The sequence below is a fragment of the Aotus nancymaae genome, unplaced genomic scaffold (assembly GCF_030222135.1).
Source record: "Aotus nancymaae isolate 86718 unplaced genomic scaffold, 86718_ANA_hifiasm-v0.15.2.pri h1tg000010l, whole genome shotgun sequence".
Classification (NCBI taxonomy): domain Eukaryota; kingdom Metazoa; phylum Chordata; class Mammalia; order Primates; family Aotidae; genus Aotus; species Aotus nancymaae.
In genome coordinates, this window is record NW_026988421.1 from 71,169,890 (window position 1) to 71,313,186 (window position 143,297).

At 46.3% G+C, this 143,297-nt stretch overlaps 2 protein-coding genes, 1 long non-coding RNA gene and 4 pseudogenes across 7 annotated transcripts; 4 read left to right on the forward strand and 3 right to left on the reverse strand.

The window, feature by feature from the left end:
- Window positions 1-4,969: 4,969 nt before the first annotated feature.
- Window positions 4,970-43,555, forward strand: LOC105709851 (uncharacterized). Of its 4 annotated transcripts, none has more exons than XR_010341823.1 (6): window positions 4,970-5,078; window positions 21,859-22,101; window positions 24,303-24,536; window positions 32,364-32,528; window positions 34,894-35,111; window positions 42,188-43,555. It is a non-coding gene; the product is annotated as an uncharacterized LOC105709851 (long non-coding RNA). The 4 variants fall into 4 exon arrangements; XR_010341822.1 differs by having other exon boundaries at window positions 32,367-32,528; XR_010341820.1 differs by lacking the exon at window positions 24,303-24,536.
- Window positions 43,556-63,486: 19,931 nt separating this feature from the next.
- On the forward strand, window positions 63,487-67,244 carry LOC135273952 (phosphofurin acidic cluster sorting protein 1-like). Its single transcript, XM_064373695.1, has one exon. The coding sequence runs from the start codon at window positions 65,581-65,583 to the stop codon at window positions 65,854-65,856; it is 276 nt and encodes a 91-aa protein (XP_064229765.1). The 5' UTR covers window positions 63,487-65,580; the 3' UTR covers window positions 65,857-67,244.
- On the reverse strand, window positions 64,708-65,574 carry LOC135273916 (exportin-6-like; annotated as a pseudogene).
- A 247-nt stretch (window positions 67,245-67,491) lies between the features above and the next one.
- LOC135273917 (calmodulin-regulated spectrin-associated protein 3-like) lies at window positions 67,492-68,017 on the reverse strand (annotated as a pseudogene).
- Window positions 68,018-69,271: 1,254 nt separating this feature from the next.
- Window positions 69,272-105,490, reverse strand: LOC135273918 (macrophage colony-stimulating factor 1 receptor-like; annotated as a pseudogene).
- TMEM254 (transmembrane protein 254) lies at window positions 105,454-117,535 on the forward strand. 2 transcript variants are annotated; one of them, XM_064374383.1, is made up of 4 exons: window positions 105,454-105,578; window positions 106,869-106,972; window positions 107,171-107,230; window positions 115,805-117,535. In XM_064374383.1, the coding sequence occupies exons 1-4, from the start codon at window positions 105,489-105,491 to the stop codon at window positions 115,923-115,925; spliced, it is 375 nt and encodes a 124-aa protein (XP_064230453.1). In that variant the 5' UTR covers window positions 105,454-105,488; the 3' UTR covers window positions 115,926-117,535. The 2 variants fall into 2 exon arrangements, with proteins under 2 accessions (XP_064230453.1, XP_064230452.1); XM_064374382.1 differs by lacking the exon at window positions 105,454-105,578 and adding an exon at window positions 105,809-105,970.
- Window positions 117,536-137,914: 20,379 nt separating this feature from the next.
- LOC135273953 (large ribosomal subunit protein eL22-like) lies at window positions 137,915-138,301 on the forward strand (annotated as a pseudogene).
- The last annotated feature ends 4,996 nt before the right edge of the window (window positions 138,302-143,297 follow it).

Consider the following 143,297-nt stretch of genomic DNA (forward strand, 5'->3'; position numbering starts at 1 on the left):
AAACAGGAGAGGGGGAAAAAAAAAAACCCCAGGAGATAAACGATCTAAATAACCTGATTACCAAACCAGACTGAGATATATAATGGAAAAAAAAAAAAAAAAAACACATAAAAAGTGAAGACACATTCACAAAAATTGGGACAGCCAAAAAAAAAGTCTGTCTATGAGGCCACAAAAGAGGCATTAACAAATTCTAAAAAAACACATTTCCTCATCTCCAAGCATTAAAGTGAGAGATCAATGACAAAATGATTGGTTTATTTTTATTTTAAAAACTTTTTTGTAGAGAGGCTCTCAGTACGTTGCCCAGGCTGGTCTTAAACTCCTGGTCTCAAGCGATCTTCCTACCTTGGCCTCACAAAGTGCTAGGATTACACGGCTGAGCCACTGGGCCCCTCCCCAAATGATTATTACTTTTTTAAACAAAAACAGTTTGTGGCCAGGCACGGTGGCTCACACATGTAATCCCAGCACTTTGGGAGGCCGAAGCTCGAGGATCACCTGAGGTCAGGAGTTCAAGACCAGCCTGATCAACATGGAGAAACCCTATCTCTACCAAAAATACAAAATTAGCCAGGTGTGGTGGCTAATTTACATGCCTGTAATCCCAGCTACTCAGGAGGCTGAGGCAGGAGAATTGCTTGAATCCAGAAAGTGGAGGTGGCAGTGAGCCAAGATCACAGCATTGCACTCCAGCCTGGGCAACAAAAGCAAAACTCCATCTCAAACAAACAAACCAAACAAACAAACACTCCAGAAGTTTGAAAGCAAAAAAAAAAAAAAAAAAAGGAAAATGTATTTTTAAATAATTCATGAATTAAGGATACAGTCCTAACATAAACACCAAAATATTGGCTAGGCGCAGTGGCCGTAATCCCAGCTCTTTGGGAGGCTGAGGCGGGTAGATCACTTGAGGTCAGGAATTAGAGAGCAGCCTGGCCAAAATGGTGAAACCCCATCTCTACTAAAAATATAAAAATTAGTCGGGCATGGTGGTACAAGCCTGTAATCGCAGCTACTCAGGAGGCTGAGGCAGGAGAATCTCCTGAACCTGAGAGGTCGAGGTTGCAGTGACCTGAGATTGTGCCACTGCAGTCCAGCCTGGATGACAGAGCAAGACTCTGTCTCAAAACAAACAAACAAACAAACAAACAAACAAAAAAACACCCAAAATATTAATAACTAAGAGATAACAAAAGCATGGCATATTGTTATGGCTCGTGATATTCAGCTAAAGCAGGCTTTTGACGGAAATGATAGTCCCATGTACTTATTAGAAAATAACAAAAGAGGTGGGCACAGTGGCTCATGCCTGTAATCCCAGCACTTTGGGAGGCCGAGGCAGGAGGATCACCTTAGGTCAGGAGTTCAAGACCAGCCTGTCCAACATGACGAAACACTGTCTCTACTAAAAGTACAAACATTAGCCAGGTATGGTGGCAGGCGCCTGTAATTCCAGCTACTGGGGAGGCTGAGGCAGGAGAATCGCTTGAACCCTGGAGGCGGAGGTTGCAGTGAGCCAAGATAGCACCATTGCACTCCAGCCTGAGCAACAAGAGTGAGACACTGTCTCAAAAATAAAATGAAATAAAATAAAAAAAGAAAGAAAACAACCAAAGATTTTGAAAATACATGACTCTAGTGTTCAACTCTAGAAACCAGAAAAAACAAGAGAGTTTTCACTTGTCTCTATTGGGCACCAAGCACATGACCAGTCACATTGGCTGTACTCAACCATTGTCTGTTGAAGGAGGCAATGTTAGAAAGATTAATCCACCTTATGTACCCACAAAAATTCAAAAAAACTTTTTTTTGAGACGAGGTTTTTGTATTTTGTATTTTTAGTAGAGATGGGGTTTCACCATGTTGGCCATGCTGGTTTCGAACTCCTGACCTCAGGTGATCCACCCGCCTCTGCCTCTCAAAGTGTTGGGATTACAGCTGCGACCCACTGTGCCTGGCCCTAAAAATAAAACTTTTTAAAAAGGAAGCTTATACACCATACTACTCAGAGCTATATAGCACATCACCGCTTTTTAAAAGGCACTCACTTTCCCTTACCTCGTGTGATGTTTCTATGAGCCCTGGGAAAGCAGGGATGATTTTATGGATTTGTATAGGTCTCACTGAAGATTTTATACGTGAGAAAGCCGAGGCTTAGAGGACGCATGACTTGCAAGTGTCAGAATCAGAACCGTGATAGATCCCAGACATTTGAACACCGAGTATGGCGTCTTTTCCTTCACACCGCGTTCTCTGGGGGTGACTGGGTGGTGACCCCTGCCATTGGTCTTGAGGATTAGGACCTCAGCTCGGGCCCTCTGCAGAGCCTCCTCAGTCCCTAGCACCTTGCGGGCACCTAGCTGGGGCTCACTGCAGGATTGCTGAAAATTATAGAAGTAAGCACAGGGGTAGCTATTCACCATTCTGGGTTTGACACAGAATTCCTGCTGACTGTATACACCTTTCTGGTCTGACACAGAAAGGTGGATACATCCAGCAGGAATTCCACCCCACATGATTTGTTATCAACGTGGTATTCTAGGAGCATTCTCTCAACCATGGAGAAAGTGGGCCATTCAAGGAAGCTGGCCTTCGTGGTCGCTGTGGGGCTGCAAGGCGGGCGCGGGCGTCCGGGCAGAGGGCTGGGTCGGTGCCAGGTGACCTTCCTGGACCAGTCCCCGGGCCGAGAGAGAGAGAGAGCCTGGAGACATTACTTCCCCAGGAACGTCGCACTGGTTTCGTGGGGGCTTCACACCCGTGCCCCGAGTCCCGCCGTCTCTTACGCCGCAGCGGGCGCCCCCACCAGGGTAATAACCCACTCTGAGAGTCTTTCTGGTACCTCTGACCCTCTGCTTTTCGGTTCCGGGCGGCGTTTTCTCCGAGCCGCTCTGGAGCCTGTGGCCTAAATTTCACCCTCATTAGCCCACTCATGTCCAAAAAATGTGGTTCAGCCCCGAAGGAGAGCCGCGCCTGTTGGTGGGGGGCGGGAGCGTTGGAGCGGCCACGGGTTATGACTGAGCGCCCAGGGCCAGTCGTGAGGCCAAGGCCAGGCTGCCCCAGGGCGCGGTTTCTGCCCGGCATCTGCACACCTGCCCGGGCAGGGAGAAGGTCAGAGCCTCCCCTTCAGTCCAGGACCTGCCTACCGCACCCAGTCCTTCCGGATTTTATTGTTCAGGACTACTTTAAAATGCAAATCGGGCTGGGCGCGGCGGCCGGTGCCTGTACTCCCAGCACTTTGGGAGGCTGAGGCGGGCAGATCACTTGAGCCCAGGAGTTCCAGAGCAGTCTGGCCAACGTCTCTACAGGCTGGGCGCCTGTAGTCCCAGCAACAGGAGAATTGCTTGAACCCGGGAGAGGGAGGTTGCAGTGAGCTGAGATCGCGCCACTGCTCTCCAGCCTGGGCAACAGAGCGAGACCCGTCTCAAAAAAAAAAAAGGAAATCAAACTAGCAGCTTGTTTCTAACAGCCAAACATAGGCAACAACCTAAACGTCCTTCATTAAGGAGCTAGGTAATGAAGAAAGGTGACGCGCACGATGGCTCACAGTGTGCCGTGGATGGGAAGAACCGGGTCTGTCTGGGATCGCTTGTATGGAAAGACCCTCCAGGATATAGTCAGTAAAACAACACGTTGCAGAAAAGTACCGCAACATCATTTTGTAAACCACGTTTATGTACACACACACACACACACACACACACACAAAATGTGTTGAAGGGAGATATTTGGAAGGACATACCTAACAGTGGGCTCTGGGAGTCGAGGGAAGAGTGAATCTTAATTTTTATTCAGTTTTTGAATTTTTTATTTTTACTTTTTTTAGAGACCAGGTCTGGTCTGGAAGCCCTGTCTCCAAGCCATCCTCCTGTCTCGGCCTTCCAGAGTGCTGAAATTACAGGCGTCAGCCACCACTCATTTAAAAAAAAAAAAAAATTATACCTACTATATATGCATATATTACCTCCACGACCTTTCAAAAATATGCTTTATTTTTAGAACGGCTTTAGATTTACAGAAAAAGTGTGAATACAGGGAGTTCTCATAAACCCGGGGTTTTCCTATTAATATTCGCATCTTATATTGGTGCGGCGCTTTTGCCACAGTGAATGAACCCAAACGGAGGCACTAAAGTCCATATTGTATTCAGTCGTCCTTATTTTCTACCTACTGTCCGTCCAGGATCCCGTTCGGGATACCACTTTACACGCCGTTTTTATATCTCCGTGGGTTCCTCTTGGCTGTGACAGTGGCTTAGACTTTCCCGGTTTTTGATGACCTTGCTAGTTTTCAGGAGTCCTGGTCATGTATTCTGTGGCAAAGGCCTCAATTGATCAGTGATGTTTTTCTCATGATTACAGTGCGGTTAGGTGTTCTTGGGAGGAAGACCACAGCGGTGCATGCAGTCAGTATGTATGATTTACTCCTGTCGAGGTCACCTTGACGGCTGGGTGGTTTGCCAGGTTTCTCCGCGACCGCTCCCTTCTTCAGCTACGGTGTGTGACCTTCCCTCTTCCTCCCCACCATTGAGTGTTGCCATAAAGGAAATGTTGCTATAAAGGAATTTTCAGTGTAAAACGTTTTCTTTACCTTAAAGCGGGTTACTAACGACGCACACAAGGCTGGAGGGGGCTTAGAAAATGCCCACCCCTGCGGGAGGGCGAATGCGACTCTGCGCGGCACCAGGCGCCGTAAAGGGTTAGGGCGACAGCGGAACCTCCGGAGCCCGAGGCGTCCCGGAGCAGCTCCGCAGCCGGAAGGCCCAGGCTCCTCTCGCGCCCGCCCAGCCCCATCCTCATCTCGGGGGCGGGGCCGCGCCCAGGCCCCGCCCCTCCCCGCCCTGCCCCCGGCGCCGGGGGCAGCCACGCCCGCGGAGTTTTCCGCCGAGGGGGCTCCTCCTCCCGCCCCGCCCTGACTGCTGTGGCGCCCGCGACTCCCCAGTGCCCCGAGTGCCCGGCGAGCGCGAGAGGGACCCAGCCCTAGGCAGAACCCAGGCGCCGCGCCCGGGACACTCGCGGAGAGAGCGACTCCCTCCCACGTCCCAGTTCGCCCCTAGCGTCCCGGGTCCCTGTGGCCAGGTGAGTGAGGGTCCCGGGCCGGCCGGGGGCCTAGGACGGGGCGGAGGCAGTGCCCCGCGGTCCCGCGGGTGAGGCCCGGGGCTATCCAGCGCCCAGCCCGGGGCGGCCCTGCGTCTTCCTGGTTGCACGGCAGGCATGCGGTGGGGGGCAGAGGAGGGCGTCGGTGGGTCCCGGGCGGGCTGTGTCGGCCTGGCTGCCCCATCGATCAGCTGCGGCGTCGGCAACTGCCCCCTCCCGTAGGATAGGGGTGCACTCGCCGGGCCCCCTGGGCTCAGGGGTCAAGGGCTCAGTCTGAGTCTGGGTAGGGTCGGGGGCGCGCACGATGGCGGGCCCGGGGCCTTGACCCTGCGCGCAGGAGGCGACCGGCCGCAGGAGGGATGCGGGAGGCCCGACCCCTCCTCCGCCCCTCGGAGCCTTCTAGGGTGCGCGCGCCCTTCCAGGCAGGGCTCGGGGAGGGCAAGCAGAGAAGGCTGCCTTCAGGACTTTCCTCCGAAACTGGGAGCACGCAGATCCTGGGAGCTGCTACCATTATTGCAGTTTATTTGCAAGGAACTCTCCCCAGTGTTTGAGAGAATGTGGGAGCCATCCCAGGTGCTGTGGCTGCCTTCAGGGCTTCCCCAGCCTTGATCCCCAGTTTCAGAAAGGGATTCCAGGACTTGCATCTCCCCACGGGCGCAGGCCAGGCCCTTAAGACTTAGAAAGATAAAATGCTCTGTTGGTTTAAAGGAGAGATGTGAAGTTTGTCACGTAGAGACTCTGGAGGAGAAAAGTTAAGCCAGCCAGTGCTAGCCCAAGCTGGGAGCAGTTGGCCCCGGCATTTCTGTCTCTGCCCTCCAATCAGTGACCTCTCTGTGGAGACTGGGAGTTTGTGGTAGCTCTCCCCTCTGTTCTCTACCCTGGGCATGGCGTGGAGCTGTGAAGCCAAGCCCCTGCCCTGCCCTGCCCTGCCTGCACAATAGGGACTAAAGGCTGGCAGGGCAGGGCCTGGTATGCTCACCCCTCACTGGCTTTCCTTGCTTCCCTCATTCCTTTTATGCAGCAGTCAGTTGTTGGGGATTCCAGGAGGATTAACGGGGCCCTTTTCCTCAAGGCATTCTTTGTGCTGCAAGGTGTTGCCTGGCAAGAGAGGCCAGGTGAGGTGCCAAGGCAGTTTGTTGCCCTGGCGTTGGGTGCCCACTACCTTGGGCGCATACTTCGCTATCTTGTATCTGACTATTGTCTGTGCTTGGTTTCCTTATCTGTAAAATGAGGGTAATACTAATCCCTGCCTCACAGGCTTGTTGTGAGATTCAGTGCATTCATTTATTTAACAACCATACAGCGCTCAGGTATGGACCAGACAGGTGGTGACTGCTGCACCATACTTTTTTGTCCCAGGTGGGTGTCACCCGGATTAGCCATAAAGTGTGTGAGGCAGGCCTGGCTCATAAGTAATCAGGTGTAAGCATCAAAAAATAGTAGCAGTGGAAGGTCCAGCTAAAGTTGAAATGCACTTTTCCTGAACCATCTTTCTGGCTTAGCTCATGCTAAGCTCATGCTCTCTGTCTTCCTGGAATGCCCTCCCTCCCTTGTCTTGCCCAGGATTCTCCACCCTCCTGGGAGCCATCTGGGTGCCTGCTCCCTAGCAGGAGGAATGGGATGTGCTCTGAGCTCACTCAGCCCCTCCGGCACTGACCCAGTTCTCATCTATCGAATTGTGTAGTATTTGTGTGGCCATGTGGCTTATCTCTGCCCGGTCCTCTGACTCTGGAGGGTGGGGCTGTTTCTAACTTACCTCTTGGTGGCAGCACTCAGATGGGCCTTGCCTAATATAGGTGCTCAGGAAGTTAGTTGTCATTAATTGAACAACAGAGGCAGCGCAGGGAAGTGGTTTTCCTGTGGTTAAAATATGGGACCTTGAAGGCTGGGTTTGGATAGGCAGAGAAAAGTGGGGAGGGTGAGATGGAGATGAACTGGGACTAAGAGGTGGGAGTGGAAGTCCCATCTGATGCCTTTAAGCATGATATTTTAGAAGGGGCCCACCTTGGGTGGATGTGTCTAGAAGGCCAGGATTGATTAGTGATGCCTAGGTAATGTGTTTGGGGACGTGATGTGTGGCTTGGGATGAGAGGAGTGGGAGTTGAGACAGAATAGGTTAGTGTGGGTTCTTCTTGGGAACTCACTGTAGAAGAGAAACTGGTGTGAGCAGGAGGTGAATGTGGAACCATAATGCCTGCTGAATGCTGGAACATCAGAGGTCCCAGAAACTTTCTGGTGCACCCCCTCCTTCCTCTTGGATTCACCTCCCTTCTTCCTCTCTCTCTCTTTTTTTCTTTTCTTTTCTTTTTTTTATTTTTGAGACGGAGCTCACCCTGTCGCCCAGGCTGGAGTGCAGTGGCACAATCTTGGCTGACTGCAACCTCCGCCTCCTAGGTTTAAGTGATTATCCTGCCTTAGCCTCCTGATTAGCTGGGATTACAGGCATATGCCACCATGCCTGACTAATTTTTGTATTTTTAGTGGAGACAAGGTTTCACCATGTTGGCCAGGCTGGTCTTGGACTCCTGACCTCAAGTGATCTACCCACCTCGGCCTCCCAAAGTGCTGGGATTACAGGCGTGAGTCACGATGCCTGGCCTCCTCTCTCTTCTTAACCACCGTCTTCTCCTGTAAGCCTGAAGCAGTTCCTGGCACTTGGTTCCATAAGGAAGCATCCACGCGAGGGTATGCTTCACCAGCACAGCCAAAAAAACAGACTTTTCACTTTCTCTGGATTTTTCTCTGCAACACCCTCTGATCCCATTGCCCCCAGAATAGTAGGAATTTTGAGTGATACTTAGGAACGCTCTTAGGATTAATGAAGAAACTGAGGTTTTCTTGGTGAGAGTTTGTATTTTTAAGGGAGTTGTTGAAATTCAATGGAGCTGTCTGATAACCACTGAAACTGTTACACATTAGGCTTACTGACGCTATCTCCGATAACCCATGAAATAAAACCTGATAGTCACATAGTTGTTTGTTATTGGGGAAGATCCTGAAAGTACAGCCTGAACAGCGATCCAAACCACTGCTGGCCTTGCCCACGCTGATGTGAGGAAGGAACAGGTGGGAGCAACCAAGGAGTTGGGGGACAGAATTCTCTGTGCTGGGTAACCTGGGACAAGCCACCCAGCCACACAGAGCCCCCATGTTCTGGATGATCAAATGCCTGCCTGGAATGGAGAATCAGATGAGAAGATGTTCCCAAAGGGGTTTGAGATAAGGGGGTGGTGATGACAATGTTGATAATCGTGGGTGTGTGACTGCCTGGAGCTGTCAAGCCGGGGGTAGAGCATGTGGTGGTCAAAGCCTGGTTCTGGGATCTCTAGTTTTCCAGGGGCTTGGGCGCTCTGCCTTAGCAGCGAAGAAGGAAAGGAAATTGAGAGGGAAGTCAGGCGTCCCCTGCCCCTCACACCTGGGAGCAGCTGGCATGGAGGATGTGAGATGGGGAGAATCTAAGTGAGGGCAGAGAGGAGAAACATGGAGTCTGCTCACAGGGAGGCTGAGGGAGCAGATCCAGCCTGGGGAGTGGCACCACTGGGGGAAAGGGCGTGTGTGTCGGTGGGGAAGGAGTGGTGATGATAGATGTGAGCTTGCTGTGTCTACTAAAAAGGTCGTGGCTATTTTTAGGAAGTAGGTGACAAGGCATGTTCCTGTAGAACTGCTTGTTGCCAAGCAGTTGGCCTCGCCCTTTGAGATGTGCATAAAAGGAGAGACCGCCCCCACTCACCCTCGAGTCATCCCCCTGGTGTCCCTGAGACCTGGGACACTGGACGAGGACCAGGTTTGGAGGATGAAGATCACGCATTTGGTTTTGGACCTGTTGTGTTTGAGGTGTCTTTGAGATATCAAATAAGCTGGTGGGTCTGGGGCTCAGGGGGTGTTGCCTAGACACACATTTGTCTAGGTTGTGTTTGTATTTGAAGTTGTGGGCATGGCGAGATTGAAGAACTCACCTCAAACAGCTGAGTAAAGGAAGATGAGCCTATAAAGGACCCAGAAAAAGAGCGGCCTGAGAGGGGCCCAGAAAGCCAGGACAGGGTTGTATCAGGAGCCAGGGTGAGTCTGCTTTGTGGAACAGAGTGGTCAGCTTGGCATCACGGCTGTGGTCAGTGATGTGGAAGAGATGCGTCTGCCTTTGCTGCTCTGGTGGGATGATGGCAGCAGTTGGAATAAATGGGTGAGGAGTAGCAGGACATGAGGATCTGATGATAGTAAGTTTAGACAGGCTCTGAAATGTTGGCTTTGAAGGCAAGGAGGATGTCATTGAGGCAGTGTTTGATTCTGTTTCCTCGATTTACCCTCCTGCTCCCTTTCACTGCCACTGACATCCCTCCCCACAGTGTTCCATGCTCATGAGACCTAGGTGCCTGCAAGGGTTTGCTCCTTTCACAAAACGGATTCATTCTCATGAATGAATGAATGAATGAATGAAGCATGTTTCCCAGGCTGGTCTCAAAGCTCTGGCCTCCAGCAGTCCCCCTGCTTCAGCTTCCCGAAGTGCTGGGATTACAGGAGTGAGCCATTGTACTTGGCTGGTATTAAATTTTCTTTGTGGCCAACTGCATGATCAATATTAACATGTTTGATGGACGTGAAAGGAGAAAATAGGTACTCTGCGGGACGCTGACTTTAGATATATCTGTTAAGTTCAGTTGTTCTTATATCCCTGCTTACCTGGCTGTCAGATTCTGGGAGGTATGACAAAAACTCTCACTATAATTTGTTTGTTTGTTTGTTTTGAGATGGATTTTCACTCTTGTTGCCCAGGCTGGAGTGCAATGGCGCCATCTCGGCTCACTGCAACCTCCGACTCCTGGGTTCAAGTGATTCTCCTACCTCAGCCTCCCTAGTAGCTGGGATTATAGGCGCCCGCCACCACTCCCAGCTAATTTTTTGTATTTTTAGTACAGACAGCGTTTCACTGTGTTGACCAGCCTGGTCTCAAACTCCTGACCTCAGGAGATCCACCTGCCTCAGCCTCCGAAAGTGCTGGAATTACAAGCATGAGCCACTGTGCGTAGCCTCACTGTAGTTTTTCAAAGTCCAGCTCTACTTATATTTGTGGAAGTTGTAGTCTTTTGAATTTGGCTTTCTTGTTTCTTGTATACAGGTTTATCAAGCTGATCTTCCTACCTTGTGTCATTTGTTGGTTATTTAATGCCTTTGGTCTTTGGCCTTAAATCCTATATTGTCTGTGTTTTAGGACAATATATGGCCAAGGATCTGGGAGAATCTCTTTTCTTTACAGTCTTAAAATTACTAAATAAGTACATTTTATAAGACAGTAAATGAAAGGCTCAGAAATTTAAATGTAGGCCGGGCGCGGTGGCTCACGCCTGTAATCCCAGCACTTTGGGAGGCCGAGGCGGGTGGATCACGAGGTCAAGAGATCGAGACCACCCTGGTCAACGTGGTGAAACCCCATCTCTACTAAAAATACAAAAAATTAGCTGGGCATGGTGGCGCGTGCCTGTAATCCTAGCTACTCAGGAGGCTGAGGCAGGAGAATTGCCTGAACCCAGGAGGCGGAGGGTGCAGTGAGCCGAGATCGCGCCATTGCACTCCAGCCTGGGTAACAAGAGCGAAACTCCGTCTCAAAAAAAAAAAAAGAAATTTAAATGTAGGCATCAGTCAGAGGACATTCAAGCCCTTTAGTTTCTGTTCAGGCTCACACAGAGTGGTTAGTAATCAGGTCTCACTGATAATCACGAGCTCCCTGTCCTTGGCTGTCCTGATGGTCCCCATGATAGCTGGATTTTTAGGAGAGGTGGCTAAAATGAGATTTGTGTCCAAACTCTGGGGACGTTGCCTAGGAACCTCTTCTTTCACTTTGCAGTTCCCGCCCCCTTCCTGTAGATCCAAGGAGCAGACTGCTCTGCCTCGCATTTACGTGTTTCCTTCCTCATTCGAGGCAGCAAGATGAGTTTTTGACGGGGTAGCCAGTACACAAACACTTTCCAGGGCCGGAGGGCAGAAAGATGCAGGCCACAAGTGTTAAGCTCGTCTCTGTGCTTGTGTTTTATGCCACATAAACTATCTCAGCATGCTGGACTAGCCTACGCCTCGTTGTACCCTGAGATCCTAGTGAGTAGTTCTCCAAGTCCTGTGTTTACAGATAAAGGCAAATGCCCGAGAGAAATGGCTGGAAAAACCCCTTGACCTGCTAAGGCAGGATTATCGAAAAGTCCTCAATGTACGTATTTTTAAATTTTATATAGTTTTTCATTTTTATTTATTTTGAGACCGGATTACAAGACTGACTAATTTTTGTATTTTTGGTAGAGACAGGGTTTTCCCATGTTGCCCAGGCTGGTCTCAAACTCCTGGATTCAAGTGATCTGCCCGCCTCAGCTTTCCAAAGTGCTGGGATTACAGACATGAGCCACTGCACCCGGCCAACCACTGTGCCCAGACTATATTTTTTTTTTTTTTTTTTTGGAAACAGAGTCTCACTCTGTTGCCCAGGCTGGAGTGCAATGGTGCAATCTTAGCTCATTGCAACCTCGGACTCCTGGGCTCAAGGGATTCTCCTGCCCCAGCCTCCCAAGTAGCTGGGATTACAGACATGCGCCACCGTGACCAGGTAATTTTTGTGTTTTTAGTAGAGACGGTGTTTCATCATGTTGCCCAGGCTGGTCTTGAACTCCTGACCTCAGGTGATCCACCTGCTTTGGCCTCCCAAAGTGCTCGGATTACAGGTGTGAGTCACCATGCCCGGCTGCCTATTTTTAATGTTAATATTTCCACCTCTGGTTTTTCTTTGCATTTATTTGGTATGTCTTTGACCAACCCTTAGTTTTAAATGTTTCTTTCCCACTTAAAAAAGTTTTTCTTGAAGATGGAAGCTTCATTAAAAAAAATTGTTTCTCTTATACAATCAGCACATGGTTGGGGGTGGATGGAGGATGACGGAAGACAATAACAGCAACAAACCTAATTGCATGGTTTCTGTCTTTGGGAGAGGAATTCTGACTTCACATACCATGTGTACTTGATTTTATTCCTTGCATCTTGCTTATCACTTATACTTGCATGTTACTCCTTTCCTGATTTTTGCTGTTTGGGTTAAGCAATACATCATCTTCTCAATGCCACCTGTATTACGATTCAGGTTTGGTTGTGAGTGAAGAGAGGATACTCCCTCTCTCTCTTTTTCTCTCTCTCACTCTCACTCTTTCTTGAAAAGTTAGAGTCCAGGTTAAGTGTGTGTTCCACGAGGTTGTTCAGGCTCCTTCTGGACTGTTGTCCCTAACATTCTCTAGGGCTGTGGTTTTCAAACTTGAGCATGTATAAGAACAATCTGGAAGGCTTGTTAAAACACAGATTCTTAGATTGACTGCACCCCTAATCTTTCTGATTTAGGAGATCGGCAATGGGACCTGGGCATCTTAATTGCTTATAGGCTCCCAGATTGTGTCATGCCGCCAGTCTCTGGGCCACATTTTGGGTAGCACCGTTTAGGTGCCTCCCTTACCTGCATAGCCCAAGACTGCTCACTTTCACATCCCCATGGCAGGCCCTCCGAGCTGCTAGGAGTCTGAGAAACAGTCCTTAGTTGGGGCTGCTGTGTGCCAGGCTATGGTGAGTGTTCTGTTACTAAAGCAAGAGAGAACAGATGGTTGAGGAGGACAACCAGAAGTTTCTGGAACACCACCCACTGCTCTCCTGAATTTGAAACTACTACTGCTATGCTTACCAGTCTTGCTATTGGCTAAGCCTGTGTTCCTCAGGTTAGGAAGTGGGGATGGTTTCTCATGACAGTGGCAATCCTGCAGGCAGTGCAAACAAGGCAGCCTCTGTTCCTGTGGGCTTGTGCACAGGCTGGCAAGCTGCTGTGACTTTGCTGCTGCCCCGAGAGTCATCTGCTGCTCCCAAACGTCTGGTCTGGCATCCACCTGCTCCGTCTCTGGATCCACCACCAGATCTTCCAGACCCCATGGGATCAAGGGGCCCCTCCAAGACCCAGTGGGATAGGGGTTATTTTTTTGTGCTACCTCCTCCCAGCTTGCCTTCTTCAACTCCAAATGTGATACCTAGGTGACTGTTTCTTGGACAGCTTGGGGGCGGAGGCCATTTGAACCCTGAACTGAGGTGGGGCTGATGTTTGGTCTCCATGGCTGGTAATATCCTTGAGAGATCAGAGCAGTGGTTGCCAACCCCCATTCTCTGTTGTCATCAACACACAGGGAGGTGATCTGGAGAGAAACAGGGTCACAAGGCTCCCATGGAGCGGCTGGTGCTTTTCTGTATGGCTTGATTATATGGGACATTATTTGGGGGGCAGCAGTCATTTTCTTCTTCTCTCTTTCTGAGGTTTAACCTCTTTGTATTTCTCAAGTCCGTTCCCCAGCCTGAGAAGGTGGGATGGAGCCCAGAAATGCATTGAGTGTTGGGGGACCAGCCTGGTCCATAATGCACTGGTCTGGAAATCCAGGGACGTGGTTCTAATCATTGCCCTGCCCCACGCCAGCTCTGAGACCTCAGGCAGAGTCCTCCTGCTCTCTGGGCCTCAGCTGCCACCTCAAATAAAATAAACCAGTTGAATTAAGTGATTTCATGAAGGCCCCTCCCAGCTCCAGTATGTTAGGATTCTCATGTAATCCAAATGCCAGTGCACTGGGAATTGAGTTTATCTTGAAGAAGTGTCTTTCAGAACCTGCTTGCTCAAGTTCAGCTCCTTGGTGAGGCCCCAGATGCTGCCCATTGCCACTCTCCCAGCCTGAGCTGCCCCAGGTGCCAGGGCTCAGAGGGGAGGTCTGAGGCGTAGCCTGGCTAATGATTGACATAGGCTGCAGCTATTTTTAGTTCCTGGCACGTGGGTGGGGAGCTGAATGCTTAACAGCACCTGCGTAGGCTTTTTGTTTAGTGCCTGGGAAAATGTAGTCAGGGTTGGTGGAGTGCTGCCCTGAGACTAGCTGGCTGGTTTGGTGACCTAATGGCCCCTGCGACCAGCAAGGGCAGGGCACTGGGGCTCTGGAGCCCCCACCCAGGGTCCCCACCCCCTTCTCAGAAGTGCTTGGGATGTTCATACGCCCACTCACATCACTTAAGGTCCTGCCTTGGGGTTGGGGAGAGGGAAATGTCCTAGATGTGTCCCCCCTGCCCCCAGAATTCCTGGGGCCTATGTAACAGAGGCTACCCAAACAGGTGCCACCCAGAGAATGGAAGAAATGAGTCAGGGTCCACTGGGATTCCTGCCAATATTCAGTATGTGTCAAGGACCTCATGGTTCCAGCCCTGTGGCAGGCGGTGGTGGGAGACAGGAGGAGAGGCCTGTCCTATAGCCTGCAGCAACTGATGCTCTCACGGGGAGGCCTAGAAAAAGTGTCTGACTCTGGCACTTGGGTGTGTGAACTTTGCATGTCAGGAGCCAGCTCAGCCTTGGTTCCCTTGCTTATAAAATGAGGGTGATAATACCTATCCAATAGGAGCATTGTGGAGGTTAATGAGGTGGTATATAGGAAGGTAATATGTGTATCTATCCTAGGAGTTAGAAAAAGGGGAGCTTATTAGAACTCTAGAGAATGTGGAAAACATTTTAGGACAAGTGCTGGGAGAGTTCCAGGAACAGTGAGCATTGTGGGTGGGAGATCAGGTGGGCTTCCTGAAAGAGGTGTGATATGGTTTGGCTGTGTCCCCACCTAAATCTCATCTTAAATTCCCACATGTTGTGGGAGGGACCTGGTGGGAGGTAATCAAATCACAAGGGTAGGTCTTTCCTGTGCTGTTCTTGTGATAGTGAATAAGTCTCACAAGATCTGATGGTTTTATTTTTTATTTTATTTTCTTCATTTACTCATTTATTTTTTTGAGATGGAGTTTTGCTCTCATTGCCCAGGCTGGAGTGCAGTGGCACAATCTCGGCTCACTGCAACCTCTGCCTCCCGGTTTCAAGCGATTTTCCTGCCTCAGTGTCCGAAGTACAGGCATCTGCCACCATACATACTGGCTAATTTTGTTTTTGTATTTTAGTAGAGATGAGGGTTTCACCATGTTGGCCAGGCTGGTCTCGACCTCCTGACCTTGTGATCTGCCCACCTTGGCCTCCTAAAGTGCTGGAATTACAGGCATGAGCCACCGTGCCCAGCCTGATCTGATGGTTTTATAAAGGGGAGTTTCCCTGTACAAGCTCTCTTCTCTTGTCTGTTGCCACGTGAGATGTGCTTTTTACCTTCCGCCATGATTGTGATGCCTCCCCAGCCAAGTGGAACTGTGAATCCAATAAACCTCTTTCTTTTGTAAATTGCCCAGTCTCAGGATGTCTTTATCAGCAGTGTGAAAGTGGACTAACTTCATCTAGACTCAGGGAAGGCCAAGAGAGTCAGACCAGCTAGAGGGATTACCTGAGCAGAGGTGTCCTGAAAAGGGAAATTGCTGAGCTGGGCTGGGCTAAGGACATGCATTTTCTGTGCTTCTCTCCATCATGCATGTCCCTGAGGTACCTTGAGTTATCTTGCTGTTCTTCAGTGGCCCAGTGTGAATGACTTTTGGCCCCCAGACTGCTTGACACAGCTTAGGATGCCAGCTGCAGAAGGGTCAGCCCATTCCCAACTGAAGGTGTTTTCTCCTCCAGAGTGAGCTGCAGATTCTTGCGGCTTCTAGCTACATGCCACTGACTGGGGACGTTGGTACCATTTGAAGAGCAGTTCTTGATAACGGCTATTTGGAGAGGTTTCCTGAGGCTTTTAGGCAGAGCAGGGTACTCAGCCATTTGGAGCTAGAATATACACTCTCTTAAGTCTCCCAGGCTTGAAGGGCCTGGGCTTCCAGAGTGGTTTAAACAGGCACCAAGGACTGGCTGATGGGCATCACGGCCTCCTCGGGAGAGACCAGGGAGCACCTTGCTGCCCCATCACACTCTTCAGTCTTCTCCACCTCTCTTCCTCAGCCTATGGTGAGAGAAGGGCCTGTGCCAGCCATGCACAAGGAAATGGGATGGCTCATCACACAACAACTGGAAAGGCCTTGGTAAACCTCTATTCCTGAGATCACAAATGCAGATTCCTGCAAGGACAGCCCAGGTAGCTGAATGGGGGAGGGAGGGAGGTGTACAGCTGTTGCCAGCCCTAGCCGAGTGTCACCATGCAGGAATGTGGGGCCCTTGGTGCCAGAGCTCCTCCTGTTTTAATATTTTTGAAAGATTTAAGCCAGAGTCTCCCCCTTTTCCAGCCCTTTCCTCCCTCCAGTGAAATAATGCTATTGAGCTGCAAAAGCCTTCAGGAGTCCCAGGTTCCAGGAGGCAGCATAGCAGACCACTGAGGCCCTGCAGGCGCACTCATTGGATATAGGTAAGGTAGACAAGGCCCGAAGGGCTTAGGTTTGCCAAGGCCCATCAGAGAACGGCCAGTTTCTCAGATGCCCCTATGCTCCGCTCCCAAGGAACACATTTTCTGAATTCTTTGTCTTCCTCCCCACTCTTCCTGGGAATGGCTCTTAAATATTGTAGTGTGTGTTTTCTTGGAAGTGCGCTATTGTGTTTATCTCTCCAGCTAGAGAGAAAGCATGATGCAGGCCAAGATTTTATTTTTTTCTTCCCTATCCTGTGGAGTCTAGTCCAGCCCCTGGTGCCTCCATAAACCCAGGTAGGATTACTGTGAAGCTAACAAAACGGAAGCTTCAGGTACCCGGACTCACAGCACCCTAGTGAGGGGCCGTGGGAGGGGCCCTAGCAGTGAGTTCACGGAGTCATATGGTTCATAACATTTGCAAAAAACTAAGATGTTCTGCATTTTTTGTCCTGAAGAGGACTCCTAAAATCTTGTAAGCTTCAGGCCCCACAAAACCTGGACCTACTGTAGATGCCGGTACCAGTCCCAGAGAGTGGCTGCTAGTGTTTTGTTTTAACTTTCCCCTAAAAGCTATATGCCTATTTTTTCAGAAAGCAGCTGAAGAATGTAGTTCACCAGGCTGCTCAGCGTGGTGAAACCCTGTCTCTACTAAAAATACAGAAATTAACCAGCATGGTGGCACATGCCTATAATCCCAGCTACTCGGGAGACTGAGGCTGCAGTGAGCCAAGATTGCAGCACTGCACTCCAGCCTGGGTGACCACTCCAGCCTGGGGACAGAGTGAGAGACTGTCTCAAAAAACAGAAGAATGTAGTAATACTCTCTTTTTTTTTTTTTTTTTTTGAGACAGAGTCTCCCTCTGTCACCCAGGCTGGAGTGCAATGGCGTGATCTTAGCTCACTGCGGCCTCGGCCTCCCGAGTAACTGGGATTATAGACATGTGCCACCACACCTGGCTAATTTCTGCATTTTTAGTAGAGATGGAATTTTGTCACGTTGGCCATCCTGGTCTCGAACTCCTGGCCTCAAGTGATCTGTTTGCCTTGGCTTCTTTTTTTTTTTTGAGATGGAGTTTCACTCTTGTTACCCAGGCTGGAGTGCAATGGCGCGATCTCGGCTCACCACAACCTCCGCCTCCTGGGTTCAGGCAGTTCTCCTGCCTCAGCCTCCTGAGAAGCTGAGATTACAGGCACGCGCCACCGTGCCCAGCTAATTTTTGTATTTTTTAGTAGAGACGGGGTTTCACCATGTTGACCAGAATGGTCTCGATCTCTTGACTTCGTGATCCACCCGCCTTGGCCTCCCAAAGTGCTGGGATTACAGGCGTGAGCCACCGCGCCCGGCTGCCTTGGCTTCTTAAAGTGCTGGGATTACAGGCGTGAACCACCCTGCCTGGCAGATAATTTTCTCTCTAAAGTTAGATAATAACGAATGCTTATTTTATTATGCTTTATAACTCATAAATATGTTGTATTTGTTGCTATATTATAAAAAATATTTTATAATAAAAAATGAAAAAAGCCAAATATGTGGATCCAAAAGGCTTATAATGAAACCAGCAGTCCCCTGACACATCCTTTCTCTTTCTTTCTCCAGAGTTAACCATTTTTAACTACCTCATTATTTTTAATTAATAGGCTTATGTTACTGTTTCTTAATTTGTCAGTTTTGAAATATTTTGACTTCCTGCTTGATAGCTAAGGAACCAATACATACATCAATATTTAATGTCTGCATTATTGTGACCATAAATTACATTGTTTGATGCTGTGCCAGTAGTGTGCTGTGGTCACACATTAGGAGTAGGAGTACAGTCCTTCGTGTCCCGTTATTCCTCAAGTGGATGCTTTCCCCATTTTGGGGCCTGATTTTCTGTGTGTCTGTTGTTCCAAACTGGTCTAGTTGCTCCCCAGGCCTGCTGCTCAACTATAATCTGGGGACTACTTTTTACAGTCTTCTGTGTTAGATTCCCCTGTTCCTAGATCCTATATATTTTATCTTCTTTATTTTCCTTACTTATGTTCTCATTTTGCTGAAATCGTCCAAAAGTTCCTAAGAAAAGTGCATGGGAGGTAGGTTTTTGCTTTTCATTTTTGAAGCTTTGTATGCCTCCAAATATCTCTGTTCCATCCTCTCAGTAGTGGATAATTTAGCTGGCTATAGAATTATAATCTGAAAATAATTTCCTTTCTGAACACTGAACACATTATTCCGTTGTCTTGTAGTTTCCAGTGTGGCTGTTGACATCCAGTGTCCTTACAGTTCCCCAGAAAAAGGACCCTCATTTCTTCTTTTCTGAAGTTTTAGTATCTTTTCTTTGCTTCTTGGGCTCTCAAATTTTACAGTGATTGCTGATCTTTTTGTTTTATGGCTATAATATTTTCTCTCAGGATATTGATTATATTTTTGTCCTCTACTTCTCATCGTCTGTATCTTTGGTTCCTTTTCTTCTGTTTTGGTCTCTGCCTTTCTTGGTAGAGCCTTCCTCAGATATTCTGTGACCCTTTGCTGTCTGTTTATATGAAGAGGGAGCCCACACAAATCTGATTAGCGTGCATAGGTGAAATGTACAGGAGGGGCAGGATTTTATCACATCTCTTCCCCCTTCGGTATGTTTCTTGAAAGGAAGTCATTCCCCAATATTGCAAAATTAACCTCTTTTCAGCCCTGGTCTTCTCACTGTACCTGCTGTTGCCTTGGGCAAGAAGCAGCAACCCAGGCTTGAACTCCCACAGGCAGCTCCCCGCCCCATGGAATACAAAGAAACATCCTAGAGAACTGGGCCTGAGTCTGCCAGCGGGCTCTGAGGACAATAAGCCTCTGTACCCACCCTGCCCTGGGGACGATGAGCTCTTGCCTGGGAGTGGGGGTGGGGGGGATTTGGCACCAGCCCTCTTAGGGTCTTGCTGTATCACCTTGGTGTGCCATGTTCTCCTCTCCGTCATTTTGAATTGGGGTGAGGTGGGGTGGGTTGAAATGAACTGAGTCATCTCTGAGGTGCTAAACTGACCTCTGGCATCTGATTGTAAGGTCCTGGCCGATGGGATATGATGGCCCTGCCTGTGCAACTCTGCTGACTGGGAGTGTGTAGCCTGGCCACGCAGAAGCCACCGAGGGCCCGAGTCCCCTGGTGTCTCATGTTGACTGGTAATTCAAGTTAGTACACCTGTGCCAAGCCCCGTTGCCAACATGTGGGAGAGGCAAGCACCTGGTCCCTGCTTCCATTGTTGGAAAGGGCTTTTTTTTGTAGTCTTGGTGGTTTAATGCTTTCCTTTTCGAAGAAACCTTGCTGAGTTAGGTAGACGTGTCCACATAGCTCTTATGCAAAGAGAGCAGAGACCCTTGGAAAGAGAATGCCATAGAAGGATATGGAGGGAAAGAGAGAAGGAATAGTCACTGTATGTATTAGTTTTCTTTAAGGTTTTTTTTTTTTGAGACAGTCTTGCTCTGTCGCCCAGGCTGAAGTGCATTGGCACAATCCTGGCTCACTGCAACCTCCGCCTCCTGGGTTCAAAGCAATTCCTGATTAGTGGAGATTACAGGTGCGTGCCACCACACCTGGCTAATTTTTGTGTTTTTATTTTTATTTTTTGAGACAGAGGTTTGCTCTTTTTGCCCAGGCTGGAGTGCAATGGCATGATCTCGGCTCACTGCAGCCTCTGCCTCCCAGGTTCAAGTGATTCTCCTGCCTCAGCTTCCCCAGTAGCTGGAATTACAGGTACCTGCCACCATGCGCAGCTAATTTTGTATTTTTAGTAGAGACAGGATTTCACCATGTTGGCCAGGCTGGTCTTGAGCTCCTGACCTCAGGTGATTCGCCTGCCTCAGCCTCCCAAAGTGCTGGGATTATAGGCGTGAGCCACTGTGCCTGGCCAATTTTTGTATTTTAATAGAGTCGGGGTCTCACTGTGTTGCCCAGGCTGGTCTCAAACTCCTGGCCTCATGTAATCTGCCCACCTCAGCCTCCCAAAGTGCTGGGGTTACAGGGATGAGCAACCGTGCCTGGCCAATAGTTTTCCTTAAACATTTTTTATTGTAAATTAACATTTATAATTATGTAAATTTATGGAGTACAAAGTGATGTTATAATCTATGAATACGATATGAAGTAATTAAAGCAAACTATTAAATATATATCACCTCAAATGCTTATTTTTTTTTTGCAGTGAGAAAGTTTAAAGTTTATTCTCTTAGCAATTTTGAGATGTGTAGTACTCTATTATTAACTATATCATGCTGTGCAAAGGAAAAAACATATTCCTCCTCTTTAACTGAGGAGTTTTGTTTTTTGTTTTTTTTGAGACAAGGTCTTGCTATATTGTCTGGGCTGAAGTGCAGTGGCTATTCATGGTGTGATCAAGGCCCACTGCAGCCTCAAACCCCTGGGCTCAAGCAATCCTCCTGCCTCAGGCTTCCAAGTTGCTGGGACTATAGACTACACCATTGTGCCCGGCTTGAGATTTTCTACCCTTTGACCATCATCTTCCCAACCCCTCACCACTGCATTGTGTACAATATATTAGTTTTCAATTACTGCTGTAACAAATTACTACAAACTTGTGGCTTAAAACCATGCAACTTTTTTTGTGGTAAAAATATACACAGAGCCTTGCACAGTGGCTCACACCTGTAATCTCAGCACTTTGGGAGGCCAAGGCATTGAGTGGTCCCTCACTGGTGCCTGAAATCTCCCCATTAATTCTTCTGCTTTTGAAGCTATCTCCTCCCCTCCACACCCTCATGTTAGGAGGCAAACCTCTAAGGGAAGGAGATGGTCAGACATTTTCTGATTATAGGGGATAGACTAAAGGAGGGTGCTAGAGAACTAGTGTGGGAGAGGGCCAGCCCAGAATGATAGGACTCATTGTACTGTGGGGAAACTGAGACCCAGAGTAGAGGGGCCCTTCTGGATGTCACACAGCATGTTGATGACAAAGCTGGGGCTGGAGTCTGGGCCTCCTGCCTCCCAGGCACCTGCTTTGTGTCTGCACCTCACCTGCTCTTTTGTCATGGTCTGTGGCATGTTTCCCTGACAGCCTGACTCAAGCCACAAATCCCTCAGGGAAAATGGGGCAGCCTAGGCTGAGCCTGGGGTGGTGTGGGGTGAGCTGCTCCTTTTGCTAAAGCAGCCTCTTGCTTCTCTCTGAGTGTGACCGATTTGCTTTCAGCCTGACTCTCACTGTGGGGTGGGGATGGGAGGAGGAAGCTTGTCATTGGGGGTCACAGGAACACTCAGAAGGGCATCCTTCTGAGGATAACGGAGGGTATCCTTAGTGAATGAGGAGCCTCTTATTGTGCCATTCTCTGTGCCACTCTCCACATCTTGCCCTGGTACCCATGTGCCTATCTTCCTGTCTTGGAACCTCCCAAGACTTCTTTCTCCCAGTTGTTGTCCCTCAGATCTTCCTCTCTTAGTCTGTTACTTGTCTTCTCTCTCCTCCTGGTGACTGACGCCTGTGTCTCTGGGCAGATTTTACTGGGACCTGACCGTGCTGCTGCTGATGGTGGGAAACCTGATCATCATTCCTGTGGGCATCACCTTCTTCAAGGATGAGAACACCACACCCTAGATTGTCTTCAGTGTAGTGTCAGACACATTCTTCCTCATCAACTTGGTCCTCAGCTTCCACACGGGATTGTGGTGGAGGACAACCCAGAGATCATCCTGGATCCACAGCGGATTAAGAAGAACTACCTGAAAAGCTGGTTCTTGGTAGGTTTCATTTCCTCCATCCCGGTGGACTACATCTCCTTTATTGTGGAGACACGCGTCCACTCAGAGGTCTACAAGACCTGGGCTCTGTGCATCGTCCATCTCATGAAGATCCTCAGCCTCTTACGTCTCTTATGCCTTTCCTGCCTAATTTGATATATTTACCAGTGGGAAGAAGTGAGTGGTCAGTGTACACCTCTTGGGGGATGGGCCACCCCCTCCGGAGGGAGTAAGGAACTGGCAGGGAACCTCAGATCATTGGGCATGAGCTGTCAGATTGTGGCAGGCACACCTGCTCCAAGAGGACAAATACTAGTAATTTCTTGACCTCTTATCATGTGCTAGATACTTTACATGCAGTATCTCAATGAAGTCCATAACATCTATAGAGGGAACCACATAGGTACATGTATATACTCATTTTTCACATGAAGAAGCAGAGAGACAGAAAAATTAAGTGACTTATACAAGGTTGCACAATTAGTAATTTGTGAACCTGGAACGTGAACTTAAGCTGATCACCTCCAGAGCCTACATTGTTAACCACTGCATTATGTTGTAGGGTTTGTAAACCCAAAAGCTTGTTGGAGACAGGCAGGGAATGGGGATGGTTTGAGAAACATTGAACAAGAACTCGGCGGGCCAACTCCATTCTGAACAAACCTCACTCATTCATGGGCTGAAGCAGTTGTCTGCAGCAGAGGAGCTAAGGGCTGTGCTGGGAGAAAGGGCAGCTGACCTTGCCAAGGGCTTTGATCTGTGTCTACCACCCACCCAAGTTACACAACTTGGCAGCAGCGGCAAGTAGGCCAGACTGGAGGATCCACTGTCTCTGTGAGGTAGCCCACCTTGGGGTCGGGCGGTCTGTGGGCTGGACAAGCTTCTGTGGAGGGCCATTTTCCACCCCATCCCTGTGCCACATGACTGACTTCCCAGCTTCCAGGACCCTCTTGCCTGGGCAGAAGTTCCCATGCTCAGGACATGAAGCCCCCACTCCCACCCCCACTGACAGCCTGGGCCTCAGCTGGCAGCACCCATGGCTGATGGTAGAGACAAGGGCAGACTCAAGTCAGAGGCGTCATGAACACACGTGCCACGGGAGAAGTGTGTGCACCAGTTTGGCAACGTCGCTCCATGGCAGAAATTCTCTCTGGCTTGGAAAATTTGCATTACTTATGCTGACAGAGAGGGGCCGTGACTCTCCCAAGTCATGCAGTTAGACCTCTGGTAGAACTGGGGCAGAATCCAGCTAGCTCTCTTGGCCCCCAGCATATAGTGTGGGCTGTCCCTGCCCAGTAAGTGGAATAGCACATTTAAGACCCCAGTTAAAATCCCACACTGCCTAGCTTGTAGCTTCAGGTCCATGTTGCCTCTCTGTGCCTCAGTCTCTTTATCTGCAAAATGGATATAAGTAGTACCTGATGTTTATAAAGCCTTAGCATGAAGCCTGGTGCAGAACTGTTTAATATATGTCCCTTCTGGCCGGGTGTGGCTCACACCTGTAATTCTAGCACTTTGGGAGGCCAAGATGGGTGGATTGCTTGAGGCCAGGAGTTCAAAACCAGTTTGGCCAACATGGTGAAACCCTGTCTCTACTAAAAAAAACAAAAAATTAGTTGGGCCTGGTGGTGAGTGCCTGTAATCCCAGCTACTCAGAAGGCTGAGGTAGGGAATTGCTTGAACTCAGGAGGTGGAGGTTGCAGTGAGCTAAGATCGTACCACTGCACTCCAGCCTGGGCAACAAGACTGAAACTCCATCTCAAAATATATGTGTGTGTGTGTGTGTGCGCGCGCGCGTATATATATATATGTGTGTGTGTGTATATATATATAAATATAATTTGATTCTATTAATGGCTGGGGTGCCTCCATGGGGACTGGACTTCATTCAGTCCAGCCAGTGCTTGCTGGGCACCCACCTGTGCTGTCCTGGGTGGGCTCTGGAATCAAAGAACGAGTATGATTGCTGGTGGAGAGTGGGAGGCAGCGGCCAGGGAGGAGATCTGTGTGACAGGTTGAGTTGGAGATGCCTGTGGGACAGAGAAGTACAGAGATGTGGCAGGTGTTCTGAGGTGAGGGCTGAGAGGGGACAGTGACTCTGGAGGGTGGCAGCTGGGTCCACTCTGAGGGGTTGTGAAGGAAGGATTGAGGCATGTTTCCTGTCATGCCCTGACACACTTTTCTCCTGGTTTCCATTGCAGATGGAAATGTAAGACCAGGTTGGCTCCCTTAGACCCTGAGAAACCACCAACCTTCTGCGTGTCTTGGACCCACAGCTAGACTGCCATGAAAAGCAGACATGCCAGCCCTTTCCCTCCTCTGGCATCCATTCGTGTCTCCAGGCCTCAGCCCCACCAGGGGCCGACCTTAGTCCTCCTAGGCCTGGGGGCTGTGGGCTTTTGTAGGAGTTGGCAGAGATGCCAGCAGCTGGCAGGGTGAGTCCTGGGTGGAGCTAAGCTTGTCTTTCATGTCCCCACATTATGCATCCTGGGAGCTCAGGCCCGGGGCTCTTGTCCCCACTGCCACCCTGGCCTGGCAACCCTGTGGGCCACCCAGAACTGGTCAGGCACCAGCCCTGGCCTTTCCCTGGGGGAGGCAGAGGCCCCAGGAAGCCTTGGGTCAGGCCTCTGAATTGGATGTGCTACCCCATCTTGTGGGCAGGAAGGAGATCCCAGGAGGCCAGGTGGATGACTCTTGCCCTTCCACACACACAACCTATCTCTCCTACCAGCTGGGGAGAAAATTGCTTTGAGCTAGTTTCTGCCAGGCACACCGCCCAGCCTAGGGCTCTCACTGGACTCCTGGGATTGGGCTGGGGTTTCCCAACTGGCCCTAGGAACCCTGTCTCCAGGACCATAACAGGCCACTCTAGCCCAGGGGCTTCTCCCGCCTCTGCTAGGTCCAGAGGCAGCAGGAGAAAGACCCTTTGAAGCCCCAGGTCCACATAAGCGCTGGGGAGAGTAATATTTAGCACAGAAAACCCTGCCCTAATCTCCTCTTTCAAGTCCCTCTGTGAGTCTCTTTCCTTTTTTGGGCCTCAGTTTCCCCACTTGTCAGATACATGCTGATGTTCTCTGAAGCTGTGGCTCCCTGGGGCCCAGTCCCCAGCACCCATCTCCCTTGGGAAGGTTTATGTTAACTGATCCTGAAGACCTTATGGTAGCTCACAGGGTGTGAAGGAGGATGCCCTGGGGTGGGGCTGGGAGCTTACCTCCCACAGACTGGGTAAAGCTTGCCCTAGGCTGCCTGGTGAAGCTGCAAGGAGCTAGGCTCTGACCCCAGGCTTCCACTGCCTCCCCTAGCCAGGCCTAAACCAGGTAGGCCCCCAGGAGATCTCCTAAGTGCTGGTGGCAGTCAGGCAGTCTTGCGAGTCAGCATAGCTGGAGTGGTCTAGGGCAGGTATGGACTGCCATTTTGGAGGACACCAGCCTCCGCCTCCATCCTGGTTGATCTAGGTTGGCAGACTCCCTCCCCAGCCTTTCCAGCTGTGCCTCCTCCCACCCTCTGAGGTGTGAGCCTGTTCCATGCACAGCGGCTATTGTTAGAAACCATGGTTACCGCTCTTTGGATGTTACCCTGCAAGGTCCAGCGGGCCTTAATTGTCTCATCTCAGAATCTGGTGCTTGGCATCTGCGAGAAGTGGAGATGATGCAGAGGAGTGGTCCTGGGGCCTGGGTACTGGCCCTGTCTCCTGCACCCAGGAAGGGACCCAGCATGACCCTCAGTGCAGCTGCCTTCAGACTGCACCCAGGATGCATATGCACCAGCTGCCCTGCTAGGCCTGGGATTGCCGTCTTCAATGCAGACACTTGTTCTTGGGACACAGGTGGAACTTTCTTGTTCTTCCATGAAGAGAAAATGAATCCATAGGAGGGGATTCAACCAGGCCCCAGGAAGAAGCCTTGGTGGAAACAGCAGCAGCCTCACCTCCAATTTCTGGTCTCTCCTCAAGACTGAGAAATCAACTCTTTGTTTGGAGGGTTGGAAAGACAGGGAAGGAAAGGAACCAACATGTCCCGAGTGCCTACCATGTGCCATTGGTGGCTATGATCTCACCTGACCCCCATGATAGCCTTGAGAGCTGGCAATTACCCATTCCACAGATGAGGAAACTGAGGTTGGGGGTGGAAAAGGCAGTATCCACCCACAGTGGAAGATGGGTGGCTCTGTCCTTGCACTGCAGTTGAGAAACTGCAGAAGGACTGAGAGCAGGGCTTCCTCAAGTGCCATGTATGGCAGAGTGAGCTGCCCAGACTGCCTGCCTGGCAAGGCTTGAAGGGGCCTGGAAATGAAGGTGCTCAACCCCTGCAGTCAGAACCAACATCATTAAGAGGGAGTTTTAATGAAATATAAAGAGCAAGGTAAATCTTCGCCTGGTGCAACTGACTCTCGGGTAACCTGTGGCCCCAGCCAACAGTGACACACCAGTGCTTAGCAGCCTCTCCCAGCAACGTCCAGCCTTGTTCTCAGCACCATGTCTTGGGTGCTGCAGAGTGGTGCAGGTGAGTTGAGTGTCCTCAAATCTAGGGCACCCCCTAGCCTGACCAGCTCTTCCCAGGCAGCTCAGACTGTGCTGTGTTGGTGCTCTAGCTTTGCGATGTCTAAAAACCATCTGCAACATGCCCCTCCAGCCCTCCCACCTGCACCCACCCAGTACCCGCAGCCCTCCTCACTGCAGTCCCAGGCTTCACCACCACCATGCTCTCAGTAGGACACGGAAGTCTGGGTCCCCTGCAGGAGAAGGCACTTTTCTTCTCACAGGGACAAGGGCAGGTTCCCTGTGGACTGCATCTTCCAGAGTGGGTGACTTTTAGTTCTTCAAATGTCTACGCTAGCAGGAGCCCTGCCTACCACCATTCTCGTCACTGTCATCACCAACTTCACCTTCATCGTGAAGCCCTTCTCAGTTCCTGAAACGTTACCACACGCTCTGTGCCATGTTCACTGCTGAGATCATGGTAAAGGCAAAATTAGACAAAGACCCGATCTTGGAAGAAAAGGAGTGATGAAAAGAAAAACAAAAGTGATGCAAAAGGAAAGGAGGCCATTGCAGGAAAATGCACCCCCCTCGATGCTCTGTCTTTAAGGCCTAGGGTGATCTGTCCAAAAGAGCAGTCACTGTGGCCTGTGACAGTCTGGGACTCTTTCTAGCCATGGTCAGAGGCTTTCTTGAGCTCCCGTATGGTACCGACTCATTCATTTAGACATATGTGCATTTATTCAGGCAATCAGCAGTTACTTCTGATGCCTGCTTGTGCTAAGTGTGGAGGAACACAGAAGTGAGAAATGGAGAAGAGCCCTGCCTCGCACAGCAGCACACAAGTCGGTGAATGTCATTTTAGATGGTGAGAACTCCAGGAAGGAAATATATCAGGGTGAAGAGTCATGGTGAGAAAGGGAAGGGAGGGCCCTTGGCTGTGTGACACACAGGGATCCAGTGTCCTTCCTTCCCATGGAAGTGGCTTTTGAGCCCAGACAGGATGACGAGAAGGAGCTGGAGGCAACACGCAGGCAGATGGAAGAGCAAGCCCAGTACTGAGGCCCTGGGGCAAGCGCGAACTGGCCTGTGGCATTAAAGACATGAAAGAAGGCCACTGTGGCCAGAGATGGCCTAGGGCAGAGTCAGGGAGGCCAATAGTTGGGGACCAGGATGCCGAGGGCCACAGTCGGCAGTTGGAGTGTATCCACGGGTGCAGTGGGATGTCATTGGAAGGTTTATGGTAAGAGGGTGACATGGTCTGATTTATGTCTCCAAGAGGTCTTTCTAGCTGCTTGGTTGAGAATGACTTGGAGAGGTGGAAAGCCTCATCAAGCAGTTGGGGCCATTATCTTTGGGGTGTTCAGACTGGAGTCATATTGGGATTGGTGGGAAGTAGATGGCTTTAAGATGTCCACTTAGGCAGTGGAGCCAAAAGGACCTGGATTGCTGGTGGATGGGATGTGGGGAGGGGTGAGAGACTCATGGCTGGCTGGTGGGTTTTTGTCGTTCAGCCTCACGCAACTTGACACCAGTTGTTAGATGGAACAGGTTTGGATGATGTGTTCATGTAAAGATAGAGACAGCTGGACATGTGAACTCATTTGTGTCACTCTTAGAGTCTACTTGTGTGTCTCAGGCATGACAGAAGCAAGGAACTGGGGGTGTCCCAGGGCTTGACACAGGGGCACAGGGAAGTTTGCCTCCATCAGAGGAGGAGCATTGCCGATCTCCACAGGCCCTTGTGATGGGGCAACACAGTTGCATCCTGGGAGCTCCTCAGTCAAGGGGACCCCACTCAGGGTGCTTCCAGAGATGTCCTAGACTTTGATACCCTCAGCAGCTAAAGAAACCTTCAGCAGAATTCCTGCCACCTTGACGAGCCAGTGGTGGGAGGAGAACAGCGTCCTTGCAGCTGTGGGCTCTACCACCAGCTGTGCTGCCCAGCCCCACAGCAACATCTAGGCTGCAGGTGCTCAGAGCCTGGACCAGCCTCTACTGACCTTGCCGGTGTGCCCTGTTTGCCTTCCTCTGTTGCTGGGTTTCTACACACATGTTCACAAGTCCCTTTCCTGGGTGTGGCTTCCTTCCCCAGCCAGACTGTGAGCTCTGGGCAAACAAGGGCAAGATTTTTCTCCCTGACCTCCATATGGAGGGGGGCTTTCTTGGGCACGGACACAGGCTGACTTCCAGGGGGCATGGCATAGACATGTGGGTCCCTCTGAGGGTACTGCCCCGAGACCCAGGGAAGAAGGGCCCAGCTGGCCCACACTCCAGAGGGCTCCTCTCCCCATGGTGAGGAGTCTCGGTGGGGCTCTTTGCAACTCTTGACCACACTTGGGTACCCTGCATTTCTTGGCACAGACACCTCTGAGCTTGCTGCCAGAGCCTGAGCAGGCCCCTTCCCAGGCTGCGTCCTGAGGGGGCCATCCTGCCTCTGTGCCCGCCCCTTGACCTACTTACAAGTGGCTGTTCACAGGAGTGGCATGGATGTAGCTTGGCTGTGGGCCAGGGTCCCCCGGGGTGGGGGCACAGTCAGGGAAGAAAAGGAAGGCGGGGTGTGCTCAGATGTGGTTTTCTAAGAGCTCTCATTTCAAGCCTGGCCCTCCAGGGTGTTATGATGGTATCTTCTGTCAAGGTAGGAGGATAGAATATATTTTCTTTAACAGTCTGTTGGCTTGACTACGACTTTAAATATCCGAATCTATGGCTTGTGGAACTTGATTTGCCTCTTGTCCTGGACTCTTCAACCCTGGGGCAGGCCTGCCTCATTACCCCAGCTCAGCACTCAGCCACGTGCCTCAGGGAGGCTGCCATTCTGCTCCCACGGGCCCTCGTCTGTGCCTCTAGTGCCCTTGGCCTCCTGCGCCGCTTTCCCCACTGTGGCAGAGGGCCAGGTTCTGAAGGCTGCTGTCTCAGTCAGCTCAGCCTGCAATAACATAAACACCAGGGGCCGTGGGGCTGAAACAACAAACACTACTTCCCACATCTCTGGAGGCTGGAAGTCTGGGTTGAGAGTCTCAGCATGGGAGCTTCCGGTGAGGCCTTTGTTTTCTGACTTGTAGATGTCTGCCTTCTCCCTGTGCCCTCACAGGACAAAGAGTGACCGTCTCTGTCTGGTCTCTTTATAAGGGCATTCATCGCAATCATGAGAGTGTCAACTTCATGACCTGATGACTGCCGAAGTCCTCATCTCCAAATGCCATCACATCAGGGGTTAGGAATTCAACATAGGACTTTGGGAGGGACACAGGTGCAGTCCCAGCAGCTGGGAAGTGAAGGAGCTTAATAATAATGACCCGACCCTTGTGTCTGTGGTGGGTGTGCCCAGAGCACTTCCCTAGCTAGTTTAAGTCACAAGCAACCTTGCAAAGCCAGGGGCAGTTGTCTAGCTTGTTTGAGTTGGGGGTGCTGAAGTGGTGTGGTGGGGAGGTAGGTGTGGAGGATGGCCGGCTCTGAGACTGTGAATGGCGTTGTGTAGCTCGCCAACCCCCAAACCCCTGGTGTCTTAGCTCAGACACCAGAGTGTTGGGTGAGCTGGGGAGCTAGTGACATCCTGGTCAACCAAGACATAGAAAGGTTAGGATTTGCCCAAGGTCACAGATGTGTCACGTTCACCTAAGTGTTAAGGAAGCAAAAGTGGGATCTTCCCCCAGGCTTGTGCTGGGGGCTCTGATGCTCAGGGACCTCTGAGGAGAGCCTCAGGGCCTCAGGGCCTCAGGATCTAGGTCCCTGAGTACAGCCACAGAGAATGGACCAGAGACCCCAGCTTCATACTCAGATCTGCTCTGAGTCCCAGACCCAGGCCCCAGCCCAGCCACAGACTAGCCTGCTCTCCAGTGCCCACCATTCCTTCCAGGCCATGACAGAGGCTGAGTGGTGTCAATTCAGTCAGGAGCTCAAACGCTGACAGCCCCAGAGCTGTTCTGTGCCCCAGTGGTGCTGGGCTGCAGGACACACAGCACCGTAATCATCGCCCTGTGTGCAGGGCCTGGGGAGGCGAGAAGCTGGGAAGTTCTCTGCCTGGCCTCGGGTCCAGCTTGCTCTGTGAATCTGGGGACATCATTCAGCCACTTTAGGTCTGAGTTGTTTTATTCACAAAATGGAACTATGGAGAGCTACCCTTTCCTCACTAGGTCAATCTAATACTCCCACATGGTGGCTACAGGGCTCAGAATCAGGCAGCCCTGACTCCAACATCTGGCCCTTCCACTGCCACTGTCATCTTGGGCAAGTTAATTTACTTCTCTGAGCCTTGGCATAAAATGGATGAACAAGATCTTCAGCAAAAGATTTTTGTGGGTTTAAATAGAGGGTGGCTACGGAATTTCATGTCCACAGTCAGGTGTGGCACTGTTGTCCCCTCTGTCACCAGGGCCACGGGGAAATGATGGGGCAAGCTTAAGCTACCAGACCCCATGAACCTTTTGCTGTCCACTTCATCCTGAAAAGACTCCCAGATTTGCAGCTGGAACATTCAGGGTCATGCCCTTGATCGGGGCCACAGGTGGATATGACTGCAGGTGATGAGCTGGGACAAAAAGTATTCATATTTGGTCACTAGTATCAGAATATCCTGCCACTAGCTACAGGGCTGGAGCTGGAAGACCAGTAGACAGGGGCTATTTCTAGGCTCTGTCTCTTTGGGCCTAGTTTTTACATCTGAAATGGGCTTAAGCTAGGTGTCTGTGGCATTTGACTCAAGCCCCCCTCCAAGAGGGCTGTCTTTGCCTGGAAATAGGATGGAGGGATCAGAATGGGGGTTAGGTGGCTAGACTAATTCCAAAGTCTCCCAGGTCACAGAAGCAAGGTCAGAACTTCCAGAGACTTTCCTCTAGACTTGCCTCTACCTCTCCATCCCCCACTTCCCTGTCACCAAGGAGACCCCAGCATGGTAGCTTTGGAAGTGGGTGGGGATATGCCCACCTTGGCCCTGCCCAGCTACAGTGCGGCCCCCACCTGAAGCTGCAGGAGTGGAGAGGTGCTGGTGACAGCGGCTGGGGTTGAGGGTGCTGTAAAGGAGAGCATTACCCCAAATACATATTAACTAGTCATGAAGATTAATTATTAATCACAACTTAGCAATTAATAATGGTTTGTAATTTACTGGACACTCTTCTACACATTACTAAGCACTTTGTATATATAATTTAATCCTTTGACAGCCCACTCAGATAAGAATTTTTATCACCATATTCCAGGTGAGAAAATATGATCAGAGAGGTTCAAGGTTACAGAGCTAGGAACTGGGAAAGACCTGGGCTTGGGATCAAGGTCTGCCTGAACTTGGGACCTGAGCCTGTGCTGCTTCCTCTGCAATTCCATGCCTGTCCTGTGTGGGTCTTGAGAATTTAGTGATAGATTTAGGGAAACACATCCCTGGCATGTCTGCAGACCTTGGTTCCCTGAGGAGCCTCAGGGTGGCAGGCTTTTCTCCCTGGTGTCCTCACACTCCAGGCAAGCTGAGGAAGTGGCTTCTCTGCCCACTTCTGGGCTGCATGGGGCTCTAGGTGTCCTTCCACATGTCCTGGATGGTTAGACCTTTCAGGAAGAGCCCCCATCTGTATAGATGTCAGATGTCCCTGTGGGACCCTGCAGCCTGCAGTCTTCCTCTTCTGAGGCCTGGACTGATGGCTTCCCACCCCACCCCCTTCCTGGACTTAAACCAAGCGGGTGCCCTGTGGAGTCCATGTAAAGGAGTGTCCACCAGCAGCTGCAGGGCAGGGAAAGGGGCCACTGCCCCTCCTGGCTGCTCACCTATCCCCGCCAACTTCTCCTCTGCCAGCAGATCTTCCACGTGATGTACAACCTGGCCAGCGCTGTGGTGCACATCATGAACCTCATTGGCATGATTCTCCTGCTCTGCCACTAGGACGGCTGCCTGCAGGTCCTGGTGCCCATGCTGCAGGACTTCCTGACAACTGCTGGGTGTCCATCAACAACATGGTTGGTGAGTGCGCCCAGCCCGGCCCTCTCCCTGGGCCATAGACAGGCTCTCCAGAGGTAGGGAGGCAAGATGTGGACTTGGAACTTCTGAGTTCCAGCATGTAGGCACCTGAGTGCTGCCTGGCACTGAGGGGCACGTAGCTCTACCCAGTATAAGCCCAATCACATGCGACCAGTCCAGGAATCCATTCACAGCTCTGGGTTGGGAGCTGGTACCTCCACCTTCTCACAGCCTCCATTGCAACTGGGAGCCTCAATATTTGGCCTTGATTTTACCCAGGGAGACTAAGACCTGGCAGTCTCAGGTTGTACCAAGTGTGCTAATGCTGGGCTGGCAGCTCCTGCCCTCCTGCCTCTGCCCCCTAGAAGCTAAGTCCTTAAAAGCTGAGCCTGAGGCTGGGTGCAGTGGCTCATACCAGTAATCCCAGTGCTTTGATTACTCCAGCGCAGGAGGATCGCTTGAGCCCAGGAATTGGAAACCAGCCTGAGCAACATAGGAAGACTCATGACTCTATGAAAAATAAATAGAATTTATTTTTTAAAAATTAGCCGGGTGTGCTGGCAAGCACATGTGCCTGCTATGCAGGAGGATCCCTTGAGCTCACTTGCACTCCAGCCTGGGTGACAGAGCAAGATCCTGTGTCAAAATGAATAAATAAATAATAAAAAAACAAAAAGTTGAGCCCAAGAAAACAGATGCCTTCGAGGGTACTATTCGCAGCCCACGCAGACTCCCAGATAGTGCGTGGCCACTTGCTACTCCAGCAGCAGAGCCGGGCTGCCCCCGTTCCCCAGCATATCCTGCTCCCAGGTGGAGTCCCACAGGGGATGGCAGGCTGGCTGGAGCCTGACCCCACCCTATCCCTGCAACCTTGTGAATGGGTCAGGGTGGGGAAGGGAAGTTGGACTTGGGGCCTCAGAAGCCACAGGGCAGAGTTTCCAGTCCTGTGGATGAGGTGGGCTCCAGGCTGGATGGAAGACCCCCTGGAGCTATGAGCCTTTCTCTGTCTCTGGTGAACCCCTGCCTTTCCCAGGCTCCCTCCCAGTCAGTTTGGTTTGGTCTGAAGGCAAATTCCCAGGGCCCCAGAGGAGGAAGAATCAGCTTTCAAAGAGGTGAAAGAGACCCTGAGGCGTCTTTCAGCATCAAACAGGCCTTTACAGCCTTTCGATGAGCTAAGTGTAAATGAATCAGCCAAATGGATTGAATTCCCTGTTCTCAGCTGTAAAGGCCAGAAGCGCTGACTGGAGGCTGCTGGGGGCCTGTCCCGTACCCCAAGGCTGGGAACTTAGGCTCCTTCCACCACTGGGGATCAGCCCTGATGGCCCCCACTCCAGTCTAGACTGAGCCACCAGACCCGAGGAGCCAGCTCAGCTCTGCTCAGGGCAGTCTGGTTGACCTTGAATATGGCTCGAGGCTCATGGGCTCCTGGGCCTTCCCCTGGGGACTGGGCCTCCAGCAGGTGCTCTGTGGGCCTGGGTAGGTTTCTGCACTGTGGCTCAGGCATCTGCCCTGTGAGCAGAAAGACACCATGAAGGTGGCCGGTGCTGGCATCTGTCTGGTTCAACTGGCCTTCATTTGGGACAGTGTTTTCCCTGTGTGAGGATGGCAGACCCACACATGCACTAAATTCAAGAGATGGCCCTTCCCATCCCAGTGTTCCCACGCTGAGCCTTCCTTGAGACACCAGCTGGCTTTGTATACAAAAATAGCCAAGAGCTTCCCTCCTCCTGTCCCCACACCTTGTGTGTTCCAGAGAGTTTGCCTTGGGGGTAGTGGGAGGAGAACTGGTGGCCTCAGCCCTGGCAGAGGCAGGCAGGGTTCCTGCAGGAGGCCAGGTAGCTTGTAGCTTTAACTTTTGCTCACCCAAAATGAAGACAGTGTTTTTTGGCTCAGTCTGCCAGAGCTTGTCCCCCCAGGGGGAAGCATATCTGGTTTTATAATTGAGGTCAGTGGGGAAATGGGCTTCACTTGGCAGCTGTTTATGGGGTAGGGGTGGAGCTATTTTAGCAAGGGAAGGACAGCAGTGTGGCTCAGCCCCGGGCCTTTGCTATAGCCAGGAAGTGCCAAGCTGCCCCATAGGGGCTGGGGATGGGGCCAGGGGCTGGCTTCCATACCTTTACTGGGGCTTCCAGTCTGATCCCTGCCCCCACTGCAAGAGGAAGGTGCAAGTCGGGGACTAGCTGACAGCACAGGCTGCCTCTGTGGGCCTCCTGCCCCTCACCCAAGGCTTTCAGCCAACAGCAAGGTCGGGGAGCCCTGGGCCCAGCCACTGAGAAAGTTAGGTTGAGGGGAGGAGGTGGCAGGGACTTTTCTTGCTAGTAAGAAGGGCCTTCCCTCTCATCCATTGCCACCACCCATCTGTCCACAGAACAACTCCTGGGGGAAGCAGTACTCCTATGTGCTCTTCAAGGCCATGAGCCACATGCTCCACATCTGCTGAGGGTGGCAGGTGCCGGTGGGCATGTCTGATGTCTGCTTCACCATGCTCAGCATGATCGTGGGTGCCACCTGCTATGCCATGTTCATCGGCCATGCCACTGCCCTCATCCAGTCCCTGGACTCCTCCCGGCGCAGTACCAGGAAAAGGTAGGTCCACCCAGGGAGGACCTGCACATTGGTCTCTTCCAGTCACCACACCCTGGAGTCTCCAGTGGCCAGGCCTCCACCCCAGACCCTCCTTCTGTCTGGGCTCCAGTGCTGTGGGTTCACCACCTGGCCCCACAGGCTCTGTGTCCGTCTTTGCGCAATGGGGCCTGCGTGGCATCAGCAGCCCCACCTCCTCTCTCAGATCCAGATGGTTTATTTCATGCCTCCCTGTACACCCCACACCCCTCATGCCCGGCCCTCTCCACTCCAAGCCTCCGATCTTCCAGACACCCAGGCCAGAGACTAGGAGCCTCTCTGTCATCAATGCCTACCTCAGAGCCACATCTCCTTCTCTGCATCCCAGTCACCCTCCCCAGTCACCAGCCTCCTCTCTCCCTGGGGTCTCAACAGCAGCTCCCTCACCACAGAGAATGAGTCCCGTTTCAAACTTTAATTTGACCCAATATAATGATCTAATTCCATTGGAAGGAAGTAGAGAGGGAAGGGTGTGTGCCTGCGGGGGTGGGGGGGGGGCTGTGGGAGGGGATGTAAGGGAACAGGACTGTCATTTACCCCGGGGAAGAAGTCCATCATTCAGTTCACGCCTAAAATAAAAAAATCAAGAACCAGCAGTGTAAGCATTTTACTTAGAATCATAAAAGTAAATGTGAGAAGGAACAGCCAACAGACTCACATGGAATGCTTCTAGGGATGGGGATTAGGGCAGGGGACTGTCATTTTTCTTTATAAACCTCGTAATATGTTGAAATGTTTCAGGCAATGTCTACATATTGCATGGATGAAGTTTAACAATTAAGTAATAAAATCAGATGTTTTATAAGATGTCATTAAATTCACAAATTGGTTTAGTTTTGTTAAATCTTCTAGGCAACTTTTTTAGTAATTTCTTTTTTATTAAGCTTTTTATTTTGAAATAATTGTAGATCCACACACAGTTCTAAGAAGTAAAACAGAGAGATCTTGTATACTTTTCCCCTACTTTCCTCCAAAGGTAACATCTTATAAAACTATACTACAGTGTCACAACCAGGATGCTGACGTTGATACCATGGAGAGACAGAACATCCCCTTCCCACCAGGATCCCTCACATTTCTCTTTTATAGCCACAGCCACTTCCCACCCAGCTCCCTCTAGGAGAGGAATCCCTGTCCACACCCTGCCCTGCCCTCACCCACGGGAGCCGAGACCCTTACCTGGTCCACATTTCTATTAAACCTTAGTCACATTTCACCATTTTCATTTACTGTTATCATTTCAAGAATGTTATATAAATCAAATCATTCAGCGTGTAATGTTTTGGCGCTGGCTATTTCACAAGGCATGATTCTCAGCAGGTTCACTTAGGTTGATTCATGTAACAAGAGTTTGGTCCTTTTTCCCACTGAGCAGTATTCCATGGTATGGATGTACCATTGTTTGTTTAAACTGTAGAACAAATAAAGGTCATCTTGGGTGTTCCCAGTTTTCAGCTACTTCCTAAAGAGCTGCTATGAACTTTCATGTACAGATTTTTATGTAAGCATGTCTTCATTTCTCTGATAAATGCCCAAGAATGCAGTTCCTGGGTCATATGGTAGTGGCATATTTAGTTTTTGAAGAAACTGACAAACTGTTTTCTGGAGTGCCTTTATCATTTTATATTATCACCAGCAATGCATGAGTGATCCAGCTTATCTGTATCCTTGACAGCATTTGCTGGTGTATTTATTTATTTATGTATTTATTTTTTGAGACAGAGTCTTGCTCTGTCACCTAGGCTGGAGTGCAGTGGTGCAATCTCAGCTCACTGCAACCTCTGCCTCCTGGGTTCAAGTGATTCTCCTGCCTCAGCCTCCCAAGTAGCTGGGATCACAGGCCCCACCACCACTCCCCACTAATTTTTGTATTTTTAGTAGAAATGGGGTTTCACTCATGTTGGCCAGGCTAGTCTTGAACTCCCGACCTTGGGTGATCCACCCACCTCAGCCTCCCAAAGTGCTGGGATTACAGGTGTAAGCCACTGCTCCCAGCTACTATTTTCTTTATTTTTATTTTAGCCATTCTGATAAGTGTGTAGTGGTTTTAATTTACACATTGCTGGCACTCAGTTTTATGTGCTTATTTGCCATCTCTTTGGTGGAATATCTCTTTACTTCTGCCTGTTTGCTAACTGGAGTTTTTGTTATGTCTGAGAATTCTTTGTATATTTTAGACTATTTCTTTGTCAGATATATAGTTTGCAAATATTTTCTCCCAGTCTGTAAATTGTCTTTTCATCCACTTAATAGGATCTTTTGCAGAGTAAAACTTTTTCATTCTGATGAATCCAACTTATCAATTTTTCTTTTTATGGATTTTCCTTCTGGCATCAAATCTAAGAACACTTTGCCTAGTCCTGAATCCTGAAAAGTTTCTATTATTTTTTGCTAAAAGTTTTATAGTTTTAAATTTTACATGTAAATCCATTATCCTTTTAAAGTTAATTTTTAAAAATCAGATGTGAGAATTGGGTTGGGGTTCAGGTTTCTGTTAGGTTGGTTTTTCCCTGTGAATGTCTGATTTCTCCAGCACTGTGTTTGCTCCATTGAATTATTTTTGCACCTTTGTCAAAAATCAGCTGGACCTATTGGTGTGGGTGTGTTTATTCCTGGGTTCTCTCTTCTATTCCATTAATCCATGTAACTTACTCTCTACCAATGCTATACAGTCTTTATAATGGTAGCTAAATAATATCTTAACATCACATAGAGTGACTCCTCTCACTCTATTCTTTTTCAAAACTGTTTTAGCTATCCCAGTTCCTTTGCATTTCTGTGTAAATTTTAGAGCGACATCTCTATCTTCAAAAAATCTTGCTGAGATTTTGATAGAAATTGTGTTAAACCTGAAAAGCAACAAAGAGAATTGATATCTTCCCATGTTGAGACTTCCAGTCTATGCACACATTATGTTTCTTCATTTATTTAGATTTTTTAAAATTTTCTTTAAATTTCTTTCATCACCATTCTCTAGTTTTTGGCATACAAGTCCTGAACATGTTTCGTTAAATTTGTACCTAAGTATTTCATTAATTTTAGTTACTATAATTTTTATTTTCAGTGTCCCTGTGTTCAAGCTAGTGTAAAGAAATTCACTGGTTTCTTTGTACGTTTACATCTTATCCAGAGACTTTGATGAACTCACTTATTATTCATAGTTTTGTTTTGGTTTTGTTTTTTTGCTTTTTTGGCCTTTTTTTTTGTAAATTTCTTAGAATTTCCTATATAGAAATTAATATATATATTAATATATATATAAATCATCTCATTAACAAACAGGGGAAGTTTTATTGCTTCCTCTCCAGCCTGAATACGTTTTATTTCTTTTTCTTGCTTTATTGCACTGTCTAGAAACTCTAGGATGCTTCTGAACAGAAGTGGCAAGAGAAGCACCCTTGCCTTTCTCCTGATCTTTGGGGAAACTATCCAGTCTTTCACCATTAGCTATAATTTAAATGTTAGGTTTTTGTCAATGTTCTTTATGAAGTTGAGGACATTTCCCTCTGTTCTTATTTTTCTGAGTTTCTTTATGAATAGGTGTTGAATTTAATTTTTTATTTTCATAAAATACACATAACTTAAAATTTACCATTCTAATCAGTATAAACTGTACATTCAGTGACATTTAGGACATTTACAATGTTGTGCAACTGTCACCACTGTCTAGTTCCAGAATATTTTCACCAACCCAGAGGAAAGCCCAGACCATTAAACAGCCCATCATTCCCCATGCCCCGATCCCTCAAGGGTGCTGAAATTTGTCAAATACATTTTCTTCCTCAATGAATATGATTGTGTGATTTTTCTTCTTTAGCCTGTTTATAAAGTGGATTACATGGACTGATTTTTACATATTGACACTGCTTTTGCATCCCTGCAATAAAGTTCACTTGGTCACGGTTTATAATTATTGTTATATATTGCTGAGTTTTATTTGCCAATATTTTGTTAAGAATATATTCATGAGGAATATTGGCCTATGGTTTTCTTTTTTAACACGTTCTTAGTCTGTTACAGACGAATCATGTCATTAGCAAACAGGCGCAGTTTTATTATTTCCTTCCCAGTCTGAATGCTGTTTATTTATCAGTCGGTTACAGACTAAGACAGACTTACTTTTTTATGAGAGTAATACTGGCAATAGTATTGGGAAGCATTTGCTCCTATTCAATTTTCTGGAAAAGACTGTATAGAATTGCTGTTAATTTGAATTCAAATTTACTAATGGCTATAGGCTATTTGAAATATCTATTTCACATTCAGTAAGTTGTAGTTGGTTTTGGAGGGACACACACATTTTATGTAAGTTGTCAAATTTACGTGTGTAGAGTTGTTCAATCTTCAGGGTCTGAAGTGATATCTTGTTTCATTCACAATACTGATGATTTGTGTTTTCTCTTTTTTCATTGTCAGTCTTGCTAAAGGTTTGTCAATTTTATCCATCTTTTAAAAGAATCTGCTTTTTGTTTTATTTATTTTGCCTATAGCTTTTCTGTTTTAAATGTCATTGGTGTCTGCCTTTATTTTTGTTATTCCCTCTTGATTGCCTTGGGTTTATTTTGCTCTTGTCTAGATTCTTGAGGTGTAAACATAGATTAATGACTTAAGATGCTTCCTCTTCTGTGATGTAGGCATTTAGTGCTATCCATCATGCTCTCAGCACTATTTTAGCGGTGTCCTACTAATTTTCATTTGCATCTTCATTTTCATTTAGTCCAACATATGTTTATATATCCCTTGAGATTTCCTCTTTGAGTCATAAATTATTTAGAAATGTGTTGTTTTGTTTTCAATTGTTTAGAGATTTTCCTATTATCTTTCCATTGTTGGTTTCTAGTTGAATTCCATTGCAGTCAGAGAACATGCTCTACATAAGTTCAGTTATTTTTAAAGTTTTAAGGTTCATTTTAAGGCCTACATACAGTCCACTTTAGAATACGTTCCATGGGCATTTAAAAAGAACGTGTATTCTACCGTTGTTGCGTGGGGTTTTCTCCATCTGTTGAACAGATAGTGTTCTTTGATGGTGTTGTTCTATATCCTTGCTAATTTTCTGTTACTAATTCTATAAATTGTTGAAAGTAGTTCTATGTTGAAGCAGTAGTTCTATGAATTGTTCAAAGAGGGGTGGATTTATGTATTTCTCATTTTAGTTTGATCAGCTTTTGCTTCACATGTTTTTTATCTCTTGTTTGGTGCATACAGGTTTAGAATTGCTATGTCTTCTTGGTGGGTAACCTATTCATCCTTATATAATGTTCCTTTCTGTCGCCAGTAAACTTCTTTGCTCTAAAATGTACTTTATCTGGTATTAATATACTTATTATTCCAATGGATGTTAGCCTGAGATATCTTTTTTTCATCATTTTACTTCCAGCCTAACCATAGCATTATATTTGAAGTGAGTTTCTTATAGACAGCATATAGCTGGGTCATATTTTAATTTATTCTGTCCAACTTTGTCTTTTAATTGGTATATTTAGACCATTTGCATTTTTATGTAATTATTGATATGTTTAGGGTTTAATTTGTCCATTTTATTTTTTGCTTTGGTTTTCTGTTTGTTCTATTTTCAGTTTATCTGAGCTTTTTTCCCCTTCCTATGGGTTATTTAAAGTTCTTTAGAATTCCATCTTGGTTTATCTGTAGTGTGTTTTGAGTGTATCTTTTCGTATAGATTTTTAAATGGCTATTTGATGTATTACAGTGTATATACATAATCTAGTGTACTGATGTTAATATCTTAGCAGTTTAAATATAGTAAACTCATAACCCTTCACGCTATTGTACCCTCCTATATTTATAATACAGTCATCTTAAATATTTTCTCAGTATGCATACAGAAATATGTCAGAGTAATTTTTGTGACAACTGTCAAACATAATTTAGAAAAGTGACAATGAGAAAGAAATGTTGACCAATATTTTTTACACTTACTGTTTTTCTCCTCCTTTCTGATGCTTTGAGATTTCTTATTTTAGTATTTTCTTTCTGTTTAGAGAACTGCCTTTAATTATCCTAGGGCAAGTGGCTATTGTCAAATTCTGTTACTTTTCCTTCATTTGAGAATATCTTAATTTCCTTTGTTCCTGAAGAATATTTTACTGGAAGTAGAATTCTGAGTTGATAGCTATTTTCTTTCAGCATTTGAAAAATGAGCCACTTTTAACCTCTGTGCTTTCTAATGAGAAATCTGTTGTTATTCTTACTTTTTTCCCTATAGGTAGGAAGGGCTCTTTTCTCTCTCAACTGCTTTTAAGATTTTTTGTTTTTATTTTTCGGGAGTTTAACCATGATGTGTCATGGTGTGAATTTGGTTTGTCCTATTTGAGTAAGTCAGCTTCTTGAATCCATAAGTGTATATCTTTTGCTAGATTTAGGGAGTTTCAACCATTGTATCTTTGAGTCCTTTTTAAGGCTCACCTCTTTCTCTTCTTCTGCTGAGACTCAATAACATGAATTAGATCTTTTATTACAGTCTCACAGGTTTCTGAGGGATTGTTCTTTTTGTTTTCATTTTCAGTCTATTGTAGCTTTGTTGTTCAGATTAAATAATTCCTATAGTTTCTCTTGGAGTTCACAGATGTGTTCCTTTGTTCTCCCCGTGCCGCTGCCGAGCTCCTGTATCGTGTTATTTGAGCAGTATGTTATGAGAGTCTGAATCTGAGTTGAAACCTTCTGGTTTAGCTGGCGGCTTCTGACACCACTCTGGCAGGCACAGTGTGGAAGGTGGGCGTAGGAGTCCAGGTTCCCCCGAGGGCTCCGGCTCCCTGTGCAGCCTCCACTGACACCATGGGGCGGAAGGGGCTGGTTATCGCCTGGTGGAGGTGAAGGTCCTGGCCCCTCACTGAGCCTTCTCTGATACCACTTGACAGGGCCACAGGGAGACTGGGCAACTAATTACAGCCTGGCCAGGGTGGAAGTCCAGGCTCCCCGCTCAGCCTTTGATGGTATGAGTAGGAACAAGCCACCACTTTTTGCAGGGTGTTTGGCTGGAGTAGCTTGTTATTGTCTAAAATTTCATCTTTATTTTGCAGAGAAGAAAACAGAGAATTGGGGCCCGCGACTCTGTCCCAAATCTCACGGCTGGAAGGAATGGAGCCGTCTTGATGGTGCCCAGCACCCACACAGCTCCCGGAGGAGTGGCTGGCTCCCGCAGCTGGAGAGCCACCTGCAAGCTCTCTGCTGAAAAGCCTCTTTGGGCCTCCTTTCTCTCACAGAAGGAAGTCCCACCTTCTCAGCCTGGCATCAGGGGCCGCTTCAGACCGACTCTTCTGAAAGTATCAACCATGCCAAACTTTGCTTCAAATCCCAGTTTCCTGCACTGGGAATGGAACTCATGCCCCAGGCTGCATGTAGCCTTTGCATTTTCCTGGCTCACTCATGCTGGTCTTTCTTCTGCCTGGAACACTCCAAGCCCATTCCTGCCACAGGACCTTTGCTCTGCTGCTCCCTCGCCCTAGACAGCTGTCAGCACATCTGGCTTCTCCTTGTTAGCTACCTCGGCAGACAGGCTTCCCCAGCACCCAACTACATTTGCATGATGTCCCCACTGAACCAGCCCCAGTCACTCTCATTCCCATTACCCTGCTTTATATTCTTCATAGCCTGCATCCAGGATGGGTCATCTTCTGTCTGCCCAGGCTCAGTAAGTAGCTGCTGAAAGAACAAATGAACGTGTGCTCAGTGCCAGCTGGCTCCAGCCACGTGGATACCTCTGCTGGCCTGTCTGGAGAAGCTCAGGCTGGCTGGCCATGGCCTCTGCCCTGGGAGAGTGTCCACATGGGGCCAGGGGCCAGGCTTGTTGGCAGGAAGTCCCAGTGAAGCCCAAGAGCTAAGAAAGCTGCCACCTCCCCCCGCCCCCACTTGCTGAGTAGATGCCATTTGTCCATCCCTGATGCAGTGTTGACCAGGGTCTTTGCCCCTCCTGGAAAGAACCAGCCTGGGCCCTCCATGCACAGATGAGTCCCACCCCTGGCCTATGGACTCCTTTGAAATAGGTGGGCGTGGGCCTCCTAGTGCAGGGTGGGAGCAAGGCCTGGTTTCTCACCCTGCTCCTGTGCATCCCTGGCCATAAGTCTTGCCCTCTCTGGCCTCCATTTGCTGCCCTGTAAAGTGAGGCATGAAGTCCCAGTGTTCTTCCAGTTCTCCAGGCACGTGCCTCACTTGCCAACTGGATTCAAGCTGCCCAGAGGCTACAACCTGGACAAAGCCGGCCCATAGCAGCTGAAAAAGGACAGCAGCTGCTCATTAAAATGGAGCTGCAAATGGGGTGGTGGCTTATACCTGTAATCCCAGCACTTTGGGAGGCCGAGGTGGGCAGATCGTGAGGTCAGGAGTTCAAGACCAGACTGGCCAATACGGTGAGACCCTGTCTCTTCTAATAAATACAAAAATTAGCTGAGCATGGTGGCTTGTGCCTGTAATCCCAGCTACTTGGGAGGCTGAGGTAGGAGAATTACTTGAAGTGGGAATTGGGAGGCGGAAGTTGCAGTGAGCTGAGATTGCACCACTGCACTCCAGCCTGGACTACAGAGAGATATTCCATCTCAAAAAAAAAAAAAAAAATGGAGCTGCATGTTTTGGGTGCACCATACTGGGAGAGAAGTGAGGACATCTGGGCTCTTCTGCTGGGAGTCTTCGCACCCAAGCCAGGCCAGCCCTTTCTGGGCCTCCAGGCTCCTCTCTGTGGAGCTAAGTGAGTTCTGTGGGTCAATCCCCTCAGAGTCTGGGTGATCTCAGGGTCAGGAGCTGGCTTGGGAGGTGCTTCATGAGTGTCCCTCCCACACTGCCATCTCCCCAGCAGACAGGAGCCCCAGAGTGGCGCCCTGCCTGAACCCTCCAATGCTGAAGTGGAGCCTGCACATGGTGCATGTGAGAACATTTGTCAGTCATGCATCGGGGTGGATGGAGCAATGAGTGGGTACAGACATGCTTGTGGGGGGCTCCTGGTCATTACTTAAGGGTTTATTGAGGATCATTTAAGAGTTGATTGATTGGCTGAGTACAGTGGCTCATGCCTGCAATCCCAGCACTTTGGGAGGCCAAGGTGGGTGGATCACCAGAGGTCAGGAGTTCGAGACCAGCTTGGCCAACATGGCAAAACCCTGTCTCTACTAAAAGTACAAAAATCAGCCAGGTGTGGTGGCAGGTGCTTGTAATCCCAGGTACTCAGGAGACTGAGGCAGGAGAATTGCTTGTACCTGGGAGGCAGAGGTTGCAGTGTGCCAAGATTCTGCCACTGCACTGCACCCTGGCACTTCCTGAATCACACTGTGGCTTCTCATCTCCATGCCTTTACCCATGCCATCTTCTTTACCTGGGATGCCCCCTTTTCCATGCACTCACGTGGTGAACTCCTACCCACCCTTCAATACCCAATGCAAGACACCCTTCCTCCAGGAAACTCACCCTCGCAGTTCAAGCTCATGCACCCTGGCTTCTCTCTCACCCAGATGGATGCCGTCCTGGATATTGGTCTCCTTGTCACCTCTCTTGTCCCCTTGTCCCCTCTCTCCCCACATGGTGAGCTCCATGAGGGCAGATCACCCACCAGGACTTCCTTAACCCAGTGGTTACCACTTCCTCTATCTAAACATAAAACAGATTAACACAGTTCACAGAACTTCACAGAACTTGAAACAGTTCAAAACCAGCCTGGCCAACATGGCAAAACCCCATCTCTAGTAAAAATACAAAAATTAGCTGGGCATGGTGGCAGTTGCCTGTAATCCCAGCTACTTGGGAGGCTGGGGAGGGAGAATTTCTTGAAGCCGGGAGGCAGAGGTTGCAGTGAGCCAGGATCACTCAGCCTGAGTGACAGAATGAGACTCCATCTGGCTTACGCCTGTCATCCCAGCTCTTTAGGGCACTGAGATGGGAGGATCACTTGAGCCAGGAGTTTGAGACCAGCCTGGGCAACATAGAGAGACCCTGTCTCTATGAAAAATAAAAATGTTAGCCTGGCATGGTGGTGTGCTCCTGCAGGAGGCTGAGGGAGGACAATCACTTGAGTCCAGGAGTTTGAGGCTGCAGTGAGCTGTGATTGCACCACTGCACTTCAGCATGGGCAATAGAGTGAGACCCTCTTCAAAAAAAATTTTTTTTAATAAATAAAATAGATTAAAGTGTCCCTTCTGTTGCAGTTAAGGAGCTGGATGTTGTGCTGACCCTTTTCTACCTGCCTCTAACTCTTCCTCAATATGGCTTCCTCCATTTTTACTCGTTCTGTCAAGTACATTAAGTAACTCCTTGTGCCAAGAACTGTTTGTGGCAACACAGAGCCAGCAGTGAGGAAGACAGGGGCTCACGGTGACTTAAGGAGAGAGTTATAACAGCCAGCAGAGGGCGCTGTGAGCATGGACATGCAGCCTACAGATGTGCACTTAAATCATGATGGGCTTCTCAGGAGGGGTGTTTTAGGTTGGGTATTGAAGGGCGAGTAGGAGTTCACCAAGAGAGTGCGTAGAAAAAGAGGCATCTCTGATGAAGGGAATAGCATGGGGAAAGGCATGAAGATGAGAAGCCACAGTGTGAGTCAGGAAGTGCCAGATCAGGATATGTGGGATGGAGAATGGGCAGAGGTCTTTAATACCAAGCCTAGGGCAGTGTGGAGCCATAGAGGAGTTTAGAGCAGAAGAGGAATGTGGTCAGTGCAGTAGTGGAGGAGTAGGCATGGGGCAGTGAGCAGGGGTTGGGGGCAGAGGGGGCAGACTGGGACCTAGGCCAGACCCCCACACATGTCCCAACACCTACAGGCCCCAAAGCCCAACAAGAAGGTGGAAATCTGGGAGCAGAGCGTAGGCAGCCCGGGCAGCCGGGGCTGGTTGTGGTGAAGAAGGCAAAGGCCGATGCGGACCTCAGCAAGAAGCAGCCGCAGGCCCCTGCCCCAGGTGAGGTCACCGAGTTTCCAGAGCCAAGAGTGGTTCCTATCGTGGCCTCTAGGTGGCAGTAGCGCTCCTGGTGCAGTTATGGAGCCTCCAGTGGGGTGTGCTGGGGGGGTGGCATGCGATCCCCACAGGACCGATTGGTGGAGTGAGCAGAGAAGACAGGCGGCTTCTTTTTGTCTTTTATTTACAAAAGGAGCCAGTGTTTGCTTTTAAAGCCCAAGTGACGTGGAAGTGTGTAAAATAAATGTTAAATCCGTGCTTCCCTACCCGGCCTTCGCTGTCAGCAGATGCTAGGCTGCCCAGTCTCAGCTCCTGGGCTCTCTATGGCATTTGCATCTCCGTGGTCACATACCTGGTGCTCTGTAGGGATGAGAGCCCCACACCCCCAGCCCTGGGTGGATGGAGGCTTGGGGTGGGGTCAGCATTGCCAGAATTCGGAGTCGAGCAGCCCAGGGGCAGATCCCTTGCATTTCCCTTTGCTTGTCCCATGGCCTTGGCCGAGGGACTTTCCCTGCAGCGGGGCCTCAGTGTCCTGTCCTGTAAAATGCAGCTGAGGGGACTTATCTCACGTAGTAGGATGAGTCAGGTTTGGGTTGATTCTGTGAGCAGTGGCACTTGAGTAGACCCTAGTACTCAAAATGTCTGAGACATTTTTGTCAGTACTGATGAAAATTATGCCATTTGGTTGGGCGCAATGGCTCACACCTGTCATCCCTGCACTTTGGGAGGCCGAGGCAGGTGGATCACTTAAGGTCAGGAGTTCAAGACCAGCCTGGCCAACGTGGTGAAACCCCACGTTTCTCTACCAAAAATACAAAAATTAGCCAGGCATTGTGGCAGGTGCCTATAATCCCAGCTACTTGGGAAGCTGAGGCAGGAGAATTCCTTGAACCTGGGAGGCAGAGGTTGCAGTGACTCAGGATCGCGCCACTGCACTCCAGCCTGGGCGACAGAGCAAGACTCCATCTCAAAAAAAAAAAAAAAAAAAAAAATTGACCAGGTGCAGTGGATCACGCCTACAATCCCAGCACTTTGGGAGGCCAAGTCAGGCAGATCACTTGAGATCGGGAGTTCAAGACCAGCCTGGCCAACATGGTGAAACTCCATCTCTACTAAAAATACAAAAATTAGCTGGGTGTGGTGGCATGTGCCTGTAGTCCCAGCTACTAAGGAGGTTGAGACAGAAGAATCACTTCAACCCCAGAGGTGGAAGTTACAGTGAGCCAAGATCATGGCATGGTACTCCAGACTGGGTGACAGAGTCAGACTCCATCTCAAAAAAAAAAAAAAAAAAAAAAAAAAAATTAACCCATTTGTCAGAGGAAGAGACCAAGGGTCAGAGTGGCTTTCACAGCCGGGCATAGAATCTGCCCCTCTTAATTGCTTTAGTATGATTTTTCCTAAGGCGATTAAGTCTGCAGTGACTGATCTTCGAACTTTGCACCATTTCCATTTTTTGCAGCGCGTGCTGCCTTCCTGGACAGGGGCTTCCATGGGTCATTGTTCCGAAGCAGAGCTGTTGAGTCCAGAGTGTGCAGATGTAAATCTGTGATTGACCCCATCAGGTGCCATCCAGAAAGGCCAGGCCATTTACATGCCATCACCCCTGAGCCTTGCAAACTCACAGAGGTGGCCAGCCCCATGCTCCAGGCCTTGTCTCTGGCCTGTCTGTTCTGGAGCTGAGATGAGCTAACTCTCACTCTCCCCCAGGACCCCTGCAGAGCAGGAAGGAGGCCGACCCTGCATCCCCAATGCCCAGCACGTCCTCCCTGAGCCGCTGGGTGCATACATGGACAATGATGACAGAATGGTAGCAACTGAGCCCTCCTAGGACCCCCACACTGGGTCAGGCTCACAAGAGCAGCTTCAGCCATGCGGAGGCCGGCGTTGCTGGTAGTCAGGTCAGGACGCTTGGGCATGACCGGGGCCCTGAAGGACAAGTGCCAGCGTGCTCCAAGGGCATAGGGCCAACAAGGGCATCAGCCCCAGGATGTGGCTTCTCTCTGCCCTCATGTGCCTCTCAACACCTGAGGGACCCCTGCTCCTCTTGCTGCCACCTGCCACTGTGCTTAGGTCTGCGACATCCTTGGGGTTTCAGCTTCCAGCACTACTTCAGGGTGGCGGCGTTTGGGGCTTGGGGTGAGCCCGCTGGCCTCTAAATGGCCTCATCTCTTCCTTCCACTAACTGCCTGGAACCAATGAAAGGAAACCTGCCAACCAACCTGGGCCCCTTCTCTCTCCCGGAGTCTGATGAGGAGGCCCCAGGACAAGGTCACTGTTAGCGTAATTCAAGGGTTATTCCATGGAGGCTTTCTTCTATTTTTTTCTTTGAAACAGAGTCTCACTCTGTCACCCAGGCTGGAGTGCAGTGGCGCCATCTCAGCAAACTACAACCTCCATCTCCTGGATTCAAGCAATTCTTCTGCCTCAACCTCCCAAGTAGCTGGGACTATAGGTGTGTTCCACCATGCCCAGCTAATTTTTATATTTTTAGTACAGAATGGGTTTCACTGTGTTAGCCAGGATGGTCTTGATCTCCTGACCTTGTGATCCCCTGCCTTGGCCTCCCAAAGTGCTGGGATTACAGGCATGAGCCACCACACCCAGCCCACAGAGGCTTTTTTTTTTTTTTTTTTTTGAGACAGGATCTCACTCTGTTGCCCAGGTTGGAGTGCAGTAGCACATTCTCTGCTCACTGCTGCCTTGAACTCCCAGGCTCAGGTAATCCTCCCTGGATCCACCTGAGCCTCACCAGGTCTCATCTGGGACCTCAGGTGTGTGCCACCATTCCTGGCTAAATTTTGTATATTTAGGAGAGACTGGGTTTTGCGCCATGTTGCTCAGGGTGATCTTGAATTAATGGGCTCAAGCGATTCTCCTGCCTCAGCCTCACAAAGTGTTCGGCCTCACACAGGGAGGAGCCACTGGGCCTGACCCAGATTTTTAGACTTAGTTGTCGCCTGAGTGTGCCCAGGCTTACGGTCTAGGCCTTTTTTCTTTTCTCTTCTTTTTTCTTTCTTTCTTTAAAAAAAGCAAATTGAGGCCCCATGCAGTGGCTCACGCCAGTAATCCCAGCACTTTGGGAGGTCCAGTCAGGTGGATCACGAGGTCAGAAGTTCAAGACAAGCCTGACCAACATGGTGAAACCCTGTCTCTACTAAAAATACAACAAACTAGTTGGGCATGGTGGTGCATGCCTGTAGTCAGAGCTACTCATGAGACTGAGGCAGGAGAATCACTTGAACACAGAAGGCTGAGGTTGCAGTGGGCCGAGATCACGCCACTGCACTCCAGCCTGGGTGACGGAGCAAGACTCTGCCTCAAAAAAACCAAACCAATTGAGAAACAGGGTCTGCCCATGTTGCCCAGTCTGGACTCGACCGCCTGTCTTCAACCAGCCTTCCTGCCTTAGCCCCCAAAGTCCTGGCATTATAGGCACATGCCACAGCTTCTGTTCTGAACCAGGTTTTTTTTTTTTTTTCCCCTTTCAGGCAGGATCTTGCTCTCTCACCAAGGCTAGAGTGCAGTGATTCAGTCACAGCTCACTTTAGCCTCAATCTCCTGGGCTTAAATGATCCTCCCCCCTCAGCCTCCCAAGTACCTGGGACTAGAGGCAGAGCCACCACACCTGTCTAATTTTCTTTTCTCTTTCTTTCTTTCTTTCTTTCTTTCTTTTTTTTTTTGGTAAAGAAAGAGTCTCAATATGTTGCTCAGGCTGGTCTCAAACTCCTGGCCTCAAACAATCCTCCTGCCTTGGCCTCCCAAAGTGCTGGGATTCCAGACATAAACCACCACACCCAGCTGGGGTCTGGGCTTTTGAAGCACAGCATACCATTCCATTATTTATGAGAGAGTTCAGCCTTCCCCTACCGGGGACATTGGGTTCATTCCCCATAATTTTGCTGCTAAACAAAGTGTCACAACAAACCTTCTCATTGGTGTTTCCTTATGAATGTGGGCAAATACCTCTTCAGAACACACAGCCAGAAATGGAACTGCTGACTCAAAGAAGGTTAATATTGTTCTTTTTAGAACACTCTACAGGCCAGGCACAATGGCTCATGCCTGTAATCCCAGCACTTTGGGAGGCCAAGGTGGGTGGATCACCTGAAGTAAAGAGTTCAAGACCAGCCTGGCCAACATGGTGAAACCTCATGTCTACTAAAAATACAAAAATTAGTTGTGTGATGGTGGGCACCTGCAATCCCAGTACTCAGTAGGCTGAGGCAGGAGAATCCCTTGAATCTGGGAGGTAGGAGTCACAGTGAGCTGAAATCACGCCACTGCACTCCAGCCTGGGCAATAGAGTGAGAGTCCATCTCAAAAAATAATTAATATATATATATATATTTTTTTTTTTTGAGATGGAGTTTCACTCTTGTTACCCAGGCTAGAGTGCAATGGCACGATCTCAGCTCACTGCAACCTCCGCCTCCTGGGTTCAGGCAATTCTCCTGCCTCAGCCTCCTGAGTAGCTGGGATTACAGGCACATGCCACCATGCCCAGCTAATTTTTTTGTATTTTTAGTAGAGACGGGGTTTCACCATGTTGACCAGGATGGTCTCGATCTCTCGACCTCGTGATCCACCTGCGTCGGTCTCCCAAAGTGCTGGGATTACAGGCGTGAGCCACCACACCCAGCCTAATTAATTTTTTTTTTCAAAGATATTAAAGTTTGCCTTCAAAGGGGCTGAGCTCTACATATTCAACAAGGGTGGGACTCGCCTGCTTTATCAGTAGAAAGCTCTGGCTGGGAAGTCCCTCCTCGGAAGGGGTAGCACAAGGAGTTGGCAGAGGGAAGGAAGGAACCTGTGTTATCAGATGTTCCCTGAGCACTTGGCAGAAACAAAGTTGAGTTCCCACTTCTGACACTCCCTCTTATTTTAATGTTTTTTTAATGACAGAGTCTCGCTCTATCGCCCAGGCTGGAGTGCATCGGCACGATGATCTTGGCTCACTGCAACCTCCACCTCCCAGGTTCAAGTGAACTCCTCCCTCAGCCTCCAGAGTAGCTGGGATTACAGGCACACACCACCACACCCAGCTAATTTTTGTATTTTTACAAAGTGCTGGGGTCACAGGCAGGAGCCACCAGGCTTGCCTCTGACTGACCCCAGCACTTTATAAAAATAAAGAGATGGGGTTTCGCCATGTTGCCAGGTTAGTCTCAAACTCCTGACCTCAAGTGATTCGCCTGCCTCAGCCTCCCAAAGTGCTAGGATTACAAGTGTGAGCCACTGCACCAGCCAAAAAACTTTTATGTATTAAGTTTTACAAATAAAGTTAATGTATAACAAAGGTGGTGATGACTACGACGAAAATAAAGCAGGTAAGTGAGTTTTAAGGGGGTGCAGAGGGGATGCCTTGGGGGCTGTTTATTGCCCATCTCTCCCTCTGTTTTCTGGTGCTGCATAACAAATTGTACCAAAATTGAGCAACTTAAAAACAACAGCGCTGGGTGTGGTTTCATCAGGTCTTCTGCTTTGAGGTCCAGCAAGAATGCTATTAAGGCAGAGGCCAGGCTGGGTGCGATGGCTCATGGCTGTAATCCCAGCACTTCTGGAGGTCAAGGTGGGCAGATCACTTGAGATCATGAGTTAGAGACCAGCCTGGCCAACATGGCAAAACCCTGTCTCTACAAAAAATACAAAAATCGGCTAGGCTCACACCTGTAATCCCAGCACTTTGGGAGGAAAAGGCAGGTGGGTCACCTAAGGTCAGGAGTTCGACACCAGCCTGGCCAACATGGAGAAACCCTGTCTCTACTAAAAGTTGTAATTCCAGCTATTCGGGAGGCTGAGGCAAGAGAATCGCTTGAACCTGGGAGGCGGAGGTTGCAGTGAGCCAAGATTGCGCCACTGCATCCCATCCAGCTTGGGTGACAGAGTAAGACTCCATCTCAAAAAGATTGGTGCCTGCATCCCAGCACCCCAAAACCATCTGGCATGTTGTAGGTGCTCACAAATGGGCTGAGTGGTCATCACCCCATTCCCTAATGAGGAAACGGGCTCAGGGAACCCCAGGTTCCACCTCCTCCCCCAGACACACACCCACTCTTTCATATGCCACTGGAATTTTATTTCTTTTTTTCCCCTGGGAAGCTTTGTTTTCTCACCCTGTGTTTTGTCGGCAGTTCTGCTCTGGGTCCCCAGTTCCCTCGTGGGGGTTCCCAGGGCTGCGGGAGTAGAGGAGCAGGCACAGCCATGCATCAGGCTCTGCCCCTGCTGATCAGCAAGGGGACCCCTCCCTGCCCTGCCCCACCTCCCAGGGCCACCTTCCCTCATCCTCTGAAGCCTGCCCTTGCCCCATCCTGCCGACAGTACCTGCTCCCCACCAGCCCGCGTCTGTCATCCTGTCTTGGGAGCTGTCAGTCCTCATCCCAGCTCTCCTCCATCAACTCCTCCTGGGCTGCCTGGCTGCCGGAGCACATCAGAGGGATGGGGAGGAGGGGAAGAGTCTCCATCAGACTGGAGACTCTTGAAGAGAGGTTTGGGTCTCCTTCATCAAACCGGGAACCCCTCAAGGTAGGAGCATATCTCTCCCATCAAATGGAAGCCCCTGAAGTCAGAGCCACAACTCCTCCCTCAGACTGGGGGCTTCTGTGGGTGAGGCCGCGTCTCTGCCATCAGACTGTGAGTTAAGGAAGGCAGAGCTGGCTAGGCACAGTGGCTCATGCCTATAATGCCAGCCCTTTGGGAGGCCGAGGCAGGAGGATTGCTTGAGCCCAGGAACAGGAGACCAGCTTGGGCAACATGGAGAAACCCTGACTCTACAAAAACTACAAAAATTGCCAGGCACGGTGCCTCACACCTGTAATCCTACACTTTGGGAGGCCAAGGTGAGTGAATCACGAGGTCAGGATTTCAAGACCAGCCTGGCCAACATGATGAAACCCCGTCTATACTAAAAATACAAAAAATTAGCAGGGTGTGGTGGCGGGCGATTGTAATCCCAGCTGCTTGGGAGGCTGAGGCAGGTTCACTTGAACCTGGGAGGCAGAGGTTGCAGTGAGCCGAGATCGTGCCATTGCACTCCAGCCTGGGCAACAAGAGCAAAACTCTGTCTCAAGGTGGGGAAAAAATGCCCGGTGAGGTGGCTCGTGCCTATAATCCCAGCACTTTGGGAGACTGGTGGATCACGAGGTCAGGAGTTCAAAGACCAGCCTGGCCAAAATGGTGAAACCTTGTCTCTACTAAAACTACAAAAAGTAGCCAGTCACAGTGGCAGGCACGTGTATTTCCGGCTCCTCTGGAGGCTGAGGCAGGAGAATCACTGGAACCCCGGTGGCAGAGGTTTCAGTGAGCCAAGATCATGCCACTGCACACCAGCCGGGTGAAAGAGTGAGACTCCATCTCAAAAAAAAAAAAAAAAAAAGCTGCAAAACTAGCTGGGCATGGTGGCTGAACCTGTAATCCCAGCTACTTGAGAGACTCAGGCAGGAGAATTGCTTGAACCCAAGAGGCAGAGGTTGCAGTGAGCCGAGATCTCACCATTGCACTCCATTGCACTCCAGTCTGGGCAACAAGAGAGGGAAACTGTCTCAAAAAAAAACCCACAGGCCCCAGCGAGAATGTATCTTGAGGACATCAAGCTCAGTGAAAGATGCCAGACACAGAAGGCCACACAGTGTATGATCCCATCCCTATGAATGTCCAGGACAGGCTCATCCACAGAGACAGGAAGTGGATTTGTGGTTACCAGGAGCAGAGGATTTGGAGAGATGGAGAGTGACAGCTAATTGGGTTTCAGGTTTCCTTGAAGGGTGTGGAAAATGTTCGGGAATTAGATAGCGGTGATGGTTGCACAACCTTGTGGACACACTAAAAACCCTGAATTTTACACTGTGAATGGGTGAATGGTAGGATCTGTGAATTATGTTTTTTGGGTTTTTTTTGAAAAGGAGTCTGGCTCTCTTGCCCAGGCTGGAGTGCAGTGGCACAATTGCAGCTCACTGCAACCTCCACTTCCTGGGTTCAGGTGATTTTCCTGCCTCAGCCTCCTGAGTAGCTGGGATTACAGGAGCTCCCCACCAAGCCTGGTTAATTTTTGTGTTTTTAGTAGAGACGGAGTTTCACCATATGGCCAGACTGGTCTTGAGCTCCTGACCTCAGGTCATCTGCCCACCTCGGCCTCCCAAAGTGCTGGGATTACAGGCATGAGTCACTGCACCCAGCCAATGTGAATTATATCTCAAAAAAAAAAAAAAAAAAAAGCAACCAGGCCAGGCATGGTGGCTCAAGTCTCTAATCCCAGCACTTTGCGGGGCTGATGCAGGTGGATCACAAGGTCAGGAGTTCAAGACCAACCTGGCCAACATGGAGAAACCCCGTATCCCCTAAAAATATAAAAATTAGCCATACAGGGTGGTACACACCTGTAATCCCAGCTATTAGGGAGGCTGAGGCAGGAGAATCACTTGAATCCGAGACGCAGAGGTTGCAGTGAGCCAACATCGTGCCTCTGCACTCCAGACTGGGTGACAGAGCTAGCTAGACTCAGCCTCAAAAACAAACAAAAAGCAACAAAGCAAAACAAAAAGAACCGAAATCGGTGCCTGGCCGTAAGTGCTTAACAGGAGCGAGCTCTTATTCTTTCATGTACCAGGTGAGAAAACATCCTCATCATCAGCTGTTATCTGACAGGCTGGGATTCTGGAAGCCGGAAGAATCTCTGCAGGCTGGTTCCCTGGGCCCCACCCACCCTGGAGGAGCCCCCCATCAGCTGCCTTTCAGACTGTGAATGCTGGGGAAGGACGGTCCTGCTGCCCAGCCCACCTCCTTGTTATTGCCCACTCCATGACCACCTCCTGGTAGCCCTCCCTGGTTTCCCTCCTCTCCTGGTCAGAAATCCAAAGCTCAGAGTCAGGGGCAGTGGCTCAGGCCTGTAATCCCAGCACTCTGGGAGGCAGAAGTGCTGGGATTACACTTCCAGCACTTAGGGAGGCAGGAGGATCGCTTGAAGACAGGAGTTCAAGAATAGCCCAGGAAACACAGCGAGACCCAGTCTCTACAAAAAAAATTAGCTGGGTGTGATGGTGTGCACCTGTAGTCCTAGTTACCAGGAGGCTGAGATAGGAGGATTGCTTGAAACCAGGATGTTGAGGCTGCAGTGAGCTGTGATTGCAACACTACACTCCAGTCTGGGCGAAATAGAGAGACCCTGTTTTTATACAAACAAAAAATTACCGGGGTGTGGTGGTATGCACCTGCAGTCCTAACTACCAGGAGGCTGAGATGGAAGGATTGCTTGAGCCCAGGATGTTGAGGCTGCAGCAAGCTATGATTGCAATGCTGCACCCCAGCCTGGGCAATACAGTGAGACCTTTCTCAAAAAAAAAAGAAAAAGAGAAAACTCAAGCTCACAAGTTTATACAGCTGATTTAAGGTCACAGGGCAAGGTGATTGGACCTCCAGCCTGGATCTCTTTCTCCTTTACCTCCTTCTGCCCCTCCCCACAAGGCTCTCCCCACTCCCCTGCTTTGGGTGGGGTGAGGGGGTAGCCCCAGGAGAAGCCAGCTCCAAAGCACAGGAAAGTCAAACGTTGTTTGATTCTGGTCCCGGGGCCTCTGATTGCTATTCCTAACACAGACCGTAATTAGAAGACCCCTTTCAACTATTTATACCTCAGATATCTAGTTCTATCCGGCAGATGAGTCGGATTTGATGAGATCTGTCAACAGCTCATCTCCCTACCCTGGAATTGCCTTGCAGCTGACAGAAAGCAGGACAATTACCCACTGTGCTCCCTGGCTGCACCAAGGGTACGCTGCCTTGTCAGGGATGATCACTGATCAGAAAGGGTAGGGCAGAAGCGGGGGTGGCCATGCACTTCCGGAAAGAGAATGGAGTTCAACAGGTTTGTGTTGGAGGACACAGTCAGTGCAGGGAAGGGAGGAACAGAAGGGTCTAGATGCCTGCGGCCTTCAGGGGCTTTGCCTTGCTGGCTCCAGGTCTGTTTCCCCATCTGGAAAATGGAGCTCATCGTGGAGAGGAGTTGCAGAGCTGATTCCCTGAAGAGACACCAGGCTGGGCGCGGTGGCTCATGCCTGTAATCCCAGCACTTTGGGAGACCAAGGTGGGTGGATCACCTGAGGTCAGGAGTTAGAGACCAGCCTGGCCAACATGGTAAAACCCCGTCTCTACTAAAAATACAAAAATTAGCCGGGTGTGGTGGTGGGTGCCTCTAACCCCAGCTACCCAGGAGGCTGAGGCAGGAGAATTGCTTGAATCTGGGAGGCGGAGGTTGCAGTGAGCAGAGATGGATTGGGCCACTGCACTCTAGCGTGGGTGACAGAGCGAGACCCAATCTAAAAAAAAAAAAACAGAGAGAGAGAGACTCCAGGGCCACCTAGGCCAGTCCCCATGGCGATGTCCACGCAGAATGAGCTGTGGAGTAGCTCTGAATAAGTTCCTCCCAGCTCTGTGCCTCAGTTTCCCCATCGGTAAAATGAGAAAGCTGAGTGATAACTTGCTCTCTTCGGGGATACTTCCTCAAGCTGTCTGCGTTTTCCTGGTAGAAACCACATCTTTCAAATAAGGAAACCAAGACTTGGTGAGTGACAGACCCTGACCCCAGCCCCGGGTCCTGCCAGGAGGCCCAGTCATAGCAGTGTTGGTTCTGACTTCTTTCTTGTCCTCCAACTGTCCCCTCCAAGCTACAACCTGTACCCAACCAGGGGGATGGGGATGGCCACAAGACGAGAGAATCTGGGGTCCCATCCTTCCTGACCACCCCTCTCTCACTCCAGCCATTAGTAGGAACTGGGCAAGCCCCCTTATGGGGAAGGAAAAAAAAATGGTTCTGCCCTGGAAAATTGGCCAGTGGCTCCCCTTTCTCTCCCACCCCTAAAACCTCTCACTCTCACCCACAGACAAGGGCGGCTGACAACAGGCAGCCAGGACAGGCCAGACCCATCTCACTTCTGCCCCTCTTCCCCCGCTCCCAGGAGCCACAAAGAGACAGATGTCCAGGACAGGCTCCAGACACAGATACCATCTCCCTTCTCCATGCCAGCTGCCCCAAACCCTTCCCCTGCCCGTAATTAGTCTCAGGGTGGGGGTGGGGGTGCAGAGCGGAGCCCTCTTGGAGGAGGAGAAGACCGATCCCCATCCTCCCTTCCTTTGCCCCCCTCTTCCTTCTCGCTGAGTCAATATCAGTTCAGCCAGTGACCTCTCCACCAATTTCCACACCCCCACTCTCCTGGTCAGTTTCATCCCCAGACATCAGTTCCATTTCGACCTTCCGTGTTGGCCATTCCTACCCACCTCTGCGGGCTGTCACCCCTTCTGGCTGTCAAGTCCAGTCCTCCATTTCCCGGTCAATTTCCCCCTCCCCTCCATCTACCCCTCCCCAGCTGTGTCCCTCCCAGCGGGTCCCCACCTCCGGCGCTCCTCGCTGGCTGCGGCCAGTCTCGGGCGTCAGGGTCAGTGTTCAGCCGCCGTGGCCTCGGCCCCGGATACTGACGTCCCCGGCCCGCCTTCCCTCTACGTGCAGCGGCTCCCTCCCTCCCCAGAACAGCTGAAGGTCTCAGTCACCTGCGAGGGGAGCGCAGGGGGAGGGGAGAGGCGGGGGATGCGGCAGAGGGGAGGCGGGGGAGCCTTGACGCTGCTGCGCCGGACGCGGCCCGCGGCTGGTGGGAACCTGGCCTTTCTCCCGCGCGCCTCCTCTCCAGCCTCCCACCTCCCGGCCGCGAGCCGGCGGAGACGGGGAAGGCTCTCAGAAAGCATGAAGAGGGATTGAAGGAGGTTTTTATTTCTTTTCGCGCGGGTGGCTAGGGCCGGATCGAGGCGGCCTAGCCGGTGGCGGCGGGATTGGGGCTCCCCGCTGAGCCGAGAGGAGCGCGACAAAGGATGCTTCCCGCTGGGGTCATCGTCTCGGCTCCCCAACTTTGCGCGCGGCGCCCGCGCCCCTGGGGAGCCCGCCCGCTGCGCTGAGATCCCCGCGTCCAGGCTGGCCAAGGGGCCGGGAGCCTCTGTAGGCGGCGCTGGCCCCGATCTCCGGAACCCAGGAAGGGATCCCGGAGCTTCGAGGAGGCGGCGGGCGGCCGAGCGGCGCCAGGGAACCGCGCTGCCCGCGGAAACTCCGCGCGCCTCCGCGGATGCCCCTCGCCCTGGCCCCTCGCCCTGGCCCCCAGCGAGAGGGACTCAGGGCCTTGCGGGGCGCCCCTTCCCCCGCGGTGCTTCCCCAACCGGACTAAGGTGGGTTTGTCCTCCACCCTTTTCCGTCGCCTCCTTTTCCTCCCTCTCGTTCACCTTGTCCTTCCCTCTATCCATCCAGAGCCCCGCCAAAGGGCGCACCTGACCTTTCTCCTCTTTCCCTGCTCTTCCTCTCATCCTCCTCTTCCTCCTTCTCCCTGGGGAAAGGGGCCCGGAGAAGCGCATATGGGGGTCCCTCTGACAGTGGCCGGATTGGGAGTGACAGGCACCCAAATGGCCAAGTGGCTACCGGACTACCTGAGCTTTGGCTGTCGGAGGCCGCCTCCGCAGCCGCCCACCCCGGACTACACCGAGAGCGACATCCTGAGGGCCTACCGGGAGCAGAATAACCTGGACTTCAAAAACCCCTATGAGGACGGCGGAGAGCCTTTTGGAGCTGGACCCTGCGGGCCCAGGGGACTCCAAGAACCCCGGAGATGCCAAGTATGACTTTCCCAAGCATCGGCTCATCAAGGTGGAGGCTGCGGATACGGCCAGAGCCAAGGCCCTTCTGGGCGGCCCCGGGGAGGAGGTGCGTGGCTGGGTGGCCCCGGGAGACTGGGTGGAGACGAGGCTCAGGTTGGGCTCCCTGGATCGTGGAGAGAGAGCTTGTTTTATGTGTGATCACAGAGGGGACGGGGGCACCAGACAGGCCCTTCCCAGTCCTCCAGACCTCCACCTGCTTGGGGAGGTCTGTTCTTTTTTGTGTGTGTTTTGAGGCACAGAAGGGTCTCCCTCTGTCTCCCAGGCTGGAGTACAGTGGTGGGATCTTGGCTCACTGCAACCTCTGCCTCTCGGGTTCAAGCGAATTCTCTCACCTCAGTCTCCCAAGTAGCTGAGATTTACAGGTATGCACCACCACGACCTGCTAAGTTTTGTATTTTCAGTATGTAAGGCCGGTTGCCTGGCTGGGGGCTCGAACACACCCCCTCCCCTCATGGGGACCTCGGACACGCCCCCCTCCCTCGTGGGGACCTCAGACACGCCTCCTACCCTCGCGGGAGCTCGGACACACCCCCTTTCCTCTCCGGGAGCTTAGATCCCCCCCCACCCACGCCACCGGGAGCCTGGGGAAAAAAGCCCCATCAGGACCTACCTGATACCATTTTGTCCCATCTGGGCCCAACTCCCTACCTACTATTTTGTCCTATCCAGGCCCCACTCCGTGCCTGCCATTTTGTCTTCCTGCCTACTATTTTGTCCTATCTGGGCCCCACTCCCTACCTACTATTTTTGTCCTATCCAGGCCCCACTCCGTGCCTGCCATTTTGTCTTCCTGCCTACTATTTTGTCCTATCTGGGCCCCACTCCCTACCTACTATTTTGTCCTATCCAGGCCCCACTCCGTGCCTGCCATTTTGTCTTCTGCAGGCCCCACCCCGTGCCTGCCATTTTGTCTTCCTGCCTACTATTTTGTCCTATCTGGGCCCCACTCCCTACCTACTATTTTTGTCCTATCCAGGCCCCACTCCGTGCCTGCCATTTTGTCTTCCTGCCTACTATTTTGTCCTATCTGGGCCCCACTCCCTACCTACTATTTTGTCCTATCCAGGCCCCACTCCGTGCCTGCCATTTTGTCTTCTGCAGGCCCCATCCCGTGCCTGCCATTTTGTCTTCCTGCCTACTATTTTGTCCTATCTGGGCCCCACTCCCTGCCTACTGTTTTGTCCTATCTGGGCCCCACTCCCCTCCATTTTGTTCCATCCGGGTCCCACTCCCCTCCATTTTGTCCCTCTTACCTTAGGCACAACCAATCAGATGCCTCCACTCCCTATAAAATCCCCTGACTGAGAGGAGTCCTTGCGACTTCTCCGGCGCCTTCTGTCTGCACCGCAGAACCTCAGCCGGGGAGCCTGAATAAATTCCTTCACGTTGGATTATCTTCATGCTGGCCTGCCTCAGTTTCTTCATTTTAAACGCGGCAAGAACCCAAGAACCAACCTTACACAGTAGAGCCGGGATTTCACCGCGTTGGCCAGGATCGTCTGGAGCGCCTGACCTCAGATGATCCTCCCGCCTCAGCCTCCCAAAGTGCTGGGATTACAGGTGTGAGCTACCGCACCTGCCTGATATCTGTCCTCCTGCCTCTCTGACCACCCTGCTAGGTCTCCAGGTCCTCCTCCTCCATGGCCATCCCCACAGCCCTCCAGTCCTCTCTCCTTAGCACCCCTTCCTCTTTGAACCTGGTGGGACCTTCCTAAAACAGGTCTGAGGGAGTGGCTCCCCTACTGGGCACGTAAACATCCTCCCTGTGACTCTGCCCTTCCGGCCACTATGTTCCCATTTTGCAGAAGTGGAAACTGAGGCTCACAGAAGAGCAGTGACTTCCCCAAAGTCTCATAGGGTTCTAGCTTACCAAGATTTGAACTCAGGCCACCGGGAGCAGTAGCTCATGCCTGTAATCCCAGCAGTTTGGGAGGTCAAGGTGGGAGGATTGCTTGACTCCAGGAGTTCAAGACCAGTCCCGGCTAAGAGAGTGAGACCTTGTCTCTCCCCCCCCCCCAAAAAAAATCAAAATATTAGCCAGTTGCGGTGGTGCATACCTATAGACCCAGCTGCTCAGGAGGCGCAGGCTTGAGGATCACTGGAGCCTAGGAGGTCAAGCCTGCAGTGAGTCATGATTGAGCCACTCCACTCCAGTCTGGGTGACACAGCAAGACCCTGCATCCAAAAAAAAAAAAAAAAATGCCGTGCATGGTGGCTCACACCTGTAATCCCAGCACTTTGGGAGACAGAGGCGGGCGGATCACCTGCGGTCATGAGTTCAAGACTAGCCTGGCCAAAATGGTGAAAACCCATCTCTACAAAAAATTGAAAAATTAGTGGGACATGGTGGCAGGCACCTGTAGTCCCAGCTACTCCAGAGTCTGAGGCAGGAGAATTGTTTGAACCCGGGAGGTGGAGGTTGCAGTGAGCGGGATCGCACCACTACATACTCCTGCCTGGGCGACAGAGTGAGACCCTGTCTCAAAAAAATAAATAAGATAAAAACTCTTGGTTGGAGCAGTGGCTCACACCTGTAATCCCAGCACTTTGGGAGGCTGAGGCTGGAGGGTCACTTGAGCCTAAGAGTTCAAGACCAGCCTGGGCAACACAGCTAGACCCTATCTCTATTTTTCTAAAAACATCTTTTTTAAAAAAATAAAATAAGATAGAACAACAGCAGGAGCTCAATTTTAAAAAGAGAGAGAGAAAGAAAAAAAACCATATATATTTACACACATATAGGGTAATCTCAAAAGGAAATACACCAAAATATTAACTGTTTTTCTCTGGGCAGTGGGATTGGATGACTTTTTTGTGTGTGTTTTGCTTCAGAGTTTTCTGGACATTTCACATGTTCTACAACACACATTTTATAGTCAGGAGAAAAATACATGCTGTTAAAAAAACATTCAACCCTCCATCACATGAGGCCAATGGTGGGCAGTGGAGGAAAATGCTGGAAATTGGAAAGATGAAGGTTTCATCTGATCTCATCCCAAAGCTGGTGGCTGTACTCTTGGCAGATGTAAATGACGAAAGTCAGAAGAAAAGCAGGACATGGACACCCGGTTGGAGACAGAAGAGCCACCTCACATTCAAAGGCAGCGGGAAAAACAGCCTCCTCGAGAGCCTCTGCCATTATCTGCCCTGACCCAAGACTGACACAAAACCCCACTCTTTTTTTCTTTCCTTAAATTATTATTATGGTAGAGACAACATCTCACCATGTTGCCCCATGTTTAACTCCTGGACTCAAGTGATCCTCCCACCTTGGCCTCTCAAAGTGTTGGGATTACAGGTGTGAGCCATCATGCCCAGCCCCAAAGGCCTACTCTTACCCAGTTCTATCCTTTCCCCATCCCCATCCTCAGAATGGGAAAGACACTTTCTGGATGTGTCTAGGACCTGAGAACTCACTCAATTCCACCCACACTGCTCCGTGCCGGGCCCTATGTGGGACACTGCAGGTAAGAATCAAAGAGCCAGGTGTGGTGGCTCATACCTATAATCCTAGCACTTGGGGAAGCTGAGGCTCGTGGATCACTTGAGGTCAGGAGTTTGAGACCAGCCTGGCCAATATGGTGAAACTCCATCTCTACTAAAAATACACAAATTAGTCGGGTGTGGTGGTGGGTGCCTGTAATCCCAGCTACTTGGGAGGCTGAGGCAGGAGAATCATTTGAATCCGTGCAGCGGAGATTGCAGTGAGCCAAGATTGTACCATTGCCCTCCAGCCTGGTCGACAGAGCGAGACTCTATCTCATTCAATCAATCGATCAATACTAAAAGAATCAGATTGAGTCAAAGACTAGCTTGCACACCTCTAAGAACTGGGGGCTCACTACAGCCCACACCCCTGGACCATGGTATCAGTCCTACAATGAACATCTTTCAGTTGGCCAGGCATGGTGTCTCACAAGCCTGTAGTCTCAGCACTTTGGGAGGCTGAGGCAGAATCACTTGAGCCCCAGGAATTTGAGACCAGCCTGGGCAACATATTGAGACCCTGTCTCTATAAAAAATAAAACTAACCAGGGATGGTGGTGTGCATCTGTAGTCCCAGCTGCTCGAGAGGCTCAGGTGGGGGTATCACTAAGAGCTGTGAAGTCAAGACCGCAGTGTGTTGTGATTGCAGCACTGCATTCCAGACTGGGTAACAGAGTGAGACCTGGGCTCGAAAAAATAAAATAAAATAAAATAAAATACTCCACCCCAGCCCAGCTTACTCCCCACTGCAGTTTCCTCTATCCTCCTAAATCCTGTCTGTGTTCTTCCGTCCAAGGGTGGGGTTGGCAGGCAACAGATCCCATCTGTTCAATCCCTCCATCTCCAGGGCAAAAAGCCCTTTCACACTCTTAGGCACAGACAGCAATCCTGGCCTTCCCTAGCAGGCAGGTGAGGTGATATTTATAGCCCAGGTATAATTGGATCCTAATTCCTTTCTGCAGAAGAGCAATTGGCATTTCAATTCTCTCCTTTCTGAACTCTGGAGCAGGGCTCACTGCAGCTGGGAAGCTGTGATTGACACAGAGCAAGGGCCTCCCACACAAGCACACATCATGCATGCCCTGCTCACCCCAGCCCAGCCCCCACCCAGGTGATTCCTATGGAAGTCTCAGAAACAGATGTCAGCCCATAGCTTCCCACTTCCCCAAGCCTAGCATCAAGCCAGTCAACACCCACCCTCATGTCCAGGTGAGCCAATCTCCCTGCCAGGCACTGTAGTTCACATCAGCAACTACCTGAGTTGGGCCTGCCTGGTAATCATGACACTTAGTGCAGGAGGAGCTGCTGGTTCTGGATTCTGGACAATTCATTGACAAGTGCCACTTCCACACATGAATGTCTGGGAAAAGTCCCAGCTCTCAGACACGCCATAGAGCCCTAAGTCCACACATGAATGCCTGGGCAAAGTCCCAGCTCTCAGACACACCATAGTGCCCTAAGCCCTCACAGAGCCACACCCTCCTCCCTCCCTCTGCAACTTCTCTTCTCAGCCAGGTAATCCATCACCAGCCCCCACCTCCCTGTCCTCCAATGAGACTTCAGGCCTCGGAGGGCCAGGTCCTGCTGGGCATTGTGGGAAGTTATCTATTCCCTAGGAGGTGGGGGAGGCAGAGCCCATACTTCCCACACTGGGGGACAGGGGTAGTGGGTGCCACAGGGGCCACAGGAGTCAGGTGGCCTGGACCCCAGCCTTCACTACCACTAGGCCGACTGTCAGTGAGACTCCTTCCCGGAATCCAGCCTCCACCACCACCTGGCCAACTGTAAGTGAAACCTCCTTCCTGGACCCAAGCCTCCCTCCACCACCTGGCCAACCCTTAGTGCTGAGTAAGAGCAGTCAGGAAGTTGCCATTAGAAGAGGGTGGGAGGTGCCAGGAGTCAGCCCATTCCAAACCACTCTGATTGCGTTCCCACCAGAATGCCCCTTGCCGGGAACCCAGCCTCAAGGAGGCTGTGAGTGGCAAGTACCTCCAGCCAGGTTTCTAGAACAACAACATAGGCATTTTATTTCTTTTCATTAAGCATCTTAGTTTCTTAGTATCACAATGAAATGATGAGAAAACAACAAGAACATGAGTCTTTGTAAATCTCTGACAAAGAGCAGAGATCTCAAGGCAATTGGGGTGGGGGAGGCTTGACAGAAGTGCCAGAACAGTTCTAACATCACATCTCTCCTTGGCTGGAATGGTGAGAAGGTGGCACTGCCATGAGTTGTCCTTGGCAATTCTGCCCCATGACCGACGTGCCTGGTCTGCATGGGCCACCCGGTGGGATTTCCTGGTGCCTCCTGGTATCTGGCCACATGCCCCTCTGCCTGTTCCAATGCCCTGGGAGCACCATCCAGTGCTCAGGTGGACCCAGAAGCCAGCTCTGCCGGGTGGCAGCAAGATGTGGAGGAACAGCAGAGGCAGCAGCATTGCTTGGGGTGGGAGGAGCCAAGTAATGTGACTGAGGCCCATCTGGGAGATGTGTGGTGGAAGGCAGGGTTGGTGCAGGTGGTAGCAGCAGAGAAGTCCATATCCCTGGGCAGTAGTGGGCTGAGCCTAGAGCTTCACAGTGCCAGAGGGCAGGCTGTCATTGCAGAGTCTGTAGTAGTGCAGGTTGTTGACCAGCCTGTGCACACTCTGGGTGAATGAGGGAAGGTCCCAATCCATCTTGAAATTCTGCCCCTGCATACTTTTCTGGTTGGCATACACACCGTCACAGCTGGTCAGGAACTCTGGGAGGAAGACAGCAAAGAAGGCATCGAAGTTGACAGAGGCCATGTTGTAGATGGCGATGCTGATCTCCTCCTGCAGAAGATCGTGGGACTTGTGGACCAGGACCTGGAGCAGCACGTTCACAAACTGGAACAGCATGGCAGTCCGGAAGATCTTGGGGTACAGCTTCTGCTTGGTGTTGAGAGTCTCCAAGTAGAAGAGATTTTATTTAAAAAGGTGGATGTCAAGCGGGAGAAAAGACTGTCCAAAAGCCTGCATGATGGCACTGAACTGGGGCTCATTCTCCATCTGCTCCTTGACAATCCCCCTCTGGACACTGGCCAGCATGGTGGACTTGAAGAATTACCTCCAGTTGTGATGGAGTGTCTGGAAAAGGAGCTCAAACAGCTTGGCCTTCTCATCAGGGGAGGGACACTCGGTGATGACGGGATACACCTGCTCCATGCACAGGGCGATGATGCTGGGGAGGAAGGGCTTGAACACCTGGCCTGGCTCCTGGACCACCCTCTGCAGGATCTTCAGGAACTTCTCCACCACTCGTCATCTGGTGCCACCCTCATGCAGGATGCTCTCGGCTAACTGTTCTCTGGTAAACATGTTGAGGAAAGTCTGTATGATTTGTTCAGTGGCACCATGACCATGACAGTGGTCACCAAAGAAAAGAACAAGAAAGTTCCTACCATCTTCCTGAACAAGAAACCCCTAGAAAAGGAGGTGGATTCTAAGAGCCAGGTCATCGAAGGCATCAGCCACCTCATCTGCTCAGCCAAGCAGCAGCAGACCATGCTGAGAGTGTCCATTGATGGGGTCGAGTGGAGCGACATCAAGTTCTTCCAGCTGGCAGCCCAGTGGCCCACCCATGTCAAGCATTTTCCAGTGGGACCCTTCAGTGGCAGCAAGGCCACCTGATGCCCTGTCTCCCAGCCAAGAGTCCAGTCCTTCCCTCACTCCTCCAGCCACCAGAGTGTCCTCTAAGGGGCAGCTGCCAGATGCCCTCGCTCTGCTGCCTCCAGCAGGATCCAGGGCCATGTTCCAGTCTTGTGGGGTTCTCCTCTTACCCCAGAGCTTCCCAGGGGAGGGTAAGGGGGCACCCTGAGCCCACAGGACCCTGGCTCTACAGCTCACAGGGGCAGGAGGCAGCTCCCCCACCTCCAGGATCCCGTTGCTATGATGACACAGTGTTTCTGGGACAGAGGGGTCTCCTAGTCTCCCTCCACCACCTGTGCACGATTTCCTCACCACCTCCAGCTCCCCTGCAGATGTCATGTGTGTCCTGAGCGTTTCTTGGTTCTTTGCACGGCCAGTCTCTTAGTTGTACTGTGTGACGCACCCTGTGCACCAGTCGCTGTCTTCATGGCTTCCTCCCTTGTTGATGATGCTCCTGCCTCTGCCTCCCAGCCCCTCACCCAGCACAGCTCTGCCTGGACTTGGAGAGATGGGAGGCAGGCCCCCACCACCATACTGTCTGTGGCCTCTCAGACATCCTGTTTATCTCCCATTCATCTCCCTCCTCCCACCCTGTCAGTTTGTCTGTCTTTCCCTGCTCTGTTTTTCCCCATCCTTAGGGCCCAGCTGGGCTCAGACCCATCCTCCCAGCCAGGTTTACCTCCAGCAGGCTCTTCCCTCCCTCTCACCTCCCTCTCACCAATTCAGGGTTTGAGATCTTCAGCCTTGACCGTCCATGTTCTCAGGAGTGGCCGAGGACACAGGGCCCCAGCCCAGCCCTCCGTGCCCCGCCCACCCCTCTGGGGCTTTTATCTTGTCCTCTCACCCCTGCCCAGAAATTTTTGCACAGAACTTCATTTTGAAAGTCTTTTTCTCATCCTCTATACCTCCCCCATGCTCTCCTCCAGCCCTTCCCATGGCTCTGCCCTACTGTCCTGAGCATCTCCTGGGCCAGAGAGAGGAGATGGGGGTGGGAGGGACTGAGTTGATGTTGGGCTTTTCATTTAATAAACTGGTGGTTTCTTACCTACAAAAAAAAAAAAAAGGAAGGAGGAGGGAAATGGTACAGAACACTAGAAGGAATTACAGGTCTTCTCCCCTTTCCTCAGTCCCTTGAAGGAAAGTCCCTTGTGATTTTGTATACATTGTGTTAGCCACAGCTGCTCTCTGTCCTGTAAATAGGGAACTAAAGGCTGTATGATTCCTCAAGTGCTGAGCGTTAACACAGTCGCAGTGAACTTCCCATTACCGTGCTTTCACACATGTGCTTTATTTCTCACTTTATGTTTGATATTACCGTATTTATTTCAAGAAAGCACTAAAATGTCATAAAGTAATGAACTAATTTGCCTTAAAAAATAATTTTTTTCTCTTTATTTTATTCAAGAAGTCGGGGAGGACAGACAAGGGGACTGAGCTGAGCCCTGAATCCCTGGACCTCCCAGCTCAGCTACCCTAGCAGGACTGGACTCAAAGTCAGAGGGTGGAGACTCCAGCCCCTCCCAGACATGGTTGGGGAAAGACAGGACCCAGAAATACCAACTCACTGTCCTCTGGGAGGCGGCAGCCGCAGCACGTGGGGCCTAGCCCCGGGTGGGGCTATTTGGGGGTGCCGCTGCCCTTCTTGGGAGTGGTGGGTTTCTTGCCCTGCCAGAGGTGTCCCTGGATGGTGAAGGCATCGGTGCTCATGGACATGGTCTTGGCGGGGATCTGGGTGAAGTGCTTGCAGCAGAGTTGTACTTGGAGATGCCTTCCACGGAGTTGTACTTGCAGATGCTGTGACGGTTCAGGGCCTGTACCCCACCAGCCACAACAGCTCCTTTTTCTCCCCCAACAGTGTGTAGAGTGCCTGGAACTGGCAGCTGGAGTCACAAAAGAGGATCAGGAAGTGGTTGGCCTTGCTTTTCTCAATTTCCTCCAGAATGCGGTTCTTCTGCGGTTGGTTCACCTTGCCCACCAGGCAGCAGTGTGACAGGGCATTGTGGGTGATGAACTTGTTGGACTTGGCGCTGGGCTCCTTGTACAGTCGTGGACCTGTGTACTCGAGCACTGATGCTGGGGAGGGGACATTGCTGCTATTCTCCCAGTCCCATTCTCGGCTCCCAGGCAGGTAGCTTGGGGCCATGAGGCCCGATGGGGAGGGAGCCCAAGACGTGGGCCTCTTCACCCTGAGGTTATCGGGGGCTCGTTGGCCACAGTGGACAGTGACAGGGTGGACTGGGAATAGATTTTGCTCAACTGAGAGCCCAGCAGGCCACGTGCTGGACTTTGTACCAGGGCTGAGTCATCACAGCAACCTGAGCAACACTGGGGGGCCCTCCTCCCACCCTGACCCAGGCCCCCGGACCCTGAAGCCTGGGGCCACAGTACCTTATTGAGGTGGTCCATCAGCTACAGGTCAGCCCAGCACTTGTACTCCAGCCAAGTGAATTCCCCCCACCGAAGGCCCACCTCCTACTTGGGTGGAGCCTGGGCAGCAGGGGCCGAGGTGGGCATGGGGGCTCCGGGGACAGTGGACACAGCTGGGGATGGGCTGTCGGCCTCCTCATGGTCTCCTCCCTCCCTTTTTTTTTTTTTTTTTTTTTTTTTTGGCAGTAATGCTCTTAGTTTAATGTTGACAAGGAAATCCCCTGGCATGATGACGGGTCAGCTTGGGGGAGTTTGTGCTTCCTGCTTGGTACCTTCTAGCGTACCTTCTAGCCCAGAATGACAGGGACTGGGCAGAACACTCCCAACTTTTAGCTGCTACTTGGCTCATTACAGCAGTACCAGATTGGGGGTGGGGGGCTGTGGAGTAAAGAAGGTTTATAGGGCAGAGACTAGGAGGTTCCTACAGGAATCCTGTGAGATTCCTACAGGAGCCACCCTGCTCCAAGGGACCTGAGCTGAGTGTGGTCTGTGAGCACCTGCTGCTCTTTCTGCTCCTCTCTGAGAGGGAGATCTCACTTCTCTGCCAGTCTGTCTTGTTCAAGGAGCCTATCAGTGTAGCTCCTGGGGACTTCATAGGCATGAAGTCAGTCCATTCCATTAAGATGACGAGATTAGAAAAGGGGGTTCTTGGAAGTGGAGATGTTAGAGCGGGCTGGAGATCTACCAGTTGGCATAGCAAACACAAAGCCAAAACCATGAGAACAGTGGGGGTGGGGGGTGAGGGCTCATCCCCCAGCCCCTGACTGGCAGTGATGGCCCATGCTTAGGGAGTGGGATCCTCTGACCTCCCCTGGATCCCTCACCCTCACTTTCCCAAGTTTGAGAGCTGGGCCAAGCTGTTGAGTGAAATGACTGAAGGCAGAGTTAGTATGTTCTCCCCATGTTGCCCCATCCATGGAGGAGTTGAAGCTTAGAGGAGGGGAGAGTGGTGCTCCCTGTCATCGCCTCCTCAGTAGAACTGATAGCTGTTGGGCTGCAGCAAGGGCTGGGGGATATCCCCTTGCTTGAGAGGGGCCAGCTGCTCACTAGAGCTCTCCTCAGGCTCACTGCTGCTGCCACCGCTTCTGCTGCTTGGCAGACTGGTATAGTCCCACTCTCTCCTGTCCTCTTGGGCCTGCTCCTGAAGGAGGGAGCAGATCTGCTGGAAGGTGGGTCTGTGGGTGGGCTCCAAGGCCCAGCAGGCCTTCATGATGCTTTATGTATTCTTTGGGGCAAATATAGGCTGGGCCATTTAGTATCCATCCTTCACCAGTTTATAGAACTTGCTGTTCACCTGGATTCCTAGGTAGGGATTCAGCTTGAGTGAGAAGATCTCCCAGAGGAGGATGCCATAGGACCAGACATCACTCTGAACTGTATAGACACAGTTAAAGATGCTCTCTGGAGCCATCCACTTCACAGGCAGGTGAGCATTGCCCTTGATGTAGTTGGAGTCATTCATGATGTCCCTAGCAAGCCCAAAGTCTCCAATCTTGGCCACATGCCCACTGGTCAACAGCACATTTTGCACTGCCTCATCACATCCCAGTGGGTGCTATTCTTGGAAGCAAGGAAGGCCACTCCCTGGGCCACTTGACTGGAGAAGTGAAGCAGGTCCCAGAGCTCCAGAGGCCATTCTTCCTCCTTGTCCAGATTTTGCTCAGAGGAGGAGTCATTTGAAGAATTGGAGATGGGCCTCATCTCCATATAGGTGTCCACACCCTGGCTGGAGAAGCTGCTGTCCCTGCAGATGTGTTTCTTCTTTAGGGGGATGTTCTTATAGCCAGCACCTCCCTTGGGGTCCTGGCCAGGACTCAGGCTGGTTCCAAGAATGGCCTCAGTCTTCTTTCTCAGAAAGTTGAGCAGATTGCCGTAGCAAAAGTACTCTGTGATGACCAGTAGAGGGCCTCCATGGGTGCAGGCTCCCAGAAGGTTGATGATGTTTTTGTGCTGGCCCAGGTTGCTCATAATCTTCAGCTTGGACATGAGGGCCTCCTTCTCATCCATGTGGGCTGCAGACTTCAGCGTCTTCACAGCCACCTTCACGTTTTTTAATTCTATGTTTATATGAGAACATGCTGAGGCTTCAGATGCTTGCCTCGGCTCTTGCAGGGTTTCCCCCCAACATGGGTGCGGTGGCTCAGGCCTGTACTCCCAGATCTTAGGGAGGCCGAGCTGGGTGGATCAAGAGGTCAAGAAATTGAGACCATTCTGGCCAATATGATGAAACCCCTTTTCTACTGAAAATACAAAAATTAGCTGAGTGCTGTGGCATGTGCCTATAGTCCCAGCTACTTGGGAGGCTGAGGCAGGAGAATCTCTTGAACCTGAGAGGCAGAGGTTGCAGTGAGCCGAGATTGTGCCACTGCACTCCAGCGTGGGTGACAGAGTGAGATTCCATCTCAAAAACAAAAAACAAAACAAAAAAATCTACTGAAATAACATAACAGGAAAAAAGTCATGATTTTGGCAATTATTGAAAAAAATCACTCAAAACCTATACAAAGGGGAGATATAAAGCTGCACTAGGAATCAAAGGGGCTCTTCTGGCAGAAAATTGATTAATATAAGCTAACTATCACATCGAATTTAAAACTGGGAAATTCAACCAATGACACTATCTCTCACTGATTCCATATAGAGCATTACTGGCAGTTTTCAGCTAATGCAGTAAAGTAAAGATAAATAGGATTGTATAGAAATAAAAATTCCATCTTTGGTAGTTGAGGTAATTAGGTGTGAATATGAAACTTGATGAATCAAAGTTCTAGAATTTTTATTCACATTTACAACTTACGTTTCATAACATTAGAGAAAAAAACTTTTTCTTATCCAAATGTAACTCTTACTAATTTAGTGAATGTAAACTCAGTTCATGTTTTTGTACTTTTTCCATGTGTGAATGGATGTATATATCCAAGAATAATCATTACTTGCTGCTTTATCTCTTATTTTCATGATTATCATATAATCAAACTATTCAAGAATTTGATTTTTTACTAAATAGTATGTCCCAGAACACTCACACCATTACACAAATCTAGGCTATTTTTCAGCTGTCCTCGCTTATTACATTATATGATGTGTCTTATTTTGGGCTCAGTGTTCCATAAGAATGCCCAAGAGTTTGTCTATGGGACACATCCAGTAACAGAATTGCTCGGCAGCTACAACTTCAATAAATATTCCAATTGGCTGTCCAACATGATTGTGCAAATCACACTCATCACCTGCATTGAAGAGTTGCTCTTTACCTATTCTTAATCTTGTAGTAAGAGAAGGAAGATATTTACAAAATGACGTATATCTGCATGCCATATGCCTTGGAAACATGTACAAAACATGCTTTATTCTGCAAATTAGCATCACATGCCACAACTGGTTAGAATATAAACATGAAAAACATCACGCAATGTAGAAGAAGGAAGGGGAAGGGGGAGTGGGGAAGGGAAAGGGAAGGGATTATCAAACTCTTTACAATGTAGCTTATACAATGTGAGTTCAGAGTCTCCAGGACTGTAAATTCAGAGTGCAAGAATAAAAGACTAGGCTTTGCTCTGTATTGCTTAAACTATCATAACTAACATACGTCATTTTGTAATTAATTAAATATCATCAAGAAAACAAAATAGAAAGGACACAAATTCTATACAGTGGATGTGCTTTTACACGAAGCACTCGAGGGAACCCTGCTGTTCAGGAAGGGCTGCTCGCCTAGAAGGCTGCTGTGCAAACAGCGCCACTTAGTGTCCAGGATGCAGCCTGAGGAGCTGCGCAGGGCAGCACTGGACCTGCTCCAATGGACAGAACTCCAGAATACTTGAGAAGTGATTCCCCTGGGGCTCTTTATGGTGCAACGGCTGGGGCTGCAACTCCATCGGGAGTCCCTATCTTCAATAAAGAAGCCTCAGGTGATTCTATGCCTTAAGTGTATGCAGGCTAGGCTGATGTTGGGGTGTGCTTCACAGTCAGAGCTTTGGTGGGTCTGTGAAAGGACACACAGCTGCCATCCCAGCAGGTCATGCCCCATGGCTGGAGATGCCGTCCTGGTCCATGGAGATGACAGCTTTGCTGTAGCCACCTCAGAGACCCCTCCATACAGAAGCTGGGCAGCAGGGTCCTTCACATTCTTGTACTGCTTGTTGCGTATCTTCTAAGGAGGAGACAATGTATGAGACAGGGACTGTGCAAGAGCCTCCGTCTTCTGAAGCACAGACTGCTTTGGATTTGGCAACTGCTGTCATTTGGGGGTTGCCTTGCTTGCTGCCTTGGTGCTTGTTAGTTTTGTTCTGCATGCTCTAGCTCCACCTTCTCAGGACACTGCTGCCCTACCAGAAGAGACCAACAGCTTGCAGAGCCTTCCTGGGTTCAGCATCTTCATGTGCAAGCGCTGCAGAGCCCTCTTCCTCGGGCTTCTGCGTGAATGGTGTGGGATGACCTGTGGGTGATGTTCTCTGAAGCCTAGCACCACAGTCCTGGTACCAGCAGTAAACACTTGCAGACTTCTCATCCCAAAGCTGCTGGATTTGGGACGTAGGTTGCTCTGCAGCCAGATGTGTTGCTGCTTATGTTGCCCAGGAGGGATTTGTGGAGATCTGATCACTATTTGCAAAGGGTGTGCCACAACTGAGAGCACAGGGGCTCTCCATTACTTTGGGAATATCGGCCATGCTGCTGGGACTGAAGGGAAGGCGTCTGCTTCCCTAAATCCTGGGATTCATATACATTAGAGCCTGATCCTGGAAGACCAGCTTCTCCGGGTGATTCTGAGGCTGAGTCTGCTCATGATGATATCCTCAACCATTCTGCTGCTGTCCTTGAAAGATTGAGTAAAGAAAATGACCTTTTTGCTCCTCCTGCTGCTGCCTCCCTCCCTGCACACGATAAACACTGTGCAAAGGGAAGGGCCTTGCATGCTGGCTTTCCCCTATCTCGGGCTTATCCCTTTCAGAATACTGAGGAGGAAATGCAGAATGATGAGGAAATAATATTGATCTACATCAAGAAGGGTCATTTTCTGTGTCACCTGGATACTCCAAATCACACTTAAGTTTCCTTTTAACCCATAAGGCTGCAGAGTTATTTTAGCCATCACGTTAATTGGGAATCCCTTGTGTCTCCACGGAAGAGTGGCCAGCTCCACCCAGTAGAACTTCCTGGGTACAAGAGTTCTGCTCACTGTCATCTTTGGGAGATTCCACCTTGTTTTCCTGGATTTTTGGAAATGGGTGGCCTTCGGTAGAGGAATCATGTAATTTCCTGGCAGCGAATGTTCTGTGTCTCTCTCTAGGTGGTAGTCTGGCTCTTGTATTTTGAAACCAGTTCTAAAGAGAAAGATCAGTTTCTTAATTCAATCTGTCTGTTAAGTTATATTGTACAATGCATTTCCACAATGTAGGAGAGTTTTACAGTTAAGCTTAGTCTCAGCATGATCACTGACTCGTTTCCTGATCTTGAATAAGACTCAGATAATGATGGCAATCCTTTGTGGGGCTGCACATTATGAATGTTATAAATTGTGCACAATTTCAAAATCTCAACTGCCTGTAGTTGCAGTGGCCCATCTGTACGTGCAGACCTGGACCTTTCAAAATCTCCCATAAACTTGTCTGCGATTCTCTGCATTTGGAAAGAACAGACTTCCAGACTTTCCCTAACTTATTTATTTTACTCAAGCGGACCTACCAGGATAAACTTATGATTCAATATATTCTGAATTATACTCTTAAATTCACTGTATTCAAAAGTCATGCAAAGTACAAGCAAGAGTTTGTAGTAACTTGGACAAGACATTTTATATGTGACTCTAAGCATTCCGTTTGACACCTGTAGTCTTCATTTTTTTCCCCTCCTTCATAAAGACAGGATAATTATACATGCCAACTCTAACTCCTAGAGGTTCGAGGGAGGGAAAAATGATCAACACTGTTTTAGACTCTCCATCCTAATAAGCTCTGGTTGTGGTAGAACACCTAGAGACATATGATGCAGGCAAGCATGTCTGGGGGGCCTTTTAATATTTGATCCCTCCTGGAACCCCTCAGTCTACAAGTTCAGAATCACTTTAGTTTAGCAGCACTTAAAGCTAGAAAGATTTCTGATCCACACCTATAATGACTGCTTAAAACAAAGTTGTGGGTTGGGCACAGTGGCTCACGCCTGTAATCCCAGCACTTTGAAAGACTGAGGTGGGCAGATCACCTGAGGTCAGGAGTTCGAGACCAGCCTGGCCAACATGAGGAAATCTCATTTCTACTAAAAATACAAAAATTAGCTGGGCATGGTGGTGCACACCTGTAATCTCAGTTACTCGGGAGGCTGAGAGAAGAAAATCCCTTGAACCCAGGAAGCGGAAGCTGCAGTGAGCTGAGATCGTGCCACTGCACTCCTGCCTGGGTGACAGAGTGAGACTCCATCTCAAAATAAATAGGTAAACAAATAAAACAAAATTGTGACCATGCACAATGAACCTGTTTCCTCCAGACATACTCATTTTCTCCTCGCAATACCACCACAACATAATGATATACATTTTACAGAAAGATAAGGTCCAAGAGTCAACCTGTCGGGCATTACAGAGCCATTAGGAGGTAGATCTTGTAAGGGTCCAACTATAAGACAAGAGTTCACTTTCTCATGACAGAGCCTCCTGTGGCCCTCCCCTCAACTACGCTTGCTTCCTAATCACACCATGTGCACTTTCTTTAAGCACATGCAGCTCAGATCAGTTCAGTTCAGTGTAATTTCATCTGCCATTATCTATGAACTTTCTTTCAGGAATCTATCCCTCTGACAAGTAGAAAGGATAAAAAATAATTAAAAAGCAGTTTTGACACTGAGCAACCCAACTGTCACCAAGTTAGAAATTTAAATAAATGAACAGTGTAAGAATGTTTACTTAAATGTTTGACCAAGCCCAGGAGAAATGGCTCATGCTGTAATCCCAGCAATTTGGGAGGCTGAGGCGGGAGGATTGCTTGAGCACAGGAGTTTGAGCCCAGTCTAGGCAATATGGCAAAACTCCACTTCTATGTTAAAAAAAAAAAAAATTAGCCAGGCATCATGGCCTGTGGTCCCAACTACTCAGGAGGCTGAGGTAGGATCACTTAAGCCCAGGTAGTCAGTGCTGCAGTGAGCCATGATTGTGCCACTGTACTCCAGCCAGGGCAACAGAGTGAGATCCTGTCTCAAAAAAAAAAGGACCAGTTCTCCCATTTGTACCCTGCTTATCCTAGTTATTTACCTTATTTGGATTTTCTACTTATTTGCAGAAAATTATTGGTTTGTATTTCCCTTGAAACATTTTCAGTTCATGAAACTTTTTTTTTTTGAGACAGAGTCTTACTCTGTCACCCAGACTGAATGCAGTGGTGCCATCTCAGCTCACTGCAACCTCTGCCTCCTGGGTTCAATCGATTCTCCTGCCTCAGCCTCCCGAATAGCTGGGATTACAGGCACACTCCACCATGCCTAGCTCATTTTTGTAGAGATAGGGTTTCGCCATGTTGGCCAGGCTGGTCTCAACTTCTTGACCTCAGGCAATCCGCCCACCTCGGCCTCCCAAAGTGCTGGGATTACAGGCATGAACCATCACACCCAGCCCACTTCATGAAACTTTTATAAGAATTTCATTACAGGAGAGAGATCCAAGATGGCTGATCACTAGCAGCTCGGGCACGTAGCTCCCAGTGAAAGCGCAGAGAACGAGAGGACGCCACACTTTCGGACGAATATTTGTAGCTCACGGACCAGGAGATTCCCAGCGGAGGAGCCCCACGGGTCGCCAGTGCGACTCTTGTGGCCGGCGCGGCGGTTTTGCTGGCGCCTTAAAGCGGCAGTTCTTGGTGCAGAGTCCGGAGATTCCTGGGCAGAAAGGCACCATCAATCTTAACACCGCTGTCTTGGCCGGCGCAGTGGATTGCTCAGTTTTCGGCGCTGGGAATCAAAAAGTTGGACGTCCGCTCAGAGACCTAGTTAGAAAGTCGGTAATTACAAAGACGACAGATGGATAAATATATAATCAAGGGAAGAAAACAGCCTAAAAAGGCAGAGAATACTCAAAATCAGAATGCCTCTCCCTCCACAGGGGATCGCAATTCCTCATCAGTAACGGAACAAGGCTTAATGGAGAACGAGTGTGTTCCAGTAACAGAAGCAGGTTTCAAAATGTGGGTGATGAGAAACTTCTGTGAATTAAAAGAACTTGTTCTAACGCAATGCAAAGAAACTAAGAACCTTAAAAAAAGGTTTGACGAAATGCTAACGAGAATGGACAATTTAGAGAGGAATATAAGTGAATTGATGGAGCTGAAAAGCACCACACGAGAACTTCGCGAAGCATGCACAAGCTTAAACAGTCGAATTGATCAAGCAGAAGAAAGGATATCAGAAGTCGAGGACCAGCTCAGTGAAATTAAACGAGAAGACAAGATTGGAGAAAAAAGGATAAAAAGGAATGAGCAAAGTCTCCAGGAAATATGGGACTATGTGAAAAGACCTAATCTACGTTTGATAGGTGTACCTGAATGTGATGAAGAGAATGAATCCAAGTTGGAAAAGACTCTTCAAGATATCATTCAGGAAAACTTTCCCAACCTAGCAAGGCAAGGTAATATTCAACTCCAGGTAATACAGAGAACACCACAAAGATATTCTTCAAGAAGACCAACCCCAAGGTACATAATTGCCAGATTTATTAGGGTTGAAATGAAGGAGAAAATACTAAGGGCAGCCAGAGAGAAAGGTCAGGTTACCCATAAAGGGAAATCTATCAGACTTACAGCAGATCTCTCAGCAGAAACCCTACAAGCCAGAAAAGAGTGGGGACCAATATTTAACATCCTTAAAGAAAAGAACTTTCAACCCAGAATTTCCTATCCAGCCAAACTAAGCTTTATGAGCGAAGGAAAAATTAAATCCTTTGCGAACAAACAAGCACTTAGAGAGTTCACCACCACCAGGCCTGCTTTACAAGAGCTTCTGAAAGAAGCACTATACATATAAAGGAACAACCAATATCAGCCTTTCCAAAAATATATCAAAAAGCAAAGAACATTAATACAGTGAAAAATTTACATCAACTAATGGGCAAAACAGCCAGCTAGCATCAAACGCCAGTATTAAAGTTATATATATTTTAATTGAATAAAAAGCCAAAACCCATCGGTATGCTGCATCCAGACCCATCTTACATGCAGCGATACACAAAGACTCAAAGAGAAGGAGGAAGATTTACCAACCAGAGAGTAAAAATAAACAAATAAACAAAAAGCAGGAGATGCAATTCTCGCCTCTGATAAAGTAGACTTTAAAGCAACAAAGATCAAAAGAGGCAAAGAAGGACATTGCATAATGGTAAAAGGATCAATGTAACAAGAATAGCTAAAGATTCTATAGATCAACGAGATAGAAAATTAACAAGGATATTCAGGATTTGAACTCAGACCAGGAACAAGTAAACTTAATAAACATTTATAGAACTCTCCACTTCAAATACACAAAACATACATTACCACCTCACACCTATTCCAAAAGTGACTATATAATTGGAAGTAAATCACTCCTCAGTAATCGCATAGCATTTCATAGCTTTAAATGAAATATTGGTTGGCTGTTTGTTTGTTATCTTCTTCCCTTATTCCTTCCTGACTACATCATTAAGTATAATTATCAGTATAAAAGAGGTTTTCAATACCCATTACTAAATTGCATTCTAGCCTGGGCAAGAAAGCAATACTCCCATTCTCTCTCCCTCTTTCTTTTCCTTTTTCCTCCTCCCCATTCTCTCTCTTTCTTTCTCTTCCTTTTTCCTCCTCCCCATAAAAAAAAAAAAAAAAAGAATTTCATTACATAATATTTGCCTATACTTTTATTTTCCAAAGCTGTTTATATTCTTTCTTGGTTTTCACTAACACAATTTTGTCCTTCTGTCAAGCAACCAAAACATGCAATAGTAAGTGAATAATTACAGAAGAGAAATATGAAACTCTTCTTAAATGTGTGTATATAATCTGTCAGGGGATTAGAGAAAAAATGTGTGTATAATAATATAAATTCAAATACAGTAAAATGTTGTGCTTTAACAATTTACAACAATCATATCGGAAAATCCCCAAACAAAATATTGGTTCATGCAATAAATGGTTAGGAAGCAACTACTGACGCTGTGGGGTTCTGTGCCACGTCCTGTGACACTGTCAAGCCACGTTCTTCCTCCCGGCCTTCAGACTTGCATGCCTTACTTTTTACTTACGCTTTGAGGTAAACACCACAGAGGTTTGATTAGCATACCAAACTTAACGTGTGCAAAGTAAATAAAACTCCAAATGTCTAACACAAAACTACTCTTCTCCCAAGCTCCCCTATCAGTTAAAGGCACCCCCAATATTCCATTTCCTCAAGCCAAAACTTTGGAGGTATCCTTACCTCTGGCCTTCTCATTGCATACCCAATATCTTGGCAAACTATAAGCAGCTCCACCTTTAAAAATTAAAGGTCTTCCCAGTTCCCTAATTCCACAGCTAGCACCCTGGTCAAAACCATCACTGTCTCTATCCTGGAGAATAACAATATTAGCTTCTTTTCTTTTTTTTTCTTTCTTTTTTTGTTCTTTGAAACAGACTATCACTCTGTTGTCCAGGCTGGAGTGCAGTGGTGCAATGCTGGCTCACTGCAACCTCCACCTCCCGAGTACAAGCAATTCTCCTACCTCAGCCTCCAGAGTAGCTGGGATTACAGAGGTGTGCCACCACATCTGGCTAATTTTTGTATTTTTGGTAGAGACAGTGTTTTCCCATGTTGGCCAGGCTGGTCTTGAACTCTTGACCTCAGGTGATCCACTGGCCTTGGCCTGCCAAGGTGCTGGGATTGTAGGTGTGAGCCACTGCAGCCAGCCTACAGCACCTTCTTAAATGGACCACTGCTCCCAATTTTGCCTCAGAATAGTGTATTTTTCATTAAAATGCATACATAATATATTCATGCCCACATTGAGATGAACAACCGCCAAAAAAATTGCTCTTTTTTTGAGATTCTCACACTGTCACTCAGGCTGGAGTGCAGTGGTGCCATCTGGGCACACTGCAACCTCCGCCTCTGAGGTTCAAGTGATTCTCTTGCCTCAGCCTCCTGAATCACTGGGATTACAGGCACATGCCAACACGCCTGGCTAATTTTTGCATTTTTGGTAGAGACGGGGTTTTGCCATGTTGGTCAGTCTGGTCTCGAACTCCTGGCTTCAAGTGATCTTCCCACCTCAACCTCCCAAAGGCTGAGATTACAGGTGTGAGCCACTGCGCCCAGCCTAAAAGAAATCATAGGCCGGGTGTGGTGGCTCATGCTTGTAATCCCAGCACTTTAGGAGGCCGAGATGGGTGGATCACCTGAGGTCAGGAGTTCGAGACTAGCCTGACCAACATGGTGAAACCCTGTCTCTATAAAAAAAAAAAAATCACTTTGTCCTATGTGATAAAATGCTAAGCTTTTTCATACTTCTTTATATTTTCCATATTATCTATAAAAAGATACGCAAAGCTTTGAATATTTTACTAATATCTATTACAAACACAGGACAAGAAACTTGACCAGCCAGTTTTTCCCTGTTTGTAAAATCAGGATAAGGATTCTCTGCAAATGACTGCTCAAATACACTCAGCTTATTCTTGGTAAATTTATGCTGTGGTTTTCTACTTCCTCTTCCCCGTCTTCTTTTTCTTACTTCGTTATGACTGTCAATGGGAGAGCCTGAAAAATGTACAAACAGAAAGAGAAAAGCATTGGAGAATATTAGTGGTATCCAGAGTGGGGGGGAAAAAAAAAGGTCAGTCATTGGCTATTTCATAAAATTTTTTAAAAGTGGAGCCCAATCTCATACCTATTCATTATAACAAAATTACTAGTGAGATTAGCCAAGTGTAGTGGCTCAAGCCTGTAACCCTATTGACTCAGAGGCTGAGATGGGAGGATTCTTTGAGGCCAGGAATTCAAGATCAGCTTAGGCAACATAGCAAGACCCCATCTCCAAAAAAATAAAACTTAGCCAGGCACAGTGGTGGATGCCTGCAGTCCCAGCTACTTGGTAGGCTGAGGTGAAAGGATTGTTTGAGTCCAGAAGTTCAAGGCTGCAGTAAGCCATAAATGTGCCACTGCACTCCGGCCTGGGCATCAGAGCAAGACCCTGTTTCAAAAATATAAATAGATAAAATAAAAATTTCAAAAAATTATCCAGGCAATGGGGGCGCATGCCTGTTAACCTAGTTGCTTGGGAGACTGAGGTGGGAGGATCATTTTAGAGAGCCCAGGAGGTCAAGGCGGCAGTGAGCCGTGGTCATGCCACTGCACTCCAGCCTGGGTGGTGACAGAGTGAGACCCTATCTCAAAAAAAAGCTTGTTTTTAATTAAGATACAAAGCTATCTGTGTTCCTGGATTAGAACTAATATTGTTAAGATGTCTATACTACGCAAAGTGTTCTACAGCTTTAATAAAATCCCTATTTTTAAAATCCCAAATACATGTTTTGCAGAATAGAAAATTTCATCCTAAAATGTATATGGAATTTCAAGGTACCCTAAATAGTCAAAACAATCTTTAAAAGGAGAACAGAGTATCTTTTGATTCCAAAACTTACTACAAAGCTATAGTGAAACAGTGTGGTACTAGTGTGTGTACAAGTGTGTATATGTATTCTGTAGATATTACAGTGTGGTACTAGCACAAAGACAGGCATATAGACCAGTGAGATAGACTAGACAGCTCAGAAGTAAATCCTCACAAACATGGTCACATGATTCACAAGGTGTCAAGACCATTCACGGGGGAAAGGACAGCCTTTTCAACAAACGGTGCTGGGAAAACTGGGTATCCACATGCAAAATACTCAAGTTGGATCCTAACATTACACCATACACAAAAATTAACTTGAGATGGTTCAAACACCTAAATGCAGGAGCTATAAGTATAAAATTGCTAAAAGAGCTGAGCGTGGTGGCTCATCCCTGTAATCCCAGCACTTTGGGAGGCCAAGGCGGGCAGATCATGAGGTAAAGAGATCGTGACCATTCTGGCCAACTGGCCAACATGGTGAAACCCTGTCTCTACTAAAAATACAAAATTTAGCTGGGCGTAGTGGCATGCACCCATAGTCCCAGCTGTTCAGGAGGCTCAGGCGGGAGAATCACTTGAACCCAGCAGGTAGAGGTTGCAGTGAGCTGAGACTGCACCATACACTCCAGCCTGGGCAACAGAGCAAGACTGCATCTCAAAAAGTAAACAAATAAAATAAAAGAACGCAGAAGGGAAAAGCAACATGATATTGGATTTGGCATGAGTTCCTGGATATGACACCAAAACCACAGGTAACAAAAGAATAGGACTGCACCAAAATTGAAAACTTCTGTGCAAAAGACACAATGAACAGAGTGAAAAGGCAATCTGTGGAATGGAACTAAATATTTGTAAATCATATCTGACAAGGGGTTAATATAAAGATATATAAAGAAACTACAACCCAACAACAAACAAAAAAACTTGATTTTAAAATGGGCGAAGGACTTGAACAGATATTCCTCCAAAGAAGGTATATGAACGGCCATTAAGCACATAAAAAATGTTCAACATCACTAATCATTAGGGAAATGAAAAAAAAAATCAAATCCACAGTGACACGTCATCTCACTCTGTTAGGATAGGATGACTACTGTCAAAACACACAAAAAAACAAGTGCTGTCAAGGATGTGAAGAAATTAGAGTCCCCAAACACTGGAAATGTATAATGGTGTGGCCATTATGAAAACCAATGTGGTGGGCCAGGCGCCATGGCTCACGCTTGTAATCCCAGCACTTTGGGAGGCCAAGGTGGGCAGATCACCTGAGGTCAGGAGTTCAAGAACAGCCTGGCCAACATGGCAAAATCCCATCACTATTAAAAATACAAAATTAGTTTAGCACCAAGGGTTGCCAAAACAAAACAAAACAAAACAAAATTAGGCTGGGCACTGTGGCTCACTCCTGTGTAATCCCAGCACTTTGGGAGGCCAAAGCGGGTGGATCATCTGAGGTCAGGTGTTTGAGACCAGCCTGGCCAACATGGCGAAACCCTGTCTCTACTAAAAATACAAAAATTAGCTGGGTGTAGTTGCAGGTGCCTATAATCCCAGCTACTTGGAAGGCTGAGGCAGGAGAATCTCTTGAACCTGGGAGGCAGAGGTTGCAGTGAGCCAAGATAGCACCATTGCACTCCAGCCTGGGCAACAGAGTGAGACTCTGGCTAAAAAAAAAAAACAACAAACCAGGCCGGGTGTGGTGGCTCATGCCTATAATCCAAGCACTTTGGAGGCCAAGGCAGGCAGATGACCTGAGGTCGGGAGTTCAAGACCAGCCTGATCAACATAGTGAAAGCCCGTCTTAAAAAAAAATTAAAAAAAAAAAGAAAGAAAGAAAGGAAAGGAAAACAGTATGGTGGTTTCTCAAAAATTAAATATTATATAATTCAGCAATTCCACTTTTGGGCAAATACTCAAAATAACTGAAAGCATGCACTTGAACAGCAATTTGTACACCTATGTTCATAGCAGCATATTGTTCACAGTAGCCGTGACTCAATATAAAAAGTTCCCAACATTTCTAAAAAGCAAATGTGCACATGTAACACTTATAAAAAACATAAGTTTCTTCAAATAAAAACTGAATACCTATAGTCAAAGCAGCAACCAAACCAACATGCTTTGTATGGCTATGGCCCCACAGTGAGGAGCGGGGCCTCTGGAGCCTGCCTACCTGTGTTTAACTTCTGGCTCTGAGGCTGACAGGCCACAGCGTACAGCTGACTGCCACCACCCTCCTGGGCCACTCTCCTTGTCTCCGGCTGCTCTCCAAGCCCTGAGATGGAGACCATTCCTACAGCATCTTCCTGGAGGACTTCATGTTCTAATGGCATCACAGCTGAGCCACGATTGCTTCCGGGGCTCTCTGATGCAGATTCTTCCCTCTGAAACATAGTGATGGGCCCAGTGGACTTCTGGGCCCACTGTAGATACAGCACCTTTGACTTAGGTTATTACTCATTAAACACAATGTATTAAGGTACGAGGCACCACTGGAACTAACGAAGCCTTCTCCTCTCAGCTAGAGCTCATCTAGAAGAAGAAATCCAGGATCCACACACTTTGCAAGCGCACCTTCCCAAAGAACTCGAGTGTCGGTTTCTTCCATATCCCAGGTTTGAAAAGCTGGGATATGGAAGAAATTATTTCTAAATTTCATGGAATATCAAATCTGTGAACCAAAGGGAAAAAATGCCCAGGCCATTTCTACAATTCTTCTGGTATAGCTCTTTTACTTTGAGAATGTTTTATTTTCAGCATTTATCCTGTTAACGTTTAACCGTACAGGAAAGTAGAGGGAAGAGTATAATTAGACTGATGATCCTTTCACTGAAATTTAATATATAGCAATACATGGCCAATTTTTATCTCCTTGACACCCCACCCTCATTATTTTCAAGTGAATCTCAGACATGTCACTCACCCAAAAATATGTCCATATGTATCTCTAAAATATAAAGTCTCTTTTAATGCTGTCATGGGTTAAGATTTAAATACCTGAGCCTCTAGCAAAGTTCTATCCCCAATTCTACCATACAGCAATCATACACAATTACTCTGATGACATGAGCTGTCCCCAGCCTATAAACTTGCACTTTTAAAAGATGAAAGCCAGGCTGAGCAAAGTGGCTCATGCCTGTAATCCTAGCACTTTGCAAGGCTGAGGTGAGCAGATTGCTTCGAGCTCAGGAGTTTGAGACCAGCCTGGGCAACATAGCAAAACCCTGTCTCTACAAAAAAATACAAAATTAGCCAGGTGTGGTGATGCACACCTGTGGTCCCAGCTACTTGGGAGGCTGAGGTTGGAGAATAGCTTTGAATCCAGGAGGCAGAGGTTGCAGTGAGCTGAGATTGCCCAACTCCATCTAGCCTCGGTGACAGAGTGAGACCCTGTCTCAAAAAGAAGGAAGGAAGGAAGGGAGGGAGGGAGGGAGGGAGGGATGGAAGGAAGGAAGCCCAAATACCTATTAATAAAAAGCACAAGTGCATCAGGTAGGGAGCCTTCTGCAAAAGAAACAGGCTTTGATGGCTCACATCTGTAATCCCAGCACTTGGGAGGCTGAGGCGGGTGGCTCACGAGGTCTGGAGATCTAGATCATCCTGGCCAACATGGTGAAACCCTGTCTCTACTTAAAAAATACAAAAATTAGCTGAGCGTGGTTGTGCGTGCCTATAATCCCAGCTACTTGGGAGGCTGAGGCAGGAGAATCACTTGAACCAGGGAGTCAGAGGTTGCAGTGATCTGAGATAGTGCCACTGCACTCCAGCCTGGTGACAGAGCAAGACTTTGTCTCAAAAAAAAAAAAAGAAACATGCTTTGGTCTCCACCAAAGAAACTCACCTTTGGAAGTTAAGACAAATCTCTAGTCCAGGTTCTGAATGATAAAGTGATGAACTCTGGAGCAGCAGTCATTAAACATAACCGTGAGATGTCCACCCTACACATACCCTAGACACAGGCCTACTCTAGCCACAGGCCTGCCCCAGACCCAGCCCTGTCCTAGATACAGCCCTACCCTAGACACACCTTTTGATGGCTTTACCTAATGCAGCTTTTTAAATCCCATTCATTCACTGAATGCCCAGTGAAAACAATTTGCTTATTTAATCCCTACCGCACCCTTATAACGTGCATACCATTTTAATCCTACTTAGATTTGAGGACAGTGGGGGCAGAAAGGTTTAGACCACAGAGTGAGCCTCTGACCCAGGCAGTGTGACCTTGATCACTTTCATGTTTATAGACTGCATGCTCTGTGAGGACGGAAGCCTGTCAGGCTCACATAAGATCCATATCACTTGATATGGATCCACATCACTTTATATTGCTTACAGAATGCTGATATTGGAGGCAGGAGTAACCAGAGATTAACACTGAATAAGGACATTATAAGATATAAAACCACCTTATGAGATAGCCAAAACCTCCATATTACAGACAAGGGAACTGCAGGCTTTTCTGTTTTTTTTGTTGGTTGTTTTGTTTTTTTTTTCACAACCCTAAGACATCGTACTTTCTCGAATATGTGGGATAAAGTAATAACACTTGGAGGGGTTTTTTCCTCCAGGTTTGGAAAACGCAGCTCATGCTTGACAACTGTTTTACATTAATCCATCTTAATTCAGAGTGATCCACATGTTCGTTCTACTTAAACCAATTGCTTCAAGTTATGAGGACTCATTATATGGCCAGGCCAAAGAACAGATTTTTCACACATTATCTTACCTAAATCTTACAGTGCCTTACAGGGATATATATTATTGTACAGATGGCGCACTGAGAGATTAGCTAATTTACCTGAGGTCAAACTCTAAGAAGAGGAAAATAACTAGCAGGAATTAAAGCAGGTGAAAATAAAGTTTTAATTGGGCGAGGTAGTGGCAGATTTGCAGGTAGGAAAGAGCCCCAAATGAATTCAGTTTCTCATTTCATTCCAGGTGGATTGTGGCTCTGTAACAAGAAAGAAGAAAAAGCAGGAGGAACAACTCGTGGTTTTCTTCATTTCTGTGCAATGATGGTTAACATAACTCTTCCTTTTTTTTTTTTTTTCTTACGAATTCTCACTTTGTCACCAGACGAGTGCAGTGGCACAATCTCGCCTCATTGCAACCTCTGCCTCCCAGGTTCAATCGATTCTCCTGCCTCAGCCTCCCAAGTAGCTGAGATTATGGCACACACCACCACACCTGGCTAATTTTTGTATCTTTTTGTAGAGACTGGTTTCGCCACATTGCCGAGGCTGGTCTCCAACTCCTGAGCTCAAGTGACCCACCCCACCTTGGCTTCCCAAGCGCTGGGATTACAGGTGTGACCCACTGTGCCCGCCCTTGGTTTATTTTATTCTCAGTACCTTGAAATCACACTAGGTGGCGACCGTCCCTGTCCCTCCCCCATCAAGCTGCTTCCAAAAAACATTTTTACCAGGCACCTTCACTTTCTCGCTTTTCATTCTTTTCTCAACTCCAGTCTCTTTGTTCTCACTCCATTGTTTAGACGTCACTGGTGATAGTTAACAAACCAGCTCCTAAATTGCTCTTACAGTTAATCTTCCTCTCTAAGTCATCGAACATTGTTGGGCAATCTTTGTTTTCCTTGAAAACTCACCTACTTCAGATTTTTTTTTTCTTTTGAGATGGAGTTTTCCTCTGTCCCAGGCTGGAGTGCAGTGGCACGATCTCGGCTTACTGTAACCTCCGCCTCTCGGGTTCAAGCAATTTTCCTATCTCAGCCTCCCGAGTAGCTGGGATTACAGGCACCTGCCACCACACCCGGCTAATTTTTGTATTTTTAGCAGAGACAGGGCTTCACCATGTTGGCCAGACTAGTCTTGAACTCCTGACCTCAGGTGACCCACCCGCTTCAGCCCCCGCAAAGTGCTGGGGTTACAGGCGTGAGCCACCGCGCCCAGCCCAGATTCTTCATTAAGCTCGGCTTTGGTGGATGCTAAGTCCTTGATCGTTTTTCAAAATACCTCATAACAGTAAGGGCCCAGCTTGTACTGAGTGCTGTGTATTGAGACCTACAATGCAGCTGTGAAAGCACAAATGCAGTCTCTGAAAATCAACATTCTGCTGAATTTTTTTTTTTTTTTTTTTTTTTTTGAAACGGAGTTTCGCTCTTGTTACCCAGGCTGGAGTGCAATGGCGCGATCTCGGCTCACCGCAACCTCCGCCTCCTGGGTTCAGGCAATTCTCCTGCCTCAGCCTCCCGAGTAGCTGGGATTACAGGCACGCGCCACCGTGCCCAGCTAATTTTTTGTATTTTTAGTAGAGACGGGGTTTCACCATGTTGACCAGGATGGTCTCGATCTCTTGACCTCGTGATCCACCCGCCTCGGCCTCCCAAAGTGCTGGGATTACAGGCGTGAGCCACCGCGCCCGGCCCATTCTGCTGAATTTTTAAAAGTACATAACTCGCAATTATCACCTGCAAAGAAAAGTCAGAACTTATTAGAATGCCTGGCAGGGAGTTTCATTACCTGACTACTATTATACTACCATTCAGGCCAGATGAGGTGGCTCACACCTGTAATCCCAGAACTTTGGGAGGCTGAGACAGGTGGATCACTTCAGGTCAGGAGTTCGAGACCAACCTGGCCAACATGGTGAAACCCCGTCTCTACTTAAAATACAAAAATTAGGGCTGGGCACGGTGGCTCAAGCCTGTAATCCCAGCACTTTGGGAGGCCGAGGCGGGTGGATCACGAGGTCAAGTGATCGAGACCATCCTGGTCAACATGGTGAAACCCCGTCTCTACTAAAAATACAAAAAAAATTAGCTGGGCATAGTGGTGCGTGCCTGTAATCCCAGCTACTCAGGAGGCTGAGGCAGGAGAATTGCCTGAACCCAGGAGGCAGAGGTTGCGGTGAGCCGAGATCGCGCCATTGCACTCCAGCCTGGGTAACAAGAGCGAAACTCCGTCTTAAAAAAAAAAAAAAAAAAAAATTAGTCAGGCACTGTGGCGCGTGCCTGTAATTCCAGCTACTTGGGAGGCTGAGGCATGAGAATCGTTTGAATCTAGGAGATGGAGGTTGTGGTGAGCCGAGATAACACCACTGCACTCCAGCCTGGGTGACAGAGCAAGACTCTGTCCCCCCAAAAAAATATTTTTTAGCACTTTGGGAGGTCGAGGCGGGTGGATCACGAGGTCAAGAGATCGAGACCATTCTGGTCAACATGGTGAAACCCCGTCTCTACTAAAAACACAAAAAATTAGCTGAGCATAGTGGCGTGTGCCTCTAATCCCAGCTACTCAGGAGGCTGAGGCAGGAGAATTGCCTGAACCCAGGAGGCGGAGGTTGCAGTGAGCCGAGATCACGCCATTGCACTCCAGCCTCGGTAGCAAGAGCGAAACTCCGTCTAAAAAAAAAAAAAGATATTTTTTAAAAGTTAAAATTAAAAAAAAAATTATACTACCACTTAGCTTCGCCTTTGAGATTCTCACCACCTGCAAAATCTTTGTTCTAAATGTTCTAACCAGCCTTATACATTTCCAGGTGCTAGATACTCTCGGCCCTCCTGGCTTCGTCCATCTGCTTCAGGTGCCACGGAAGAGTTCCAAGCGACTCTGGAAGAAAATACTTTGATCAAAAGGAAATTATCAACATGGCAATTTGATTTAAACGGTTATCTGGTTAAAATGAAAAAGACATCATAAACCACAAGTGAGTTTAAGATTCTAGTGTTCTGTAAAATGATTTTGTTTCCCTTAAGTGTGGTTTTTTTTTTTCAGGATTGGGGCAGGGAATTCCCAGATTTTGGGAACATTTTCTCCACTTTTTGGATTCATTGAATTTATTATTCATTTCCCCCATTGCTTTGGGGATGTTAAAAGTTCATTTAGCTTAAATGTCCAAAAGCATTGTTTAGTCCTTGGTTTCCCTACTTCAAAAATGTAGCCTTTGCCTTCTTCATGACCAAAAGTGAACACATTTGATAAAGCTATTTAACATTACTATTAAAGCATGACACAACCAGTGAATTTAGCAAAGCAGTGATTCAGCAAATTGGCGCAATCTCAGCTCACTGCAACCTCCACCTCCCAGTTTCAAGTGATTCTTCTGCCTCAGCCTCCTGAGTAGCAGGGATTACAGGTGCGCACCACCACGCCTGGCTAATTTTTGTATTTTTAGTAGAGACTGGGTTTCACCATGTTGGTCAGGCTGATCTCAAACTCCTGACCTCGTGACCTGCCTGCCTTGGCCTCCCAAAGTGCTGGGATTAGAGGCATGAGCCACTGTGCCTGGCCAGCAAATTGGTTTTCAACACATTGAGTTTTATTGATGATTTTATGTCAGTTGCCTATTGGATGAATTTAAATTTTCTCAAACTGAATTTCAGCTACTTGTCTGCCTCTTTCACGTCACAAAACTTATTTTACTAAATTGTAACAATAGTAAGAATAACTAACATTTATTACGTTTCTACTTTGTGGCATTTTTAAGCTAATTGCTGGTTAGGCCCAGTGGCTCAAACCTGTACTCCCAGCACTTTGGGAGGCCAAGGAGGGCGGATCACTTGAAGCCAGGAGTTCAAGACCACCCTGGCCAACATGGCAAAACTCCATCTCGACCAAAAATATAAAAATTAGCCAGGTGCAGTGGTATGCACCTATAATCTCAGCTACTTGGGAGGCTGAGGCACAAGAATCACTTGAATCTGGGAGATGGAGGTTACAGTGAGCTGAGATTGTGCCACTGAACTCCAGCCTGGGCAACCTGTCAAGATTCTGCTAAAAAAAAAAAAAAAGGGAAAGAAATACATTGGTTTGGTCCAAAAAGGTGAGACAACTCGAAGCTACAGGTGTGGAGGGGTGCTTCCAGCTTATAGGTAGATTTAAAATTTTCCTGCTTGACAATTGGTTCAGTTTAATCTAAAGACCTGGGATCAACAGAAAGGAATGTCTGGGTTAAGAAAAAGGATTGTGGAGACCCACATTCTTATTTGCAGAGGAAGCCTTAGGTAATAGGTTTCAGGGAGAATGGGTTGCATTTTTATCAGACTTGAAGTCTGTTTTGACGTTAGTGTCAGAGACGTATAATGAGGCATGTCTCACTGCCACTTCCCATCACAGTCTGAAACAGTCTCTCAGGTTAAATTTTTAAAAAGCCATGGCTGAGGAGGAGGTACATTCAGATGGCTGGAGGGCCTTAGAATTTCATTTTTGTTTTACATTCTCTCCCTTCTGGCCAATATTTACCAGAGGCAACATCAAAAGCCATCAAACCTTTATTTTGTCCCATAGCATTGCCAGAGTGGCATGGCTGCCTGACCCCATCCATCCTGTCATTCGGTGGGACTTCCTATGGATAAGGGCCTTAAGAGTCAAAAGACTTACAGCCAATTAATTGTTCTAAGACAGACAGGAATGGATGTGGACAGGTATTCATTACCTCTTAAATTATTATTTTAAGACCAGGCACAGTGGCTCACGCCTGTAATCCCAGCACTTTGGGAGACTGAGGCGGGCGGATCACAGGTCAGGAGTTTGAGACCATCCTGGCTAACATGGTAAAACCCCGTCTCCACTAAAAATACAAAAAATTAGCCGGCGTGGTGGCACACACCTCGAGGCAGGAGAATCGCTTGAACCTGGGAGGTGGAGGTTGCAGTGAGCTGAGATCACACTATTGCATTCCAGCCCGGGTGACAGTGCGAGACTCTGTCTCAAAAAAAAAAAAAATTATTTATGGTTGGGTGGATGTAAAAGTGATATAAAATAGTTTAGAAGGCAAAGTTCCTTGTTTTACCAGCTGTTTAGGCATCTTTGTATCTCTCATTGATTTGGAGGGTTTGACCTTGACCTAATTTTATCCCTCAAAACTGGCTCTTACAATCTCATGCACCCAACTCTTCCACAACCCTGGGCCTAGAGGGAGGGTGCTTGTATAGTTTTAGCAGCAGGCCATTTGCAGTGAAAAACACAGCAGGGCCCAGTGGGAGGCCACATGAGGGAGATTCACATCTCTGGTCTTCAGAACATCATGATTTCGGTTTCCTTGGAAGTGAAACAAGGAGAGATAAATAACATTTGTAGTTTTACAATCAAAAGAGTATTTGTGTGTCAGAACAGAAAAAGAAACTTATTCCATTAGGGCACCAACTAAAAATATGAAGAAAAATTACCATCTGGTACTCTCTGGAGAATTATTGTAGCCAAGAAATAATAAATCAATCTGCACTCAAAAAAAAAAGTTAGGCCTGAAATCTATTATTAACTGTTACATTTTTCCTTTGAAACAATTTCTCTAGCCCCTTTTTTTCTATTAAGGAAAATTTATGTATGACCAAATTTGTGTGTAAAATAAGTTTTAGGCTTATTATATTTGGCCCGATTATTTGTATAAAATGCAGCAATAATTGGCCACTATAGACTCCTTTTAAGTTGGAGTTGCTGGAACTTTACTTAAAAACATTCTACTTTATAGTTAAAGTCTTGGTAAAATAACCAGTGTCTTCAGTTGTTCTGTTTTAAAAGACTTACTGAACTTATCCAAATAACTATATTGTAACACATTTTGGAGAACTTAGACAGAAAGGTAAATTTGCTTACAAAAACATATTTCATGGACGAGCTGGGTGTGGTGGCTCACATTTGTAATCCCAGCACTTTGGGAGGCTGAGGTGGGAGGATCGCTTGAGTCCAGCCTAGGCAACATGGCATCTCTACAAAAAATACAAAAATCATGCTCAGCCTGGTGGCTCATGCCTATAGTCCCAGCACTTTGGGAGGCTGAGGTGGGTGAATCATCTGAGGTCAGGAGTTCGAGACCAGCCTGACCAACATGGTGAAACCTCATCTCTAGTAAAAACACAAAATTAGTTGGGTAAGGTGGTATATACCTGTAATCCCAGCTACTCAGGAGGCAGAGGCAGGAGAATCGCTTGAACCCAGGAGGCAGAGATTACAATGAGCCAAGATCATTCCATTGCACTCCAGCCTGGGCAACAAGAGTGAAACTCCGAGTCAAAAAAAAAAAAATTAGCTGGGCATGATGGCATACGTCTATAGTCCTAGCTACCATGAGGCTGAGGTGTGAAGATTGCTTGATCCCCTGAGATGTGAAGGTTGCAGTGAGCTGAGATGGCACCACTGTACTCCAGCCTAAGTGACAGAGTGGGACTCTGTCTCAAAAAAAAAGAAAACACATATTCACCCAAATAAGTCAAAAAGAAAAAGATTTTCTTGACCCTTCTTTAACCAGAGCAGCAGCTTTCAAACAAGATGTTTGTTTACCTTGGAAATGGCATTCACAAGTCAAGCAGCTCATGAGAGCTGTCTATCAGGTACTGTATCTAGCAGCTCCTCACAGAGTGAGAATTAGTCCTAAGAAAGGGGCTCCCTGCTTATCAGTGTCTCCTCCTTATATCCCCAGGTAGCAAGATTCTACATAAATCATTTTCATTTTATCATGAAACTCTTTTGGGCACCATTATTTCTATTAATGTAGAGTATGGATCACTTAAGTCCAGGAATTCAAAACCCCATCTCTACTAAAAATACAAGAATTAGCTGGGCATTGTTGCACATGCCTATAATTCCAGCTACTTGGGAGGCTAAGGCAGAAGAATCACTTGAACCTGGGAAGTGGAGGTTGTAGTGAGCCAAGATGGCACCACTGCACTCCAGCCTGGTCAACAGAGCCAGACTTTGTCTCAAAAGCAAACAAACAAAATCCATTAGCATAGGGGTAGCTTCAATTAGCATTCCATAATAAGGCAATAAATGCTTTCCCAGGTAGAAATTCTGTAGTTCAGTCATTCATTGACATTGGGAAGTACTTACTGTCTTTTGCCATCAGCTCCAATAAATGCTCCACTAAGGGCTATGAGAAGTGAAGGATTTGTCCCGACTAGCACTCCAGCTTCTATTTTATGCTTCATCAACTTAGGCAATCTTAACTAGTTCCCACATGCAGAATAAAAAGCCAGGTCCAAATATATTTATTTGCCTGTTTAAAAAAAAAATTATCTCCCTTACTTTCGATAATTAATAAAAAGTTACAGGAGCCAATAAAAGGCAAAGGAAAGAATAATCATCCAAAGCCCTTTCAAAAGACAAAGAGCTGAACTTCTGTAATATCAATCTGAAGAATGTCAAAGAGATAGATTATAGAATTTAAGAACTAAAAACTTCTTGCATTAAGAATAAGTCAATATTTTAAATAAAATCTTGTTTTAACCAATTATTTAGTTTTGTATTAGTTTAGTTTTGTTAATGAGGACTAAACTCTGATTTTTTTTTTTTTTTTTTTTTTTTAAAGAGAAAGAGAGAGAGAATAGGAAGGAGGAAAAAGGAAGAGAAAGAGAGAGAGAGAATGGGGAGGAGGGAGAAGGAAAAGAAAGAGGGAGAGAGAATGGAAGTATTGCTTTCTTGCCCAGGCTAGAATGCAATTTAGTAATGGGTATTGAAAACCTCTTTTATACTGATAATTATACTTAATGATGTAGTCAGGAAGGAATAAGGGAAGAAGATAACAAACAAACAGCCAACCAATATTTAATTTAAACCTATGAAATGCTATGTGATTACTGAGGAGTGATTTACTTCCAATTATATAGTCACCTTTGGAATAGGTGTGAGGTGGTAATGTATGTTTTGTGTATTTGAAGTGGAGAGTTCTATAAATGTTTATTAAGTTTACTTGTTCCGGGTCCGAGTTCAAGTTCTGAATATCCTTGTTAATTTTCTATCTCGTTGATCTATAGAATCGTTAGCTCTTCTTGTTGCATTGATCCTTTTGCCATATGTAATGTCATTCCTCGCCTCTTTTGATCTTTGTTGCTTTAAAGTCTACTTTATCAGAGGTGAGAATTGCATCTCCTGCTTTTTGTTTATTAGTTTATTTTTACTCTCTGTTTGATTGGTAAATCTTCCTCCTTCTCTCTGAGTCTTTGTGTATTGTTGCATGTAAGATGGGCCTGGATGCAGCATACCGATGGGTTTTGGTTTTTTATCCAATTAAAATATATATAAGTTTAATACCGGCGTTTGATGCTAGCTGGCTGTTTTGCCCATTAGTTGATGTAAATTTTTTATTGTGTTAAAGTTCTTTGCTTTTTGATATATTTTTGGAAAGGCTGATATTGGTTGTTCCTTTATATGTATAGTGCTTCTTTCAGAAGCTCTTGTAAAGCAGGCCTGGTGGTGGTGAACTCTCTAAGTACTTGTTTGTTCGCAAAAGATTTAATTTTTCCTTCGCTCATAAAGCTTAGTTTGGCTGGATAGGAAATTCTGGGTTGAAAGTTCTTTTCTTTGAGGATGTTAAATATTGGTCCCCACTCTTTTCTGGCTTGTAGGGTTTCTGCTGAGAGATCTGCTGTAAGTCTGATAGGTTTCCCTTTATGGGTAACCTGACCTTTCTCTCTGGCTGCCCTTAGTATTTTCTCCTTCATTTCAACCCTAATAAATCTGGCGATTATGTGCCTTGGGGTTGGTCTTCTTGAAGAATATCTTTGTGGTGTTCTCTGTATTACCTGGAGTTGAATATTACCCTGCCTTGCCAGGTTGGGAAAATTTTCCTGAATGATATCCTGAAGAGTATTTTCCAAACTCTGATTTTTTTTAATCTTGTCCAAATTCCTATCTAGAGGAGTCATGCCCTCAGACAGGTTTTGTATTTAACCTTATATATCATTATTTACTTTTCAACCTAACTCTGGCATAACATTATGATACAAAGAAGAAAATCAAAATATTTTACCCTAAAACATGTTTCTTTCCCATATTTTGAAATGGCCCTGCAAAGTTGTTCTTTGTGGGGAAAAATTTGCATTTGCAAAGAATCTATATTTACATAGCTAGATCTTTTTCTTCCAGACCCTACCAATCCTAAAGAGATTAAGATCTGAATAGGAAACATTTGTCACCTTTTGTCTCTAAAGGTAGCCACTATAAGACTTCAAAAGAACTTTGGTCTCCATAATCTTTATCTTAACCTGAACATTCCCTTTTTATCTATCCCAGGTCTTTAGACAAACTCAACCAATTGTCAATTAGAAAATGTTTAAATTCACCTATAGCCTGAAAGCCCCTGCTTTGAGTTGTTCTGCCTTTCTGGACCAAACCAATGTATTTCTTAAATGTATTTGATTGATGTCTCATGCCTCTCTAAAATGTATAAAACCAAGCTGTGCCCCAACCACCTTGGACACATGTTCTCAGGACCTCCTGAGGGCTGTGTCACAGGCCATGGTCATTCATATTTGCCTCAGAATAAATCTCTTCAAATATTTTACAGAGTTTGACCCTTTTCATTGACATTACTATCAAAGACCCATCTCTAGAAAGAGTATTATAATTTCTTCTTAATCACAGCCAACGGACTTATATAACCTCTTAAAAAATTAAATTCAGCTGGGAGTGGTGGCTCACGCCTGTAATCCTAGCACTTTGGGAGGCTGAGGCAGGCATATCACAAGGTCAGGGGTTTGAGACCAGCCTGAACAACATGGTGAAACCCTGTCTCTACTTAAGAATACAAAAATTAGCTAGGTGTGGTGGCACGCACCTGAAATCCCAGCTACTTGGGAGGCTGAGGCAGGAGATTTGCTTGAACCCATGAGGTGGAGGTTGCAGTGAACCAAGAGTGCGCCATTGCACTCCAGCCTGCATGACAGAGTGAGACTCTGTCTCAAAAAAAAAAAGAAAAAATTAAATTCCTTTTTACTAATCTTATTACAACTTACATAGAAAATTTACAACATGCTTGGACTGTTTGTTTTGTCCTAAATATTCCTCTTTCTTGAACAATTAGTAATCTTTTCTTTTCTTTTTTTTTTTTTTTTTGTTTTTTGAGATGCAGTCTTGCTGTGTCACCAGGCTGGAGTGCAGTGGTGCAATCTTGGCTCACTACAACCTCTACTTCCCGGGTTCAAGTGATTTTCCTCCCTGAGCCTCCCAAGTAGCTGGGACTACAGGCTAATTTTTGTATTTTTAGTAGAGACAAGGTTTCACCATATTGGCCAGGATGCTCTTGAACTCCTGACCTCATGATCCACCATTCTCGGCCTCCCAAAGTGCTGGGATTACCAGGTGTGAGCCACCACACCTGGCCAAACAACCAGTAATCTTATTTTAGGAAAAAACTTAACATACAATATTCTTCCTTATGTATAAATTATTTTCCTTTTTATTTTCTTTATGAAAAATAACTCTTTATAACTTTCCTTACATCTCATATTTCCTGGTTCTGTTTACACTGTTCTATGCATAACCTTAAATAAGCTTTGAATTAGACAAAGATATTTACCTTATTTATTTATTTATTTGAGACAGAGTCTTGCTTTGTCACCCAGGCTGGAATGCAGTGGTGCAATCTCGGCTCACTGCAACCTCCGCCTCCCAGGTTCAAGCAATTCTCTGCCTCAGCTTCCCAGGTAGCTGGGATTACAGGTGCTTGCCACCATGGTCAGCTAATTTTTGTATTTTTAGTAGAGATGGAGTTTCACCATCTTGGCCAGGCTGGTCTTGAAATCCTGACCTCATGATCTACCTGCCTTGGCCCCCAAAGTGCTGGGATGAGAGGTGTGAGCCATTGTGCCTGGCCATATTTGCCTTTTAATGAGGACATTAAAAAAATGTTTTCCTATAATTTTAAAATTGTAAATTACCCAGATATTCAATTAATATCTATTCTTTAATATGACTTTAGATTCTAAATTTTAGGACAAGTTTGTTGACAAGCATTTATTCTATTACATTTACTTGATTAATTTATCTGGTAGTTTACCTACGTTATTTATGAAAACTGTGATAGTCATCACTTAAAATTAATTCTCTGTTAATTATTTTTATAGCTGTAAATTTCAGGTGTTTACTTAGGTAAGAAGCTTAAGGTTTAATATAAGGATGTTTTCACCAATAACTCAGGATTTAGCTGTTTTCATTAAACCAACAGTGTTCTGTGTCTTATTTATCAAAAATTAATACAAGCAAGGATCATTCTGTTTTGGGCTGGTTTGATAGTTTTATAACCCTTATGGTAAATCTTATAGTATTCTGCAGGAATAAAGTATGAAACCACTTGATCAATAAATGCAAACAAAAATACTAACAATTCTTAAGACATTTCTAGTATTATTTTACCAATAATTTTAAAGCCAGCTTATTTATTAAAAATTTTACTTAAGTCACGTGTGATACAGAAGGGTTGGGCTCAGGGCTAAACCCTGTTGTTAAGCCTATAACAGTGGCCCTAAGTGACCTAACAGTGACCTTGTTTTTCCACCCAAATATTGCCTTTTGGGCCTGCCACACCCCTATCCTGTGCCCATAAAAAGACTTCAGTTGGCAAAGAAAAAAATAAAAAACAAATAAAACAAAAACAACAAGAAAAAAAAGACTTGAAGTGGCAGAGCAACACAAGCTCTGGTGAGAATACAAGCGGCCGAGTGGCAAGCACAGAAGCAACTGACCATTCGTGACTGTGGATAGACACAACTAACTTCAGACAACGTGGCTTCAGAGAGCAGCCCAGCCAGAGACAGCTGGGCTTCAGGGAAAGATGACCTTCTTCCCACACAATCCGCTTTCCAACTCCCCATCCTGCTGAGAGCCACTTCCATCACCCAGTAAAATCCTCCTTATACACGAGGGGTGTGGTGATTCACACCTGTAATCCCAGCACTTAAGGAGGCTGAGGCAGGCAGATCACCTGAAGTCAGGAGTTTGAGACCAGCCTGACCAATGTGGTGAAACCCTGTCCCTACTAAAAGCACAAAAATTAGCCGGGCTTGGTGGTGCAGGCTTGTAATCCCAGCTATTCAGGAGGCTAAGGCAGGAAAGTCACTTCAACCTGGGAGGTGGAGGTTGCAGTGAGCCGAGATTGTGCCATTGCACTCCAGCCTGGGAGACAAGAGCAAAACTCTGTCTAAAAAATTAAAATTAAAATTAAAATTTAAAAAATCCTCCTTATACACTACCCTTCAATCAATTTGTGTGACCTGATTCTTTCTGGATTGTGTGACCTGATGCTTTCTGGATGTTGGACAAGAATGCAGGTACTGAGAGGGCAGCTGGTGCCACCCTGACCCTCCACTGAGCTAGATGGCACTTGGCCATCTCCAGACGGCAGAGCTGAAAAAGCATTGATTGTAATATGCTTGGATGCTGCTGCAGGGCCCACACAGAACCTGCTCCCACCAGAGAAGAGCAACTGGCCAGTTCCAGTGTTTGTTTACTCTGGTTCCTGCACTGGTTTGCTTGCATGCTCCCTCTTGCAAGGAGTGGCCAGCAGCAGGCTGAATGAAATGAGCCACTCTAGTTCCCACCCATGAAGGGGGTCAAGGGAATTATCCCATCTCATGTGAACTTGAAAAAGCATTTGACTAGTCTTTTCTCTTTTTTTTTTCATATTTGATTTAAGCACTTTCATTTTTCTTTAAACCAATTAATTTAAGCTATTTAATATCTTTTTAGTAGTAAAACATATACACAACACATAAATACATAGACATATTAGGCATGCCAACAGAAGAACATCTTACAGATTCATAAGAACTCTTTTTTTCTCCTATCTTAGACTAAAATTCTTGATAACCCATTATATTACCCTATGCAGTTTTAGCTAAATAGTGCTAAATTTGCATATTAAAGGAAACAACTCTTAGGTGAAAAATGAGATAGCAAAATTTACATCTCAAGAGAAAAAGTCAGGTGTGCTAGAGGGAAGTTAAAACAAATTTAATTGCCAATTAAAATTATAGAAATCTATTATAAAAGTCTTTTAAATATATATATACACACCTACATACATACACGCAAAAAAAAATCCTATAGCTTTTACTTTAGAACTTTAGTCATGGGACAAATACGAATTCACTGGCTTGCAAAAAAAAAAAAATGGTTAGCTTAAAAAGTGGTTTTTGGCCAGGCACATTATCTCATGCCTGTAATCCCAGCAGTTTGGGAGACCAAGGTGGGTGGATCACTTGAGGCCAGGAGTTCAAGACAAGCCTGACCAACATGGCAAAACCCCATCCCTACTAAAAATAGAAAAAGTAGCTGGGCGTGGTGGTGGATCCCTGTAATCCCAGCTACTTGGGAGGCTGAGGCAGAAGAATCACTTGAACCCGGGAGGCGGAGGTTGCGGTAAGCTGAGATCGTGTCACTGCACTCCAGTCTGCATAGTGGAGGCAGACTCTTTCTCAAAAAAAAAAAAAAAAAAGTGGTTTTTATCTCAGTAGAAAAGTAATAGCAAATTTAAAGCAGACAGAAAAGAAAACAGAGAAAAGGAGAATTTAGGAACTCTGAAGTTTGCAGGTCAACTTTAGGGCTCTTGTTCCTTAATGTAAATGTGCACAAACACCATAATACTTCAATTTTACATAAACTCTAGCAAGTAGAGGCACCATAATACCTATGGAGTGTCCATAGTGGGGTCATTCTCCTTGTTTCTCCTCATTCTTAGATTATTTGTTTCTTAATTTTTTTTTTTAAGGAGGAACTGAGCTGTGGCCTAGGGCTTTTGTGGAGTGGGTGGAAGTGTGCTGGTTGCAGGCAGGACTCCACAGTGCCACCATTGAGTCATCGTCACCCTCTTATGTGTATCATTTCTCTCTCAAGATCTAGCACCTCCCAGAGGGCTCAAAGCTTGGAGCTCCCTTTTGTGCTTCCTGGATGGGCCTTTTTAAAACTAATTTTATTGGAAGTTCCCTGTAGGGCCACTGTGCTGCACATCATGGTTGAGGGGTTAATCCCACATATACTCCCACAAGGCCCCTGGTCACCCAGAGGTGCCTTTCAGCTGGGAGGAGCAAAATGCCTTTTCTCTTTAGAGTTGAGGCAACTCAGTCTCTCATTTACCTACGAAAGCAACAGTTCAATTTCTCATTCCATGTCTTATTTATCAAAAATTATACAAGGAAATATCATTCTCTTTTTTTTTAAATCTAGATAGATTTTTAAATTTCCTGGTTGACAGTTGTTATTGTATTTTTTCTTTCTATTTATTTATTTATTTTGAGACAGAAACTTGCTCTGTCACCCAGGCTGGAGTCCAGTGGCATGATCTCAGCTCACTGCAAGCTCTGCCTCACAGGTTCAAGTGATCCTCCCACCTCAGCTTTCTGAGTAGCTGGGACTACAGGCATGCACCAGCACGCCCAGCTAATTTTTGTATTTTTAGTAGAGATGAGGTTTCACTATGTTGGCCAGGCTGGTTTCGAACTCCTGGCTTCAAGTGATTTGCCCACCTCAGTCTCCCAAAGTGCTAGGATTACAGACATGAGTCACCACACCCAGCCCTGGTTGACAATTGGTTGAGTTTATCTATAGACCTGGGATCAACAGAAAGGAATATCTGGGTTAAGATAAAGGATTGTGGGGACCCAAGTTCTTATTTGCAGAGGAAGCTTTCAGGTAGTAGTCTTCAGAGAGAACAGGTTATGAAATGTTTCTTTTCAGTCTTACAGTCTGTGTGGATGTTAATGACAGGTATAATGTTTTATTATAAAAATTATACTTTATATTATATATGCACTAGCTACTCAGAAGGCTGAGGTAGGGGGATCACTTGAACCTGGGAGGCAGAGGTTGCAGTGAACTGAGATCATGCCACTTCACTCCAGTCTGTGTTGACATTAATGCCAGAAAGGCATAATGAAGCATGTCTGACTCCCACTTCCAGTCATGGCCTGAAACAGTCTCTCAGGTTAAATTTTAAAAGAGCCCTGGCTGAGGAGGAAGTCCATTCAGATGGCTGGGAGAGGCCTTAGAATATTATTTTTGGTTTACATGTGTATATCCAGAGCCTAGCACCGTACACAAAATTGATCTTGAGAAATATTTCTTCACTATTTGAGTTAATGATTCCTTGGTTTCCCTACTTGAAAAATGTTGCATTTTCCTTCTCCCTTCTTATATGTTTCAAGGATTTTTCCTCTTCTCCTCCTTCCTTGCTTCCAATTTTACCTCCATCCAATGTACACAAGACATTTTCACTTCACTGATCAAACAGGCTAGGCATGGTGACTCATGCCTATAATCCCAGCACTTTGTGGGGCCAAGGTGGGAGGATAGCTTGAGCTCAGGAGTTCAAAACCAGCCTGGGCTACATAGCAAGACCCCATCTCTACTAAAAAAAAAAAAAAAAAAAAAAAAATAGCTCGGCATGATGACCCAAAGCTGGCCTGTAGTCCCAGCAGTTTGGGAGGCTGAGACAGGAGGATTGCTTGAGCCCAGGAGTTCAAGACCAGCTGGGCAACATAGGGAGACCCCTTCTCTACAAATATTAAATACATTAATTAAATAAAACAAACAGAACTTCACTGACTCACCTTGGCTAAGAGTTTTTTTTTTTTCTTTTTTGAGATGGAGTCTTGCTCTGTTGCCCAGGCTGGAGTGCAGTGATGTGATCTCGGCTCATTGAAGCCTCCACCTCCCGGTTCAAGCGATTCTCCTACCTCAGACTCCCAAGTAGCTGGGATTATAGGCATGTGCCACCTCACCTGGCTAATTTTTGCATTTTTAGTAGAGATGGTGTTTCACCATGTTGGCCAGGCTGGTTTCAAACCCCCAGCTTCAGGTGATCCACCCACCTTGGCCTCCCAAAGTGCTAGGATTACATCGTGAGTCACCACGCTCAGCCCTGACTAAGGGATCAAATCAAAACCCCTCAGTTTGACACCAAATGCCATTCATGATCAAGACTTTACCTGTCTTTGCAGCCTCAACTTCCTTTACTCAATTTCTTCACATTGTTTTTTCTAGCAACAAAAAACTGCTCCTAATTCTCTGGACACACAATATTCTATTCATATTTCTATAAATTTGTTTAGGTTGCCCTTCCCCCATGCTATGATCCTGGGAAGGTGCGGGAGATTTTTGCTGTATCTCAGCTCATGTCCATCCTATAGCAGTCCCATCATAACTCCCCAAAGGGGATTATTTATTAATACCTCCGTATCCCTCGATACTGTATTATCTGTGTATTTGTGTTTGGGAGTGGGGAGTATTATTCAAAATACTTTTTCTGGAATAGATAACTAATTGCCCCAAAATAATTTACTGAATAAGCTAGTCTTCCTTCCTTAATATGAAATGTTGCCTTTATTATAAAATACATGCTTGGATATGTATATACCAGATCCATGTCTGAAGTCTGCATTATTTTTCATTGATCCATTTGTTGATTTCTGCATATCAAGTACCAAATGTTTTTAATTATTATAGCACTTTACAGTGTGTCTTGATATCTAGTAGGCCAATCTTATGGGGGAAAACTGTTATTTTTGCTTTATTTTGCATATCCTATATAGCCATTAAGATTAAAACATCTTTTCATTTTTCTTGGCCTCAAGTTTTCTCTTTTGAGGAGGTCCAATTCATATCCTTTAATCATTTGTCAATTACATATATTGGAGAATTCCTTCTTTCAGGTCTTTCAACTTTATTTATGGTGTCATTCATATGAATGGCTTTTCATTTAATAACATGCTAAAAGTTATTAAATGTTATTAAATATTCTTCCCCTCTCTCAAAAGTTGTAAAATTATTCTCCCAGATTTTTTTTTCTTTTTTTTTTTGAGATGGAATCTCACTCCGTCGCCCAGGCTGGAGTGTAGTGGCATGATCTCGGCTCACTGAAACCTCTGCCTCCCAGGTTCAAGTGATTCTCCTGCCTCAGTCTCCCAAGTAGCTGGGACTACAGGTGCATGCCACCACATCTGGTTAATTTTTTGTATTTTTAGTAGAGACGGGGTTTCACCTCAATCTCCTGACCTCATGACCTGCCTGCCTCAGCCTTCCATAGTGCTGGTATTACAGGTGTGAGCCACAGCACCTGGCCTCTCCCAGATTTTCTTCATTGTTTTCATATTTAGGTTATTAATCCATCTAGACAGGAGAGGAAAAATGTCCAAGGATGAGAGATTTCTCTACCAATTCAGATGGGATGGCAGTGTAGGGTGCCTGGTCGTTAGAGAATTCAGTCACCCCTGCCATGTGTGAAGGGTGACTTGAAGAAAAGAATCCCTTCTGAACTGTGGGTTCTTCATGAATTGACATAAACTACTCACATCTGATTAAAGATCTTCTGTTACTGTCTTCTGAATTCCTTATCTGTGCATGAGGGGCTAACAGTAAGATGCTTAGTGTTGGGCTGTTGATGGCCAGGCACAGCCTCCAACTATAATCCCAGCACTTTGGGAGGCTGAGGTGGAAGGATTACTTGAGCCCAGGAGTTTGAGATCTGCCTGGGCAACATAGTGAAACCCCGTCTCTATAAAAACAAAATAGTGTGAAGTTGGAAGACACAGGACATTAAGTAATAGGCTGAGCTCTAAGCACAGTTGTAGAAGACATAAAACTAATACCCCTAGAAGACACGAAACTAGATCCCTGTAGTCCGTTGACCCAAGCCATTTTGCCTCTCCAACATTTATTGTAACATGAATTATTTCTCCAATATCTCCCTTGTTGCAGATTTAACCCCTAAATAGAAACACTGAAAAACAGTAGCCTAAAATTAGGGAAGTTCTTGAAAAGTTTTGGTAGGGTAGGCTGGGCATGGTGGCTCACGTGTAATTCCAGCACTTGGGGAGGCCAAGGTGGGTGGATCACCTGAGGTCAGGAGTTCGAGATCAGCTTGGCCAACATGGTAAAACCCTATCTCTACTAAAAATACAAAAAATTAGCCTGGCATGGTGGCACACCACTGTAGTCCTAGCTACTAGGGAGGGTGAGGTAGGAGAATCACTTGAACCCAGAAGACCGAGGTTGCAGTGAGCTGAGATTCTGCCATTGCACTACAACCTGAGAAATGCAGTGAGACTTCATCTCAAAAAAAAAAAAAGTTTTGGTATGGTAAAGGCTTGATCAGAACTATACTTGAAAAAGATGATCCTGTCATTTGTCACAGATTCACTCAATGGATTGCATGTGGGCCAAAGTGGCAGGAAATAGGAAGGAGTGACTCATTGAGACAGTGGGGATTAAACCATGATTTAATCTAGAAGTATTATCCAATCAGTAGAACTCTTGACAGCTGATTAGTCTGCAATCTTTACATGATATGGGGAAAGTCAAAGCAAGGAATCTGGGTACAAGGTAGAGGGAAAGTGCTGTAAACACAGACACGATAGCCTTGGTGAGGATGGACTCTGTGGATAATGATAATGGACTTCTTGTCTTTGAAGTGTGAGTAATCCTTGGTAAAGGTGCCCAACTAAGAACAGGTGAGGGCTGGAGATTGTTTTAGTCATCTGAATGAAGGTACAAATGGAATCTGTACTTATTCTAGGAGAGAAGAAATAAACAGCTGAGAAAACAAGCAGTTATTTGGAGGGAGGAGAATAAAGAGGGTGGTGTGAGCAAGGACCATAAAGACTAAGAAAACACCAGTTGTTATTGTTAATCCCGATACTCAAGGGCACTGTGGTCCACCTGGGAAAAGGATGTCCTCACATATTCTTATTCTTTAAGACTTCATATCCCAAGATACTCATGTAAAAAATGAGGAAACAGAACTTTGGGCTGGTTCCAGAGTGCCCTCTCTGGAACTGGAGCACTCAGCTGCCACTCGGTTTCCAGTATTCACCAACTTGGGCATTACAGGACCCTGTGCTGTTTCCTTCTTCTTTGAAATAAAGACAATAGTTTACTGCCTAGGATTGTTTTAAGAATTAAATAGAGCGCTTTTTTTTTTTTTTTTTTTTTTTTTGAGATAGAGTCTTACTCTGTCACCCAGGCCGGAGTGCAATGGGGTGATCTTGACTCACTGCAATCTCTGCCTCAGGATTCAAGCGATTCTCCTGCGTCAGCCTCCCAAGTACCTGGGATTACAGGTGCACACCACCATGCCCGGCTATAAATGAGTTAATTCTTGTATAGTACTTAGAACAATCCCTTGAACATAGTAGGTGTTCAATAAATACCAGCTGTAATACAGCAACCCCACCTTTTTTTTTGTATATGGAGTGTCACTCTGTAGCCCAAGCTGAAGTGCAGTGGCGCGATCTCAGCTCACTGCAACCTGCACTTCCCAGGTTTAAGAGATTCCTGTCTCAGCCTCCCGAGTAGCTGGGACTACAGGCGCACGCCATCGCGCCCAGGTAACTTTTTGTATTTTCGATAGAGACGCGGTTTCACTACGTTGGCCACGCTGGTCTCAAACTCCTGACCTCTAGTGATCCGCCCGCCTCAGCCTCCCAAACTGCTGGAATTTATTCCAACATCTAATTTATTCATTCATTTATTCGAGACAGGGTCTCGCTACGTTGCCCGGGATGGTCTCAAACTCCTGGGCTTAAGCAATCCTTCCGCCAAACATGCTGAGATTACAGGGAAACACCACCGCGCCAGCCCCAATATCTTTATCTTAAACCCAGAAACGTCACAGAGGAGAGTCTCCCCTACAAGATGACCAGCCCGCCAGATCTAAACCCAAGTGTGATTCCAAGGCCCCTTGTACTGAAACCAGACAGGGTACTGGGGCCAGACAGGGAGACTTGCTCACAGGGAGTTCCCAACCCACACCATCGTCACCCTGCGGAGATGGCGGGAGGAACGCGGCCCCGCCCCGGCCCAGCCTCCGCGCTCGCGCGGGACGTGGTCCAGCCGCGCGCTCCCCGCGAGGTGCTGCAACCATGGCTACGGCAGCCGGCGCTGCGGCCTACTTCCAGAGAGGCAGTCTGTTCTGGTTCACAGTCATCACCCTCAGCTTTGGCTACCACACAGTAAGGGCGCCCGCTGGAGGGCCACGGTCGGGCCAGGGAGCGAGCGCTCGGTTCACCGCAGGACCTTGGCCCGCAGGCCGGGGGAGGTCTTGCAAGCACAATCCCGGCTCCCACGCGCTTGGAGCAGAGGGGAAGGGCCGAGACGCCGGGATGAGACGCAGGCGCACTGGTCCGCCAGGGTCTTGGGCCGGCTCCCGGGCTCCTGAGAAACCGGCTAGCCAGGCTTTCCTTATACAGGGGCGGGGACGGCTGGGGAGTTCCCAGCCAACTGTGTGTCTAGGTTTTTCAAGAGGATGGCGAAGTCGAAGGCCAGCAGCGCGGCTACCGCCTATTTCCGTCCACCCAGACCCTTGCCCTCTCTGGTCACAGTCCTGGGGCTGGGCTACTTCGCGGTGAGCGGGGCGGGGCGGGGGGGGCGGGGGCGGGCATTTGTTTTGTCCCGCCGGGCCCTCGTAGGGCGAGGGGCGCTGTGGGAACGAGGTGTGTGCGCACGCGCGGCTGATGGTTGCCTAGGTTACTCCTGTAAGCGGAAGTTCGGTGGGCTCTTGGGATGGTTTCTGCTTCCCAGTGTTCCTGCTTTGCGTCCTCACCTCTGCTCTATTACTAAGGGGTTCACCGAGCCTTTTTTTTTTTTTTTTTTTTTTTTTTTGAGACGCAGTCTTACTCTGTCACCCAGGCTGGAGTGCAGTGGTGTAATCGCGGCTCACTGCAACCTCCACCTCCCGGGTTCAAGCAATTCTCCAGCCTCAGCCTCCCAAGCAGCTGGGACTACAGGCGTCTGCCATCATATCCAGCTAATTTTTTTTATTTTTAGTAGAGATGGGATTTTGCCATGTTGACCAGGCTGTTCTCAAACTCCTGACCTCAGGTGATCCACCCACCTCGGCCTCCCAACGTGCTGAGGTAACAGGGGTGAGCCACTGCGCCCAGCCTCTATATACAATTTTTAAAAGTAGCTAGGCATGGTGGCACACACGTGTGGTCCCAACTACTTGGGAGGCTGAGTTGGGAGAATGGATTGAGCCCAGATGGTAGAGGCTGCAGTGAGTCATGATCATGCCACTGCCCTCTAGCCCCAGCAGTGGAGTGAGACCCTGTCTCAAAAGAAGAAAAAAAAAAGAAAGAAAGAAAATGGAAGTCAAGAATGGAGGCCCAGATGATTGTTCAGAGTTTCTTTGGTCTGTAGTTGTTTTTGTATTGTTTCACAGCCTTTCTCATAAAAAGAAAAAAATAGACAAAACAGGTTTTAAGTGACCTAATAGGTATTCTGTGTCTCTGGTTCTCTTTCAGTGGGTTGTCTTCTGGCCTCAGAGTATCCCTTATCAGAGCCTTGGGCCCCTGGGCTCCTTCACTCAGTACTTGGTGGAGCACCATCACACCCTCCTGAGCAATGGGTAAGGAGAGCTGCACAAATGGGCTGTGGACACTGCAGCTCTGGTCTCACGGGAGACCTGGAAGGCCTGCAGCTGCCTTTTGGTGTCTAAGAGTAGTGTTAGTTCACATTAAGGTGCTTTTCTTTTTGAGATTGCTGTGTTAGATTTCATCAGCAGATAACTATCACCTTAAAAAAAGACTAACTTTTTTGGTTTCAGGTATTGGCTTGCCTGGCTGATTCATGTGGGAGAGTCCTTGTATGCCATAGTATTGTGCAAGTAAGTCTTTGAAGTAACTCCTTGTCGCCTTTCTCTTAGTATCTAATATAAACCGAGAATAGCCACATTTAAATTATTCACACACTTGTAGGCTGAGAACATTTTCAGGGTACAGAAGAATCCTCATACCTGATACTGAGCCTCGTGCAGAGGGAGTACCCAGTAAATGTTTGATGAATGGATTCATTTTGTTTATATTGGTTAATCAATTACTTAGTTATCAAATTCAGATGACTTTTGTTATTTTTTAACAAATTTTCTGGGTAGCCCCAACTAGACCAAAAGACTAGGAGCCTGGCTTCTAGTTTACAAAAGAGGTAAGTGACTGACCTAAGCCGGTGACTGGCAATCCCCATTTTACAATTGAACCACCTGAGGAGCTTTTTCAAAATACACACATCTGGTTTCCAGACCCAGAGATTCTGATTGGGTAAGTCTTGCCTCAGATATAAGAATGTGTTCTTTTTAAAAGCTCCACAGATAATTCTAGGATTCAGTGCTAGTTAAAATCCCCCAAACCAGACCCCACTTAGCAGTTGCTAGTGTAGGTTAATACTGTATGAGAATACTAGAAAAAATTATTTTTATATTTGTACTTTATGTAAGCACATGTATATATATATATATATATGTGAAAGTATGGTGTGTGTGTGTGTGTGTGTGTGTGTGTATATATATATATATATATATAGAAAGTATGGTACACCGAAAAACATGGTTATAGTAATGCTAAATTGCTTTTCAATTAATTTCTGGTCAAGATATTAATTAATTAATTGAGTTAATTTCTGGTCAGGGTATACTATCACCTCTATTATTTTTCTATTCTAAAAGTAGAAAATAAGATACTCTATTACTGTTTTTCAATAAAAATAATAAATGTTAATTGGGCACTATTGTGTCAGAGACTGCTAAGTATGTTAAGTAGAATTATCTTACTCTGTTTTCTTGTTTATTAAACAAGCTAGACCTTTTTTTTTTTTTTTTTTTTTTTGAGACAGAATCTTGCTTTGTCAGCTAGGCTGGAGTACAGTGGTGCAATCTTGGCTCACTGCAATCTCTGCCTCCCAGTTTCAAGCAATTCTCCTGCCTCAGCCTCCCCAGTAGCTGGGATTACAGGAGCCCACCACTGCACCCAGCTAATTTTTGTATTTTTAGTAGAGATGGGTTTTCACCACGTTGACCGTGCTGGTCTCGAACTCCTGAGCTCTCAGGTGATCCACCTGTCTCGGTCTCCCAAAGTGCTAGGATTATAGGTATGAGCCACTGTGCCCAGCCACAAGCCAGACTTTCTATGAAGAGGAGCAGAAAGTAACTTTATTATTTCTTTCTCACCGCTCTCCAAGTTAATTTGCTTTGTGGGTTGTTCCCCACCTTCCACCATATCTCTGGATGGAATTTCAGGCAGATCATAGGATTTCCAATCACCATCTGATGTTATCCATTCTAGCCCAATCTATTTGTTAAAACTATAAGCCTTCTTCTAATTCAAAATGTCTGTTCTCATTCAGCTGAGGCTCAGGAGCCTGCAGTGGAGAAAGGGTGGAGTTGATGCCTTCTCTTGCACTCCACCTTCTCATCTATTCACTAGCAGTTGCTGCTTGTGGTCCCTTGGGATGGTGGGAATAGTTACAGAGAATAAGGTTCAGCTTTAAATAGCTGCTGCTCGCCTGGTGTGGTGGCTCACACCTGTAAACCCAGCACTTTAGGAGGCTGAGGTGGTCAGATCAATTGAGGCCAGGAGTTTGAGACCATCCTGGCCAACATGACAAAGCCCCATCTCTACTAAGAATACAAAAAATTAGCCAGGCATGATGGTGCGTGCCTGCAGTCCCAGCTGCTCAGGAGGGTGAGGCACGAGAATCGCTTGAACCTGGGAGACAGAGGCTGCAGTGAGCCAAGATTGCACCACTGCACTCCAGCCTGGGTGACAGAGCAAGACCCTGTCTCAAAAATTAAAATTAAAATTAAAAAAACATTAATTGGGAGGCCGAGGCGGGTGGATCACAAGGTCAAGAGATCGAGACCATCCTGGTCAACATGGTGAAACCCCGTCTCTACTAATACAAAAAATTAGCTGGGCATGGTGGCGCGTGCCTGTAATCCCAGCTACTCAGGAGGCTGAGGCAGGAGAATTGCCTGAACCCAGGAGATGGAGGTTGCAGTGAGCCGAGATCGTGCCATTGCACTCCAGCCTGGGTAACAAGAGCGAAACTCCGTCTCAAAAAAAAAAAAAAAAAGCACATTAAACAGCTGCTGTCTTGTGATCAGGCAGCTGGGTGCTGTGTTTGTTGCATTTCCAGTACTGGCTCTTTCTCTCTAGAGGGGATGTGATAGATTTTTGAGACACTGCTCATCACTAGGTATCTCCCTTCTGCAGTTTCCTTGATGGTTCATTCCGATACCTCCTCCTGCATGCCACTTGCAGTTTCACCCTCAGAGTCTGTGTTCTGGGGAGAATTACCCTTTTATTGAGATCACTTCCTACCTTCAGGTGGACCAGTGGTACAGCGTCCTTTTAAACCTACTCATGTCCAGTGCCTTCTATAGGATCTGTGTGGCTCACAGTAAACAACTTCCTTATCCCTCCGGTGGGATCATCTGCAAGTTCATCAGTTCGCAGTGCAGCCATGCTTCCTTGCTCTCCCAGCAAGCCGGCCAAAGCAGTGTTTACCTTTGGAATCAGATATTAAACCCTTCCCCAAATTCCAGGGGACTCTACAAATGGTTTTGTTGAAGCTGTTCTCTGGGCTTGTGGGAAATGCCACAGAACACTAGGACCTCTTTCCAATGGCCTCTGCAGTATCGCAGTGGAATCTCGGATTGAAAGTGTCTGGTCCAGCCCCTCAACTTGGAATGTAGGAGCGCCTGACACCTATTTTGTTGTTGGCATTTCGAGTATCTGATGAAAACCAAAATACTCAAATTTATGTACAGTTTTTTTGAAGGGCAGAGGGAGAACAGGCATAGAGGTTAGGTTACTATTATTATGTTCTTGAAATCATTTGTTTATGGTCTAACATGTTAGAATGTATTGTTAGTCACTATAAATCAAATCCTCTTTTTGAATTATGAGATGATGAATCTCAGTACTCTGGAAGGCCGAGGCGGGCGGATCACCTGAGGTCAGGAGTTTGAGACCAGCTTGGCCAACATGGTGAAACCCTGTCTCTACTAAAAATACAAAAATAAAACTTAGCTGGGCATGGTGGCTCATACCTGTGATCCCAGCTACTTGGGAGGCCGAGGCAGGAGAGTTGCTTGAACCCAGGAGGCAGAGGTTGTGGTGAGCTGCGATCGTGCCACTGCACTCCAGCCTGGGCAACAGAGCAAGATTCTGTCTCAAAAAGGAAAAAAAAAATTATGAGACGAATGAAAAGAAGAAATAAATTTAGGTGAATGAAGACATATATACATTTACAGCCTACCAAATAACTACTTGTAACATTTGGGTGAAATTTTTTATTTTTCATGCATATGTTAATTTTTTAATTCAGTAAGCATCATGCACAAAACAATATTCTGGACTCTAAAAAAATTATAGAAACAACCTTGGAGGAAAAAATCAGGTAGTAGGAAATTAACATTTAGCAAACACCTCCTCTGTGTTAGGCCCTAAAAAAGAATTTCAATGCACAGTCAGGCTATTAATATGGAGTCTCTCAAATCCCATGTTTAAAAAATACAGTAAGCACTTTTTTGGTGAATTCCTTTTCACTAGAGATAAGATTGGACTACATGTTTAACTTTATAAGCACCATAATTATAATATTAAATAATTTCCTATGTTTTTAAAATCTCTAGGTAAATTATTTTAAAGTTTGCAAAAGACTCCTGTAATTGTATATCCCATAATTATTTAATGAACCTTCTAACAACGCACATTTACTCTTTAACCATTTTATATGTTTCTTATTTTCTTCCTTAGGCTAAATCCGTGGATGTAGAATTACCGAGTGAAAGAACAGTTATAAAGCTCTTGATACTGACTGCAAAATTGCTTTTCAGTAGGGTTTTTTGCATTTTACATTTTCACTACCATTCTATGAAAGTGCCATTTTTGGCCAGACGCAGTGGTTCACACCTGTAATCCCAGCACTTAGGGAGGCTGAGGCAGGTGGATCACCTAAGGTCAAGAGTTCGAGACAAGCCTGGCCAACATGGTCAAACCCCATCTCTACTAAAAATACAAAAATTAGCCGGGTGTAGTGGTGCATGCCTGTAATCCCAGCTACTCAGGAAGCTGAGGGAGAGAATCACATGGAGGTTGCAGTGAGCCTCGCACCACTGCACTCCAGCCTGGGCAATAAAGCGAGACTCTGTCTTAAAAAAGAAAAGAAAAGAAAGTGGCATTTCTGGTGGGGGTGGGAGGGCGTGTACAAAAAACCCTTTGCTATTTTGGTAGATTAAAAAGGGTATCTAGCCATTTTAATTTGTATTTATTTGATTACAAAGTGAGATTCAACTCTTCTTTGAAAGGTGCTTGTAGTTCTTGTTACATAATAATATTTTAACAAGAAAAATAGAATGGTTTTTCCTTAGTGATAAATAAAATAGTATCTCTTTGAGGCCAACACACATGTTCATTGTTACCTTTTTACAATCTGGAGTTTTCCTTTCAGAATATTCGGCTTATTCTCTTAGTTCAGAAATTAAATTCTTGCTGCTTGCCTACCCCAGTTGGCTCTGCAGCCCTTAGAAAGGTTTTTCAGGTTTTGCAAAAATTTGTCTGTAGAGTAGATTTTATTACAGTATAGAAACAGAACAGAAGTTCTTGACAAGTGGAAGTACTCTGTGATAGGGCAGCCTCGAGTGACCAAAACAGGTAAATTGTGAAAATTTTCAAGTAACAGAAGTAATATTTTTTCCTAAGGCAGGAAAAAATGTACTCACAAAGATATTTTTACATCTGCCTGGGTCTTGGTGGAATCATTAACGGAAATGTGAATTAAGAAAATTTTCTTAAAAGGCTTTTGTCTTTTAAATAGGCAAAATGAGCTAAGAATACAGTTAAGGTGTTTGAAGGAGAACAAGTTATGGTGACCCCAGTAAACTCCTCTGGGTGACCTTGCCACCAATTGTGACCCCTCTGGAGAAGGAGGGAACAGGCACTGCTGTTCAGTGAGCCTGCTCTTCCAAGATGGCAACTCATCTTCATCTTTCTTTCCTAAGTATCTTACACATTTACAAGATCATATAAATTATTTTCCGGAACAAAATATTTTTGTTGTTTTGCCCATTTCAAAACAAACATGTTTGTTTTTATTTTTTATTTTTTTTTGAGATGGAGTCTTGTTCTGTCACCCAGGCTGGAGAGCAGTAGTGCAATCTCGGCTCACTGCAACCTCTGCCTCCTGGGTTCAAGTGATTCTCCTGCCTCAGCCTCCCAAGTAGCTGGGACTACAGGCACGTACTACCCCACCTGGCTAATTTTTTTGTATTTTTAGTGACATGGAGTTTCACTGTGTTAGCCAGGATGGTCTCAATCTCCTGACCTCGTGATCCACTCACCTCGGCCTCCCAAAGTGCTGGGATTATAGTCGTGAGCCACCCTGCCAGGCCACATGTTTGTTTTTAAAAGTTAATAATATGGTAAAAACTCAGCTTATAAAATTGAAAGTTGCAGGGCATGGTTGACTCATGCCTGTAATCCAGTTGTATTTATATATGTAGATATAGTATCTTCTATAATTGATTTCCGTTGTCATTTTGCCTATTTAAAATTTTATTTTATATTTTAAGAGATGGGTCTCACTATGTTGCCCAGGCTAGCCTTGAGCACTGTGCTCAAGTGATCCTCCTGCTTCAGCGTCCCAAGTAGCTAGGACTACAGGTGTGCCACTGCAATGGACTAACATATGCCTATTTTTTTCCCTTAAGGTCAGGAAAGCATCAAATATTTCTATTATTGAGTCTTCTAATGATGAAATGGTCTGTCTTTAATATATCTATAATTAAAATATGTCTCCTTTAATATATCTATAATTTTAAGAAGTTTTACACATTGTTGTTAGATTAATTTCCAGCTACTTCTACTTTGAGATGATAGTATAAATGACTTTTTTTAAAAAGATGTGGTCTCACTATGTTGCCTAGGCTGGTGTTGAACTCCTGGGCTCAAGCTCTCTGGCTGCATCAGTCTCCCAAAGTGCTGGAATTACAGGCCTGAGCCATTGCATCTGGCCGACTTTTGTTTATTTATTTATTTTTGAGACAGAGTTACACTCTTGTTGCCCAGGCTGGAGTGCAGTGGGGTAATCTCGGCTCACCACAACCTCCACCTCCCAGGTCCAAGCGAATCTCCTGCCACAGCCTCCTGAGTAGTTCGGATTACAGACACGTGCCACCATGCCTGGCTAATTTCATACTTTTGGTAGAGATGGGGTTTCTCCATGTTGGTCAGGTTGGTTTCAAACTCCTGACTTCAGGTGATCTGCCTGCCATAGCCTCCCAAAGTACTGGGATTACAGGCATGAGCCACAGTGCCCTGCTGTTTTTTTTGTTTTGTTTTGTTTTTTTGAGACAGAGTCCCACTCTGTCACCCAGGCTAGGGCACAGTGGCAGGATCTCAGCTCACTGTAACCTCCACCTCCTGGGTTTAAGTGATTCTCCTGCCTCAGCCTCCTGAGTAGCTGGGATTATAGGTGTGTGCCACCATGCCCAGCTAATTTTTTTTGTATTTTTAGTAGAGATAGGGTTTTACCATGTTGGTCAGGCTGGTCTCAAACTCCTGACCTTGTGAACCACCTGCCTTGGCCTCCCAAAGTGCTGGGATTACAGACACACCTGGCTTTTTTTTTTTTGATGGAGTCTAGCTCTGTCACCTAGGCTGGAGTTCATTGTCATGATCTCGGCTCACTTTTTTTCATTTTCTAGTTGTTTGATGGTAGTTTGTATGAATATAGTCAATTTTTTTATGTTGACCTTATACCCAGCAACCTTGCTAAGTAAATTTATTAATTCTAATAGTTTTTAGATCATTTTCAGTTTTTCAGATATAAAACTGTCCAGAAATACAACTTAATTTCTTTCTTTCAATTCTATATACCTTTTATTTATGTTTCTTCCCTTATTCTACTGGCTTGAACTTGTAGCAGTGCTGACCAGAAGTGTGCCTTGTTCTTGACCTCAAAGGAGAGCTTTCAACATTTTGCATTTTGTTTATTCCAGAGTTTTGTAGATCTCTTCTATCAAAATTAGAAAGTTCCATTGTATTTCTAATGTTGCTGAGAAACTTTATTAAAAATGGATGTTGGAGCTGAGTACGGTAGCTCATGCCTGTAATCCCAGTGCTTTGGAGGCTGAGGTGGGTGGATCATGAGGTCAGGAGTTCAAGACCAGTCTGGCTAACATGATGAAACCCCATCTCTACTAAAAATACAAAAAAAAAAAAAAAAAAGAAATTAGCTGGTGCATGCCTGTTATCCCAGCTACTGAGGAGGCTGAGGCAGGAGAATCACTTGAACCTGGGAGGCAGGGGTTGCAGTGAGCCGAGACTGCACCACTGCTCTCCAGCCTGGGCAACAGAGCAAGACTTCGTTTTTAAATTAAAAAAAAAAAAAAAAAAAAGAGAGATGTTGGGTGTGGATGTAGGTGACTCACACCTGTAATCCTAGCACTGTGGGAGGCTGAGGCAGGAGAATCGGTTAAAGCCAGGAGGAGTGTGAGGCTGCAGTGAGCTATGATTATACCAGGCACTCCACTGTAGGTGACAGAATGAGACCCCATCTCTGGTGGGCAGGGGTGGAAAAGACCAGATTTTGAAATTTATCAAATGCCACTTCTGCATTTATTAAGATATTCATAGGATCTCTCTCCTTTAATCCATTACTGTATAAAAGTACATTGTTTTTACATATACTGTCAGTTGTTACTTCAAAAAGAAACAGAAGTTTCTTTGACATTTGTTTTAAATAAAAGTCATCCAAATGAGGCTTATGTATACACAGAGGGTACTATAGCAAGCCATTCACTTCCACTGGGTCTTTTTTTTTTTTTTCCACTTTGTTTTAGGCAGTTTAATTTGAATGATGATACAGGCAGGTGTTTATCATGACTGTGTGCCAGGCTCCTTCTGAGCACTTTGTGTGTATTATCCCATCAATCATCTCAACATTCAGTGAGATAGCTACTGCCATTCCCATTTTTCAGATGAGGAAACTGATTCTGAGGGATATGGAGTGATTTTCCCAGGTCGCAGCTGGTAGGTGGTCACACTAGGATCTATATCTGGTCTGTCTTCAGAACATTTGCTCTGAAGCCATACCAGTGCTTTTTACTCCATCCACTCATCAGAATTACATGAGAAACAGTTTTATAATACTGTGCTCCAGATAGTAGCCAGACTGGTTCTCAGGGAAGGCTGTATCATCCAAAATACATTTATTAGAAAACAAGAAACATGAAAAGTAAATGAACCATCCAAGATAAGCCAGAGAAAAGCAGCAAAATAAACCCAAGGAAAGTAGTGGAAGGTATAATTTTTAAAAAATATATAGAAGACAATAACTCCCATGAAGCTGTAAGATTAACATTCTGGTGTTAAAACTTTGTGTTCTTTTTTTTTTTTTTTAGGCACAAAGGCATCACAAGTGGTCGGGCTCAGCTACTCTGGTTCCTACAGACTTTCCTCTTTGGGATAGCGTCTCTCAGCATCTTGATTGCTTACAAACCGAAGCGCCAAAAACAAACTTGAAGATGTCCGAAAGCTTGCTCTACACTTTTACATTCACTTACACCATTTTTGTGTGTGTGGGGTAAGGGAGGTGCAGTGTTTACTCAGTGATCTTTCTAGAATCTGTCTGTCCTTCAAAGCTATTTCAGACCCTCTCATTAGTCATTTTTCTCTTATATGCCCTGGTTGAGCTTGAATAGACCAGTTGTTACTTCGAAAAGAAACAGAGAAAGGTTTTAGCTTTTCAGTTCTATTTGGCAGAGGACTTCAGCTGCCTTTTTATGGTCTTTGGTTGTGTTGGGGCCCTTGTGTGCTCTAGGCTAAGCCACATACTAAATTGACTTTTTGGTTTGTATACCCTTGCTCCCGTCTTCTGATGAAAACACCTTACCCTCACTACCACCATCTTTCCTCTCCTTTCCCAAAGTTCTTTCCGCCTTGCTGCACTAAGATAAAGTGACACTGTCACCATACATCAATTCCACACACATTTATTAAGTACCTGTGAGGCAGGATCTTATCCTCTCAAACTTCCATTTCTCACCCTACAGAGAAAGATAAGGAAGATAAGCAAGTGCCTGGAATGGGGCAGGCTGAGCGGCCACATAGAGGCACGCTGAGAACCCGGAAGGGAGGCTGCAGAGTGCCTTGCCTGATGCTGCAGCTGGAAGTGATCCTTCCCTCCACCTGACCCCTGGGACACTGCTCTGTAGTGTGTGAGGTCTGATGGCACTGCTAGATTGCTCCTTCAGCTCAGGGCCACAGCTTAAACAGCTTTACCTTTCCCCTCAGCACCTCCCACTACCTTGCACACAGGTGCTCTATCCACGTTTATTGAACAAAGGATGGAAACTGACTTCACTTTCACTTGTTCATTATCATTCCAATTTTTATGTGAAAATGGCACAACCCATTTGGGGTACCCTCATCTCAAAAGAAAAGCACAAGACTACCTTTGACTGGTACCACCTTTTTTGTGGGTTCCTTGGTGACAGACCTTTATCTTTTTCACACTTTTCTATTCTCCAAAAGTGTTTCTTTCCAGCTCTCAATTATTCAAAACACGAGCATTCCTGTTTAGAGATTCTAGCCCATGGGTTATCTGGCTAGTTACTACCTCTCCTGTTCACTTGGTTATACTTTATTATTGCTTACAGATGGGGGAAGCAGAATGTCTCTGTCACCACTAGGAGCCATTAAGGGTTGTTCCCTGGAGGACTGCCTGCTTGTTCTCTGGGGACTAGTCCTCATTTCCCATCTGTGATACAGTGGGGCAAGTTATTTGTATTAAGCAAACATTTAGGAGAAACAACCTCCTCCCCAAAACAGAGCCCCCGAGTAAAGCACAACCCTGAAATATTATGAACTATGAATTGTCTCCAGTGGAGATAAATTTCTGCAAATATATCTCAGTCTTTTTGTCTATTTCTCTTGTGATTAAGAAGTTGCTTTTTGGTAAAGAAGAGGATTTTTGACCATAGAGTTAGGCATCATGGAAATTCAAACCAGATTTCTTAATACCTGGTCTTCTCCAAAGAGAAATAATGACAGTAATAGTGGTGCTGGGAACAATACGGCAGATTATTGAATGAAATGGATTAACTTGAATAAAATGCTGTGAATTATCTCTAGCTGAATGGTTTTCTTGTATCTGTCAGTTTTGACATATTGATGCACATTTGATTCTTTTTTTCAAGTAGACTCTACTAAGAAACTTTATACACTGCAGATATCAGTTTGTTTTTCACTAATAAAGGCAAAACACAGTGGTTATTGGGTATATCCGTATTATATTTGTAGAACTGTCCGTGGCCCCCTTACCTCCTCCAGACACGGTGAATCACTAGGGTAGACATGAGTGTCTCCTTTTCATTGTAGGATTGTCTCCTTTTTGTTTCTGTTTTTACTCAACGTTTGGTAAAGTCTAAGCGGTGCATAAGGAGTGTTCTGGCTTTTGTTTTTTAATGCACAAAGTCCAGTATGCATCACTTAACAATGGGGATGCATTCTGAGAAATGCATTATTAGGTGAGTGCATTGTTGTGCAGATATCATAGGGTGTACTCACAAACCTAGGTGGTAGAGCCAACTACACACTAGGCTACATGGTACAGTCTGTTGCCCCTAGGCTACAAACCTCTACAGCACGTAGAATGTACTGAATGCTGAAGGTAACTGTAACACAATGCTAAGTATTTGTGTTTCTAGCTATTCTTTAGGTTGGGATTTTAAAACAATGCTAAACAGGCCGGGCGGCGCAGTGGCTCACACCTGTAATCCCAGCACTTTGGGAGGCTAAAGAGAGTGGACTACCTGAGGTCAGGAGTTTGAGACCATCCTGGCCAACATGGTGAAAACCCATCTCTACTAAAAATACAAAAGTTAGCTGGGCATAGTGGCACGCGCCTGTAATCCCGGCTACTCGGGAGGCTGAGGCAGAATCGCTTGAACCTGGGAGGCGGCGGTTGTAGTGAGCCGAGATCATGCCACTTCACTCCAGCCTGGGCAACAGAGCAAGACTTCGTCTCAAAAAACAAAACAAAAATAGCTAAATGTAGAAAAGATACAGTAAAAATGTGGTGTTCTAATCCTATGGAACCACTGTCATATGTGCTGTCGTTGATCAAAATGTCAATAGCTAGGCACGCCTGTATAAAATCCTATCATCTTATTTGGGTTATTATGGCTTAGATGCAAAGGGGGATGTAGTGAGCACATGGTGCAGATCATTCCTTTCACAGACCCATAAACATCTCAGCAAGGTGAAGTAACTTGCCCAACATCACACCGAGAGACATGATTCTGGGCCTCGTGTTACCTCCCGCATCGCCCAGGAGTTTAGTAGTAAGTCTGTGAAGCAAAACAAATTTAAAATGGAGACATCTTGGCTTTGTGTGGTAATCATGGTGGTGATATGGGAGAAACAGCTTTATGTTGAATTTGGATGAGAAAAAGTCAGAGGCATCTTGTTGGGAGCAACCATGGGAAGAAAGCAGACTAAACTGTTTTCTTACCCGCCCCTTAGATTTCCAAAGCATGAATAGTTTGGAAAAACATAAAAGAAAGGACAAAAAAAATAAAAATAAAAACAAACTAATGACCTCAAAACTTAATAGCAGGCCCAATTTATAAACTAACAGTGTTTCCTGCATTCAACGTGTTTATGATTCCATGCAGTGTAAGCATGGTTTATAAGCCACGGTGTTAACATAAGGCTGGGCTAGGTTTAAGAGGTTATATTCCAGAAAGAGGCTTTTAACAAAACAATTTGCCATCTCAGAGAGCCCTTATATCTTCACACTGAGGGTCTCAGAACACAAAAGAGAAGTCAGAGAACCTGCAGTTGCGGTCAGAGAACACAGTGCAATCACACTTTTATCTGTTAGGGCCCTTTCTGGAGTCTCATTAATTAAAGCGCTTAGTTTAGCAACCTAGGTTGTGTATATTTTTCCTTTCCTTTCTTGTCAGCACAGTGAAAAAAAATGCTAGTAGGGCAGCTGAGTAATACACTTGTAAGACCATGGAAACATTCTCTCTGACAGGCTTCTTGTCCACAACAAATTATGAATTATGTTTCCACTTTCATCCACCCTGGATAATAAGTCTTTCATGTTCACATTTCTCTTGAAGAGGAGATTTGTGCTCCGATTCCACAGTAAACATTTGAAAATCCTACTCAAAATACTGTATTTGCAATTTCTGTGAAACATTTTAAGATGGCTTCTAGGCTTTTATAAAGGATTAAGTACACCAATTGCCTCATTTTTACTTGTAGTAAGTCATAATTAAGGGAAATACTTTAAGGGAATAAGGGAAATACTTTAAGGGATTAAGGGAAATACTTTTGGTATACAACGAATACTGTTTAGTTACATTGGTGTTGTGGGAAATGGAAAAGTAATTTTTAAGAGTAAGAAAGAAGCAAAAATGCTGTTCAGGGAAATAATCATGAAAGAAGTTTTACTTACTTTTTCCTTGTATTAATACATTGCATAGGATGAATCGCTACTAAAATTATGAAATCTTAACATTGTTATAAATGAGAGGAGTGGCATTTATAATATAAGGTAGAGTTCCCTAAATCTCAAGCACATAGGGGCCTCCTCCACAACGACTTTAATCATGTCTACACTACATCTGAATTTATTATTTACTAAAGCAATTCACTTTTTTTTTTTTTTTGAGATTCAGTTTTGCTCTATTGACTAGGCTAGGCTGGAGTGCAATGGCGCAATCTCGGCTCACTGCAATCTCCACCTCCTGAGTTCAAATAATTCTCCTGCCTCAGCCTCCCAAGTAACTGGGATTATAGGCGCATGTCACCACACCTGACTAATTTTTGTATTTTCAGTAGAGACGAGTTTTCACCATGTTGGCCAGGCTGGTCTCAAACTCCTGACCTCAAATGGTCCACCGGCCTCGGCCTCCCAAAGTGCTGGAATTACAGGCATGAGCCACTGTACCCAGACAGCATTTCACCTAAAAAAAAAATTTCTAAACAAGAGTAACTATGAAATCCCAGGCTTGGTTGTTCATTATATTTTTCCTAATACATATGAGAAGAAAGGATAATTATTACCTAAAATCACTATGCATACTAATGATACATTTGACACACTTAAAAAGCAGAAAGTATTACCCTATTTGTTGAGATTGAAGTATGGGGTTTAACCTGGCTCTAGACGCAGGATTTTAGACAAGTTTGTCACCTTTCTGGACCTCAGTTTCATTATTAAAAGAATTGAAACGCCACCAAAAACCTGTTAGAACTAATAAATTCAGTAAAGTTGCAAGACACAAAGTCAAAATATAAAAATCAGTAGCGTGTTCATACACTAACAACAACCTACCCACAAGAAAGAAAACAATCCCACTTACGGTAGTTAAAAAGAAGTTAAATACCTAGGAATATATTTAACCAAGGAAGTGAAAGATCTCTACAATGAAAACTATAAACCATCGAGGAAAGGAACTGAAGATACAAATAAATGGAAAGACATGTCATGTTCATGTATTGAAAGATTTAATATTGTTAAATATTTGATTTGATATTGCAAGATTTGATATTGTTTCTCAGAAATTAAAAAAAGGATCCTAAAATTTGTATAGCATTTTGGAGGCCAAGATCACTTGAGGTCAGGAGTTCGAGGAGTTTGTATATTAAGTAGAGATGGAGTTTCACCATATTGGCCGGGCTGGTCTCAAACTCCTGACTTTGTGATCCACCCGCCTCAGCTTCCCAAAGTGCTGGGATTACAGGCAGGAGCCACTGTGCCCGGCTGGCATTAGGTCTTTTGAAAGTAAAAAGAACTCAATACTCTTTAAATGTTTATTTTTTTCTAGACACTGATATAAAATATCCAAAATCTACAACTGCTCTTCGAGGTAACCATTATCCCCATTTTATAGATGAAGATACTAAAAAAAACTATAAAGATGAAGATACTGGCTGGGCGCAGTGGCTCCTGCCTATAATCCCAGCACTTCAGGAAGCTGAGGCAGGACGATTGCTTGAGCCCAGGAGTTCAGGAACAGCCTGGGCCAATACGGCCAGACCCAGTCTCTACAAAAAAATTAGCCAGGCATGGTGGTACTTGCCTGTGGTACCTTCTACTAGGGAGCCTGAAGTGGGAGGATCACCTGAGCCCAAGGAGGTTGAGGCTGCAGTGAACCGTGATCATGCCACTGCTTTCCAGACTGGGCCACAGAGTGAGATCCTGTCACAAAAAGAAAAGAAAAGAAAACAGAAAAGAAAAAGTAACACCCCACCTCATTAATTCATTCTAAATAAAGACATAAATAAGAAACTATATGGCAGAGAATTCCTGCCAAGATCCTCAAAATCAACCCTAATCAAACAGTGGAGGGGCAAGAGAGAGACAAATGTTCCCAGGAGTTGGTCTTAAAAGAAAGAAAAAATAAAAAGAGAGAGAGACACATGGATTCCTAACACAGCAGGGAAATTAGGGAATTCCTCACTACCCACCTCCAAGACTGAAGACTACTGAAATTGGTGTGAGGGTGGGGAGGGCTAACAGCTGTAGCCTGGGTTGGGCATCATGAAGAATTGGTTGGGCAGCATTTACATTCTACTCTTGTTCTCTCAAGTTGCCTTGAGAGAGGCAGTCATCAGCCTGACTCCTTCAGCATGACAGTTAACAGCGCCCAGAGCAGTACCCACCCATATCAGCAACACAAACTCTGTGGGGGCATGGGAGAGAGTTCACAAAAATAGACACAGACAGCCCTCAGGTACTTCCTCCATCATGCTTCCAATCAAATCAGCAGGATTGTGGATTATCTTATTTCCTCCTAAGAGTTTAAAAGTGAAAACTTCAGCCAAAGGAGCAACTAGTGGATTGGCCTCAAACAGGGATTTGCTAAGGGGTCTGTAGTCCCTGGATTCTCAATCCTAACATCACCAGGACCAACATAGATGAGGCTGGCCTTGGCCCCTCCCAGTACATATGATCAGACATTTCCCCAAGGGAAAACGAGCCCACAGCCAAATAACTGGACAGCTGAGGAGGACAAGTCTACACAAGCAACCTGTATCATCTGATCACATGTGTTGAGACAGAAGGATGCAAAATCTAAAAATGTTCCTTAAGTGGGAGGTAAGAGAAAATGTTAGCAACATGCAGCAAGAACAAGACATCATTAAAAAAAAAAGTAAGTGAAAGTATTAGGTAGGAAACATAAAATAGTTAAAACAAAGAATTTGATAAATGGAAATAGCACAAATGAAATAGAATGGATATAGTTGAAGAAAGAGTATGTGAGCACACGATTGTGGCAGTCTCACAATAAGACTACAACATATGAAATAGAAAAGAAAAGCCTGAAATGTGGATGATAAGCATGAAAAGGCAAGCACCTGAGCAACAGTTCCAGCTGGAGTAAGGAGTAAAAACAGAGTGGAGGAAATATTTCAACAAATAACAGTGATACATTTCCAAAAAATGACCTTATTTGAAAGGACTTAGGGCTAACGAGAGATAAGGAAAAATCAATTCCTAGGTACAACTATAAAATTTAAAAATAATAAGTGTAGAAAGTAAAAAGTTCCACTTCAAAGTTTCCCTTCTTATTAAAGAATAATAATAATAAATGTTAGAAATAATAGTTTGTTCTAAAGACTAACTTTCTTCAAAATCTTCTTGCTTTTTTTTGCTAATAATTATTTGTTAAGCCCTATCCTATGTAGCTGTTAGACGTACTCACAGGCATGTAGTACATTCTATGTCCTTGTATTTTAACCAAGATATCTGTGCTAGACATGCTCACAGCCATGTCCCAGCTCACAGCCTATGTCCCTTCCTTATTTAGACTTCCTCTTTTCCTTTGTTCTCCATTGCCTTTACCTAATTTTGACAAGTTTTAAGTTGTTAGCCAGTCAAGGTTTAGTTTAGATTGTGAAGTCTGGCCCCAATCGACAAAGATCAGACACAGCAGTATAGACCCAATTGTAAAAAATAAATGTCCCTGCCTTTCCTTTGTTCATTGTACTCTTATAGCAAGAGAGCTAACAGGAGCACCCTTTCTGCAGAAGTAATATTGCCTTGTTGAGAGAATCATTTGTCTGACTGCTAATTTTTCCTTGCAGTACCTAGGGACAAGCATTCTGTCTCTAACAATAAGTAAAAATAAAATAATAAATAAAAATAATAATAAGGGCACAGTGGGTTATGCCTGTAATCCCAACACTTTGGGAGGCCAAGGCAGGAGGATCACTTCAGGCCAGGAGTTCGAGACAAGCCTGGACAACATTTTGAGACCCTATCTATTCCTACAAAAAAAATATAAAAAATAAAAAAACAACTAGCTAGTCATGGTGGCACTTGCCTGTAGTCCTAGCTACTTGGGAGGCTGAGGCAGGAGGATCACTTTAGCTCAGAAGGTCAAGGCTGCAGGGAGCTGTGATCACACACCACTGTACTCCAGCCTGGGCCACAGAGTGAGACCCTCTCTCAAAATAATAATAATAATAATGATAAGAGCAAGTTCTAACAGCTTCCAGATAGAGAGAGAGAGCAAATCACCTCCAAAGGAATGACAATGAGACATCAAATAGCTACATGAGATGCTGGGAGACAGTGTGGTATAATGATTGATTAACTACAGAGTAGTTATAAAGTATTAGAAGACAGTAATTTTGAAGGTAGAATTTTATTTATTGATTTATTTTTTTGAGATGAGTCTTGCTCAGTTGCCCAGGCTGGAGTGCAGTGGCACAATCTTGACTCACTGCAACCTCCACCTCCCAGGTTCAAGTGATTCTCCTGCCTCAGACTCCTGAGCAGCTGGAATTACAGGCATTTGCCACCACATCCAGCTAAGCTTTGTATTTTTAGTAGAGACAGGGTTTCACCATGTTGGCCAGGCCAGTCTCGAACTCCCAACCTCAAGTGATCCACTCACTTCATCCTCCCAAAGTGTTGGGATGAGAGGCGTGAGCCATTGTGCCTGGTCTTGAAGGTAGAATTTTATATTCAGCCAAATTATCATATGAATGGGAGAGAGTGATGGGAAAAATCACCTCCATTCAAGGGTTCAGAGCACTTGACACACACAGACCCACATTAAAACACTTTCGGAAGATGACCTCAAAAAATTAAAGGTGAAAACCCAGGCAATGCTGCAGGAGGCATAGGAGAAGAAGAGAGGAGAGAGTTATTGAAGAAAAATAAAAAGAGAGAGAATAATATTTTCAAAACAACCCTGGTTTAAAACTATACTTGTTCTATACAACCTCCACGGTGGCACATTTGTGTGTGTGTGAATGTGGCAGGGGCAGAATAAATTAATTAGGCATGAGAGTAATACTGAACTCGTTGTGTTTTTTTTTAAAAAAAATTATTATTATTATTATTATTATTTTGAGATGGAGTCTCACTCTATCGCCCAGGCTGAAGTGCAGTGGTGCCATCTCAGCTCACTGCAACCTCCACATCCCGGGTTCCAGTGATTCTCCTGCTTCAGCCTCCCGGGTAGCTGAGATTACAGGCACATGCCGCCAGGCCCAGCTAATTTTCGTGTTTTTAGCAGAGATGGGATTTCACCATGTTGGCCAGGCTGGTCTCAAACTCCTGACCTCAAGTGATCCACTCACCCCAGCCTCCCAAAGTGCTGGGATTATAGGCATGAACGACCACACCTGGCCTGTACTGGCTGTATTATTAAGGGAAATATAGATGCTAATAAATGTAAGAAAGCAATTGGAATAAATAAACATGAAATGAGGAATTCAATGCAACGATCATAAGAATAAAAATAGAATCTGTGTATAATTGTTTTGATTTAGAAAAAATTATTTTTCCTTTACTTCTTGACAATTTTCCAAAAAGAGCTGAGTTGCTCACATTCCATGTTGCTCTCTTGGAGTGGGGAGAAATCTGTCTTCAAGACAGCATGACAGCCAACCGGAATCGGCATGGTGTGTGAACAAGACAGGTAATAGTAGAAAAAGAAAGCCCAAGCTGGTCGCTTAGCGAAGCTCATCTTGGACAGCTCCAAAAATCTCCTAACGTTGCCCGACTTGGCTAGAATTGCCTTAAACGACACAGGAAAAGAGATGGAATCATGTTTGAGCTCTACTTGTAATCAGAATGCTGGAAGGGACGGCAGAATCTCCTTCCCCAACTCCTGCCACGGAAGGAACTACGGTATGTGAAGAAAGGCAACCACCAACGTCACACAGCTAGCTAATTTGGTGGCAGACCTAGGCCCCTGACACCTCGATATTTCACCAAGCTGCCTGTCAGCGGCGTTGGATGAAACATCCAAAGTAATGTTCTCAACAGCATGCCTCACTTTCCAAATATTTTACAGATCGTATCCAAGAATGATGCATTAAGAGGGAGAATAGTTTCTGTGAGTGTTAACTGCCTGAAACCCCCACATCCTGTTCATGTTACTGGCACCTGCCTTTGATACCGTATCCATAGCAATGTGCAAATATTGCAAATGCTCTGCTGACCCAGGGGTTTTCCTGCCATTGGCTAAAGGTGCAGCATTAATATGTTGCACATGTACACAGAATGGCAGTACTTACAGCATTTATGAAGCTTTAATATCTGCACAGCCAGAGGGCTTGCGGGCTTGTGTTCTGGGTATCAGAGTATTTCCTAGGAAACTGAAAATAAATACATTATGAAATTTCAATTTTCAGTGTGTCACTAGAGTTGTTCTGGCGTCCTACCATGCCTGCTGCAAAACACACTTTGACCAGAGAGGGATGCCTTATGAAATTCCTTTATAGCCTTTGAATCTGCAGGAGTCCCACAGAATTGCTTCTGTGTTAATAACAGGAAGATCAAACATGAATTAAAAACTCAATATATGCTGGGTGTTATGCTAAGAGCCTTGCTTGCATTCTTTCATTTAATTCTCACTTTAAACCCTAGGAAGTAAATGCTGCTAACTCATTTTTCCCAGTTAGAAAACTGGCGCCAGCCAGGCCCAGTGACTCATGCCTGTAATCCCAACACTTTAGGAGTCTATGACAAGAGGATCAACTGAGGTCAGGAGTTCAAGACTGTCTCCACTAAAAAAACAAAAATTAGCTGAGTGTGGTGGTGTATGCCTGTAGCCCCAGCTACTCAGGAAGCTGAGGCAGGAAAATTGCTTGAACCTGGGAGTTGGAGGTTGCAGTGAGCCAAGATCTCACCACTGTACTCCAGCTTGTGTGACAGAGTAAGACTCCATCTAAAAATAGAAAAAGAAAGAAAAGAAAAATAAAAGAAAACTGAGGCCAAATGAATTAAGTACCTTGTTTACAGTCAGAACTAGTGAGTGTAAAAACAAAAACAAAAAAACTTAGTGAGTGGTAAGAACCAGGAATCAAACCTAGATTTCAAGGCCTGCGTTTGTACCATATGCTCACAGCCTAACTATTGTAAATTGCAGAGGTGACGGTAGCATAAAATCATACCCCAGTATTAATATGCTCACAGTGAAATAGGTTTTCCTGTTGCTATGGTTTGAATGCGTCCCCAAAAAGTTCATTATGTTGGGAACTTTGTTGAGAAGTGGGTCTTTGGGAGGTGATAGGGTCCTTCATGAATGGACTCATTCATTCATGGATAAATGGATGAATAAGGGAATGTGTTAGTTACAAGAGTGAGTCTGTTATAAAAGCCAATTTGTTTGCCCCATTGAAGCACAGGAAAAAAAGAAAAAAGAAAGAAAGAAAAAAGAAAAGCCAGTTTGGCCATCTCTCCTGAGCCTCCTGGCCAGGTGATGCCCTGTACTTCCTTGGGACTCTACAGAGGTCCCACCAGCAAGAAGGCCCTCACTAGATGTAGCCCTTTGACCTTGGACTTCCCAGACTCCAGAACTGTAAAAAATACATTTCTTTTCTTTATAAAGTATCCAGTCTCAGGTATTCAGTCACAGCAGCAAAAAACAGACACTGGTGCAAGACATATTTAAAATGGACTCTACCATTTCATTCCTTATGTGGAAATTACTACATTTCTACCTCATGATTCTCCTGCTTTTCCACTAAAAGGAGTTGATTTAAGAGGAGGAGGAGGCTGGGTGTGGTGACTCACGCCTGTAATCCCAGCACTTTGGGAGGCCGAAGCAAGTGGATTACCTGAGGTCAAGACCAGCCTGGCCAACATGGTAAAACTGTCTCTACTAAAAATACAAAAATTAGCTGGGCGTGGTGGCAAGTGACTGTAATCCCGGCTACTCAGGAGGCTGAGGCAGGAAAATCACTTGAACCCAGGAGGCGGAGGTTGCAGTGAGCCAAGATTGCACCACTACACTCCAGCCTGCGCCACGGAGCAAGACTTGGTCTCAATAAAATAAAATAAGAGGAGGAGGAGGAGGCAGCTCAAGGGTACAGGGCTGGGTGGGGAGGGTTGACATGGCCACCAGGCATTAATCCAAGTTCATGTCAGTGGCCCTGAGGGCTTCTGGGGCAAGGTGTGGCCAGCCCCCTCCCTTGAGCAGGTACTCATGCCATTCTCCCATGGTCACCATGGGGAAATAGCCCCAAAAAGATCAACTGTAACTGCCCACAGGGGGACCACTTCTGGTATCAAGTTACATACAGACCAAGCAGAGCAGCTCGGTAAATGGACACTGGCCTTCTGGGGCCATGAACCAGAGACCAGGCGTCTTAAAGCAGGTGGGATTAGAGGGGGCTGGGTAACCCAAGAAGTGTGCTCAGGTACAGGGCAGAGCTGCATCACCCCTGATGTTGTAGGGATATGGGCAGGATTGTATTGCAGAATGTAGCAGGTGGACTTGGCCTTCGCCACTTAGAAGTTCCGAACAAAGGGTCTTTTCCTGGGGTCCACAGGTGAGTCAGTAAACCTTTTTTTTTTTTTTTAATTTAGGACAGAGTCTTGCTCTGTCACCCAGGCTGGAGTATAACAGCACCATCTCAGCTCACTGCAACCTCTGCTTCCCAGGTCCAAGCGATTCTCATGCCTCAGCCTCCAAGTGGCTGGGATTACAGGCATGCAGCACCAGGCCCGCCTAACTTTTATATTTTCAGTAGAGATGGGTTTTCACCATGTTGCCCAGGCTGGTCTCAAACTCCTGACCTCAGGTGATCCATCCACTTTGGCCTCCCAAAGTGCTGGGATTACAGGTGTGAGCCACTGTACCCACCCTCATTTCACCTCTTGAACGTGGGTTTTCTTGTGAGGCAGTTACACTTGATTTATAAGTTCCTTTCAGCTTTAAAATTCCATACAATTCCAGAAGCACTTTCTACTAGTGAAACAATCTACTGGGAGAAGTAGTGAGTCCCTGTCACTGGAAGCATTCAAGCAGAGTGAGAATAGTCAGTTGTTCGAAACACTGTAGAGAGAATTTCTACAGTAGGTAGAAGGTTAGTATTTGATTTGAATAATGAAGCCAATAATAAAATATAGGATTGAGTATGTGCCCAGCACTGTTCTAAGCATTTAGACATGTCTCATTTCATCCTTTCAGTAACTGCAAAGGGAGTGGGTACTATCTCCGTTGTACAGAGGACACTCAGATCGGAGGCAGCACTAACCAGAGATTTCACAGCTAGAAAGAGATGGAGATTGGAAATCAGATTGCTGTGGCCCCCACCAAGGCCTAATCACCACCCAATCCTGCCAGCAGCCAGGGGCTCTGGGGTGGATCTGGGTGCAAGGTGATGTGCCTGCCTCCTACCCGTCTCCCTCTGAAACAAGGAATTGAGCTTGGAATGCAGACGGCAGGCTTGCCAACAAGGCTACTTTCCCATGACCTGCAGCAGAAAGGGGCTGCCTTCCGCTGCTTGGGGCAGCAAATGCTCTGAGCCCCTTTCACCGGCAGCCTTATTTTACAGAAGGCGAAACTAACACCCAGAAACGGCAGGCTACCTACCCAAGGTCACAGAACAAACAAGTGGCACAGTTGAGAAACACCTGCCTGGAGTCCTGCCTTCCAGGCCTGCCTGATGTTCTGCTTTGTTTTTATCTAAATCACATTACTGCAGTCACTTGCATATGACAGTCCCTCGGTTTTCTTTTCTGAACATCCATATTTTCTAATCAAGGCCTATGCATCAACTACAGCAAAGTGGAGATTCACAAGGGCCACAATTATTCAAAACGAAACTCTCTGCCTATTATATTCTAAAAATTCTAATCTAAACTCACACCTGCACAACAAGAAATTTATCTCTTGTTGATCCTGAATCCACACTTCGGCATTTTTGAGGCAAATTTCCTCACCAACATCGGCCCCCAATTACATATTAATCTTTGCCCCAGCTGTCACCCAGCCAGAATTCCCTCTGAAGTCCTCTCTGCTTATCTGGCCTTGTGGGAACTCATGATCAAACAGCACTGAGAAGCCAACAATTGTTTCTTTATTCTTTTTTTTTTTCTCAAGCTCTGCTTTTAGGAGAAGCAATCATTTCAACACTGCATTACAAATGAATGTATACCTCAGTCAGAAACAAGCAACCCCACTCTCCACCCCACATAAGCTCCTTTTTTTTTTTTTTTTTTTTTTGAGATAGAGTCTCACTCTGTTGCCCAGGCTAAAGTGTAGTGTTGCCATCTTGGCTCACTGCAACCTCGGCCTCCCGAGTAGCTGGGATTACAGGCGTCTGCCACCATGCCTGGGTAATTTTTGTATTTTTTAGTAGAGATAAGATTTCACCATTTTGGCCAGGCTGGTCTCTAACTCCTGACCTCAAGTGATCCACCCGCTTCGGCCTCCCAAAGTGTCGGGATTACAGGCATGAGCCACTGCACCCGGCCTGTTTTTGTTTTTTATGGGCGAAATGTACTTTCAGATCACACATTGGTTTGGGGATCAACCTCTGAGTAAGATGCACACTTACATTCTGGAGGATGACACAGTTAGGAACAGGCTTTAGAGCCCCAGTGTGATCTCGGCAGATCTTTCATCTCTTCTCAATCACATTTGTAAAACTTAGGCAACAACTGTGGTGACCTCACAAAGAATGTTCGCTGAAAGGAGAAAGTAGTGGTTTCTAGGCCATTCCGTTCTTACCCTGTCACTCACATCTCACTTCCTTCTCAAGTGTAGTTGGAGATTGTCATAAACACCATCGCCCCCTGCTGCCCCCCGCTGGCATAAAGGTCACTTGGGTGGGTCCTCCACATTAAGGGACTATGCCCTTTGTCACTCAGCTGGGGCCCAAAGCTCTGTTCTCCAGAAAAGTCATAAAGGGACATTAATGGAAATACCAGCAAATCTTACTATATAGAAATAAAAAAAGTTCTGTGTTAAAACTATTGTAAGCAAACTGAAAAAACAATTATGAAACTGGGAGAAATATGTGCAACTCACATCACAGGCAGAGGTGAACTTTCCTGATACATAAAGAGCTTCCACTATTCAATAGGAAGAAGCCTCCCAACACAAAAAGAATAAAAAGGAGTAAAGGATATAAACATATAGGTCACAGAAAAGGAAATGCAAACAGCTCTGGAAATTTTATTTTATTTTTTTAATTAAAAAATATTTTTTAGCTGACTATACAAAGCCTATTGTTCTGGACATTTTATTTTATTTTATTTTACTTTAGTTTTTTGAAACAGAGACTTGCTCTGTTGCCTAGGCTGGAGTGCAGTGGCACAATCTCCACTCACTGCAACCTCCGCCTCCTGGGTTCAAGTGAATCTCCTCCCTCAGCCTCCCCAGTAGCTGGAACTACAGGCGTGTGCCAAGACATCAGCTAATTTTTGTATTTTTAGCTAGAGACGGGGTTTCACCATGTTGGCCAGGCTGGTCTCGAACTTCTGACCTCAAGTGATCCACCTGCCTTGGCTTCCTAAAGTGCTAGGATTACAGGCATGAGCCACTGCTCTCAGCCTGTTCTGGACATTTTAAAAGATGTGAAACCTTACTCAATAAGAGAAATGCCTGTAATCTCAGCACTATGAGAGGTCGAGGTGGTTGGATCACCTGAGGTCAAGAGTTTGAGACCAGCTTGGACAACATGGCAAAACCCTGTCTCTACTAAAAATACAAAAATTAGCCAGGTGTGGTAGAGTGTGCCTGTAATCTTAGCTACTTAGGAGGCTGAGACACGAGACTTGCTTGAACCCAGGAGGCAGAGGTTGCAGTGAGCTGAGATCACACCGTGCACTCCAGCCTGGGAGACAGAGTGAGAAAAAAAAACAAAAACCTAACAAATGAACAACAACAACAAAAAAACTGTTCTAAGAGAACAATTTTCCACCTATCATGTCGAGGAACATATTTAAGAGTTTTATGGCTATGCTTGGTGGCTCACGCCTGTAATCTCAGCACTTTGGGAAGCTGAGGCAGGCAGAAGGTCGGGAGTTCGAGACCAGCCTGACCAATTTGGAGAAACCCCATCTCTACTAAAAATACAAAATTAGCCAGATGTAGTGGAAGATGTCTCTAATCTCAGTTATTCGGGACACTGAGGCAGAAGAATTGCTTGAACTTGAGGGGCGGAGGTTGCAGTGAGTCGAGATTGAGCCATTGGACTCCAGTCTGGACAATGAAAGCAAAACTCCGTCTTAAAAAACAAAAAAAAAATTTTGTGGGCTCAGTGCAGTGGCTCATGCCTATAATCCCAACACTTTGGGAGGCTGAAGGGGGTGGATCACCTGAGGTCAGGAGTTCTAGACCAGCCTGGCCAACATGGCAAAACCCCGTCTTGACTAAAACTACAACAATTAGCGAGGCATGGTGGCAGACCCCTGTAATCTTAGCTAGTTGGATGCTGAGGCAGGAAGTTGCAGTGAGCCAAGATCGTGCCATTGCACTCCAGCCTGGGTGACAAGAGTGAAGCTCCATCTCAAAAAAAAGGGTTGAGGGGATTATGACATGCTTGTTGAAACTGTGTGAGGAAAAAGGCACTTCTATACACTAAGGATGAGAGTGTATACAAAAGTCACTTCCGTAAGGCAATTTGGCATTCTCAATCAAAATCACAAATGCACAAGCCCTTTGACTCAGGAATACAGATATATTCTGATGCATGCAAAAAATGTATGGACAAGATTTTTCATTGCAAAATTGTTTGTCATATCATATAATAGGATTTCATGCATCTATACAAAAGAATGAGAAAGTTTATATACTGATAGGAAAGATCTCTAAAACGTAAGCAGAGTCAAATGTGTGTAAGTATGCTAACATACACACATGTATCTTCTTATGCAGTGTATGAATAAAAGAACTCCGGAAATGTACACCCATATTATTGTATAATGTAAGCATACATTTTTATTCTGCTTGTATATGTTTTTTCCTAAACTTATACATATTTATGGATAAAATAAGCTAGCATTGCTTTTACATAATGTTTAAATATGTAAATGCCAATTTGTGTTTAACAAAATTGAATTTTATGTCAAAAGTTATCTTTTGGCTGGTTGAGGTGACTCACACCAGTAATCCCAACACTGTGGGAGGCCGAGGTGGGTGGATCACCTGAGGTCAGGAGTTCAAGACTAAACTGATCAATATGGTGAAACCCCATTTTTACTAAAAATACAAAAATCAGCTGGGCATGGTGATGTGGGCCTGTAGTCCCAGCTACTGGGGATGATGAGAGAGGAGAATTGCTTGAGCCTGGGAGGTGGAGGTTGCAGTGAACCAAGATTGCACCACTGCATTCCAGCCTGGGTGATAGAGTGAAACTGTCTCAAAAAAAAATTAACTTTCATGGTATACCGACTTTAGAATAATTTCAAAGATCTTCAGGTAACTCGAAAACTTGTACTCATTTAATTGATGGATATTTGATGGGTACATAAATAATTTCTAGGAAAAATGAAAGACTAAAACATGCATTATGAAGCATAATTTAAGTGTATATACTTTTGCTTCTTTATTTTTATTTAATTTTTTTTACACTTTTTTTTTCCTTTCCATGGAGATTGGAGTCTTGCTATATTGCCCAGGCAGATCTCAAACTCCTGGGCTCAAGCTATCCTTCCTCCTCTGCCTCCTTAAGAGCTGGGATTACAGGCGCGAGCCACTGCGCCTGGCCTTATTTTTATTTATTTTTTATTTTTTTGAGATGGAGTTTCACTCTTGGTTGCCCAGGTTGGAATGCAATGGCACGATCTCGGCTCACTGCAACCTCCACCTCCCGGGTTCAAGCAATTCTCCTGCCCCAGCCTCTCAAGTAGCTGGGATTATAGATGCCTGCCACCATGCCTGGCTAATTTTTGTAATTTTTAGTAGAGATGGGGTTTCGCCATGTTGACCAGACTTGTCTTGAACTCCCGATCTCAGGTAATCTGCTGGCCTTGGCTTCCCAAAGGGCTGGGATTATAGGTGTGAGCCACTGCGCCTGGACTATTTTTATTTTTGAGACAGAGTCTTACTCTGTTGCCCAGGCTGGCGGGCAGTGGCACAATCTTGGCTCACTCCAACCTCCGCTTCTTGGGTTCAAGCAATTCTCCGGCCTCAGCCTCCTGAGTAGCTGGGATTACAAGTGTGTACCACCATGCCTGGCTAATTTTTATATTTCTAGCAGAGACAGGTTTTTGCCATGTTACCCAGGCTGGTCTCCAACTCCTGACTTCAAGTGATCCACCTGCCTCAGCCTCCCAAAGTGCTGGGATTACAGGCATGAGTCACTGACTTACAAGTCCTTGCTTCTTTTTTAACATGCTACCAAGAGCTTACATCTTTGGGTGTGTTAATGAACGTGTTTCTTTTTGCCACTTGGAGAAGTTATGCCATAAGGGATGCATACGGCTGCAGAGAGTCGTGTCACGTGCGTTTATGAGCTTTGCTGGTCTGCTAAATGTTAAGTGACAGTCACAGTTACAAATATCCAACTTCCAGTTTTCTCTGTGAAATAGAAAATTCTTTGCTTAAAAGTTATCATTAATGTGAGTGATTGACACTGCTTTGGAGCAGTAGTTGCAGAGAAATACAACTGTATGTGTGCTTCTGGGTTTTTTTATTGTTGTTGTTTTTTTTTTTTTTTGAGACAGAGTCTCACTCTGTCACCCAGGCTGGAGTGCAATGGCACAATCTCAGCTCACTGCAACCTCTGCCTCCCAAATTCAAGTGATTCTCCTGTCTCAGCCTCTCTAGTAGCTGGGATTACAGTGCCCACCACCATAACTGGCTAATTTTTAGAAAAGATAGGATTTCACCATGTTGGCCAGGCTGGTCTAGTACTTTTACCTCAGGTGATCCACAGCCTCGGATTCCCAAAGCGTTGGGATTACAGGCGTGAGCCACTGGCCCCGGCTGCACTTCTGTTTTTGTTTGTTTGAGACAGTCTTGCTCTGTCAATCACCTGGGTTACAGTGCAGTGCACGATCTCAGCTCACTGCAACCTCTGCCTCCTGGGTTCAAATGATTCTTCTGCCTCAGCCTCCCGAGTAGCTGGGATTACAGGTGCGTGCCAGCCTTCTGCCATCAGGAGACTTATAATCTACAAGTACATACAGCAAATAAAACATAGTGACAGGCCCAGGACAGCAGGTTAGAAGCAGATGAGCAAGATAATTCACATTCTGCTGTGACCATAGATGCTATTATTACTCCGTCTTTGTTGGTGAGGCTCACGGAGAGGAGGTGAACTGCCTGAGGCTACACTACCAGTAAGGACAAAGTCACTATTTGAATGCAGTTCCTCTGCCTCCCTTACTAAGAGATACTAACTCGGAAATGCTCTGAACAGTCAGCAAAGCAATGTCTTCAGACAATTTAAAACTCTCACCTCAAGGAGCCAAAATAAGATCATCTCCCTAGAGAGCATTGCAGAGAAAATTCTCAAAGAACTCAAGGGAAATGCCAAGCCACTGCTACCCGCCAAGCCACTGCTACCCGCCAAGCCCACAGGGAATTCAAGAATAATAGCTTGATGCATTCTCAGGAAATAGCCATGGATTTCACAATGAGCTGAACTGACACTTAGCAATGTGAATCTGCTACAAAAACATCTCAAAATTGAGTAAGTGGCTACCACGCACTATGGGTGGCCGAGTTCTTTTGCTGGACCCTCTATTTAGACCAGTTTTCTCCTCTTCTAAATGTGGATTTATCACTTCAAAAGACACTGGTTGGAAAACTGCTATTGCTAAGCTCTGGGATAATCACAGAACCCATCGCATAGGGTAGCAGCCAAGATTAACTGAAAAATAGACTATGTAGCCATGGCATACTACTCAGCCATAAAAAGGAATAAAATAATGGCATTTGCAGCAGGCTGGATGGAGGTGGAGACCATATTCTAAGTGAAGTAACCCAGGAATGAAAAACCAAAGATTGTATGTTCTCACTTCTAAGTGGGAGCCAAGCTATGAGGATGCAATGCATAAGAATGATATAAAGGACTTGGACTGGGGGGAGTAGGGGAGGGGGTGAGGGGTAGAAGACTACACATTGAATACAGTGTACACGGCTCAGGCGATGGGAGCACCAAAATCTCAGAAATTGTCACTAAATAACTTACCCTTGTTGGTCAGGTGCAGTGGCTCACGCCTGTAATCCCGGCACTTTGGGAGGCCGAGGCAGGTGGATCATTTGAGCTCAGGAGTTCCAGACCAGCCAACATGGTGAAACTCTGTCTGTACTAAAAATACAGAAATTAGCTGGGTAGTAGTACTGCATGCCTGTAATCCCAGCTACTCTGGAGGCTGAGGTAGGAAAATCTCTTAAGCCTGGGAGGCAGAGGTTGCAGTGAGCCGAGATTGCACCACTGTGCTCCAGTCTGGGCGACAGAGTGAAACCCTGTCTCAAAAGAAGAAGAAAAAAAAAGAACTTATCCATGTAACTGAAAACCGCCTGTTTCAAAAACTATTGAAATAGCTACAGTTACAATGAATAGGATCTACTCTTTGAACAAAACAGGGTGATTATAGTTAACAATAATTTATTGTACATTTTTTTCTTTACAAGGTGCTGTTAAATGTTGTACATTTTTATTTGTTCTTTCTTTTTATTTTTACTGTACCTTTCCTATGTACATTTAAAAGTAACTAAAAGACTAAAATTGGAATGTTTGTAACACAAAGAAACGATACGTTTGAGGTGATAGATACCCCATTTATCCTGATGTAATTATTATACATTGTATGCCTGCATCAAAACATCTCAAATGCCCCATCTATGATGTACCCATAACAATTAAAAATTAAAGATATTTTAATCAGAAAAAAATAAATCTATACTAAAATTTTTACAAATTAAAAAAACCAGACTACGTAGTACTTCACTCCGGGTTGGACGTGAAGTCAAAATCATGAATGTTGGCTGTTAGGACTATAACTACTGGTATTATAACTGTGAATATTATTACTATTTTTGAGATGGATTCTGGCTCTGTCAGACAGACTGGAGTGCAGTGGCATGATCTCAGCTCCCGGGATTGAATCGATCGAACCTCTGACTCCCGGGTTCAATCAATTCTTCTGCTTCAGCCTTCTGAGTAGCTGGGATTACAGGTGCATGCCACCACATGCGGCTAATTTTAAAAAATATTTTTGGTAGAGTCAGGGTTTCACCATGTTGGTCAGGTTGTTCAACCTCAGGCAATCCACCCGCCTCGGCTTCCCAAAGTGCTGGGATTACAAATTAAGCCACTGCGCCACACCAATAGTATTATTATAATTTGAGACAATCTTGCTCTGTCACCTAGGCTGGAGTGCAGTGTGCAATCTCAGCTCACTGCAACCTCCTCTTCTTGGGTTCAAGCAATTCTTGTGCCTCAGCCTCCTGAGTAGCTGGGATTACAAGTGTGTGGCACCATGCCTGGTTAATTTTTTTTTTTTTTTTTTTTTTTTAGTAGATATGGGGTTTCACCATGTTGGCCAGGTTGGTTTCAAACTCCTGACCTCAGGGAATCCACCTGCCTCGGTCTCCTGAAGTGCTGGGATTACAGCTGTAAGCCACCACGCCCGGCCATAATTGTTAATATTAAACCTCTACCCTCACTCTACACTTGGCTTCTCCCTGTACCAAGCAGACCTTCCTATCTTCCTACATCTCCTACCTGGGAGGATTCGGGGCCACATGTAAGAAAGGAGGTAGATTAAAGGGGGATGTTTATTGCAGCACAATTCATAATTGCCAAGATACAGAACCACCGTAAGTGCCTATTGACCAATGAGTGGATTTAAAAAATGTGGTACATATACACCATGGACTACTACTCAGCCATGAAAAGGAACAGAATAATGTCTTTTGCAGCAACTTGGATGGAGGTGGAGACTATTATTCTAAGTGAAGTAACTCAGGAATGGAAAACCAAATACCATATATTCTCACTTGTAAGTGAGAGCTAAGCTATGAGGACATAGAGACATGCACAGTGATGTAATGGACTCTGAAAACTCAGAAGTGAGTGCGCGGGTGGGGAGTGTGCGATAAAAAACGACACACTGGGTAGGATGCACACTCCTTGGGTGGTGTGTGCACTAAAATCTCAGAATTCATCATTATACAATTCATTCACATAACCAAACATAACTGGTACCCCCAAAGCTACTGAAATTTTATAACATGAATAATAATTTAAAAAGAAACATCTCCCTTTCTGCCTCCACTGCCGCCATGGCAACCATGAGAAACTTGTGGTGAAGGGGGGCAAAAAAAAGGAAGCAGATTCTGAAGTTCACTCTTGATTGCACCCACCCCATAGAAGATAGACTCATGGGCGCTGCCAATTTTGAGCAGTTTTTGCAAGAGAGGGTCAAAGTGAACGGAAAAGCTGGGAAACTTGGTAGGGGGTGTGATGACCATCGAAAGGAGCAAGAGCAAGATCACCGTGACATCTGAGGTGCCTTTTTCCAAAAGGTATTTGAAATATCACACTAAAAAAGATTTGAAGAAGAATAGTCCACATGTGATTGGTTGTGCATAGCTGCTAACAGCAACGAGAGTTTTGAATTACGTTACTTCCAAATTAACAAGGACGAAGAGGAGGAAGATGAGGATTAAATTTCATTTATCTGGAATATTTTGTATGAGTTCTTGAATAAAACTTGAGAATGAAAAACAAAGAAACCTCTTTTCTTTTTTCTTTTTTTTCAGACAGGGTCTCTCACTCTGTCACCCAGGCTGGCACACAGGGGTATAATCACAGCTTACTACAGCCTCGACTTTCCAAGCTCCTACCATCCTTCCACCTCAGCCTCCAGAGTAGCTGGGACTACAGGTGTGTGCCACCACACCCAGCTAAGTTTTTATTTTATTTTTTTGTAGAGACAGGGTCTTGGTATGTTGTCCAGGCAGGTCTTGAACTCTTGAACTCAAGCCATCCCCCTACCTCAGCCTCCTAAAGTGCTAGGATTACAGGAGTGAGCCACTACGTTCAATCTCAAAAAAACTTAATATTAACCCATCGAGTTGCCCCCTCCTTTTCCTTCCCCCAACAGAGACATCCATCCACATTCACGCTTCACTGGCTCACTTTCTCCAGCTCTAACTTCTGTGCCTTGCGTAGTAGCCCCTATCCATCTGTGCAGAGTAGGCTAGCCTTGCCCAGCGCTCACTGAGAGCTCTCCAGCGTGGGTTTTCCTGCTACCTCTGGAAATCCTCTCTTGTGCCAAAGGGAGAAGACAAGGAGGCTTTGTACAGCTCAGGCCCTCCCAGCCACTGAGGCTCTTTTAACTGGGCTGTCTTTGACCTCACCTCTCTCCCCAGAGAGATGACCAGTCCCTATTTCCTGTTTCCTTTGGCCCCTTGCCTTTGGGCCTGGGTCGGGAGAGCAAGCCCCTGCCAGATTCCCCACCACTTGTGCCCTGGCCCAGCCAGGCTGGGAGGACTGTGCACATCTGTAGCATTGCCTGTGGAGGCAACACAGGTGTCTGGGAGGCAAATCCCCAAATTCCTAACTAGTCTCTGTGTGCCCTGGGCCACCTCCTAACTTCTCCAAGCCTCACATTCTGTATGCTCCCATGACCCTGGCAGGTACCGTCACAATCTGCATGGATTGTGAGGATACCTGCCAGGATCTTGGGACTATTAAGTGAAAGAAATGTGTGCACATGAAGGCACTTCATTTATGCAGGTGGTAATGAGCGTTCTGCCCTAACTGCACGGGGCTTGGCACTCTGAGCCCCCCATATTCCATTTGTCCCTTTCTCACCTCCACTGTTCTCCAGATTCTCTATTTAGTGCCTTTCCTGGGACTTGAGAGTCAAGAGGCCTGATAATGCTGAGGACCGTACTTTTGGAATCAGATCTACCTAACTTCCAAAGTGGGATCTGCCACCCTCTAACCTTGAATCAAATATATTTAATAGATCTTTTTTATTTTTTAATGGGAATAGGATATCTACTTGATAGGTTTACTGATGCAAGGATTAAATAGGCTAATGCATATACAGCCTTAGCACAAAACCAGGTTCAGAGAAATTTAGCAAAAAATAGAATAATAATAGGCCAGGCATGGTGGCTCATGCTGGTAATCCCAGCACTTTGGGAGGCAGAGGCAGGCAGATGACCGGAGGTCAGGAGTTCGAGACCAGCCTGACCAACATGGCAAAACCCTGTCTCTACTAAAAATAAAAAATTAGCTGGTCATGGTGGCATGGGCCTGTAATCCCAGCTACTCAGGAGGCTGAGACAGGAGAATCGCTTGAATCCAGGAGGCAGAAGTTGCAGTGAGCCAAGATCGAGCCATTGCACTCCAGCCTGAGCAACAGAGCAAGACTCTGTCTCAAAATAAATAAATAAATAAGTAAAAATATAATAATAAATAGTGAGAGGTATTATTAGATCCAGCTGGCCTGGCATATGGTTGGCATATGTCTCTAATTTCTGCCGCTGATGCCAGTCTCCCTTATCTTTAATTTCACTGGTCACTTTAGAGAATACTGGAAGTAGGAGGTTTGTTAACTGGGTCCACTGGCTCCATATTATCATTTTGCCCAGGAGTTTCTCTTTACATGTTTGGGCTGGTTTCTGTAGGTATAAGGAAATAAATTGATTTCCAAACATTTATCTTAATTTAATTTTATTTTTTGAGATAAAGTCTCCTCTATCGCCCAGGATGGAGTATAGTGACACCATCTTGGCTCACTGAAACCTCCGCCACCTGGGTTCAAGCAATTCTCCTGCCTCAGCCTCCCTAGTAGCTAGGATTACAGGTGTGTGGTGCCACGCCCATCTAATTTTTCTATTTTTAATGGAGACAGGGTTTTGCCATGTTGGCCAGGCTGGTCTTGAACTCCTGACCTCAAGTGATCTGGCTGCCTCTGCCTCCCAAAGTGCTGGGATTATAGGCATGAGTCATCGTGTCCAGCCAAACAGTCATTGATAGTGACATCTTTTTAAATTTTGTAATTTAATTATTTATTATTTATTTATTTTTTGGAACAGTGTCTTACTCTGTCACCCAGGCTGGGGCACAGTGGTATGATCATAGCTCACCACAGCCTCAAACTCCTTGGCTTAAGTGATCTTCCTGACTCAGCCTCGCCAGTAATAAGCACATGCCACAACTCCCAGCTAATGTTTTTTCTAAAAAAAATTTTATTTTATTTTTTAATTTTTGGTAGAGATGGGGTCATGCTGTGTTGCCCAGGCTGGTTTCGAACTCCTGGGCTCAAGTGATCCTCCCACTTGGGCCTCCCAAAGTGCTGGGTTTATAGGCATGAGCCACCATGCCTGGCCAATAATGGCATCTTTATCTCAATCCTAGTTTAACAAAGAATATATTTCTCCTTTCTCTTGTATGTTCATGTGAACTATTTATGATAAAAGTAGTTGACTGGGCATGGTGGCTTATTCCTGTAATCCCAGCACTTTGGGAGGCAGAGGCGGGAGGATTACTTGAGCCCAGGTGTTCCAGACTAGCCTGGGCAACACAGCAAGACCCCACCCCTCTGCATCTCTATTTTTAAATTTTTTTAATTTGAAAAATTATCAATACAAAAATCAAAAAGTAGTTATCTTGTTAAGAAAATGTCTTACTTCCTTTGTTTTAATCTTAAGTTTGTTGTTATTACTGTTTTTAAGTTAGCTAGGGCTGTTTAATTTCACCAAATATGGTTTAAGTATTTATTGAAATTATAAGTCTATTTTGCATTTTTGTTTCCTTGACCTTGTGACAGAAACGATGTATAGAGATTTTCCCAGAGCTCCCCTTGGAAATGAGTACCTAGTAAACTACTTTATGTTCAAAGTAGTGGCAAAAGGATTGGACCATGCAATAAAGAACATGAAGACATTGAGATATCCCTTCAGGGAAAAATTTAAGTTTCCTTCCTTGCAACCACATAACAATTCTAAGTGGATTAGACATTAGACCTTGAGAAAACCTTAAAATGATTTGAAGAAAATATAGAAAAATATCTTTGCAGCCTTGATTCGAGGAATCATAATCAAGTTGTAAACTCTGTAAGTCATAAAAGAAAATATTGAGGGATTTGGTTACCTAATATTTAAAACGCCTGAACGATGAAAGACTCCACCAAGAGAGTTAAAGACAATGGAAGGCTGGGAGAAGATATTGCCAACATATATGACAGACATTACATTAATAATCAGATTATAGAAAAGAAAGGGAGGAAAACAGAAAAAAGTAATTGAAGAGGCAAATAAAGCTTAACCTCACTTATAATAAATAGTTTGTAAATAAAATGACAACAAGGTAACATTTTCCATCATCAAGCTGTCAAAATATTAAATGATAAATATCCAGTGTTGGAGAATGTAGGTGATCGCTAGGTTTACACTTCAGATAACCCTAATCCAGAAGTATTTATGTAAATGGCGCCCCTTCCAGCCCAATTCCTACCGAGACCAACATGTACTCCTGTTCACATTGGAACAGCGCTGAAAGACTCCTGTCCCTCCTGTGGGCTTACTGACAATTTGAGGAACAGTTTTTGGCCTACCTGGCAAAACGTAAAATGCCCTTTGACACATGATTCCTATTCCAGCCTTTCAGAAATACATGAACTATGTACATAAAGATATATGCAAAAGTATGTTTATTAAAGCATATTTTATATTGGAGGAAAAAAGGAAGCAATCTACATGCACATCAATAGGGGACTGTTTGGACAAATAATGCTGCTTGCATCCATTCAATGGGATATTTTGTAACTCTTAAAAGGGATGAAGTGGAATTATCTGTACTCACATAGAATGATCTTCAAGGTTTTTTTATTTGTTTTTGTTTTTTAAGACAAAGTTTTGCTCTGTTGCTCAGGCTGGAGTGCAGTGGTGCAATCTTGGCTCACTGCCACCTCCGCCTCCTGGGTTCAACCAATTCTCTGGCATCAGCCTCCCGAGTAGCTGGGACTATAGGTGCCCAACACCACGCTCTGCTAGTATTTTGTATTTTCAGCAGAGATGGAGTGTCACCATATTGGCCAGGCTGGTCTCAAACTCCTGACCTCAGGTGATCCACCCACCTTGGTCTACCAAAGTGCTGGGATTACAGGTGTGAGCCACTGCACCCAGCCAAGATTTAATGTTATGACTGAGAGAAACATGAATGAAAGCCAGTCTTCAAAATATCTCTTATTTGATCTCATGTATATACATTTGTGTCTAATTATACATTAGACAGATGGGGAATGCATGGAACTGGAATAGGCACAGCCTACCAAGCTGAGGGGACTGGACCTGAATCGTTGGATAGAGGGAATTCACAACAGAAAAGGCTTTCATGTTTTACTCTGTATACTTAATTACTTTATGTTCTCCCACAACAAGAATGTATTGTATATGGTTTGTTTTCTTCTTAATCTTAAATTCAGAATATAAGGTAGCCCACTGGCTCTGAGCTACAAGAATCCTTTATGGGTTTGGCAGTTCTATGACAACTTTGCACCTGGCTAAACTATCAAGGAATGTCCTACCATCAAGCGTGAGACATTCTTGGCATTCCTGAAATAAATTCTTCTTCTGAGCGAGCTCATGTGGGCATCATAATCTCCTTGAAAGCTTTTGAAAGATCTAGACCTGGAGCCAGGCCCAG

Coding starts and splice junctions, on each gene's coding strand:
- LOC135273952 (XM_064373695.1), top strand. CDS start 65,581: ATGACCATGACAGTGGTCACCAAAGAAAAGAACAAGAAAGTTCCTACC.
- TMEM254 (XM_064374382.1), top strand. CDS start 105,872: ATGGCGAAGTCGAAGGCCAGCAGCGCGGCTACCGCCTATTTCCGTCCA. Junction 105,971..106,868: donor TGGGGCTGGGCTACTTCGCG/GTGAGCGGGGCG, acceptor GTTCTCTTTCAG/TGGGTTGTCTTCTGGCCTCA. Junction 106,973..107,170: donor CACACCCTCCTGAGCAATGG/GTAAGGAGAGCT, acceptor TTTTGGTTTCAG/GTATTGGCTTGCCTGGCTGA.